A 143,722-nucleotide genomic window follows, 5' to 3' on the forward strand; every position below is an offset into this window, starting at 1 on the left:
CAAATATTACCTACAGAGATATCCTGCATTGGGTAGAAATGGCTAGATCCCCTACCCTCATAGACTGAAGGCTGTCTGGGAATAGCATTGCTTCAGTTCAAATTCAAGAATTAGGTCATTTTGGGATAGGTTTCGGAGGCTCCACACATATCCCCAAATTAAGCGAGAATCAATATGTGTATATTTTCCTAGGACCTCTAGCTTTTCACTATATTTTCAAAGGATTTTTGATGCCCAGAATGTAATGTGACATTGTTTATCAAGCTTCACTTGATCATACCAACATTTTCTCCTGGCCCCTTTCCTACCCCGTTTTGTTTAAGTGTGGGTTGTATCCTTGTGTACCAGCTACCCTGGCTTTCTTTGTGTTCCTCAAGCACGCTCAGCTCATTCCCACTCAGGGCCTTTGCACCAGCTGTTTCCTCTGCCTGGCATGCCCTTTCCTCAGATGCTCCCACGGCACTTTACTTCGGGCTCAGTTGAAATGTCACTTTCTCAGGGAGGCTTGCTCTGATTCTGCAAACTAAAGTTCCTTCTGTAGTCACTCTACTGTACTTCTCCATTTCATTTCTAGCATGGCACTCTGGCCCTCTGATTTTTCCTTCTTTGTTGGTTATGTCTTTGCCCAGTTGTATGGAAGTTCCATGAAAACAGGAATCATTCTGTCTTGCTCACAAGCTATCCCTGTTGCCTAGAATGTGGCCGACACACAGGAGACACTCAACATGTTTTCCTAGATTGAAGAATAAATGCTTGTCTTCTCTGTCCATCAGAAAATATTTTCCTGGGTCCCCCTCATACATCTCCCTATTGCTCCTTCTTCTTAGCACTATAAAATAGAGATACACTTATCAACAATTCAAACATGAAAAACAGAAAATAACAGATACCTATGGATTCTCCCCAAAGATAAATGGATGTTAACATTTTGCTTCAATTGCTTCAGATTTGTCCTTCGCTTCCTTTATTTTTTAGCTAAAATCATATACCCCATATTTTGTGACGCCTTTCATTTTCAGCTATTTTGACGGTAGTGTATGTCACTTCTCTGTATGTTCTAGCAGTTTAATGATATATATTTGTATTCCTAAGCAGTACATGCTATTTTTATGTGTTCTGGGATTTTGTATAAATGCTTGCAAGCTGTACGCATCGTCTGGTAATTCAGCCCTAGGTATTAAACATTGTTGTTGAGTCACAGAATTAAATAACTCTGAAGCCACCCCACCTGTGGGACTTATTGCTGGACAAGGTTATGACTTATTGTTTAAGCCGCGTGCACTGGGCTTGTTATTCTGTGCAGCTGAAAGCCTCTGTGACCATCTCATTCCGTGGACATCTCTCACTGAAGCTCGGGCTAGCCAGCAGTTTCCCTTTGGCTGCAGGTGTACGGCGATACAGATGGATTGCCTAATTCCGAAACCTCTTGTATTCGTAATTGACTGTTGTGTAACAAATTTAGCAGCGTAAGACTCCACGATTTATTATCTCATCCACTGTCTGGGGGTCACGAGGCTGGGAGCTGCTCCGCTGGGTGGCTCTGGCACGGAGGGCTCTCCTGAGGTTGCAGTCAGCTTGCTGGCTGGGGCTGCGGCCATCGGGAGGGCTGCACAGTCTGCTTCCAAGCTCATTCACGCCACTGTTGCCAGGAAGGTTGGGTTCCTTTCCATGTGAGACTCTCCAGAGGGCTGCTCACACAGCATGGCAGCTGGCTTCTCCCAGAGCAAGTGACTGGAGAGTGAGAATGAGGAGGCTCCTCCAGCACACCCCCATGCACACCCCCATATCCACATGATCATCAGCAGGAAGTCATCTTTGACGGCTCTCTCGCAGTTATTCTCATATACATCAGAATCATGGGTCCCATCTGGTTGACTTCCACGGTGCCTCTCACATCTCCCACTGGTGCAGGATGTAGGTAGAGAGCTGAGTCTGATGTACAAATCTGATCCAGTCACTGGTCCTCAAACTGGTTCCCATTACCCAGAGAATAAAGTTCATGGTTTTCAAGGCCGGCCTGCATCCCCACCCTCTGTATTACGTGGTCCTCTTCAGCCCTTGTCCTCTACTCTTCCTGCCCTCTATTTTTCTTTAGGTCTGAAGCTCAATGTCATGTCCTCAGGGAAACGTTTCTGACCTCAGACAAGATTCCCCTCTGCCCCTGCCAGTTACATGCTTCTAGAATGTTCTGTCCTCACACATGTTGCTCTTCACATTTGCTCAATGTCTCATTGCTTTCTGGTTTATAAATCCACAAGGTGAGGGACCACACAGGTTTTACTCAGAGCCATATTCCAAGGACCTGAAATGAGGATGGGCACATAGTAGACATGCAATAAATTGAACTGAATAAGTGAGCAAATGATTTTTATCTGGGTAAGTATTTGTGCTTCCTCTTTGGCTTCCTTCTGTGAAAGAAGTCAAGTTGCTTTACATACAAATCCTACTTATCCCAGTGAAAAATATAGCAAGATTGAACCAGACATTCAATGCAAGGGACCCCCCTCCCTCAGGTTTTTCTGGGTCCCCTGACAAAGACTCTCTCCTTAACCAAACTTGAGTCAGGCTTCTCTAAGCTTTTTTTTTTTAACTAGACCCCATCCTTGGGCCTTATCGTCAAGAGCAAGAATCCCAATTTAGTGAGAATCTCCCATCATAGAAATCTGATCAGCCTGGCCTGCTTTCGGCAAGAATCCTGTGAAATCGTTTTGCCAGAATCCTCCCCTTTCCCTTGAGTTTCCTCTTGGTAATTCTCCATCCACTGATCCCTACCCTGTGCCTTGGCTATAAATCCAAACTTTTCCTTCTTATATTCAGAGTTGAGCCCGGTCTCTCCCCTACTGCAAGGCTCCACTGCCCCGGTCTCTTGAGTAAAGGCTTCCTCACCGTCTTTGACAAGTGTCAGGATAATTTTCCTTTAACACCTGCACAGGGTCCATTCAGGACAGGCCTCTCAACTTGTTTTCACACAAGGGGCACACTCTGTCCCTAGACCTCCAACTAGCAGCATAAATGTACAAGGCAATCTATTTTTTCAGACGTGAATTTGTTTCAAATTAATTCAGGAACATAACCTGACTTACATCACGAGACCTGAGGAAAATGATAGCTGTTTAATTTCAGGTGAACATCTGAAGGGAGGATTTTTTGAAAACTCTTAAGGTTAGATGTCCATACATAGTTATAATAGGCCACATCGATTGAGCTACCATTATGTACACCAGCCTCATTTTAATCTTCTCACCAAGATGATGAGGTAGCTTTTTTCACAGATGAGAGAAAACTGCGGCTCCGAGGGGCTGGAGAACTTGCCCAATTTCACCTAGCCGGGAGTAGTACAGCCTTGATCCATACCGGATGTGTGGGGCTTGATCCCAGGACCCCAGAGATCATGACCTGAGCTGAAACCAAGAGTCGCCGCTTAACCGACTGAGCCGCCCCAGCGCCCCTGTGGTCAGAATCTGTGCCAGGAAGAATGTGGCCAGAGAAAGAACCACAGATGCACCTACGCCCGAGCCTGGCTCCCCCGGGGAAACAGAGTGGAGCTGGGCCAGACCTGGAGGCAGAACATTATTGCTCCTTGTGTAGGTGAACAGCCGGGATTCATTAGGGCTGGAGACTTCCAGGGTGGGCAAGTTCTAGCAGGCTCTCCGGTGGAAGGGCCCTTTGTCTTTCCCGCAGACCTACCCCTCTCCGGTCTCTGGCCCTGGTTGACTTGAACTTTGTGTTCTGCGCAGCTGATGAAAACCACACTTAATGACCCGTTAGGCTGAGATGTTTCTCTCAGGTTTGCAGACCATTCTACCCTAGCTGTCTTTTCTCTGCCTTTCCTGGCAGTATGGCTACGCTCCGCTGCTGATCTGAAGTTAGAGCTTGGAGCCTGGGGAGCTGTTGGCATGCACAAGACAGCCTTCCCTGCTGCTTCTTCCTGTGTATTCACATGCAACCAGCCTCCCTGGTGGCACAGAAAAAGGGACAGGTTTTGCTAGAGTGCCTCATCCTTTCAAGTGAAAATTAGTGGGTATTGTGACTTGTAATTAAATGGGTAGCTTGACTCCATCTACTACAGCCAATTGTTGATTTCCGAGTGCTGATTATAAGTAGATAATTCTTAATTCCAGGTATCATCCCCTACTTCCCAGCATGGCACTTTGCCTTTTTCACCCCCGCCTTTCTGGTGATTTATTTCAGCCAGAAGTGGGTGTCCAAAATAAGGGCAGGACAGGGAGCTAACGGTAATAAAAATAGCTAACATTTACTGAGTGCTTGGTGTATTTTAGGCACTGTTCTGAGCGCTTGACTCCAACCCTCTGGGGGCAGGCTGCATTATTCTTTCCACTTAACAGATGAGGAGACTGAGACCACCATGGGTGAGACAACCTGCCCAGGTATATGCAGGTAGTAAGTGCCCCAGCTCGATTCACCAGGAGGGAGGCAGTGTGGTCCAAAGCAAGTGCTTTTAAGGCAGAAATAGGGGGGGAAATTAGGGGGAGGGCCGGTCCTTCAAATATCCACTGTGCAGTTTGTAGCCTAGACACAACAATTGTGCATACCAAACCACGTTCCCCAAATCCAACAAATACTTTGTCAACTTTTCAATGTCGACTTACGAACACCAGGGATTCTAAAATAAGTTGGGAGTTTGCAGATCCTCTTGAGACTTTGAAGAAGGCTATGGCTCCCTCTTACTCCAAAAAATGCATATACAGAATTTTGCATATAATTTGGGGAGGTTTGAAGACCTTCCAAAACTCCCTCCCAAGAGACCCCATGGGATCTAGGTTAAGAACTCCTGATTTAGAACAACACTGAACTCTATTGATATGAAAAATTGAGTTGACTATAATGGGAAGAGAGGAAACTAAACTTGTATAGGAAAATGGAAATTTGTGGAGTGCCGTATGGCCTCGGGCAAATGACTGACTTTTCTGTGTCCTAGTCATGGCTCCCCCTCCCTCTGTGAACCTGGGCTTATTGTGAAGTTCAACAAGGTAACATTGAATCAAGGCTTTGAGTTCCCCAGAGAAATATGTCCTGCTTCTTTTTGAGAATTCCTTTCCGTACTCTGTAGCCCGAAGAAATTCACAAACCCAAATTAGACAACAAATTAGCAGGGAATAGTTATACTGCTGTGGGCATTCCAGAAAAAGGAGTGAGGGCCTGGAAGAGCAAAGACCTGGCACTAGGGACTTCTTTAGGTTCATCACCTAGAGTCCCACCCTGGTGGGGTACAGTTGCTGTAGGGATGAGCCTGCTGGGTGATCTGTGTTGATAAGTGGTTGAGTGTATGTGTGTGGGGGGGGGGATGGAGATGAGAGAAGAAGGAAGTGGTAATGTCAGCTGATGGTAGGAGCAGGCTCCTGAGAGGCTCTAAGACCAACAGTCCCATCACCAAAGGACATGGGCTGGTTGACCAGTTACAAAGTGAACCTCCCCTCTTCTTACCTCTGCCCTCCACCCCTTAGATATGCTGCCTTATGGTATTTCCTCGCCTTTTAAAGGCTATTCTTGGTGCTTATTTTAATCAGATTTGGCCTGGATAGGGAAGTTGAGGGTGAGGAAGAAGGCCTACACCATAGGATTTCCTTGGTGTCAGACTCAGGCCCATAATACAGATAATAATTAATATTTATTGAGCATTTAGTATGAGCTAGGCAGTGTCCTCTGGGCCTTATTATGTACACAGTCTCCTTAAATTCTCCTGTCTCAAAATTTCATGATTATTTCCATTTACAGATGAGAAAACTGAGATTCAGAGCGTTAGTTAGCTTGGTTTAGGTCATTGTACTGGGGAAAAAAACCCCAAAACCCTGCCTTTCCTTTTCCTGGGTGTATCCCATACTCTCATACTTCTACCACACTCACTTTGGACACTTCTGATATGTGTGATTTTTTTCCCCCACCAAGCAAGTCTTTAACACCAGCTGGGTGTCCTACAATTGTATTCAATTCTGACAGTACCTGGAGAGAGCATCACATCCCACAGGTCAAGGGCTCAGTCCCATGAGACTTTCCCCCCACTTCAGACACCAACTTAATTAAGTACTAGGTCCCCAAGTTACCCCAAGTCCTGTCCCATTTGGCTACAATATGGAGGGTCCCATGACTTCCTCCCCCTTGGATTCAATGACTTGCTTGAGGGGCTCACAGGACTCAGGGAATCTCTCACATTTACCAGTTTATTATTATTATTATTTTAAAGATTTTATTTATTTATTTGACAGAGAAAGACGCAGCAAGAGAGGGAACACAAGCAGGAGGAGTGGGAGAGGGAGAAGCGGGCCTCCCGCTGAGCAGGGAGCCCACGACCCTGGGATCATGACCACCGAAGGCAGATGCTTAATGGCTGAACCACCCAGGCGCCCCTACCAGTTTATTAAAGGAGGTGACGAAGGATACAAATGAACAGCCAGATGAAGAGATAGGTAGGGGAGGTCTGAGAGAGTCCCAAGCTTCTGCCCCCGTGGAGTTGGGGTGCATCATCCCACTGGTACATGGATGTGTTCCCCAACCTGGAAGCTCTCCAAACCTTATACTACTGGGATTTTTATGGAGGCTTCCTCATGGAGGCATTACTCACCATTAACCCCATTTTCAGCCCTCTCCCTTCTCAAGAGAATGGGGGTGGGGCTGAGGCTGAAAATTCCAAGCTTCTTGAACATTCTAATGACCAGCCACCATCCAGGAGCCCACCCCGAGTTGCCTGATTAGGACAAAAGACACTCGTATCACCCAGAAAATACAAGGGTGTCAGGAGTTCTGTTCCAGCAACTGGAGGCAGAGACCAGCATATATTTTGTGTGATCTCACAGTCATTGAGTCAGAAAGTGGTGAATCACGGTTTTGAACACGGGTCACCGACTGCTGAGTTCTTACTCACCATCACTTTGCTGTGATGGGCCCCAGAGGCATGGCTGGGATTTAGGAATTTCTCTGAGAAGAGCACCTGTGCCAGGCCCCTGTCTATCCAGTCTGTCCTGAGCCCTGGCGGTTCTACCTTCCTTAAGTTTCTCCCATCATTTTCCCCTTCCACTCCATTGCTTACTGTGACTCTAGGCATCTGTCAACGGTCTCAGGGATGCTCTTGGTGCCAGTCTTGGCCTCCTCCATCCCTCAGTCTGGATGCCAATGTGACTTCTCTTCTTAGAACTTTGCTTTGGGCCCAGGACCCCCTGCTCCTAACCACTAGAGCTCCTCATTCACTACAGAATGAAATCCAAACACCATAACCACTTGCTTCCTCTTTTCCTCTCTCTGCTGCATCCAAACTATACATCTTGTCTATCCTCTTGCGTTAGCTTTTGTTCTGATACTTACATTTTTATCAAAACTGTTTAAAATGCATTTTAATGGTATACGTTGCCATGGATCCTTTGGGGACAAGAATAAATATTAAATTGTAATATACACAGGTAAATACTCACCATTTCCCAGTGGCCCTGGCCAAATTCAGTCCTTCCCCTTAAAAAGGCCTCCTCACACCCCTCCCTGGTTTGAGATCCTATCTCTCTCTCAGGCTCCAGGTGAAGCTTCCCCAGTTTAGGTAAACCTCCCACTGCCCTGGGCCTGAATATCACCCACTTCTCCCAACTTTTGTTCTTCATCGGACTGTACAAACTGCGACCAAGCATGGGCTGAAGCCCCGGCACTTCCCTGAGTTAGACCTGGGTGTGAATTCTGCTCTGCCATTTCTAGCTGAGGGACCTTGAGCAAGTTACTTCATCTCTGAATCTGTTTCTGCATTCATATTATGTGGGTAATACCATCTATTGTATGTGTACATGTGGTTAAATGCCATATTCACAGCATCCTAAGAGGTGGTAGAGACTGGTGGCTAAGACGATAGCCCTTGGACCTGGGTTCAAACCCTGGCTCTAGCACTTACTCACATTGTGACCTTGGATGAACTATTGAATATTCAGTGACTCAGTTTCCCTATCTGTAAAATGGAGACGATAGGTTTATTATAGGAATAAGTGAGTTGATACATGTAGGGTACTTAGATGCCTGGCTCAGAGAAATTGATTAAAACAAATTGGCTGTTACCTTATAAAGCATTCTTTCTCCTTATTCAAGATTCCATTTGCTATCCCTGTGATGAAGTTTTAGAATATAAGTGAGGTTCAGTAGGGTGCAGTCCGGAGCTGACGACCAAGGAAGAATTCTTGAGACATCTTTTGTGCAAAATGGTGGTTTATTAAAACATGGGGATCAGGACCCATGGACAGAAAGAGCTGCTGCCCTGGGGTTGGAAGGGGTGGCTGATTCTATACTTGGGAGTTGGGGGAGGTAAGGAAAGGGGAGGTTTCAAAAGGATTTAGGTATGTTCGAGAAGACTCACAGGATACCAGAGGCCTTGCCATTGTCAAGTTAAGGTTGTTTTTCCTTCTAGCAAGGCATTAACAGTAAGATAGCTGGGAGCTTCCTGGAGAAACATGACACTGCCCGCTTCAAGTATCCGTCAATGGGCTGCAGATTATAAGGACATTTAATTGTATCTACATTCCCTTCTGGAAGCTAGGTCATTTATAGAAATGTTTTGTCCTTGTAAATTGCTGAGACATTTGTAAACTGAGGGAGACTCATGTCCTGCAAGACTGTGAGCTCTATCAGATAACCATTTGTTTTTCCTTTGCGGCAGCCAGGAGTGCCTGAGGAATGTCACACGTGTCCCACCCAGGAGTAGGGGGTGGGGGGATGTTGCAGGGGGTCAGCTTGTGCTTTGTCTTCAGCCAGCCTTCTGCTCCCTCATCACCTATGCCCAGACTGCCACTGTCACAACCGAGGCAGTGTCCTGTATGTTCTTTTATGCCTGAGCCCAATACCCTGCCTGGCATGTGTACAAGATCTATTTATGCTGCTGAACACACCGTGATGGGTATCATGGGAAGATGCCTACCGATGCAAAGGATAAGTTTTCCAAATTGTGATCACCTGGAGCAGATGCTGAGTGGGGAGGGGAGCTTGGGGATAGAGGTGGAAGAGGAGGAGGGCTGGCTCCCCTCCCCCCCAACCCCCCCCAACCATGCTCTTAATCAGACTCAGAGTGTGCCATCCAGGCAGGACTCCTCTCCGGGCGGGGGTGGGGGTGGGTTTCAGGCCTCACCTCAGCGGCGCCACAGCCCCGCCTACCTCTGCCCCCATCCAGGGTGCTGCCCGCTCCCCTGCTCCCACCCGGCTGGCCCCCTGCGCCTCCGAGTCCCTTCCAGCTGCAGCCCGGAGCCTCCCCGCCTGGCCACACCTCCCGGGCCCCGCAAGGGTTAAGGCAGCGGAGAGGAGAGGTTTGGGCTGACGTCGCTCTGGCTGAAGGTGGTTCCCCTCGGATGAGGATGGGAGAGCCTGGCGAGCTGAAACCCGAGCTTCCGTTCAGCTGGGGCTTGGGGAGGTCCCTGTAAGAGCCGCCTGCCACCGGCCTCCCGCGGTCCCTCCGTAGCAGTCGCTCATCGGGCACGGGCTTGGGAACGATGGAGCTGGGCTGCTGGACGCAGTTGGGGCTCACTTTCCTGCAGCTCCTTCTCATCTCATCTTTGCCTAGAGGTACCGTGAGTAGCATTTAGGAGCCCCCCAGAGGTATTTCCCTCCTCGGTATGGTGGGGAGCATGCCTGGGGAGCCCCAAGGGATGGTGCTGGGCGGGGGATGGCCAGCGCTTCTTCTAGTCTTGTCTAATCTTAGGGGCTTGGCTTGTGGTGCTGGAGCGTCTTGTCCTCCCTGAGAATGTGACACCGTTTTATCATCCCAACTTGTGGGACTGAACTGCCTCAGGAAGGGGTACCAGCTCTAGTTTACTTTGCTGGTTTTCGTTTTATCTTTGTAAAGCACAGACGTACCTCCGGGAATCTATCCAGTCTGACTCACCCACTCTGACTGGCAAAAGGGAGAAGTTTCCCCTGGAAAGAGCCCCCTCAGAGGTGAAGCGGGAAGGAGAGAAACCAATCAAGAGCAAGGCTCGCAGCAAGGGTGTTCCCCCCACCCCCCCACTGGTGAATGTTGCTTGATGAAATGTTGCTTGTCACACCCTTCAGAACAGAGCCCCAGCATGGGAGATTTACCCACTCAGTGTATATGCACTTCCTTCCTGATAAGAATGAGAAAGAAGAAGAGAAATCCAAGGTTAAAAGTGCAAGCCATTTCTGGGGACACACAGTGTTTGTTCAGAAAGAGCCCTGGCTTGTGTGTTTTTCACTGTCATTTTCTGAGCCACAAACCCCAGGTCAAATGGGCTCCCATGGCGAGGGAGGCTGAAATGCGACCCAGAGCTCTTGGGGGCCTCTTGGCCCAGTGAGGGGATGGCAGGCTTGTCTTGTCATTGCTCGCTGGCAGACAAAGAAGCAGGGACTTCTTAAGAGCCTTTGTCCTTACTTATGCAGCTCCAGCGGGGCAAGGTGTCAGGAGGTAGGTGGGACCTCAAGAGGGAAGGACAGGCTGACATGTACGGATGTGACAAAACAGGGCAGCTTTGATAGGAGCAGAGAGTGTGTGAGCATTTGCTACTCACCTTCTGTGCTGGTCACCTGTCACCTTGCTGGTTACTTGTCACCTGTGTTCTAGAGAGGTGCGTACTCTGTGGCTTCAAGTAGCTGGTGATTGTCCCAGAATGAAACAGGGTAAGTGGGGTGGTGAGGGCATAAAATCAGCAGCCTACTGTATGGATGGGGGACTTACCCATAGGCACAGCCCTTCATGATGAACAAAAAGCCAAGATACGTGGGGGAAAAAAACCCAACAAACCCATTTTGGTCAATACTTTCCATCTATCTACAGCCCACTGGCCCCAGGTGAAATCTTCTCTCTCTCAAACTGGAGTGTTTCATTTGAATTTTGCCTCAATGGCATCTGGAGTAGCCTAAAGACAATAAATAATGAAGGAAGAAGGAGCCCCTATGAGGGGCCTTGATAATCCATAAATACAGACCCTCACCTAGGGGTAGTTAGAGGACTTTATATTAGGATTCCTCCCTGCTCCATCTCTGCCCCTCCAGGGCATGGTGGCCCTAGCCCAACTCCAGGGGAGGCCGGTTCCTTCCCAGAGCACCAGGGCTCCAACAACTTAGCTTCCTCCTGACTACGTCAATGCTCCCCTGCTTCCTTTTTTTTTGTAACATGGCAGGTGAGATGGCTTAAGCTCATACAAGTTAAAGAACAAAGCTCAGCTGCCCCTTCCTTCTTGCCCAGGATCTGGAAAAAAACCAAACATTTACTCCTGACCTGAGAATCTTTTACCTTTCACTATGGAAAAGCTTTGAAGGAAGGGTGTCTGGTTTCTTGGCAGTCAAGCTGCTGACCGAACCGGGGAGCAACTTCCAGCAACTTCATGTGTCTAGTGAGGATATTTTGGTTGTTGAAAGTTTACTTTCAGAGGAGGAGATGGAGGAATAGAGTCGAGAAGGAAAATATTTCTTCAAGTAGTGAGTGAGTCCACTCCCGTCTGGAATGCTGCATCTGGCCGGGTCTAGAAAAGCCTGAAAGCAGATTTCATCTCATTGCTTTTGTACAAAGAGGGGTTTTGATGAAACATAAACATCCAGTGGGATGGTATAGGAGGTTGTTGCTCATCAGCACGGGACTCATGTTGGAGGATGAGAATGCAAACATTAGGCCAAGTGATAACCCAACATAAACAGCATGGGGGGCGGAGAAACCCGACTCCACTGACTTCACTAAATAGCAGGAGCCCTGCCAGCAGGATCCTGCCGAAGAGGAAAAACTCATTTAAAATATGTGGCTCCGGGGAATGAAACCTTAATATGGAAGCAAGTGTTGCTTCCAACAGGCATTAGCTTGTGGGGAACAAACATAGAGGCAACCGGGGAAGATAATTTGAAGCCCAGCTATTCAGTGGGCAGGAGCAGTCAGCCGAGAAAGGGAGTGTGGAAAGAAAGCAAGGGGGAAGGAGTGGAGTGGCAAGAAAAAATTCGATGTTGGTTGATAATGGGATGTGTTAGCAAATTCCAAGGAGAGAGCTATGAAAACTGGGCCATCTTGGCTAGGGTGGATTTTTGTGGGGACCATGAAGACAGTGTTCCCCTGATCTGTACTCTGAGAGCTTTGGCTTCTCTACCAGGAAAATAATTTGATGGTGGGATCATGGATTTTGGGAGCTGGGAGTGACTTTGGAGATCATTTAGTTTGAGTACCTTAATTTCAGAGGACTATGAGATGAAACATCTCTGAACATGGATGATGTGCCCAGTCTGTGAGCCAAATGCTGTACATGGACATGTATGAATTCTCAGACCATGCTGATAAGGTAGGGCTCTTATTATCCTCCTTTTACAAATGGGGTTTAGAGAGGTTCTGTGACCTGTTCAAGGATACACAGGCATGGTTTCCCCCCCAAATTAAACATTTGACCTAGCAATTCCACTTCTGGGTATATTCACAAAAAAACTGAAAGCAGGAACTTGAACATAGATTTTGTACACCAGTGTCCTTTGCAGGATTATTCCCAATAGCCAAAAAGGAGAAACAACCCCAAATGTCCATCAATGGATAAACAATATGTGGTGTATACATATACTGGAATCTTAATCAACCTTAAAAAGGAATAAAGTTCAGGCTACAACAGGGATGAATTTGAAGACATATGCTAAGTAAAAGAAGCCAGACACAAAGGACGAATGAATACCGTATGATTTTACTTATGTAAGGTATATAGAGCAGTGAGATTCATCGAGAAAGTAGAACAGTGGCCAGCAGGGGCGGGGGGAGACGGGCTGGGGGGAGTGAGGGCTTAGTGGGTGTAGAGTTTCACTATGAGATGACAAAGTTCTGGAGATGAATGTTGGTGTTGATTGCAAGAGAGACTGAATGGAACACTTAAAAGTGATTAAAATGGTAAATTTTGCATTACTTATATTTTGCTGCAATAATGATTAAAAAAAAAAAAGAATACAAAGGCAAATGAGCGTGGGATGAGCCCAGACGGTCTAATTCCTGAGCTCCAGCTCACCTGGTACCTGGCTGACTTAAACCCACACATCTAACAGATAGATCGATCATGCTGATGCACATGTCTGCTTGGTGCAGCTTCACGACACGCGTGGTAGGGGACGGTCCTTGCCAGCTCCAGTTTCACCATTGCGCTGTCTTGGGTGGCTGTGGCAAAGAAGGAGGACTAGAGCTGAAGGTGTGGCAGTCTTTGGGTCAAAACGCCTGCAAATGTTTTGAACCTGAATGCTTTGAGGTAGGCTGGCCCTCTCTATGGCCAGACACCCCACCTTTTCAACCCACACGTATGTTACCAGCCACTCCCTACTGGCATTTGAGATTTTGACTGCCATTCTTGAGAGGGTGGGGTAGAAAGGGTGAGTGAAATCCAGAAGGTGGGGGGCTGAGTGCTGAATGGGGAAAAACGAGAGTGGGGGTTGAGTAGCTTGACAGGACTTTTAAAAGAAGGAACGTAAATATATATTAACTTGTGGGTTTTGTAGAACACGTAGAACCTCTGTGACCACCCACTCTTTGGTAAAATGTTTTATTCCCGTAAGTGTCCTTGAGCATGAGCTTTTGGTGGAAACAGAGGATGAGGCTGGGTATTGTGTCTGGGTCAATAAGCTGGGGGACAAAGCACCCTTGGGCATGGGCGTGTCTCAGAAATATCCCGAAGTCTTAGGGAGGGCTTTGGAATACCACTGGCGTGGACTGAAGGTTTGATTTAAAGTCACTTACATCTGGGTTACTAGATGTCTAGATGGCTAGACAGAAATGGCCAAGAGAATGGTGTCTGGGGGAATCTAATGACTGGTCTTAAGTGAGAAATTATTTCCACCTCCCCCGCTAGGGGCGGCCAATCCCCATGCAAGAGAAACTTCTCTACCTGCCTCTCCTGAGACCAGCTCTAGAAGCTGCAATCAATTTGGGGTATGTGCGGGTTGGGGGAGGTGCCATTTCAGTGATAAAGGGGGGAAGTTTGTGCTCCCCTTCCCCCCACACGGGGGAGGACTTGTTACCCTCACTCTGGGATATGGGAAAGTCACAAGAGCCCAGCTCCCTCTCCTCTTTTTTTGTTTTAAAGGTGAGGGAAAGGCAGTGTTTACATTTTCCAGTTCCTGAACTCCACGGAGTAGAGGACCCCAAGGCCAGCTGGAGCATTGAAAACTACCAGATCAGTGGCAGAAAGTCTAGCAGATTCCAAGCCTGGTCTGCGTTTAAGGAATTCTGTTTGTCAGCCATCATAAGATCTGTGCCAAAGCGTTAGGTTTATGTAGAGAGAAAGAAGTGAAAATGTAGGAAAAAGCAAACCTGCTACCTGTAAACAAAACCACCCAAGGAAGGCAGAGAATTAGAGTTGGCTGGAGATATTCTACTCTCTTAATCAAAGGGACTTCTACTACTCCCCACTCAGCTCCACTCCTCTCATTTTGTCTTGGGTGCAATTATATGTGAGACAGACACAGAGCCCATTTTTTCTTGGGTGTAATTCTATGTGGGTTGAAGAAGAAGAGTGGGTAGGGGTTATACCTCAAAGTCTTCACCCTCGATGACAGAAGCACCAAACGGCCTCCCATCCTATCATAGATAGGGGATCTAACTGCAAGTGTGGCCACCCAAATAATTTGTGGAATTTGTGGTAAATACCAGGCACTGTCCTATGTGCTTTACATTTAATTATTTAATCACACGTGGAGGAACTCAGGCAGAGAGTGCTTGCCCAGGTCACGTGGCTGGATATCCGTGTCTTGAACCCAGTCAGTCTGACTCCATAACACACGCCCTGAAACACTCCGTAACACTGTCACAGTAAGCGCTGGGTCCAACTACGGTAGATCGGCTGGCTGTATTCTGGCTGAATCATAAAGGAGCATGGTGTTAGTTGGGAAATCTGGTTATCTCTTGGACACTCTAAATGTCCTAAAGGAGGCGCTGAGCAGACCAAAACTCTAACCAGTTTCTGGGATAGCTGTCCCCAGGATCACGTGTCTTACTCTGATTCAGCATAGGAAGTGAGAATTTCTCTGTCTCATCGTCAGCTTTTATAATTAGACTCATGTGTCTGCAAAGTGACAGAATTAAAGATGATCCGTGTTTCAAGTCCAGCCCTAACACTTTGTAGCTTAGCTCCTTTATGGATTTATTCTGTCAAGATCATCAATGTGTAAACAGGCTGTGGAATGGGAGAAGCAGGCCTGGAATGAATAAAGGAAAGCGTTTTTTCCCTTCTTATTTTGGCATAACGCAGTTGATGGATATAGCAGGGGATGGAGACACGATCCCCTTCCAGTAAAATTAAGATGGGTTTTAACCAATTCATTTCAACCTTGAATGAGGACCTAATGTCTACCTGACACTAATGTCAAGCAGGTAAGAGAAGTGCCCCCATCAGCTGGGCAGCAAAAGAGGACCCCTATTTCTGTCACTCTCCTGCCTCTGCATTTAGATACATGCCCTTATTCCTGCAGGGTGGGCGTCTTTATCACCATCCTCTCTGAGGTCCTGGCTCCTTCAGAGGGCGGAGTTAGTGGTTTGGCAGCAAGTATCCGTGTTGAGTAGAAGTCTGGTCTGTTGGTTTGGTGATTGGAAAACCGGGGCTGCCGCCAGAACGGAGTGAGGAACACATTCAGGCAACGTTAGCTCATGGGGAGACACAGCAATTGTCCTCATAAGCTGAATTCATGCTTGTTTAAAAAAAAATTTCCAGCCAGTTTAATGGAAAACTACTAAATGGAGGGGATGCTGGCCCAGTTTGCTTTAAATCAAATGAATCATTTGAAGACTCTGGGGAACTGAAGTGTTTGTGTTTTTCAGAGTCCCCCCTTCACTTACTTCATAGGATCCCTTTGCAGGTGATCAATGAATCCCCCTTATGCTGGGATCTTACCTCAGGATCAACAGCAACAGTGCAACACACCCGAGATGTCCCAGGACAAGTTGCCTGAGCTTAGCTTCTAGCTGGTCATGTCTACTCCCCTATTTTCCCACACGCCCTTGGCTCACCTGGATGTGAGAAGGGGGGGGCGGGGCTTGGCTGCCAGTAAAGAAACTTTGTTGCAGGACTTCTTGGTCTGGCTTTCTGCCTCCCAGTGGGTGGTTGACTGCCTGATTCTCCCTTCTGGGCAAACCCAGCTCCCCTGGTCCAGCCCACTGGTGGAACAGAACAAGCGAGCATCCCAAGTCTTTGTGGAAATGAACTACTAACTGCAAGAAACCAAAATATTCACCAGGAATGGACCCAATGGATTCTTCATACCACAGGATCGAGACTCCCACAGTGTCCCAGCAAGAGACGTTTCTAACATCACTCTTTTTGCGCTCACCTTTCCCTGGAAATCACACGTGCTTCCTGTGTCCACGTTCAGGTATTTATTCAGCAAACTTGCTCATGCACCCACCAGGTGCCAGACATGATCCTCGGTGCTTGCAGATGCCATGGTGAATAAGACAGAGCCCTTTTCCTTAAGGCACTGGCAATCCGTTGAAAGAGTTGATGGTCCAGTCTGGCGTTTTCCAAAGTGGGTTTCATGGAATTCTAATGCTGGAAGAGCTTCAGCAAAAATAAACAGCCAAAACCTAGGTTGAACAGAGTCTGGGGGATGTGGAGATTGGCTATGCACAAAGCATTTATAGATATTGCAAAGCCCCGTATAAAGAAAGCTGTGATTAGCATTTTATAAGGTTAAGCACAGAACCTCTTTCCATATCATACCTTATACAATCCAGGGGAATTAGTACTCCCTGGAATATAGTTTGGAAAACTCTGCTCTCTTGCCCATAGTGAATGCAACATTGAAGAATACCTCACCGTTAGGATAGGGGAAGGAGGGAATTTGAAAGTCCGTGAAACATGAGCTTCTCTTCAGACTTCTGCTGAGCGCCTGGCAGGAAGTCTGATGCCCTAGCCGCTTAGTGCTCCTCAAGAGGGTGAAAGAGCTTGGAGATGCCCCGTTCATGTTGAGAAACGTCCTCGCCAGCACTGACCTGCATGATTCATTGAGAAAACTCATTTCTCATCTTCAGGTTGCTGACAGTAATGCGGTCGGTCTGGGATCATTGGACAAATGGAATCTGATGAATGCACAGCCACGGTAACGCGGCAGTACCCCGGGGCCATAGGGCTGTGGCCTGACTTCCCAGCCAGATCGTATCCTTGGTGACAGTCACACAGTCTCCCCTTCCCAAACGAGGGGACTGTCTGAGCATCCTTCTAATCCCCGGGGGCCCAGGACCATTCATCCCCAACTACCGTCTCTTCTCCACTCCACCTGCCTCACCACGCACCCGGAGGCTTGTCTCCAACCCTGGTATTTGCCGGCTCTGGGATAGCCCAGTTACCGGGACCCTGATTTGCACACCCTGAAGTGATCTGGGCTCTTTAGGCTGGGGCCGTATCCCATAGAGACAGCATGTGACTTTGAGCTGCTCATCAACCCGTTGCTTGCTGTTTCTGGGAACTTCTTTGTTCCTGCCTTAGCTAAATATCATTCTTGTCGTCATGCAATACGGCTTCTCCCTTGGCCCTAGCGTTGCCTGCCTCCTTTCTCTGCCCTGACTTGTTTCAGACTGGGTAACTACAGTGGGAATGGGTGAGGCGTAAAACCAGTTGTTCCTTCAAGGGTATCCTACCTAAGTGGACTCGAGTCACCCATGACCTCAGCGAAGATTCAGGCCTCACTTGCCATAATTGTGGGATTCATCTTTGGTATGGATGTGTCCGTGTTTAAATACACACGTACGCAGAAGAGTAGAGATGTGGGATGTGTGTGTCTGTATGAATAGGTATATATGTGGGGTGTACAGTATTGTGGTTTGAAATATGGCCCAGGGTTTGAATCTGTCGTTTATGGCTGCTTTTCTTGGGCAAGTTCCTTAGCTGCTTTCATGTAGCCTTCCCACTTTTCAACTTGTAGACTGAAGATAATAGTGTCTTTTGGGTTCATTGCAGGGGTTAAATGAGAATTGACTTGAAATGCTTAGTGAAGCATCTTGCAAAAAAGGAATGCTCAGGAAATTAGAGATGTCTCCTTCGGTGCCTTCTGTTCTTCCCACTAGCACACGTTTCACAGGGAATCGAAAGGAAATACTGGGTGTTCTGTCTGTAGTAGGAAGGGACTTACAAGGTCCTCTTGAGGCCCTCTTTGCCTCCTATGTTATTCATCGGTGGCTCTGTCAGAAAAAACTTCCCTAAAGAGTCAACATAAGTTTCTCTCTTTGAGACTTGCTTCCTTCCCTTGGTTTTATCATGCATCCACTTTACAACCTTAGGGGAAGTGTCTTCTTCATGTGGTGCCTTAGTTTCTCCGTGTTTGAAACAGGGCGAGTGAGCGGTTGTTTCTTGCAGGGACTGAGAGGTCGAGAGGTCCGGGGTTTTTCAGAGTAGGTGATTCTGGGTCAGTGGCCTCGCGTCCCAAACAGGAGATGTTGCTCCTGACCCCCTGTCGTGATTCAAGGGTGGAGCCAGGCAGGAATCCTCAGGCATAAAGTTGCCCTTCATGTGATTCTAGCCTGCAGAGCTGGGGGAGGTAACTATGATGAGGGTTAGCCTGCCCAGAGCTGCTGCCAGCTTAGGGTTTAGTGAACCGGACATACCATCATAAACGCATCATCCGCACTTAGCATCCGTCCACACTCGACCTATGCTGTTGGTCATCTGGCTCTGGTAGAAGGAAAATCTGCCTTCTGCCTGGCATCATTGACCGTGGACATGAAGTCAAGAACACTAACTCTGGAAGCTATTGGCAAAGAGGTAGATGTGGCCGACCAAGACTCCTGTGTGGCCTTGACATGCTCTGATTCAGAAAGACGGGTTTGGAAGTGTGGAAGACTGGGGGCTGGGGGGGAGGGGATAGTTTGTAGAATTCTGGGGTCCAGGGAAATCCACATTGGATTTCTAGGGGATAGCTTAAGTTTTATTGTTTTTAACTTAGCCATTCTAATGCTTCAGTTGATGTCATATTGGCTGAATTCTATTGCCAAGTACTTTTAGACGCATTATTAAATTTTTTTCGTAGTAGCCAATTCTACTAAAAAAATAAGATCCAGTCAGCTCATATTCCAACAATTGAAATAACCCAGAAGCAGCTGTCCTTCAAGGATTTCCAGCGCCACAGTTGTTGAGGATAATGGCAACTGTGGGCTCTGCCAAATGCGAGTTTAGGTTTTGTTCCCTTTGACTGTGGATGTAGAATTTCTATTTCTAGAAGAGAAGCAGCAGGAAGTAAACTATGTCCTATTTAAATAGGTGTCTGAAGAGGGGATATTAGGGATCTAGAAGCAAGGGGAGGAGCTCAGAATGCCCCGATTTCAATATGAGCATATTGCCTAAAAATGCCACGTATGTGTGGGCCTCAGGAGAAGACATTATTACTCAGCCCCTTCACTCCCTTAGCCATCGGTGCCTCAGCCCAAGATGGGATGGCTTTGTATCCTGCAGAGAAAAATGGTAATGTCTTGATAAATCTGCAATTTTTCTTTCAAAGCCCTTTCTGCTCATTGCCTTCTTCAGTCGCAATGACGTCAACAGCCCCATCAACTGTACACTTATCCCTTGAGGCTTCGGGCTAAGGCGTCTCATCTACTACAGTTGTCCAGCAGCATACAAGAGGGACAGACTCAGGATTAACATTTGGGTGGTCTGATTCCCAAATGTGTCCATCTCGTCAATGCCGCATTCTTATCGCTGCAAAGTCAGAGACGTGAACTCTCTAGAATCAAGATAGCATGTTGGAAGGAATGAGACTCTGGCCCTAGAAAGAGGTGGGTTCTGATCTTTCTTCTTTCACCTGAAAATGGTGCCACCTGGGGCAGTGTATTTACCCTGTCTGTTCCTCAGTTTCCTCATGTGTTAAATGAAGAAAATCAGACTTACTTTGAAGGCTGGCTGTGAGGATTCAATGAGCCCCCAGGGCTTGGAAGTTTTCCCTGGGGGTGCCAGGACCCAGGGTGCCTAGAAGTATGAACGAAGAGCCACAGTGTAGAGCAGCGTGCTTAATAAAGGGTGAGCAGGGAAATCAAGTGACAAACTTACTTTTGCCTCCCTGTCCCTCCCCATTGTATGCATACCTAAAAACCAGATTTCTATGGACTCCATAAAAGTTTTATCACTCCTGGTACCCAAAGGGGGTGATGAAAAGCTTGACTCCACAGCTATCATTATCTCATTAACAAGAGGAGCTGTGAGAGGGGGCAGCCTGAGGTCACTGAGGTGGGGAATCCAGCCAGGCTGGGACTGAGGGTCTCGGGCTGACAGGATGGTTCTCAAAGGCTTAGGAGGAGACATGGAGTCAGCAAGCATTCCCTATTCCCTGACTCACAGTCCTGCCTGCCTGGGGTTTGCTTGTCATCGATCGTGATCCTGTGAGCAGGTGGCCAGACCCTGGGCAGTCAGGAAAGCTGGGGGCTGCGGAGCTGTCCTCAGTCTGGGGAGTGCAGATCTCACCAGAGGAGGGGGGCTGGGACTGAGGGGCCCAAGCTGTCTAATCGGATTTCCCTGTTGAGGCAAACATCTTTTTTCCTCCCTCTGGTCTCAGAAGGTTTAGAGAATGCCGGATGGTAAAGACTCGGTAGAAATGTTAATTACACGTGGTTAGCTGGGAGAACTTGGAGGTTTTGGTGGACAGAAAGAGGGGTTCCAACATCAAAGAGAAGTGGGCACAGGATGAAAGTGCCTTGCTTTGCCACCTTCTGGGGTGGTCTCGGCCTGGGCCTTTAATCTGACAACTGATGTTTCAATCATGTAAGGAATAGGCTGACCCCTATTTTCCCGAAGAATCCTCTGAAGTTTTTCAGATGGACCTTAACGGCCATCGGTGTCAACATGTTTCCTTAAAATCTGGTGTTGAGCACCTGGCACTTGGAGACTACGCTTCGGGGGACACAGTTGCCGCCCCCCCCCCCCGCCATTCTGTGGAGGCGTACCTGCTCTTTGAGGGATTCCTTGTATCCCACCGGGTCAGCAGGAGAGAGAGAGAGATCAGTGCTGGAGAGGAGCCTCCAGGCAGACTGTCAGGCTGCTAAGGAACCCTGCAACAGGAGGATGGTGACGATGACGTCAGCGGCTTTCTTTCACCCATTCATTCATTCGATCGCCTCTCTGAAAGCTGAGCCTGCGCCAGCTCATAGGCCTGGCCATCATTGCTTCTGTATTCCTGTTGTTAAAGCAGGACCAGGAGGTGAAGTGCCTTCCGTTTTCCAAAGTGAGTTCTGGAAGAAGCAAAGCGGGACCAATATAACTGGACTCTCCACCCTGGTTAGGAGACACCGGGATGGCTTCTGCCTGGGCAGCTGAGGGGGCCACTTGGGCTAAGCTCAGGATACCAAAGTCCTTTGTGACTCTCTTACTTTCATTGGCCCTGATTTAAAAAAGAGAGGGGTGGGCACCTACACACGTGGGATAATTATGCAGCAATTTAAAAGCACTTTTGAAGACTATGCAGTGTCAAGAGAAGACATCCTTGATCTGAGAAAAGAAAAAAAAAAAGCAGTTTCTAACACCGAACATTATATGTTACCAGTTTGGGGAAGAAGACTATGTGTCCACATGTGTCAGTATCTACATGTGGATATATATGTCCATTGAAATAAGACAACTGGAAAGATGGACAGCAAAATATTAACGTTATTCCTGAATAGTTTTTATTCCTTTATTTATGATTTTATTTTTGAAGCTCTCATAAGAAATCTTTTATGTTAAAATGTGTCATGTTTCATTAAAGAAAACAAAATTTTATCCAGCCGAAGAGCTCGGGATGAATAAATGTGCTCGGTGCCCAGAACTCTCTGAGCTTGATTTTGTCATGGGAGTTTTCTTTGTGCTTCTTTCCTGGGAAGCACTGATGGGACGCCTTGGTTGCTTTTATTAGGCTTTATTCCTAAATGTGGAAAGCAAAGTAAGATGTGCTCACCTCCAGTAGCTGGTCAAGCTGGGGGTTGTCCTGGCCTGTTTCCCCCTGACCTTCAGGTTTGTTCACCTGCTCCCTAGGCCCACAATCCACTGGCCTCTCTTCCTCCCAGAATTAATTCCCTAGAAAAGCTTTGACATTTCTCTTTACTTCTACCTAGTGCTTTTCCTCACTGGTAAAGTGAGGAAGTAGGGCTACATCCTTTTAACTTAAAAGAAAATATGTTACTGATCTCACTGGGTCCTGTTGAAGATTCAATTGCATGAACAATATAAAAGCACTTTAGTTACACAAATGCTAACGTGCTGGAGTATACACACATGACAACATTCAGTAACTTTTGCTCTTGGGGCTTCTCCCAATGCTAGTTTCTGGAACTGGCCTTTGGCGCCATATTGAGATTCCCTGAAATCTGTGCAGCTAAAGCCAAATGACCAATATGCCCTTTCTGCAAAGATAATTCTAATAAATGGAGGAAAAAAAGTCTAGGAGATTGCTTTTGTCTGCTTACTGCACTTTTAAATCTCTTCAGGTGGTCAACTTTAAATATTTCTTATAGAACATTTCACTTACCCATTAATTTCTTATACATATATTTTGGGAGCACTTTCTTATCTCTGTTAAAGCCGGGGAGAAAGAAGGGTGATGGACTTGCCAGACCAGAGCGGACAGGCTCGAGTCACAAAACCATTAAAACCATTCCTTCCTCTTAGCACTTCCACAGGTGTCTACCTGTGATTTGATTTAAATCCCCCTGAGCCCGTGAGTCCTGTAGATTTGGTGCTAATGCCCCTTTATGACGATCCATTTGTTCTCAGCATCCTACATTTTCCTTATCACGGTTGGTACTTGTGTATTTGCAGAGTCTGTTTGCCCAAAGCCGCCGCCTCTGTAAAGCCGTGACTTCCATGAGGCTGGGGACAATGTCTGTTTTTCTCTCCATCATATCCCAGCACCCAGCCTCCTACTGGGGCACGAGGATACTTGGTAAATACTTGTGCAACGGAAGAGTGGATTCATCATTTCACCCATACTCTTGGCCCTGAGCTCAGTGGGGAAACTCGGTGGTTAAATGACTTGCTGTGGATCAACCTTTTTTTTTTTTGAGAAGACGCAAATTCTCAATGGGGGTTGTAACAAATTACCACAGACTTATTAGTAACTTAAAATAGCACACATTTCTTTCTTCTAGTGTTGGAGGTCGGAAGTTTGAAATGAGTCTTTTAAGGCTAAAATCAAAGTATCAGTTGGCCTGCATTCCTTCTGGAGGTTCCAGGAGGGAATCTGTCTTCTTGCCTTTTCTGGCTTCCAGAAGCTTGTCTGCGTTCCTTGGCTTGTGGTCCCTCCCTCCATCTTCAGAGCACATCAGTCCGGTCTCTCCTTCTGCTGTTACATCTCCTTTTCTGACTCTGACCGCCTTACCTCCCTTTTATAGCGGTCCTTTCGACGACGTTAGGCCCACCTGGATGATCCAGCATACTTCTCCCATCTCAAGATCCTTAAATTGGTTACATCTGTAAAATCCATTTTGCCATATCAGGCAACACTTTCATAGTTTGGAGGGGTTAGGATGTGGGCATCTTTGGGAGGGCCATTGTTCTGTATGTCACACACAGAATCCCTGAAAAGGAGCCAGGTGGCTGAACTGCCAGACAGAATGGGCTTTCGGGGATCATTCCCTTTGGCTGAGATGATACAATGCCCTGGACCTTACCTATAAAGTTAATATAATGGGCTTGGGAGGGCAGAGGGGAGCTTGCTCATTGACGTTAAAAGAAATGCCAATGAAGGCATTTTAGGGAATTAATTCCTGGGTAAAAAGGAGACCCAGAATATTCCACGGCTGGGCCAGAGGTGAACAAGCCTGCTGCTTAGGGGGAGATAGGCCTCGCTCTCTGTTGGAGTAGAGCAGACCTTACTTGGCCTTCTACATTTAAATATAAAGTCTTATAAAAGTTGCAAATTACTTTTATCCTATCATTGCCCTCCCAGGAGTTATTAGTGTTTCTAAATTCTTAGAAAACCTAGAAGGATGTAGTGCTTGCCCTAAGGTGAACAGAGAGAGGGGGTAAGACATGAGCCACACCCCACAGGCATGTTTGCTGGACAAGCTGGGGGCTGGAGACAAGGGATTTGGACCCAAGACAGGCAAACTGGACCATCTATTCCAAGTAATTCTCTATGGATGGAAAGTGCCCCAGCTCTGATACTAGGAAATTATGGGGTGAAGCCAGCTCCCCTGGCTTGTAGTTCCAAGCCAGACCTACTGAATGGAAATATTTGACTATTGAATAGAGGGTAGCGTAGGTCTAGCATTAAGGCGGGTTCATCCAACATGTATTTATAGAGCGCCTCTTGTGTGCCAGACCCTTCCCTATGGCCGTGAACAAGTTAGATGTGGTTCCTACTAGCTTATGGTCCTATAAGGGACATAGACAATAAGCAAGTAAGTGGAAGCATGGAAAGTGAGTATAAATTGTGGTAGGGGCTATGCAAGGGAACGACTGGGTTACTGTGGTAGAGATTAGCGTGGAGGGGTAGGCGGGGGTATGTACTCTGGGTGAGAAAGTCAGTGAAGACCTCTCTGAGCAGGTGTCATTTACAATAAGCCCTAAAGGATGAAATAGAGGCATTGGGAAAAGCGAATGTGAAGGCCTTGAGGTGGGCAAGAGCTTGGTGGTTTTGAGAAACTTGTAGAAGGTGGGAGACCGTAGTCAAGAAAGGGGTTGGAGGGATAGGGAGTGAGGGGTTCTCAGCAGAGGGAGCAGTTGGGCTTTGTTCCGAATGCAGTGGGAACCAACACAAACATTTTAAGTAAGAAACTGATGTGCTATACATTTAAAAAATAAGATCCTGGAGAAATGTGGGTGTTCTGTGCTCTTTTCCTTTATAAGCTACTAGTTATTGAATGCTTATTACATACCGGGCACTGTGTTAAGCTCTTTGTGGACATGATCTGATTTAGTCCTTTAAGCAGGCCCCTGAGTTGGAGAAAATGTACTCATTTTACTGGATGGTAAACGGAGGCTGAGTGAGTAAAGTAACTCGGCCAAGTTCTTACCCTCAGTAAGTAGCAGAGGTGACATTCCAAACCCAGGTCTGTCTGACCCCAATGCCTGAGCCTCTAAGCATTTTGTTGTCTCTCACTTTTCTTTATGTTAAAAAAAAAAAAAACAACTGTGGCAAAATATATGTAATGTGAAATTTGCCATGTGAACCATTTAAAGTATACAGCTCAGTGGCATTAATTACATTCCCAGTGTTGTGAAGCCTCACCACTATTTCCAAAACTTTTTCAAGACAATCTTTGTCCTTTCGTGACTGGCTTCTTTCACGTAGCATAGCACTTGGCGTGTTTTCATGGTTCATCCATACTGTAGCATGTAGTGGTATCTCATTCCTTTTCACGGCTGAGTAATATCCCCCACTCTTGAGTAACATTGTATCATAGACCACATCTTGTTTATTCACTTATCTCTCTCTTTTTTTAAAAGATTTTATTTATTTATTTGAGAGAGAGAAAGCACATGAGAGGGGGGAGGGTCAGAGGGAGAAGCAGACTCCCCGCCGAGCAGGGAGCCCGATGCGGGACTCGATCCCGGGACTCCAGGATCATGACCTGAGCCGAAGGCAGTCGCTTAACCAACTGAGCCACCCAGGCGCCCCTTATTCACTTATCTCTTGATGGACACTTGGGCTCTTTCCACATTTTGGCTATTAGGAATAGTGCTGCAATGACCATTGGCATACAAGTATCCGTTCGAGTCCCTGTTTTTAATTTTTGGGGTATATACATGGGAGTAGAATTGCTAGGACATATGGTATTTCTATGTTTACCTTCCTTTTTTGGTAAAGATTTATTTATTCTAGAGAGAGAGCACATGTGCACCTGTGAGCTGGGGAGGGGCAAGGGGAGAGGGAGAGAGAGAATCCTCAAGCAGACTCCCCTCTGAGAGTGCTGTCCAATGCAAGGCTTGATCTCATGACCCTGAGATCATGATCAGAGTCAAAACCAAGAGTCAGATGGATGCTCAGCCGACTGAGCCACCCAGGCGCCCCTAGGTTTCCCTTTGAAGGAACCACCACACCGGTTTCCACAGCACCTGCATCAGTCAGTTTCCATTCCCACCAGCAATACATGAGGGTTGCAGCTGCTCTGCATCTCTGCCAACTCTTGTTATTTTCCTTTCTTATAGCCGTCGGAGTCCTGGGAGGTGGTATCTCTTCATGGTTTTGATTTGCATTTCCCCAGTGACTTGTGACGTCAGCCATCTTACGAGCTTATTGGCCATTTGTTTATCTTCTTTGGAGAAATACCTATTTATGCTACTTGCCTACTTAAAAACTTGGGTTGTTTGTCTTTTTGTGGTTGAGTTGTAGGAGTTCTCTATGTATTTTTGATATTAAACCCATATCAAATATTTAATTTGATATTAAACCCATATCAAATACTTAATTTGATATTAAACCCATATTTATTAATCTACAAATCTCCCATTTTGTAGACTGTCTTTTTACTTCCTTGACAATGTCCTTTACTGCACAACATTTTTAAAGTGTGATAAAGTCCAACTTACCTGTTTTTCTTTTGTTGTTCATGTTTAAGTGTCATTTCTAAGGATTGATTGCAAAATACAATGGAGATTTACCCTTGTGTTTTCTCCTGCTCTTTCTCACTTTTAACCATTAAGTTCTTTTGTACATTTTAGACGTCATTTATGTCATCCGGCTGATATCAGAAACATAGGAAGCTCAGCTAAGTCTGTCCTGGTGTCTGTCCTTCAGGGGCCCACAGAGTAGTGGGGGAAAGAGAACTTCACTAGTAACACTGTCACAATAATCTGTCCTAATCATTCCCAAATGCCAGTGTGAGGATCTTGGCTGGTCTGCCAAAGTTTGTGGGAAAAGAAATAAGAGCATTTTTCATACAGCTAAATTTATTCCATTTAAGGAACTGTCCCTTATTCTGCAAGTGGTTCCTTTCTTTGATGCTAGAATGTTCTTATGACCTGAGGCTGACAGGAGATGGTGATGGTTTTTCTAGATGGTTCTACCTGGCAGATTAAGGATGATCAACCCAGTGTCAGACTTCCAAATCTACAGGAGGAAAATAGAAAGCTAAACGGTGAAATTCGAGAGGTTAGAAGCCACTGCAGATGCTACCGTGGGTTTATGTGGACCTGCAAAGCATGTTGGGGGATCCCTGCCCAGGGTTTTAAGGGAAGGCTTCACACAAGAGCAGATGCACTTTCTCCCTCACAGCTGACCTATTTCTTCTTCAATCATCGTCTTTGTGCAAAACTTTTAGACATAGAGAGTGGGGAAGAAAGAAGAGCAAATCAAAGCTCAGTCTGTTTCTTGGACTGGGTTCCCCTGGGCAGCCGCCGACTGATTCCTCTTATAGATTTTACCAGATGGTTTTTCTTTTTCATTTACTTAAGGTATGTTTTAAAAAAGGAAGACAGACAGAAGTCCTTCCCAGAAAGGAATACTTCTTTTTTTTTTCTCATGGGAAAGAACACTCAGTTGTATTTGGGGACTGAATGAAGTTCTGCCAATGAGTTCACCCTGGTAAAGCACTGAAATTCTCCCAAACATACTAATTAAGATACTTTTTGTCTTTTCTGTTGGTTTTAGCTTTGAAGATACGATAAAAATGGCATGCTGCGAAATTGAGGAGCCAAGTTTGGAGGAAATGACATGGTCTCTATTTGGCAATTAGCCTTGAACTTGAATGGCCTAGTCTAGAGAGTGTTCCCCAAACTTGTTTGGTGGCCCCAGTGCCTGGGCTGTGCTGGACAGTCGTTCAGTTGGATGGTTCCTCTTGGAGTTGTGCAGTGCATGACCCATGTAGCTGGAAGCAGTAGCCTGATATACTCCAGCAAAAATAGAAATGAACATAGACCCTCAAGAAATGTATGCTTGTTTATAAATTATTTATGTGCATATCCACTTAGATTATATATTGATAAAACATGAGTTCTTTTCCTTGTTTTTTTTTTTTTAATTTAAAAAATAAAAATGAAACTATTTTTAACAGAATTTCATCTGTGCCCCAGTGGATGGTTTTGAACACCCTTCAGGTTAGGCCACCCTACTTTGGAGACACCGGCCTAGGAAGAAGTCCCATGGCCTTCTCTCTCATTCGGGCAGGGCGATGCATTTGTAAGGCAAGGTTGCTTTGTGGCCTCAGAGTACTTATGGGTCTGACCCCTTCCTCTGTGTTCAGCTGCTGGTTCCCATTTCAGAGTACACAGTCATTAATGAAGCCTGCCCTGGAGCCGAGTGGAATATCATGTGTCGGGAGTGCTGTGAATACGATCAGATTGAGTGCGTCTGCCCCGGAAAGAAGGAAGTAGTGGGCTACACCATCCCTTGCTGCAGGAACGAGGAGAATGAGTGTGACTCCTGCCTCATTCACCCAGGTGAGTGTGGAATGGGGGCATCAGGCTGCCTTTGTGTTTTCTGAGGTCGTGAACGGGAAGAGGCTGCACACTTACCTCTGGGCAGGCAGGGATCAGAGGCTATGACGCCATGATATTAAAAGCGGCATAATCCTGACTGTTCTAACTTCAGGCAAAGGGAGTAGAAGAATTAGGACCCTGTCACCATTACCCTAATAAGGCTGTGAATTCATCTGCTCACTCATTCAACAAAAGACTCAGCAGCTCCTATGGACCCTATCAGATACTGGGAATACAATGATTTAAATAAAAGACACATTCCCTGCATTTCCCAAGCTTGCAGCCTGGCCGGGGAGATGGAGAAGTAAGCAGGCTGCTGCAATACAGTGTGGTGAGCGCTGTGAGAGAGAAGCATGAGGTACCATGGGAGCGTGGATGGCGATGGGGGCGGTGGAGACTTCCTGGAGGAGGCGATATGTGTGCCGAAGATGGAAGCAGCAAACTGAACAGGGTGGAGGGGATCTGGTAGAGACATCAAGCCATAGAAGAGAGCATGTGCTAAGGCCCTGTGGTGAGAGAAAGCATCGGGTTTTGGGAATTGCAAGTTCCTTGGTCTGGCCGAAGGGGTGTGTGTGTGTGTGTGTGTGTGTGTGTGTGTGTGTGTGTGTGATAAGAAACGTGGAGAGTGATAGAGAGACAAAGAGAAAATATTAGAACAATCTCAGGGAGAGAATAGGGCCAGACCCTGAAAGGCTTTGCAAGCTGTGCGATGACTTCAGGCCATCTCCTGAAGCTATTTTAGCAACATAGAGATCTTTGTGTAAAGACATGAGAGCTGATTTTCTCTGTGGCTGCAGTATGGAGAAAGGATTGGAGGAAGGGCAGGACAGAAGGCAGGAGGGGATCACGGGGACCTTAATGAATGAGGAAGCCCTGTGGATGGAGAAGTGGAAGGATTTCAGAGATATGCAAGAGAGTGGAATTGACAACAATTTGAGATTGGCTGCATGGGGAAAGGAAGAGCAGAAATCAAGCATGATGCTCTGGCTCAGAGTTGGACTTTGAGGAGGTGGTCCCAGTAATAGGAGAGCATCTGAGGGTGAAGCGGGACCTTCCCAGGCCACAGTGTGCATTCCTTTGCTCTCTGTCCCCACCATCTAGGGGACAGTGATTGTCCTTTTTCACTGAAGTGCCTATCTGTCTGGAGGTCCGTGTGGACACTGAGCCTCAGACTGAAGATGTTTCCAGCGTGATTAGCAAGTCATTGAACAATTTCTAGATGCTTTCCTACCTGCTGCCTGGCATATCTGACTTTTCCCAGGGGAGTCTTACCTTTCCCTGTTAGGCCGGATCAAAAGGAGGACACAGAGAGTTTCCAACACACTTCCCTTAGGCTGAAGACCGAAAGGATGTCAGAAGTGTATTTGGGGGAATTTCTCTCATTTCTGCCTTCCCCCTTTTTTACAAACACACAGAATGACGCATGTAACTGCCAGGAACTTTCTTTTGCGGGAAGCTATAGAAGTGGAAAGCAAATGGGACTCAAGTAAACAAATGATACTTTTAAACCATCTTCTTTCTTAGAAGAGAGCAAGCAATGCTGAATTTGAAAATTGGAGTGACCTCAGTATATAGCCTTTGTATATTTGATTTAAAAGAAATCTCACTGCCCCAATTCCCTGATGGTGAGTGTGCTTTGTAGGGACATAGTGGAGGAATACCTCCAAATTTTATAGGGTCATTTTGAGAGCTTAACCAGGATCTCCCAACTAGGGGTCCTTGGCAGTTGTATTAAAGTCTTTGAGGGGCGCCTGGGTGGCTCAGTTGGTTAAGCGACTGCCTTCGGCTCAGGTCATGGTCCTGGAGTCCCGGGATCGAGTCCTGCATCGGACTCCCTGCTCAGCGGGGAGTCTGCTTCTCCCTCTGACCCTCCTCCCTCTCATGCTCTCTGTCTTTCATTCTCTCTCTCAAATAAATAAATAAAATCTTTAAAAAAAAAAAATAAAGTCTTTGAACTATTTTCAATATTTTCAAAAGCCTAGCAGTCCCCATTGGGGTGAGGGCAGGGCTTTGGTTTTATGATATGATAAGTAAGAGAACTCCAGAGGTGGTGTTTGTGCTTCTTACTGCATTGTACAGAAGGCAGTCCACCACCTGCCTCAACTGCACCCAATAGCTTCCTGTTAGGTCATCCAGGAGGCACCCGCTATCACCCCCTTGAGCGGTGCTGGGAATGATCTTTGGATCTAAGTAGTGAAGAGCTGGTTACCCTGAAAGGGAAGGCTGCCTAAAGGCTTCTTTTCTTTTTCTAATTTTCAAAATAGCGAGCTGATACCCTAACAGTCCCTTTTGGTGATCGAAGAGTGTGTGTGTATGTGTGTGTGTGTGTGTGTGAGAGATTATGAATTTAGGTACTTTTATTTATGTGGTTTAATCCATTGCAGTCATGATTCATTTTCATGCATGCATCCCCCCCATCTCAGGACCCTGGAGACCCCTCTGTGTCCTGTCTTCTTCAGACAAGACCACACTAGTGTTTGAAAACTTCCTTGATTTCCTGCATGACGAGATGTTTCAGGCTCTTCTTGTGTATTTTCTGCCCCAGGCCTGGAATAGGCCATTTCTCTAAGGAATTCTGATCTGAGGCCACACTCTGGGCATCTAACGTGTTCCTTGTTACTGGACTGTCATCGTTTTACTAGGGCTATTATTTATTTATTTATTTAAAGTGGATGGGGCTAGGAAATAGGTATTTAAAAAAAAAAAATGAGTCTATGCTGATACTCAAGTTCAAATGTAATAATATTCCAGCGTTGTTTAATTAACTTTGTTGATTTTGTATTTGTATGTCTTTTCCATCATGGTGGACAGCCTGTTTCCTAATAATATTAACCTGATCACTTATTGCTCTGTCTTTTGGCATAATATAATTGCACAAAATAGCAATAGCGCTGATTTTGTTTGTAATAGCACCATTAATACTAACAAGACCACTGATGATTATGGTTTTTATTGACCTTAGACTATATATATCCCACTCAATATGTATAGTTAAAATTCTATGTTTGTTTGTTTTTTTAAGATTATTTATTTATTTATTTATTTGAGAGAGAGAATGAGAGAGAGAGAGCAGGAGAGGGGGGAGGGTCAGAAGGAGAAGCAGACTCCTTGCCGAGCAGGGAGCCCGATGCGGGACTCGATCCCGGGACTCCAGGATCATGACCTGAGCTGAAGGCAGTCGCTTAACCAACTGAGCCACCCAGGTGCCCCAAAATTCTATGTTTTAAAGCCAACCGATGTTGTCCTTTTGTCTGTGGTGTTATATCACCTACTTGATATATAGATAGATTTATTGTTTCCATCTGTTTTCTATATATGACAACATAAGCAAATACACGTTTGTATATACATTTATATATCTTTCCCCTTCTTGCACAAAAGATAGCCTACAATAAACACCGCTAACTATCTTGCTTTTTTTCTCTTAACAATATCTGCTGGAGATCACTCTCTGACAGTATAGAGCCTTTTTTTTTTTCCATTTATTTTTACAGTTGTATATAACTGCATTGTGTGGATCGCTATAGTATATGAGTATTTGGATTGTTTCCAGCCTTTTGCTCTTACAAATAATACTATAGCGAATTGCCTTAGGCATACATCATTTCATATTTTTGCAGTGTTCTTTGGGGTAGGTCCCTGGGAGAGAGATTGCTGAGTCCAAGAGAGGTACGTATGTCACCTTGCCAACTTTGCCTTGTCCCCCTTGCACTTAGCATTCGCAGCAGCTGGGTATGAGGGCGCCGTTTCTCCAAAGCGTTGCAACACAAATCACTGTGGATTTTTGCCAACCTCAAGGGTGAGAAATGGGATCTCGGCATGGTTTTAGAATTTCTGTTATTTCGCTCATCATGGTAGACAGCCAAGCATCTCTGCCGGTGGCGGTGGTTGCAGGCAGACCAACATCCGGGGGCACCGTGGTGGGGATGTCAGTAGTGACGTCAGTGGTCTCCAGCAGACCTGGGGCCCTCTGTGGACCGAGTTTCCTGTGTATTTTCATGTGGTTCTAGGCTACGTAGCTCTGAACTCGGTCCTCTGGCTTTTGTGGCAATGCTGTGAGCTCCTGCGTGTATTTTCGTGATAGCCTTGTTCACCTTCATCACCTGGCTGGTTTTTGTGGCTTGGGACCTAAAGTCTTTGAAGTTACCGGGCTGAGAGAGAAGGTTGGCAGGGTCACTGGGTGCACGCTCTGAGTCCTTTTGCCTCCTCAGTGGCACAGTGGATAGGGAACCAAAGAGGGGAAAGTGGCACGTGGGTGAAGATGGCCTTTAGAAAGCACAGTGACTCTGCTGGGACCCAGTTGTGGGCCACATGACTTACTGGAATCTGGTGAATCATGTTAGCATCTCTTCTCTGGTGGGAAGAAGCACTGGGACAGGGAAGGCACGTCAGGGTGGTGTGCAAGGAGAGGACTATGAGCCTCTGTCCTCCAGAAACCACACAGTCATATGCTGCATGTATACACTGTGGGCCAAGGAAAACGTAATTTCAGCCAAAATCAAAGAAGTGTGCTATCAGCTCAAGGAAATGCCAGTTATTTCAAAAGGTTGAGAAGCCCGGATTAGCAGTTCATCCATCCATCCATATGTCCATTTATTCATTCACTCAAATAGTATTTATTGAACACTCGCTATGTTGCAGATATTATATTAAGTGCTGGGGATATATTGTTGAGCAAGATGCAGTTCCTGACTTCAGTCTGTTATAGGAAAACAGATAATAGGCAGTTAAGATTGAGCATGACATATGCAATAGTAGGGATAAGCCAAGTGGAGGTATGAGAACACAGAATAAGAATCATAGTTCATATTTGGGGTGTATGTACTATGTGCCAGGCCCTTTATATATGTTAATTTAATTTTTAAAACAACCTTAAGAGGCAGGTACAATTTTTAACCGTTTTTTTTTTACAGATGATGACATTGGGGCACAGAGACCTTAAGCAGTTTGCTTAAGGAAACACAGCTGGACAATGGCAGAGCCAGAACGTAGCTTTCCATTTTGATAAGTGGGATTGGATTATCTCTTTCATCACTGTCTCCTCCCCCCCCCCCGCCAAGAGACCATGTTATAAAAATGACCATTACCTGGGAACCACTCAACCCTCTCTGGTGTGGCCTGCTAGTGGGGGTAGCCCGGCACTTTCCAGGGTAAGCCCGTTAGTAGGCATTAGGGTTGTTTCCAATGGCATACTTTGGTTATAGAAGTATAGGACATGGAAGAATATTTGATGGAACAGGAAGATACTCTCTATTAGGACCTGAAAAAGTAAGTGACAAAAACAGAATGTACAGTATATAGCATAAGTCTAATTTTTAAAAAAATTGTTTTTCTGTATACACAGAGAGAGTGTGTTCCCAGTGGTTGTTCCCAGGTGATGGACCTCTAGGTATTTTTAATTTCATGCTCTTTGCTTGTCTGAATTTTCTCAATATTCCATGATAAGCATGTGGAACATCAGCCACTGACTTGGAAGATGGTTCAGACCATCCTCCTAGACTCCTCGCTGCGAATTCTGGTGACTCTGGCATTTTCCTAGGAATGAGCATTTTTTCCCAAGGGCTCTGGCACCTTTCTAGGGGCAGAGGCCCTCGGTGGAGGTGAGGCCCTGAGAAGGTCCAGTTGCTCTCACATGCCGCCCATCAGAACCTGCAAGTGCATAATCTAACATCCTTGTGCTGGGACATGTTTCAGGTTGTACCATCTTTGAAAACTGCAAGACCTGCCGAAATGGCTCGTGGGGGGGCACGCTGGATGACTTCTACGTGAAGGGGGTCTACTGCGCAGAGTGCCGCGCGGGCTGGTACGGAGGAGACTGCATGCGTAAGTAGACCCCAAGGCAGCTCCCCCCTCTGGTACATGCTGCTTTCAAGGCTCAGCTTGCAACAGACTGAGGTTTAGCTGGTTGGAATCTGAGTTCTGGAAAGCTTTGGCCAGAGGGCTTTCTAGGTAAGACTATAAAAAAGAAAGACGTGTTTCCATTTGCTGGGTGTGGATTGTGGACATCTGTTTGGAATTGGCGACAGGAGGTTTATGTCTGCTCTTAAATCTTCTCCTTTCTCCTAATTGCAGCCAAGCGGCCAAGACATTCTGCACACAGCATGCCTCGTGTCCATTCCAGAAGCAGTTGTATGTTAGCAGTGGTCAGCAAGCAATGAATAAGGCTTTAAATATGCTAAGTCCTGGAGTGTGTTTTCAATCTGAATTTCTATTGGTAAATTTCTGGACTCCTGAGTTCAATTCCTGGAACCCACATCAAATTGTCAGCATGCCACTTATCCCAGAAAAGGGATTCTTTCTGGGTTCGACCTCTTCTCTAAGAATTACTTAATCTTTATTAGGGTTCCCCTCTGAGTTTCAGTAATCCTCTGAATATAGAGTGGAAATCTAACCTCTCAGTTTCAAACTCCCCTCCGCAGTGCCCCAACGGTGAGTATCCCTCTGAGAGTCTGGATCTGGAGCAATGTACAAACTGTTATTTTGTTAAGCCTATGTTACATGCTCCCTGTTTGAATCAGAAGCAACCAGGATGAGCTGACAGTCTGAGCAAATTCCGTCTTATGAATGATATTTCCAGTGTGCAGAGATGGAAGATGGAGTACTATTGGTGTTCTTTGCCTGATCCAACCTGTAGCAAAATGCTATGAGTTTCGAGAGTTTCAGGCAAAGGATGAGCTGTGTGGTTTGCAGCCAGGGACCTGAGCTCTGCCTGGAGGAGAAGGGGTGTATTGGTATTTTCGGATGAACCTGGGAGTTAAATTAACCAGAATACAGATAATTTTTTAAAGTGTTGGTCTTGGTTGCAGCTCTAAAACTTCAAAGTCATTTTCGGCGGGTTCTAGAAAACTTAATTTAGTAGTTGGTAGATGATCTTCTAGGTAGGTTAGCTGTGGGATTTAACCCTGGTCTTCCTTTGGCAGCTGTTCCGGGAGATGGTATAGCATAAGGATCAAGAGTCCAAGCTCTGGAATGCTGCACACCTGGGTTTTTTAAAGATTTTATTTATTTATTTGACAGAGAGAGAGAGACACAGCGAGAGAGGGAACACAAGCAGGGGGAGCGGCAGGCAGAGGGAGAAGCAGGCAGAGGGAGAAGCAGACTCCCCGCAGAGCAGGGAGCCTGATATGGGACTCGATCCCAGGACTCCAGGATCATGACCTGAGCCGAAGGCAGACACTTAACGACTGAGCCACCGACACACCTGGGTTTTATACTTTTGCCAGTCACTAGCATTGTGCGCTTGGCCAAGTCATTTAACCTTGCTCACCTTCATTTCCTTTTCTTTACAATGGGAATAATGCTACCTCATAGGGTTGTTTCAAGAATTCGGTGAGATAATGCCTGTGAAGCACTTAATGCTTTGTCTGGCACATAGTAAAAGCTCAACTAATGCAATAAATATGTCATTATTATTCTATATGCTCCTTAATTGCCAAGCTGGTGGGTGGTCCAGAAATAAAACTACTTTCAGTGAAAGTTTAAGAAAGACATAACTAGAGATATAATGCACAGGTTTAGATTTCACATTGACCTTTGTGGTATAGGAGATAACTTTGGGGTTTTCTCCCCTTTGGATGTGGGAGGTGGCTCTTTTTCGGTCTGAGTGAACGGGGTTGTGGTAGGGGGTGGAGCCATCTGCTGGCGTCGGCTCACCCATGACCTTAGAAGCAGGGAAAGTCGGTAAAGCGTTTAGGCGTTATTCTAAGTGCACTGAGAAGCCATGGAAAGGCTGGGAACTAGGGTATGGCTGAGTGCTCCAGACTAGAGACCGGAGAGCAGCTAATCCTGGGGAGGCAGGGACAGGAGAAGTTGCGGAAGGGGCTGATGGCGGAGCTGTGCCTTTGCTCATCTGTGGGTAAAACAGGAAGATGCCGAAGTGTCTGTGATTCGAGACGGCTTGTTCTTAACCACGGTAGCATCCTACCTCCGCTGGTAGGGCCCCCAGTGGGAAGCGAAATCTCTGCTGAGAGCAAGAGTGGATGTATGGCTGCCACTTGAGAATACCAGAGGTTTGGGACGGCCACGGGAGGACCAAGGAGAGGCACCAGCTCATGATAAATTAAAGCTTGTCCAAGCAAGACTGAGGACCCAGTGGAGGCTGGATTTCCTGTAGAGGTGATGCCGCCTGGCCAGTGGGGCAGTGCTCTCTAGCAGCATGGGAGCAGAGGTGAATAAAACCAGTCATTTGGTGGATCCCAGAGTTGGCTGAGACATGGTTGTCCCGATTGGGGAGGACATGAGACCAGAAAGAGCCTGGAGAAGGGAGAGGACTGGCGGTGTCAGTGGGATGGAAAAGTAGGCGGAGTGGTAATAAAGTAGTTGAACACGGAGGCAGGAGGAGTGTTATGGTCATAGGACAGAATTTCCAAGTGAAAGCTTTCGGGAGAAGGGGTGAGAATGTGCTCATCTATACCAGTCGTTTTTCTTCTGTGTAACAAACCCATCTCAAAAGGACAACTGTTTATTTTCCTTTATCATGGGTCTGTGGGTTAGTTGGGGTTCAGCTGATTTCAGCTGGGTTAGCCTGTGTTGCACTCCAGCTTCAGGGCTTAGCCCAAAGAAGAGCAGCTCCTTGGGACATATTCTTCTCAGGGTGGGTGGCAAAAACACTAGGGGCCAAGCCAAACACACGGGCACATTTAAGGCCTCTGCTCACATCATATCCACGAACTGGCCGAGCCCCAGATCAGTCAAGTAGGGAAGTATACCCCATCCCAAGGAGGAGGGGGACAGGGCAGAGAAAGGGAAGAATATTCGCCTGTAGGAGAGTGCTAAAGCAAGTAGTAACAAGACAGAGGATAGCAGTCGCCCAGGGAAATCTTGTACATGTGCCTTTCCCAGTAACACCCATTCGTTGAGTCCTGGGTTTGGCCTCCGGGTAAAAGTTGGCTGTATATGGAGTCTGACTGGTTGGATAGTGATGGTGTCCATGTCTAGAATCAAGGTTTTCTTGAGGATAGCAGAACTGGCTCAAGGCAACTGGTCATCGTCCCTAGGAAAGAGAACAGAGAGCATTATTCCTTTTTCTACCCATCCATTCAAAACACATTTCTTGAATGATGCTCCTAGGTGCTGGACGTACAATGATGGGCAAGACAGACGTGGTCCCTGCAATTCTGGAGCTTGCAATTTAGAGAGGAGAGACCAAAAAAAAAAAAAAAAATTGGAATGTGGTCAGTGCTACGAAACAAACAGAATAATGGTCAGATTCCTCTCTCATTCTGCGTTGGTTCAGTTACGCTTGTTCAGTTTCACTATGCTTGTTCTGAAAGCCTCTTTGCACACACTGTGTGTTATTTGATCCCAGCCATAAGCATTTATGGAGCATTTCTTATGGGTTGGTCATCAGGGAGAACAATGAGCCCTCACCGAGTTTACAGTCCATCTATGGAAACAGGGCTGGACCATACGAAGACATCAATCAGAATGATGGGATTAGGTTCTGATCACCTGCACCTCATATTGGCATTGAATAAATGTGAGGGGAAATCAAAGGAGGAAGTAATTCATTTCCCCTTTTGTTGAATGCCTGCCTGAGGCTGCACCCTGTGCCTCCTGCCTCTGTTAATAGGATGCTGAACACTTGGCGGCCTGTTCCCGGCTGAGGCAGTGCAAGCATTTAGCCGGTAGATGGCACTCAAGTGATCCTTTCTGGCTGTTTAATCCTGAAGGACGGCTTCCTGCTGAGTAGCATCTGTGGAGCCCTGGCATTTTTTCTTGGGTGCCATATAGAACCTGGGAAGCAGAAGCGACAGGCAAATGCCAGAGAGGATCAGACTATTTTATATTTAATTATAGAGCTTTCAGTACTGAGCAAATGTTAGAGCCCCTGTATTTGCTCCCTGTCCTTGACAAATCTTTGTGATAATTAGCATTAGCCTAACTTACGACAGTCTTAGAACCCCTTGTGTGATTGATTCATTTTTAACCATTGGCAGGTTGTATTACCCAAGATAAGAGGAGAAGGGCTGGAGGTCACTGAGCCCAGGAGAGGACTTTATTCACGTCCTCTTGCCCAAGGAAGATTGGTTTAGTAAGTTCAGAATATCCAGGCTTCGGAAAGGAGCTGATTCTTTCTTCCTTCCCCCAACTTTTTATTTTGAAAAATGTTATATTTACAAAGATTTGAAAGAACAGTACATTCATAGACGCTTCACTTGGATCCACCAATAATCATTTTCTCACATCTGACTTTCTCTTTTATGGCACTATGAACTCATGAATTTAAATTTTTTTTCTACATTTTGTAATGTTATCATCATTTTTCTTTTTGATGCTCAAATGGTCCCAGAATTACCCTTCAAGCCAGCTCTACAGCATCATTCTTTAGGCAATTGCTTGCTTTCCCTCTGCTCCCCTCCCCCCGAAATGTTTCAAGTTCACCTTGATTGTGTCCAGGTCCTAGAACCAGCCATTTCTCTATGAATCCTGGTTCCTTTTGTGCGGAATAGTATTTAGGAACTGGGATCTGGATGCTGGCTATGAGAGGCACTGATATTTAAAGTCAAAATCAAGGCTTCCTCCCAAAGCTTCATAAATGGAAAGTTGATGTCTTAAGTGGAACCAGTCCACTGAGCTTCAGAGTGGAGCTTATTTAACGTGGCCCTCAGGCTGTGTTTTAGCCACCAAAATGAGATGAGCAATGAGAGGGCCTAAGAGATACCCAGGATGCCACACTTCCAGCTCACATTTCAGTGACCCAGACTTAGAGACTATGGAGAATTTAGGGGTTGGAAGGTTAGCAAGTCAACCCAGATGAGAGAGGATTTATGGGGAGAAATTATAGACCCTTAATATATTTTATCTTCTTAGCCATATTTTGGATAGAGCAGAGGGGCTGGCCATGAGCCATACCTAAAAATGTGGGGCTAGAATATCAGAGAGGATTGTGTAGGCTGGTCCTTGAGCCATAATGGGGAATGATCAAGAGCAAATTTTAAAGAGAGAGAGATAGAGCGAAAGGCCCACAAAGCTGTGTGTTACTGATGTATGGAGCTGTCTTCCTAGGGAACCATAGAATCATCTGGGAGGAGTCACTGAAAACTGGCTCATCTTGTCCTGGACTTATGTGTCCTGACACTTCCAGGAAAGGAACGAGGCCCATGTGGATCCAAATTGGGGACTGTATTATATGGTGGTTAACCGCTGGGTTTGGAACCAGTAGGATCTGGATTTGAATCTCTTATTCCCTCTGTGACTTTGGGCAAAGTTACTCAATCTTTATAAATCTCAGTTTCCTCATTTACAGAATGGGATAATAATGGTGGTCCTCTGTGGATCTTTGTGAGGGTTAAATGAAGCACGGTCTGTAAATCCCTTAATATGGAGCCTGGTTCATAGTAAAGGCTCAATAAATGGTGGCCACTATTCTTATTACTACTAACTCAGAGCCATGAAGTGAGCTCTTCCTTTTCTTTTTCTTGTTTGAGAAGAAAATCAATGTAGGGCCAGAGAGGAAAAATAATAAAGTAGAATTCCCTAGGGACAAGATAGTATAAACTGGACATGGGGAGGTAATCTTCCCAGAACAAGGATTGTATGGTAAATAACATTTTACATTTCATATAAAATTATATGAGAATTATATACATTATATATATACGTATTATATGTATTTATATATATATATATATATATAATAGTTTATATAGCTGAAGCTCTGACTGCAGGGAATTCATGTCTGAGCCTTTGCAGAGGATTTAGTGTTGTCAAAGAACTCCTTAATCATTGCTCAGTTCTTGGCTAAGGTGTAGGAGAACATGAAAAAGACCTTCCTAGCTGCTCAAACAGCAAGAAATCACTTGATAAACCAAGGAAAATTCAGTTTTCTTTAAACCATCAAGTATCCGTGAACACAAAATCTAAAAAAATCTGAACTCCAGAGGAGTAAGTTCTTCCTGTGTAGTGATCCAGGATGCTTCATACCAGGGGCCAGCTATGAGGCTGAGGGCAGGGCAGTGAAGGGCGGGATCAACCAGAGAAGGAGGCAGGGCTAGCCAGGCTTGTGATAATCTGTGGGTGGGTGGCTGAACTTACATCTAAAGGAGACCCCAGAGTAAAGACATTCCTTTCTACCAAGTATTCTCTTCAATAAATTTGTGCTGAGCAAGCAGAGACTAGGGCAAGACTGGAAAGCAGAAGATCTTGGGATGTTGTCATTTTGCAGCTTCAAAAACTTGGTGATTTCAAAGCCTCTAAAACTCACAGTTTCCCAGTCTTACAATTATGGAGGTATAGGAAGTTGGGTGGGGATTTCGGAGATTGTTGAAAATCAAAGATGGATTTTGTTAGGTTTCTGATACTTGAATTTCAAGACCCCTCTAGAAGAATCAGCTTCGGTCTTGCTTCATACTAGGTTAATTTCTGATTGGATCTAAATGATCAGTCCTCATCCTCCCTGCCTAATGGAGGAAAGGATATTACCAATCAAAAGAAAAATATATATTTTCTGTTGTGAAGAAGCAAGAGAATATAACCTCCAGTCAAGAGAAAAAATCAATCAGAAAAGATAGACCATGCATGATCAAATATTGGAATTTTCAGACAAGGAATTTTTTAAAAAAACTTTAAAATAGGGCACCTGGCTGGCTCAGTTGGTACAGCATGTAACCCTTGATCTTAGGGTCATGAGTTTGAGCCCCATGTTGGGTGTAGAGCTTACTTAAAAAAATAAAATAAAAAAATAACTAAAATAAATATACTAAAGGTTCTATAGGAAAAGGTATAATGGAAGAAGAGATGAGAAATTTCAGGATAGATTTGGAAAGTATTAAAAAGAACCAAATGGAAATTCCAGAACTGAAAACTATACTATCTGAGATCTTAAGATATTCATTGGAGGGGATTCACAGCCTATTGGTCAAATGGAAGAAAGGATCAGGGAACTTAAACACAGATTTAATAGAAATCAACCAAACTGAAGCTCAGGGAAAAAGGACTGAAATCCTTTTTTATGAAGAAATCAGAATTCTCTGTGCTACCCAAGCCCCTTTTGAGTTGCATTGGCTCCATTATCTCTCTGCTGTTTTTGCAAAGATTCTGATGACTTTGGGGAGGACAGATTTTCTGCAGCAAAGTGGTAGATGCTGTTTCTTGCTGGCCAGTTATTTCACCTGAGTGGACAGACCACTTGAGACAAAGAGGAGGGGCTTTAAAAATGGTTTGACTGAGCAGGGAGATGTTTGATTTTATCTGGCATAGTCATTCAGTTAACAATTAACTGAACACCTGCTCCATGCCTGTAAAGGGATGAATAAGACAGACAAGGTCTCTGCTCTCACATCATGGGGGAGGCAAACAATTAAAAAAACAATCACTGTCAAGTATCAAATTAATTGGGATTATAGGCCATATCATAGGGTGAGCCATGGAATTATTCCTGGACATGTGACTGTTCCAGGTTAAGACCTGAGCCCCTGATAAAAGCCATCTCTTAGCACTTATTATGAACCAGGCATTGTTCTAAGTGCCTTCACATACTGTCCTAGGAGCCGTGGAGCAGCAGGTCAGAACATGGGATGTCCGCCATGAGTCTTGTACCAAAATAGTGTCTCAGATCCAGATAAGACTCAAGAGAAATAACACCATTAGTTACCATTTATTGAGCATTTTATGTATCTGGTACTGTGCTAATTGCTTTACATAAATATCTATCTCATTTAATCCTTACAAGAAAAAAGAAAACAGCAACATGGTGGAAGGTACTAGTATTATTCTCATTTCCAGTGAGGAAGCCTGGGTCTAGAGAATCTGGAGAACTTGTCTGGGGTCACACAGCTAGTCAAAGGCTGAATGGCAGTGTGGACCCAGCCTGGCTTCACGAACTGCCCCTTAATCATTGTGAGTCCTGCTTCCAAGTCATCTCTGAAGGAGGGAAGGAAATGCAAATGTCTCTGTGTCTGAATGCTTGCTTTCTTTAGTCCTTCCCCCTCACCACCCCTAAGAGGAAAGTTTAAAAAAAAAAAAAAAAACCCAACCACGTCTCTAAAGTGTGTTGTGTCTGTCTCTTGCTCTTCCCTCCCCATCCCCCATGCTGGAGATAGCGAGACTTTTGTCTGAATGCTGGGGTGTTCATTTTTGTTGGGAACCTTCCAGCTCTCTTGCCAGTTTAGAAATTAATGGAGATTTCCCTTCGGCTCTGCAGAAGCAGGGTCTGTCTAGCTGCCTCTCCTATGTTGGCTTGTAGCAACAGAGAAGGGTCGGGGGGTGGTAGGGCTGGAGATGAGTCCAGGATCTGAGAGCTCAGGGGAGAGTCTGGCTTCCCTGGCAAAACCCCCTACACACATATACACACACACACCCCACTTCCCCCGCAGCAAGACATTGTCAGGGAATCTGAGCACGTTTCTGGGCCCATTGCCTGCTCTGGTCTTTCAGACTCAGGACCACCTGCTTGGTTGGCCACCAGTACTTCCTTGGCGGGGACACTCATCTGTGTTCACTGTTCTGTCCTAGACAGAGAGGTGCACTTAGTCTGCCCTGCACCCGGACCCACCAGCTCCCCGAGAAGAGACAAGAGCGGACAGGGAGCTGAAGGAGCCCCTTGACGTGGGAAGGGAGTAGGGCTCCTTCCTTCTCTTCCTGGTGCCTTATACCCTTCCCCCAAGCACATTTCTGAGAAGTGGCCTCTTTGTGTCTGGTTGGTTGGAACTTGTCCACCGTCTTGGGGCCAGTTCTTCCCTTCCCCACCTAGAGTGAGAAGGAAAACATCGTGAAGAACTGAGCTGTGGCATGTGATTTGGAATCCTGGCTACTTCTGAAGGACAGCCCCGGAACAAGGGGTCTAGCATCTCGCATGGCCAGGGGCCAGCACCTGGATGGGAATGGTGGCCCTAACCTCTCCAGAGGCCGCATGAGATCCTGGGTCTGGCTAAAGCCTGAATGGTCCTGCCAAGGGGACCTGACAGGGATGGGCACCAGTTCCCCCAGGACATGAGGAGAGGTCCAGTTTCCCTACTGTCTGAGACCAGTTTCCATTTGCAGGGAAGCAGACTGGCAGCATTTGCTGCTGGTTCTAACTTGGGGTCCCTGCAGGAGGTTTGCAGTGGGAGCTGGGATTTAACACCTTGCAGGCTGGGAAGCTGCCAGTCCCCAAAGGGTGGAGGCTGTGCAGGAAGATTTCTTTTTTTGTCTCTCACACCCAAAGATCACTTCCGTAGCCAGCAGATGGGTGGATGAGGGCGATGGCGTGTGAGGTGTGCAGGAAGAAGGAACGTGCATTTCAGAAAATGGGACCGGGATGGGGAAGGCAGGGAGATTCAGTGTATCTCTCCGGTGGGGTGGAAGAATCCTGCTGCTTCAAAATGGTATGGGACAGGGCTGGATCAGTAAGCCCCCAAGACAGTTGAGTGTACCAGCCAAGACCCAGCATTGGTACTGGACAGATCCAAGTTCAAATCCCTGCTCTGCCATCAACCAGCAAGAGTTAACATTTACTGATGTCTCTGCTAAGGGCTTTCCACCCATAATCTGATTCAGGCCTCACAAAATCATATGAAGTAGGTGTCAGCTTTATTCCCATTTGACTCAGGTTTCCTGTGGTTCCGAGAGAGGAAGTAACTTGCCCAAAGCACACAGCCGGTGAAGATAAAGCTGAGTCTCAAACCAAGGGCAGTGGGGCTCTGAAGTCTCCTTTTTTTTTTTTTTTTAAGATTTTATTTATTTATTTGACAGAGAGAGACACAGTGTGAGAGAGAACACAAGCAGGGGGAGTGGGAGAGGGAGAAGCAGGCTTCTGCTGAACAGGGAGCCTGATGTGGGGCTCGATCCCAGGACTCTGGGATCATGACCTGAGCCGAAGGCAGGACGCTTAACGACTGAGCCACCCAGGCACGCCTGAAGTCTCCATTCTTAACCAGTGCTTTACAGCTAAAACAGTCACTTACAGTCTTGACCTCCTGGCCATCTGGCCTTGAGGAAGTCACTAAATTCTTACATCCTTAGTGTTCCATCTCTGGGAAATGGGGAGATGAACGTTGTTCTCTGAGTTTTCTCATGAGCATTAAATGAGAGGACGTTTGTAAATCTTTCAGCCAGTGCCTGGCCTGGCTGATAATATCATCATTCATTCATTCAACAGCTATTTACTGAGCACCTGCTACATGCCAGGTTCCATTCTAGGTGTACAAGCTAGAAAAGGTCCCAGCTCCTCTAAAGAGAGTAAGCAAATAAGCTAGATAATTTCAATTAGTGATATGTGTTATGGAGAAAAGAAAAAATAGAGTGAGGACAGTTACTATAGAGACACAAAGGTCCACTGTAGCTGGGTGGTCAAGGGAGGCCTCTTTGAAGAAAGGGCAGTTGAACTTAATTCCCAAAGAAAGGAGATGTGGAAGAAGTCAAACCTTCCAGGCTAAGGGAACAGCAAGGGTAAGGCCCTGAGTTGGGAACGGAAAGGAGGCCGGTGTGGCTGGGGCTGTGTGAGGAGGCAGATGAGCGGGGGTGGGCCTGGGCCCTCAGTGAGGCAGAGCCATGGACGTTATAGGAAGGTGTTTGCATAGTGGGAAGCCTTTGGAGGGTTGAATCGAGAGAGTAATGTGATCTGATTTATTTATTTAAGAGGTGGCTTTGGCTGCTGTGTGGAGAATCAAATACTGGGGAAATGGATTGCAGAGAGGGATGGCAGAGCGAGGCCAAGCAAGACAAGAAACCCCGGTGGAAAGTAGTGGATGGTGCTTCCCATTGGCGGACGAGGACAGCAGCAATAAAAATCCAAACGAAGAGAGGACTTGCGCAACCAACCCACCAGTGGTTTCCACAAAAGTAACAAGCCTCAGACCTCACAGCTTGTCAAAAGCGGAATTTGAGCTCTTTTCCTAACGTTGTAGAAAGATCACCACCATCATCCGGCTATGGGGCAGTAGCAACTGATGTTAATACTTTTCTTTTAAACAATGAGAATTTATACTTTTGGGGGGTTACTGACTATAACTACATATCTAAACTTTATGAGGTCAAACTGGATTTCTGTACAGACCTCTGTACAGAGGTCAAACTGGATTTCTGTAAACTTTTTCTGTGGAGGAGCAGATAGTAAATATTTTCGTGGGCCCTGCTGTCTCCTGTCAGAACCGTTCAACTCTGCCTCTGTAGCTGGAAAGCAACCACAGAAAAGGCATTAAGAATGGGCATGGCTCTGCTCCAATAAAACTTTATGCACAAAAACAGGCAGTGAGCCACATTCAGCCAAAGGATTATAGTTTGGCAGTTCTGGTAGGAGATATCATTTATTTATATGGCCCAGATAATTTTTTTTCTATAAAACCAATTTGAGACATTTCCCCCCAAACCCTTTTGTAAAACTAGGGTGCATCTTACACACCTGTGCTTATCTTAACACTAGGAAATATGATGTAAGTTAATGATGACTCAGTCCAGTGGTTTTCTTGACAATTCTTTGGAGGTAACTCAGGGAAACCAAGGTGATAGCAAGGGAAGAGAGCTTTGGACCCCCACACCTCAAGCAGGAGAACTTCTTGGGTGCATGTTTTTTTGATTGGTGGCATTCAAAAGAATTTGTTTGGAAAAAAGGGGTTGGGAGCTAGGGAAAAAAAACCCAGAAAACCAGTAATCCAGTCCAAATGGTTGGAGATCATTTCCCTTTTTGGTGTCATGCGTCAGGGACACATTTATTACATAATTACATATAGAACAAATTGACACAAATTTTCTAACTGGATGGAAAGGGGTCAGGAAAGAGTTGCTTTGGGGTCATATTTGTGGGGTAGAGGACCTTTAGGGCACACAGACCAGGGGTCTTATGCAGTTTGAGGCTTCAGACAAAGACCGCAGTGTCTACTTCCAAAGCCTTTTAGGGCGGAGTCAGCAGGTTGGCATATGGCAGTCTTGGAGAGGCAGGATGATAGAGTGGCTTGGACTTTCAATTCAGACACAGGTTTGAATCTCTGCTCCGTTGTCACTTAGTGGCTAGACAAGCTATTTCTTTAACTCTCTTGTTATGCATTTTCCCAGCTGGAAAACTGGAATGATATTACTTCCCTTTTTTTTTAAGCTGTTGGGAGGATTAAGTGAATTAACCTATGCAAATTGCCTAGCATATTGCCAGGTGCTTGAGAAAGTAATTTCCTTCTCCACTCTGTTCTCAGGGGTGTGGGTTGAGTTCAAAGGCTCTTTGAGACCTTCTACCGTCTCTTTCCTTTTGACTCCCATTTCCATGCCCCAATCTTCTCTTCCCAGGATGTGGCCAGGTTCTGCGAGCCTCCAAGGGTCAGATTTTGTTGGAGAGCTACCCTCTAAATGCTCATTGCGAATGGACCATTCATGCCAAGCCTGGGTTCATCATCCAGCTAAGGTAAGGGGCTTGGGTCAGAATTAGAGAGTTTGGGGTTATAAGTCCTCTAAGAGGACTGAGGGCCCTGGATCCTAGTGACCACAGGCTAACCATCAGCAGTTTATTCTTAAAAGCAGGTAATGTGGGGTGCCTGGGTGGTACGGTTGGTGAAAGTGTCTAACTTTTGGTTTTGGCTCAGGTCCGATCTCAGGGTCATGAGATAGAGCCCTGCCGTTGGGCTCCCTGCTTGGCACAGAGTCTCCTTGAGTTTCTCTCTCTCCCTCTCTCTGTGCCCCTCCCCTGCATGTGCTCGTGCACTCACGCATTCGTGCTCTCTCTCTCAAATAAATGGATATATCTTTAAAAAAAAAAAAAAGCAGGAAATGTACACTGAGCCCCCCCCTTTTTTTTGACCTCTTGGCGATTCCATGGGAAAACTATAGCCAATTATATATTTGTCATTCACTGCCCTACAATGGAGGGGAGGGTGGGCTTAGGTAATTTTGACCCAAGGTTAATACCAACAAAGCAAAATACTGATAGCAATCTATCCACCCACAAATCTTTACCAAGTCTTCCTATTCACCCAGTGACTGGGTTCTACAGGAGGAAAGGGAAGAAATAAAAGGCACAGATCCAATCTTCAAGGAATTTATACTCCAGATTGGGGTGTGTGCTCATCAGCTCCTTTCATTAATGTTCTCAGAAAACAACTACCACCCCATAACAAATAAACCAATTTTCTCCCTGGTGTGGAAGATAAGCCATTTCTTCTTAAGGAGCTTTGAGGTCCTCACAAATATTTAATTTATGTCATAGTACAAAGTACAGACCCAGTTTTATTGTAACTCTCGATAAACAACACAAGAGAGTCCTGTTCTGTGAGAACTGTTCACTGCTGCATCTTAGTGCCAGGAACAGCCGAAATGTCATCATGCTGAGATGTTTGATGGTGCAGTACACACCATAGGAGCTTGATAGATATTTGTTGCATGAATAAATGTTGAAAGAACTTCTCCCTGCCTCCAGTATATCTCCTCTCTCCTGGCAAATACCTCTCCTTTTCCTCTCTAGGGAAGTGGTGTGGCCCACTCACCTCTGGGATTTCTAGGGACATTGTCCACTTAGTTCTTTCCTTTCTGCCCGGTAAGCAGGTTGGCAGTGATGGAAATCTCTAATCTTCAAGGGCACAGGTTTTCAATAAGTATCTTCTGGATGGATTAATGGAGGTTTCCACATTCCAGTTGGCTCCTCAGATGGCTCTCTGTCCTCTAGGAGGGGCAACATATAGCACTCTGCCTTGGAAGGATCCAGTAAAACAGGTCCCCTTCTCAATTCTCCTCACAAAAGCTGGCCCTCAGTGGCTGATCTCCTCATTCCTTGAGGATCTGGGGTTGGGAGTGAGGCTCATTAATTGGACTTTTCTAGAAGGAGGTTAACATAAGGAACACCTGATGGGCCACACCATTCTGCTTAAGGGGCTTCAGGTGGTGTCTGCCAGGGATGATAAGGGCAGGTGTTAAATGCCACATATTATTTCAGCACCTTAGGGACCAGGCCAGTGGTCCCCTTAGGGGCTTCTGAGGAGCTTTTCCAAGATCCAGGATGCAAAGGAAATCTCTCCCAAAACAAAAATCCAAAATGGTGGAGTGATTGGACAAGCACAACACATGCCTAGGAGAGGCCCCTAGGGAGGCTTGGAAATATATAGATTTCTTTTCCTCCAGTCAAACCAGGACCTGCTGGCCGGTTATAATAATAATAATAACAGAAACACTAATGCACATGTACAATGTTCAGACCAAAAACGTGAGTGATCATTCCTGGTGCCCCCCCTTCTATCTTTCCATCTCCCACAAAATCTATCTTCTTACATGTAAAATAATCTCAAGTACATCCACTTCTGACTCTGATGCCACTACTCTCCTTTTACCACCATCATCTCTCACCTTGATTCTCTCATGGCCTCCTAACTGGATTCCATGTTTCCACTCTTGCCAGTTCTGCTGTCTTCTCTCCTCTGTGACAAGAGTGATCCTTTAAAAGCCTAAATCCAGTCATGATTCTGTTGTTGAAACCTTCTGCTCATTCCTATCAGGCTTGGAATAAAATCTAGACCCCCTCACCATGCAGGATCTGGCTCCTGCTTTCCTGGCTGACCTCAGTTCATACCACTCTCCCCTTTACACTCCATTTTGCAGCATCCCTGATCTTCTTTCAGGTCTTCAAATACGCCAAACTCATTCCTGCTTCAGGGCCTTTGCACTTACAGAGCCCCCTGCCTGGACCTCTCTTCCTCATGACCTTCACGTGGCTGGCTCTATTTCATCATGTAAGTGTCTGCCCAGGTATCAAGTTCACAGAGAGGTCTTCCTTGACCACGTTGTATAAAAACCTTATCCTCCCCAGTCATTTTTTATGCTCTTATCTGGTTTATTTTCTTCACAGCACTTAATACTCTATGAAATTACCTTGTCTTCTGGTTTCCTTGCTTATTGTTCATCCCCCAGATCAGAACTCCTTCCTGTTAGGGCTGGCACTACTTGGGTGGATCGAGTTGGGTCACTGCTGTGCTTTCAGCACCTAGAACAGCGCCCACCACAGAGCAGGCCTGCCGTGGATCTATGTTAAGTACATGTACAGACGAAGGTACGGATATAAATACAACTTGCAATATCTCCTATTTTGGTTTCAGAAGAAAACTGTGGTCTCTCTTGGGTGGTGGCCTTGTCCCCGCTCCTTCCCTTTTCAGACAGAGGTACTAACATCCAGAGAAAGGACGGATCTGTCAGAGCCCAGAGTGAGCCAGCAGTGGCATCTGGATGAGAAGTCAGGTCCTTAGATGTTAGACCACATTTCACGAAGCATGATTAATGCGACTTATACTCCCTTACAAAAGGTTTTGTGATAAATGTTTTGTAAAATGCTAGTTAAAAGGTTTCTTTTTAGGAAGACCTTTAAGTGTATTCAAAATATATTGATTGTCACTATGGTCTAGTGTTTAATCCTGACACTTGAACTTTTTACCCAAAGTGGTAGAAATAGGCCCTCGTCCCAGCATTTCAGGTGGCAGTTGTGAGCTCTTCTGTCTATTCCCTAATTCTTCTCCAAAACATGAGGGAGAAGATACAGATGTACATTCTGTGACCTTGACACTCAGGCATTCCCTTTGAAATTATCTGAAAAGTGGCTTTTCCTCTCTTTGTCTGGGATGTGGCTGCCTCCTATCCTGTCCCTTGGAATTGGATGCTGGGGGTCATCTTCTGCTTTTTGGATCTGATGTATTCACGTATTTCCAAACCCAAGACCCTTCTAGGCAATCACAGATTTATCAGATCTCCCCTAGTTCTGAAATTCTGATACAGTGCTACCTTTTCTACTCTTTAGGGCAAGAATTAGTGCTACCCAGAAGATCATTGCCTTCTCATCCTTCCATCAAACAGAGGAATGTGCAGAGATTTTGTTCTTTTATTGAGTTTTGTAAGACAATATGTCCTTTTTCCATCCTCCAATTGTAAAATTTTACTGTTGTATCCATTCAGCCATCTATTCACCAGTATTTGCTTGGCATCTCTGTATGCCAGGCACTGTGCTAGGCCCTATGCAAGCAATGGTGGAAGAAGACAGATGTTCTCTCCTACACTCAAGAAATTTACCTAGTGAAGGAGATAGGCATGTATGCATGTGCCTGCAGACACACACACACACGCACACACACACACACTCTCTCTCTCTCTCTCACAAAATCAAGAAGATAAAGAAGATAAATTAAATTTATATACCCATTATGAAGAGAACAGGGGGTCTCCTTTAGAAAGAGTTGTCAAGGAAACCTCTTTGAGGAGAGAATATTTCAGGTGAGGCCCGAGGATAGGAAGGAGCCAGCCATGCCGCTTGGGTGGAAAGTGCCCCTGGAAGAGAGGCCAGCATGTGCAGAGATGCTCTGAAGGAATAGGGACTCCCTCCGCCTGGGCACGCAAGTACACACGTACCCCTCGGCTAAAAGAAATTCTTCTGACCTCACATTGTCCAGGACCCTTTTTCTGTCAGATCAGACCAGTGGCACCGCTCTTCCGAGACCTGTTCATCATCTGGCCTTGAATTTGCTCAGGGATCGCACGAGGGTCCGGGGCCCACCTGTTGCCTGCTGTCCCCCTCTCTACCCACAGGTTCGTCATGCTGAGCCTGGAGTTCGACTACATGTGCCAGTATGACTATGTGGAGATCCGTGATGGGGACAGTAGCAGCGACCAGATCATCAAGCGCTTCTGCGGCAATGAGCGGCCAGCTCCCATCCGGAGCACAGACTCTTCACTCCATATCCTCTTCCATTCAGATGGCTCCAAGAATTTCGATGGCTTCCATGCCATCTTTGAGGAGATCACAGGTAACGGCCACGGAGACAAATGTAGCATTTTATGGCTGTACTCCTGGCAGACCTCTCCTTTCTGTGCTCCTCCCCTTCTCCCTACTCAGCCTGATTAAAACCCACGGAGCTGGGTTCTTGGAAGCAACCTGCACACTGAGAAGGAAGAAAGAGATGGCAAGGTATATTTCAGAAATGTTCACCAGAAGCGTAGCTATGATGGATGCCCTTGTACAGATGCTGGAGCAGAGGGAGGCCGAGCCCTTTGCCCAAGGTCACAAAGCAGTTGGTTCTACGGCTCACCTCCAGGGGGCCTCTAATGGTTAAGAGCATTAGCTTTGGAGCTTGGGCAGAGGAAGCCATGTGACCTGGGGTAAATTCTCCTACTTCTCTGGGCCTCAGTTTCCTAATCAGTGAATAAGGAAAAAAAGCATAGATCCTGCTCCACTAAGGAGGTTCTGGGAGATGAAACAGATGAACTTAGCACCGTGTCTGGTACATAGGACGCACTCAGTAGCTGCCCAACCACAGGTGTGCCCTGGGCCTCCTTCTGGCATCTGCAAAATAGGCATTAAAAGTGTTTCACTCAGTGGTAAATGCCACTTACTTTGTGAGTAACTCTAAGCCTGACTTGAACTCCTGCCCTGTTCATATCGGGAAGTAGGATGGGACCAAAATGAGCAAAATGCGCAATCCTAGGGAAGGACCCTCAACTCTCGCTGTTCTGAGATTGGACTGCATCTGGCTTTCCAAACCAAGCTCAGGCTTCAAGTTCTGTTTTTTAAAAAATACTCAAGTAAGCGTTGAAGTGAATTTTGATCGCTATGGCTTCCTATGGAAGGTATGATACAAAAGCCTCAGGAAAGGTGGTGGTGGCGGGGGGGTGGGGGGTCATCCTTCTGCAGCCTTGTCCTTTCGGCAGGATTGGCACACACACTCCCCCCCTCCCCCCGCCCTTCCCTTAGACTGTCTCACGGGAGCTCTCCGCAGTTACTGCTCGTCTGTGTGCCCGCTCCCTTCCGAGGATGTGGGGGCCTGGGGGTTCTGGAGGCTGGGTTGCTGTGCTGTGGTGTGGTCAGCCTGTGGCTGGTCCTTGCCCTTGGGAATATAGGGCCAGCCAAGGCTGGGTAGGGTCACACTTGAGACAGGTGTGGGGGTCTTCTGGCAGTCAGCAGGGCTGGCTGTCAGGGAAGCCCGGGAGAAGCAGCAGTGGCTCACCAGCCCGTGACCCTGGGACTGGGGGAAGGACCAGGAGGGCCTCTTCCTCCTCGGAAGGGGGCTCCTTGACCCCCACCAGAGAACTCTGGGAAATGCTGGTCTGTGTTGTCAAGTAGATAGCAGCCTTCCAGTTCCCCAGTTTGTGTGCTTGTACTCAGGTTTTTTCCTCAGGCTAAGGTCAGCTCCTCCACACCTGCCCATCCAATCCCAGCCCTCAGGGTTTGTATCCCATTCATTGTCCTCTGCTAAACCTTTTCTCTTATTCCAGTGGGTTGTGACTTTGCCCCCGTTGGAGCGTCTTAGGACACTTTCTGCTCTTTCCTAACACCAAATCGATTATGCTTCAGGCGATAGTCCTTGTATATTTTTTGTCCGAAAGCTCTGACTTGGTAAGCAGAATGTCCGACTCCGGTGCCTCATGCAGGACGAGCACTCAGTATGGGCTTGTGGACCTGGGCCCGGTGGTGTATTTCCATATCAGGGTAAATGAATGTGGGGTTAGTGGTTAGCACGCAGACCACTGTTTCCCAAAGTTGTTCTCTGTAGAAAAATAGTCTTCTGTAAAGACGCAGGCTCTGAGGTCAGATGAGCTTGGGAAAGGCCAGGCATTAATGTGCGTTCTGAGAAATATACAGTGCAAATTATGACGTGGAACATTCTGAGAAGTTTTGCAGTAAAGAAATCTGGTTAATTATCATTTAATACCATCAGCACTTCCCCACCACATTTAAGCCCACAACCTTTTCTTAGTTGAACACGTCAACATCTCGAGGGACTAATGTTTACGGAACGCATGTTGGGAAATTCTCAAGTACATTTTCAACGGTGTCATGATGATCTTCCAGTTCATTTCCCTCCATACCCAGGATGCTTTCTTGAAAAAAGATGATCAAAAGTTCCCGGAGGCTGCCTCCCTCCCTTGGAGTCCCTATAGGAGGGGTAAAGGCATGCTTCTGCCCTAATCATGTGGCATACCTCTTTGTGTTGGCTTTAGGCTCTTCAGACCATAGGAGCATACTTATGGAGCCTTTGAAAATATCACATAACAACAGATACGTACCTGTTTTAGGCATTCTCAAACAATGGTTGCAGGAATCCAATAAAAAAAGTAAAAGTATTGCAAGAAGAAGACTTTAAGAGGCAAGCAAGACTCTGATCAAGGCTCCAGGCTTGAAGAGATTGCCTCACCATGCAGTGACACTGAGGGAAATTGCCTTTTCTCTTACAGCGTGTTCCTCTTCTCCCTGTTTCCATGATGGCACTTGCCTCCTTGACAAAACTGGATCTTACAAATGCGCCTGCCTGGCAGGCTACACCGGGCAGCGCTGTGAAAACTGTGAGTATGCCTCTGGAGTGGGAGTTAGGGTGTCCATGGGGCTGGCGTGGAGAGGGCTCTGGGAACTTGTGAAGTCTGTTGTTTCTTGATGTTTAGGATGGTCTGTCCAGGGTGGCACGCAATATGGACAATCCCATCGAGTGGTTCTCGGGGCTGGGCAGCCTCTGAGTCAGGATATCTGGAACCACCCAGGTCTTCCCGTTGACATTTCCAGACCTCACCTGCTGCAAGTACCCCTCAAAAAGATAAGCCTTCGATGGCCTCAAATAGTATCCAGAGCTCAAAAACACGGAAGAAGAGCCAACAGTAGAAAGCTGCCATCATAGAGCCTCCTGTGGCTCTCAGTCTGAACTCCCTGTCCGTGGTAAGATCTGAATTTTGGAGTTCTGCTCCAGGGTAGCATTCATAGACTCCAGGATGTTGTTGTATGATCTGAAGCCTTTGGCACAGAGGAACTCAACACCGTGACCAGAAGTCATTTCTTAGGGGTCTCTGGTAACCAAGGCTTGTGTGTGACATGTGTCCTAACAGAAATTTGAGACCGGAAACAGGTGTCATGAACTACAGCTATCAACACGGAATGAGATGTACAGAAGAATGAGAAGATTCAGAATTTGGGGGAAAGGCAAAGGAGGACAGATAAGAGCCTAGGTAGGGTTTCTGCCCAGCAGATCCTGAGTGGCGAGTGTGGGTGCAGGTGATGTATTAGGACACGGTCCCAGAGAAGCTGGCAAGGGAGTGGGGAAGCTGGGCTGGGAAGGCAGGGAAGCCAAGCAAAGGTGTGATTTCAGGCAAAATCCAGCCTCAATGGAATCTGGCATGTGAATTACATCTCTGGGTGGGTCCTGACTTTATAGCAAGGCAGCTGGGCTTTCATGGCCCCCCTGCAATCAGCCATTGGCCAGGGGCTGCCCTGGGCAAGTAGGAGAACATGCCTGATTTTCTATGCATGTGGGCCAAGTGGTTCCAGTAGCCCTTGAATAGTCAAAGAGATCTCAGGTGCAGGCCAATAGAAGCAAAACAATGTAGACTGGGGAATGGGGAAGGCAAGGGGCCCACAGAGCGGTGAAAAGGCATCTGAGGGCAGATCACCAGCAGCATCTGCTACAACCACTTATAACTATCAGGCGTAGGTACTTTGGGGTCATCCTATAATGAGCCCTGGTCTGATAGCATTCTATAAAGTTCGTCCATTCTTCAATCAATTTCATGAGTTTTCCTTGTAAACAAGGCAGACAGAAGCCATGGTGTCAACAGTGTGTCCTCGAGTGTGACACAGCATTCTGCTGAAAGCATCCCTTGCTTTGGGTTGGCACAGGTGACCTAAGCGTGGTTATGCTGGATGCTTAGAAAAAGATGTTCTGCTTCATGGTTCCCGTCTCGTTTGAACCTGCTGTATTGTGTGCAAGGCAGAGAAGAGAAATGCTGCTTTTTCTTTGTTTTAAAAATGTGTGTATAGAGTGAATCTGGAATCTTAACAATGGCAAAGCCTGAGCTTTACCTTTTAAATTCAGAGGGAGAAAAAAGAGGGGGGGGAGCTTAATTTCTTGATGAACTAACTAATTGCACAATAACTAGAGCTTTGAAAAACAAGGTGAAATTGGAGAGAAGTAAAATATCACCAAATAAGCCAAAATGCTTTAAGAAGCTGGGTCAGATCAGGGCAGGGGTGGGGATGGGGGTTCCGGGGGGAGAGAAATTGATCAAAAGTTGTGACTAGAATATTAATGAGTTGCTTACAAGCCAAACATGGACTGATTTCAGCATTGTCATTCTATCTAGAAAACAAAGCAAAACAAAACAAATATATATAATGAAAAAGAATGTAAAATGTGTCATTATGAATTGATTCATAACTTGAGTCACGAACTGTCTCAAATCACTTCTGGTCTCAGAACAGCAGCATAGACGGACAAGAAAATTCTCTCTAGCCACTTTTTAAAACGTCATTCAAAACCCCAAATTTCCTCAGTATCTTGTTGTTGTAACTAGGTGAAAGTATTGGTGGTGGATATCTGATACATCATTTGTTGGCATTCGTGTGGGGGACCAAATGTTTTATTATTTTTTGTAAGATTTAGATTTGTTTTTTCTTCTAGGAAATTCAGCAGGAGTTCCAACTAACTCAATGAGGGAAGCATTACAAAAATTGGCTGTGACAGTTTACCTTGTAATTTCCGAACAAACCTTAGTGGTTTTCTAGAGTAGCCTATTAGCTAGAAAAACAAAAAGGGGGGGGGGGAGATTTACTTTATTGTTTTCCTCATGAGTATACCACTGAACTGGAAAAATATCCCTGGAGGAAATTGCTTCAAAATGAACAAGAAGCTCAAGTATTCTGGGATTCTGTAAACCTTGAAATGCCCAAATTGAACTAGGCATTTGTTTTACAAAATCGCTTTAAAAGCACCAAATCAAATATGAATGAGAATTCCATCTTTTATTTAAGTTGCACCAAATCTAATGAGGGGAGACCACTTCATAGATACTGCTTTAGTGGTCTGTCCTCCCTAAGTCTTTGTGAGAATGTGGATGGATGTTTCTTTTAGCAGATAAAGGATTTGAAGCAGAGAGCACAAGGCACTGGTCTCCATCAACTTCAAAATTCGAGGCTAGAATTCCACAGTTCCCATATTATTCAGTTTCCCAGACACAGTTCTCGACAGATGAACAATTGATAAGCTCTGGTCATGTCATCGTGTCCTATTGTCCCATTATCTAGTCCTCTCAAAGGACTTTCCTTCCCAGGTAAAATCTGCCTGTCACTCTTTTCCAAAGAGAATCCTGATTCCCTGTCTCTTGATTTAAGCTATTCTCATTCTTTTCTTGGTATATATTTAAGAATGTGAGTGGGACTGGAATAGAAATAGATTTTCTGCTTACTTACAGAAGAAAGATATACTTGTAAAAATAATCAAATTGTCCAGCAGTGTATCAAATAAAAAGAGAATATTATTTTCCCTGACCCATGCTGGTTCCCAGTGGAATCACTGTTACTGTGGTCCTTCTGGACTTTTTTCCTATGATGTGCAAACCTAAGTTGTTGATAAATCAGTATTTTTTTATTTTTTTAAATATCTATTTATTTGACAGAGAGACAGCGAGAGAGGGAAAACAAGCAGGGGGAGTGGGAGAGGGAGAAGCAGGCTTCCCGCTGAGCAGGGAGCCCTATGTGGGGCTCAATCCCAGGACTTCGGGATCATGACCTGAGCTGAAGGCAGATGCTTAACGACTAAGCCACCCAGGCACCCGATAAATCACTATTTTAACCCAGTGATTCTCAGTTGAGGGTGATTTTGGCCCCCACTCCTGCCCTCAGGGGCCTTTGGAAACATCTGGAAACATTGTTAATTGTCCTAATTGCAGGGGGGAGGCTGTCAGTGGCATCTAGTGGGTGGAGGCCCGAGATGCTGCTCAACATTGTGCAGGGCACCAGGCAGACTCAGACCAGAGAGTGATTTGGCCCAACTGTCAGCCATGCCCAAGTTGAGAAACCCTGTTTCAAACAAAAGTGGATTAAAGTATACATGAAATTTTTTAACTTGTGGTTTTCAGTGCCTGCATCATGGACGTTTTCCCCAGGCCAGCTCATGTTTGTTTACCTCATTAAAAACAAGTGATTTTCTTAGTATTCCCTTGTAGGGATGTATATACCATCATATATGTTCATCTAATCCCTTAAGATGGACTTGATACCATACTTAATTTATTATTATAAAGAGGGCAGAGATGAATATCCTAACACCGATTTCTTGATTCATATGTTAGAGGTACTTTCGTAAGAGAAATTCCTAGATGTTGAACTGTTAGTTCGAAGCATCCTAGATTTAAACTTTGGAGAGGTATTGCCAAAATGGTCCCCAAAATGTTTCACCAGTTTACAAGATGAGCCGTTACAATCACCAGTCCTCAAAATAAGTATCAGAACTCACATTTGAGAGACGAGGGTCTCTTCTTGTCAAATTGAAAATGGATTTATTTTCCATTTTCTGAGGAAAGGTCTGGCTCCCGGACTTCCTGGGGTAGCAAAGGAAGAGGAAGAAGCGACCCATACAGGCTGGGCTCTTTCAGTCGTCAAGAGGCTGAAGGGGGCGCCTGGGTGGCTCAGTTGGTTAAGCGACTGCCTTCGGCTCAGGTCATGATCCTGGAGTCCCTGGATCGAGTCCCGCATCGGGCTCCCTGCTCGGCGGGGAGCCTCCTTCTCCCTCTGACCCTCCCCCCTCTCATGTGCTCTCTGTCTCTCTCTGTCTCAAATAAATAAATAAAATCTTTAAAAAAAAAAAAAAAAGAGGCTGAAGGTCCCCATGCAGTCTGTATTGCTGCTACCCCAGATCTCTCCTCCCGCTGTTTCCTAAGGAGGAGCAACTTTCCCCTGGTCCCAGGTGACCTCCTCTGAGAGCAAAACATGGGGAGCTCTGGGGTCAAGCTTGCCTCCTGCCAGCACCCTCAGTGGCCCCAACCTCCCTGGGCCACCGTGTAAGAAACCACGAGCTCCCCCCCCCCCAACTTTTTTTTCCTCCTCTGAAGTTTCCTGTTTCTTTGTATGGGACACAAGGACAAAATAAGTTCTTGAGTAAATGGTGGGAATCTTGTTTTGTACAAGTGGAGAGCAAGGGATTCATCGCCTCGCTCCAGTTTCCATGTTGCCTTTGTTTCCCTGGCCCAGTTATCGATGCCCGGGCTTTCCCCTGCATCCTAATGAAGGACGATGAAACGGGCTAAATCTTGGGGCACAATGCTCACACTGCGGGCTCTGACGCGCTTTGAACAAAACAAATCAGCTTCCACCAATTAAAGAACACTGGGGAATCCGGATTCGTTTGGGGTTTGGAGCACCAGAAGGTTTCCCACTAGCCTGTCCCAAGGACTGGGAAGAAAGAGCCCCAGATGAGAGGCACACTTTATACTTTAGCTTCAAAGGGGCAACCGCATTTCTCATCAGAATAAGTGATTAGGCACTTTGGGGTTTTCATGGAAACAGTAACACTGATGCAGTGGGAATGTGCCAAGCCCACCAGTGGGTCATGCTCACCTCTCCCGTCACAGACGGAAGATGCTGGGCTATGGTGGGATGCGTGCAGATTGTCCCAAGACCTCTCAGGGGAGGGAGACATCGTAAACGTGGAATTGTGGACTGGCTTTTACCCAGTTCCAAGGGCGGGGCTTAGCCTTAATTTATGGAAGACAGGGCCCCCTTTGTCCATAGTGAGATGGTACATCCTGGGGTGAAGAGCTTGGGCTCTCTGGGCAGAAAGACCTTGGTTTGACTCTTAGCCTACCATTTACCAGCCGAATGACCTTGAGCAGCCCGTTTCACTCCAGTGAGCCTCAGTTTCCCCATTTATAAAGTTCAGAAAAATAATACCACATATTTCTCAGAGCGTTTGTGGGGAATGGAATGAAATAATCCACATAAGGCGCTGAGTTGAATCATAGGAGCCATTTTTTTTTTTTAATTTTCTTATTTGAGCATAGTTGACACCCAACGTTACATTAGTTTCAGGCGTGCGACGTAGTGATTCAGTTTCTGTATAGGCTATGGGAGGCTCACCCCACTGTAGCTGCCATCTGTCTCCGTACGAGGCTACTACAGTATCATTGGCTGTATTCCCTATGTTGTGCCTTTCATCCCTGTGACTTAGCCATTCCCTAACTGGAAGCCTGTGTCTCCCACTCCCCTTTGCCCATTTAGCCCATCCCCCACCTCCTTCCCTCTGGCCACCACCCGTTTGTTCTTTGTGTTTATAGGTCTGTTTCTGCTTTTTGGGTTTTTTTGTTTAGTCATTTGTTTTTTTTAGATTCCACATATGAGTGTATATACCGTGTGGTATTTGTCTTTCTCGGTCTTATTTCATTTCTCATAATACCCTCTTTTGCCTCCCCTGCTATGGCCATTTAAAAGTTTGGCAGAAAGTAGGGGATGTTCCAGATAAGAGGCTGGGAGAACAGCACCAGTTTCTACAAACTGGATGATTATGACACACCTGTCTTGGGGTTCCAGGGTTTAAGAGAATTCTCCCCTCAACTTTCTAAGTTTCCTCTGTGAACTGCTTTTTGCAAATCATTGCCGATACTAAGTATTGCTTACCGCTGCACTTAGGTACAGGCAGAAGGATCTGGTTTTAACAGGGCAAGTAGTCACTGCCAATGTCATTGTCATAGAGGAATCCTAAATCCCAGAAGACACCCACACTGGGCATGATGGATGGGGAGCCTTTGTAACCAGGGCAGCCCAGAGATGAGGCTGTGAGAAATGATGAATGGAGTAATGCCCGGGAGGAACTGGATTTGGAAGCTCCAGGGTAGGTTACCCAAGCATCATGTTAGGGGTCAGCCTCCCTTTTTCTCATGGGGTTTTTCAGAAGTCACTCGTTTAACATGGGGTAGGCTGTATGTCAGTCCCCGGGGGGTCATGTAGGAGACTGGTGCTCCAGACCATCACTTAGATGTTTTATTAGAGGGACATGGCAATAAAGAGAATGAGCAGTCTGGCTTGAGAGGTAGAGGGATAATTCCATGGAAGAGTCCTGAGGAATCCATAGTTGGTACCCACACGTACTTGATAGCCCAGAGCCTTCAGAAATTGGAGGAGGCCCAAGAAGACCATGAGCTAATGGACTGCTACCTTCTCATACACCTCCTTACACCTGAGCCTCCCCTCTATTTCCCTTCCTGACATGGTAATGAATCTCTGACGTCCTTTTTGGTGTATTTAGAGGAATGCCATCCCCTTTAGATTAATATCTGAAAAGCAAAAACTATTACTGAACACAGGAAAAGCTGCCTTTATATAGTTATCAAGGTATTTGTTTGTTTGTTTTATAATTCATGGGAAACATTTCCTTTTCATTTGAATCATTCCTTGTTGGATGAACCTGAGTCTGTGTAGATGAAGTCACATTTTAGCATTAACCCTGATGGGCTCCATGGGCTTCTTAACCAAAGCGTTGGCCTCTGGCCTCCTAACCAAAGCGTTGCTATACCCCATTCAGGGTCAGATGCTTGGTGGCTGGCATATTAGGGGTGCGTTTTGCGAGTCAGCAATCCTTTTCATTATGGACATCATTCCAGTAGATAATAAGAGGACAGGTGAGGCCACACGGTCAACTTTCCAGCCTGACTGTCTCCAAGAGCTCAGGATGGAGCACCCATCAGGGTGGAGAGGGCCAGACCCACCATCGTTTTACTAAGAATTCCTTCCACTTGCCTGCCCCTGACAGGGCCCTCTTGGCTTTTGCTTTGGCAGATGAGGTCACTGAGGCAGGACTTAATGCAGGAGGCAGATTTTATTTTGGTTCTGGGTTAAGAGGTAATCCATTAGAGGGGGGGTGGGCTGCCTGTCACCAAGGGAAGAGACTGGAGGATGCAAAGAGTGGGAGAACGTGAGAGCAAAGCAGAATTAACTTCTGGTGGGAACAAACATCCCTGCCTCTATGGGCCCGGAGACCGTCACCAGCCCCTTGACAGAAGCTAGAGGCCCCCCTCACTTTTCTCTAAAGGCTCCTGCCTCGTGGGGCATTCACTACCTGTCCCTCACCCTGCTTCAGATGATAAAATCTTCCTCTCTACAAAACATAAGACCTTTTCACTGGCATCCAGGTATTAAAAACCACAACAGTAGTCTCTACCATCTCTGTTCTCAGTATGGGCCAGGCTATGTGCTTTACTTGACCTTGTCTCATTTCATTGTCTCAGCGTCCCCATGGGGTAGGTACTGTGATCCTCGTCACTTTACAGACCCATATAGCCAAACATTTTTGAGTGTCTGTTAGGTACGAGGAACTGGGGCAATAAGGCAGGGCCATACAGTATCTTTTTTCCCTCCTATTTGGCAGAACCATAAAACAACTCCAGTCTTAGCCTTTCTCAAGTGCAGAGGAGAGTGTCACATACCACAGGGTTCCTGGCCACAACTTCCTGTAGGAAAGCCTTTGGAGATGGTGACGGTGGCAATGAGCATTACTAAGTGGGCAAAGTCTTTTAGGACTCAGACGTGCTCGACAGCTCATTCTCGTCATCCCCAAGGCTAAATGGAACAGAACTGCCTAGTTTGGGTGATTTCCATGCTGAGTATTTCTTATATTTTGAAAAATTGACTATAAACACTGCTCAGGGACATTTTCCCCAGAAGGTTAGCACTGTTATCCACCTCCCACCTCATTCCCAGTAGCTGACTCAGAAACCTGAGATTTGGGGAAGCCTCGAGAAGACTGTCACCGAGCAGGTCCACCAGGTGGAGGGTAGCTAAGTTTCTACCCCTTACGTAGGTTACTCATTTACTCCACCAAATAAGGACGTGTCAGGTTGATTTTGAACAAAAGTAAAATGGCCAGTACTTTCTGAACATTTTTCAAAGTTGACCTGTCTCTTAGACACAGGCAGTGTCTGCTGTCTAAGTAGGCCATCCAAACACCGGAAAAGTGGTATCCTTTAAGACACAGTGTACCGGGAGCCAAGGACAATACTGATTAAGATCAAATAGCTAATTGTAAGCCTCAGCCTCCAAATTGCTGCCGGATGAATAAATAGCAGTGTGTGCCATCCAAGCATAATTTCGCATGGATACTGTCTCATTCGCACCCACAGAGGGCTGAAAAACTTCAGGGGGACAGAGTTCCATTGGCTGGAAAGAGATAAAAAGGGTTTGCGGTGGGGAATCCAGTTGGTGTCATTATGCCTGGTTGGGGGAGACCTTTGTGGAGGTAAAAGATAATGGGTTTGACCCAAAGACACTACACTCAAATATGAGCTGAACAGGAGAAATGAAGAAGAGAGGAGGGCCCAGCCAGTGCTTGTCTCTGGGTGTTGCTCTCATGTTCATTCAGGTTTCCAGAATGAACAAAGGCCCAGTGGGAAAGTTAAAGCCTTTTCCAAACAGAATGGAAATTCTGTCACAAACTGTTTCCTTGATTTTGGTGACAAGTGAGAATGGGTGGATACCAAGAGTATACTAAGAATTGAGACCAACATGCCTCCATCACCCAGCCCCCAAGACCAGCTAGGTAAGGGGGTCACGAATTGTGTTGACTTTGGATCTGTTTTCTTTGCCGACATTCTCAGATAATCTTGCACCTCTGAAATTCAGCTCTTATTAAAGAGACAAAGTAGTACCCTGGCTTAGTTTTTTTTAACCGGGGCTGTCTAGCTACTACAAATATATTTCATTCATATACATTTCGAGAAAAGAAATGTATGGTTTTTGATGTGCAGTTTTGTAAATTATATCAAACCATTTCTGAAAGCAAGCAAGGTATAAATAATAGTAATTACAAGGAATCAAAATGATTTAGAAGCAGGGTAAGAATGAATGAAAGAGAACATTAGAGGGGACGAGAGAGTGAAATGGAGCGTCCACGTTTGCATCTGGTGAAATGATCAGCTTCAACTGTCTCTGATTCTGAGTTCTCTGGCAGCAAAGGCAAACAGAGAAATGCCTTAGATGGTGTGGCCCTAATTGTATATTAAGTGAAAGTGAACACAAGTTCATTTGGAGGTGCAAATATTACCCGTTTTGTTACATCCCCTACTCCTTTTTTTCTCCTTATCTAAAGATGGGTGCTGGGGAAATGTATTCTACTTCTGTCTTGTAAAGGACAGATTTAATCTCTTTTTATACCAAATATTTCTAAAAACTAGATCCTTCCACCTCCCCTGAAAAAAAAAGGTAGCTGGGCTTTTTTAAGCTTACACCATTAATATGTATGCTGACCCACTGGCTTCCAACCCACACTCCTGCAACTCTGCTTAAGGGTTTTCTTGGGCTCCCAAAGCCCACTCGTTCATATATATGGGCAGACAGGAGGTGCTGAGAAATTAATGTTAATCCCATCATCCTTCAACAAATGATTGATTGCATTTGGTCATTGCATTCATCATACCCCTTGACCCTTAGGTAAGATAAGACAGAGGCAGGTTCTGCACTCTCAGAGTTTCCCAATGGCATTGAGCATCAGTGGCCCCCCAGTGGTGACTGTCTTGATAATGGGAACTTCCCTGTCTAACTACAGTTTGTCCTTCCTGGGACCACCACCTAAATAAACTACTGGCATTCAAATCTCTGTCTCACAGCCTGCTTCTGGGAGAACTCAGCTTAAGATACCTCATGAAAATATTTCTTTGAGAGGCTAACTTAATAGAGGACTGGAGCTCAGGTCAGCTCCATCAGCATTTGCTTGTTTCTTTACAATATTAGGTAAGCCTTTGATCAATGCTGAATAACATATTTCAGGATTGCATTGTCTGAAGGATGCTCAAAATATGATTGTACTGTTGATTTTAAAAGATCCAGTGTTAGACCCAAGAATTGATATCTCTCTCTCATGAGCTCTCTCTCTCTCTCTCTCTCTCTCACACACACACACACAAAGTGTGCGTGCATGAGAACCAGCCCAGCTCTTTATTGGGTAGGGCGGTGGAAGTGAGTGGAGACCCCAGTGGTGTTTGTGAAGAGAGCCTGTAGTATTTCCTAAAAGACCTGGAATCTTCTAAAGGATTTGAGCAAACTCTGTAGTATTTCCTAAAAGACTTGGAATCTTCTAAAGGATTTGAGCAAAAACCTAGCATTTTTCTGGGGTTAGAAAGTGGGTGGTCCCAACCTAAGGAAATATCTCTGGGCCTTCACTAATGGTCTCATCTTTCGTAATCGTGCCCTTGATGGACTGGTCATACCGCATTAATTTCAACATGGGTCCTGGTTAAAGTACCACAAGGAGAACACAAATGTGATAAGACATCCTAGCAAATGCCCAGCGGTTATTCTTAGAAGCATCTAAATTAGTACCTGGTTCCATTTCACGCAGCTTCCCCCCCCTCCAGAGGAGCACGTTTTCTTTCAGATAACACAGCAGGCTAGGTGGTAGCGACCCAGTTCAATCAGCTCTGCCTGATGAGGTCTTTGTTGCTGGGGTTGGCTAGTGTGTGCAGAGACCCCATTCCCCTTTCAGATTCATTCAAGGCCCCCATGACTACCTTTGCTTTTATTCCTTGGTTAGGGTCCTATGTTCTGATGTAATTTTAGAAGCAAAGTTAAGAAAGACACTAGTCACTTAGGATAAATTGGTGCTAGTAAGAAAAAAAAAGAAAAAATATATAACAATATATATACTGTGTATATACACTCCTCTGAATTTTTTTTTTTTTTTTTTTAAAAATCTGACCTGGGGAATAGGTACTTGGAAGTCTCCAAACCATTTTTTTTTTTAAAATAAGTGCTTTAGCGAGGCTGGGGGGCGCCTTGAGGTATCTCAAGTACTTTAGTACAATAAACGTTAACGGACATCACTTCTGTTTCTGGGTTTAAATAAAAACATTGCTATGTTAAAGCTTCAGGAAAACATCTTCCAGTGCCTTATTCTGCTGAGGAAGCACTCACTTAGTACACAGTGCAAGAAAATCAGGCCATGAAATCAGTAGTGCACGGCCCTCCCCCAGTCTTTCTGTATAGAGAGGCATGCCGGATTTCCAATAGGCAAAGCAGTGATTGGATTCTCCACCTCCTAGGGGCTTTTTATAGATCTTGTCTTCTAATTTGAACTTGCAGCTTCGAGACTAAAGCAAAAGGAAAAGACAGATATTCATGGGTGTTTGGTGTATCATATTGAAATTCTACATTTATCCGTAAAAAGATATTTTTGTGAGCAAGGATACACTGGTGGATAGTAATGTGATGGAAGAAGGGATCTTTTTACTTGCCACAGCTGGGATCTCCCCCGCTCCTGAGTTTTGTGATTATTAAGGGGAGGGGGAGGTAGGTCCGCTTCCTAAATTAGGAATGAAGAGTGTGGACTTCCTTTTGTCATAGTCAATATAATTGACTAACCAGAGGGCACAAAAAAAATGGTGTTATTTGTGTGCACTGAATAATCATGTTTCCTAGAAATGTCTCCACATTATCTTGACATATTCTCTGATGTCTCCATCATCACGTCCATTTCCTGTAGACCTTCTGGACCTGGTCACCTCACCTACCTTCTGTCCAGCATGGATCTTAGTGTACCAATCAGGGGAGAGAAAGATGTAACTTTATTTGCTTTAAGTCAGTTTCAATGCAAGTCTAAGACCCATACTTTGGACTTGTGAGAAATTCAGTCTGTCCTTGTTGGGGCCTCCTCTGTACCTTCAGGTTGTAAAACGGTTGCTGGCTTTACACAGACAGCACCGACTCTTCACATGATAGATTCTGGATCCACACTGGTTAGCGTGGAGAAGCCCATTGTCTCAGAGCACCTGATCCCTTAAGGTAAAACGGCTCTGCTGGTGTGGGGCTGACCTGCAACCAGAGCAGCTGTGGAGGCTGGAGGCCCTTCTGCTGAGATCCGACCTCTCTAGATGCCCTGCCAGTCATCCTCCCCAAGATCTGCCAGGAGCTGAAAGGCATGCAGGGCTTCATGCCCAGGGCTGAGAAGGCCGCCCCTCTGGCATCTTGTCACCTCTGAGGAGTGCCACCATGGGGAGGCATGAAGGGCCCTGAAGCCCAGGGCTAAGAAAATAGAGCTGTCCTTAGTTTTTCCCCCAAACCAGTCACTGAGCCAAGCATTTGGGCTCAAATGATTTATTAAAGAAGGTACTCCCAAGATCAACCAGTAAGGGAGTTGGGGAAGCAAGATGGGAAAGAGGAGGAAACCAAGCAAGAGTGATTTCAGCTCAACTCCCAGACTCAGCCCGATCCTGTGGGGTGCTAGGGAGTGTAAATGATGCCCTGAGGAATAGGAGTTGAGCTATTTATACACCTTGCAGTCATTGTCTATGGGCAACCCTGGAGTGGGCACAAGGGGACAAAAATCTTGGCATTTTTCAGCTCTTCATATAGGCAAGGTGGTGTCCATGCCCAAGGGCAGTCCTCTGAAGGTGGCAGGTGCCAGCTTCATGTGTAGAAGCTGATCTGGTAAAAGGATATGAGGGGACCTGGGTGGGGCACCAATAGCATTCACTACAAGGGCCGTCTCAAAGCCACCATCTATCCTTCAGTAAAGTGGCATCACAGGGAACCACCTCATCCTGTTGCCGTGAGAAAAAAAAGAAGACAAGGCTAGCGAGCCTTTCTTTAAATGTTTATCTGAAACAGGAATGCACCCCCAAGTACTGTTTCTGTTTGTGAAATGGCATGTAAGGGCATGCTAAACTTAGTGTGTTTATGTCCCCAGGCTGAGTCCCAAAAGGACCAGGGCAATGTGCTATTTATTATTAATCCTGGAATATTTTACTTAGCAAAGCAGGAGCCTGATGCTCCTTCAGCCAGGGATGCAGATGTTTTACATTCTCACTTGGCTTTGTGTGAAAACATCCATCCCACTGAGGAGAAAGGAAGCACGAAGCCCTTGAAAAATCAAATAGAAACGAATCAAGGATCTGTTCAATGGGGAGACACAAAGGATTCTAAAAAGAGAAACCACAGGGGAAATAAAGAGGTAGTTTTTGAAATGTAACCCCGGGGAGCATGCTCTGATGAGATGCAGATGGTCTATGGACCCAACAGGTCGATGTCTAAACTGGGAGAGAAAGAGGCGGGTGGAGGAAGTCTTAGAATTCTATTCAAAAGCATGCTAGGAGAGTGTACAGCTTTGGCAAGTATGGGAAATAAATGAGAGGGAAGAGGGAATGATGCCCAGTGGATGTTTGATACAAGAATACACTTTGAAGGCTTCATTTTGCAGGATTAAAAGAGATGAGTGTACAGAGACCATGGCTGATACTCAGAAGTCTGAGTCAACACACTGAATCCTGGTCTGGAGGCCCATCATGCATAGACATTACCAAGAAAATAGAGTGTAATATTTGTTTTATATCCAAATAGACCTAATAATAAGACTTTAGATTTCCTTGTGGGTTTTTTTTTAAGGTGTATGAATTTGGGGAATTGATTTTTTTTAAGGTTTATTTATTTTTATTTTAGAGAGAGAGCGAGCCCGGGGCGGGGGGCGGGGGTGGGGGGGGAGGAAGGGCGGGCAGAGGGAGAGGGAAAGAGAATCCTCAAGCAGACTCAGTGCTGAATGGGGAGCCCAATGCGGGGCTCGATCCCAGGATCCCAAGATCGTGACCTGAGCCGAAATTAAGAGTTGGACACCTCACACTGCGCCACCCAGGCGCCCCGAGAAATTGGTTTTTAAAAGAAGTTGGGTGCTTTGTAAATAAAGGCAAACAGGAGAAAAGGAGACTATGTGTTATGTAAATTATTCCTCAAAACCAGCCCAGCCAGATAAGTGCTATTATCCCGTTTTACAGACCAGAAAAGCAAGGTTTGGAGAATTATATAATTTTCCCATGCTCCGGTTCATTAAGTGGAAGAATGAATAAATTTTAACCTTTATCCCTTCCATCTACTAACAAATATTTATTGAGGACCTACTGTGTACTTACTCTGGACGCTGGGGAACCAAATAATTATTTGAACCTGTATCTTCTGATTCTGAAAGCTGTTCTTTCTCCCCCAGAGTCTGGTGACAAAGATCATTTCAATCTGAGCTCGAGGGAAGTTGGATTACTCTATGATTATGCAAGTTGGTAATGAGATGTACAGGGAGTGGAGGGTATGGGAGCATCAAACAGGGCATGGCAGACTGAATGCTAGGTTTATAGGCTGAGCAGGGAGGACCCAAACCATTTTGCCTGCTACTTTAAAAAATGAAAATAACGAACAAACACAAAAAGAATAAACAACAAAAATTTTTATGGTTACATTTTCTGATTACCAAACATGGGGGAAAAAAGTATGTAGAGACAAAAATCATTTTTGATGTTACAAGCCAGAGATATGACTATAATTATCTTAGAGTATGTTTCTCCCGTCCATTTTTCTCTGCTTTGGCTGCTTAAAATTTTTTTCTCTGATTTTGGCTTTTAGCAGTTTTGTGTACTAGGTCTGTGTGTGGTTTTCTTCATATTTATCTGTTTTGGGACTTTGTGAATCTGTAGGGGGATGTCTTTTATCAGTTTTGGGGACTTTTTCAGCCATTATCTCTATATGCTAATTTTACTCCGTTTCTTATCTCCTGGGACGTCAGGTACATGCCTTTATTAAGCTTCTCACTGTTTCTTTACATTTTCCACTTTTTTGACTCTTGGGCTTCATTCTGAATTCTTTCTTGTAAGTTATGTTTCAGTTTATTAACACACGTGAGCTGTATCTGATTTGCTATTAAACTCACCCACTGAGCTTTACGTTTCTGCCATTGTCACTTTTTAGTTCTAGATTGCTCCTTTGGTTAGTTTCTAAGGTTTCCAGTCTTCTACTGAAGCTCTCAGTTTTCTGTTTTATTTCCTTGAGCATGCTTCCCATATTTATTTTCAACTACAGCATCTGAATCCTTCTTAAATCTGTTTCTATTGCCTGTGTTTCTCTTGAATTTTAGCCATATAGTTGTTTTTTTTTTTTTAAGATTTTGTTTTTAAGTAATCTCTACACTTAATGTGGGGCTCGAATTTACAACCCCAAGCTTAAGAGTCCCATTGAGCCAGCCAGGCACCCCCAGCCATACAGTCTTAAGTTCCATTAGACCCTAACTCGTAAGCATCATTCGGCACTAGGAAGCTCTATCCTGGTGACCATCCATGAGCAATAACTTAAAATCAAATAACAGTTCTCCATTCTAAGATCTCATCAAGTTTAAGGTGCACTGTTGATTTAATTATAGCTTCTCTGAGAGTTGGAAGTAAAGACGTGCTACTTGAAACATACACGTGTGACCTGAGTTCAGACATGTCTCATTATAAAAGAGTAGGCATCTAAGAATTCTAGAAATATGGCAGAATTCCCCAGCCTTGGGCAGACTTGTTTATACATCCTGACTCAGTTTCTCTTTAAGTTTCCTTTTAAAGCCTCCTCAGGGAGAAACACAGATAACCGGAATTGTCCTAAAGCTTTGTTACCTCCAAAGGCTCAAGAACTCTCCAGCATTCCTGCTGATTAAACCCACGTTAAATGTAGTTAGAAATAGGATCCATGAGAATCCTGCACTTAGGAAATCATGGGGCAGGAGCCTGGTGCACCACGGAAGTCCTTACTTCCAAAAAGAGGAAAACCCACTTCTCAGGCTCACAGTAGAAGGGATTGCTTACCTTTTGCTGAAGCTGATGTGGCTGGAGTGTTGTTCATTTTCTTTTAATATTCTAGGACTGGTCTTAAGTATCACCAGAATTTTTCTTGGCCATGAGCTCTAGCAAGCAAAACTCAAAATGAAGGAGGAACTGTGCTTGCATTGCACAAAGCATAGCTCTTTGATAGGCTAACTGACCACGGAGTCTAGCCCTACCAGGGTCAGGCAGCGGGCAGGGGCTGTGGCCAAGGGAAGCATGCAGCTCCCCCCACCCCCGCCCCGAAGCAGACAGCTACTTCACAATACCAGTTGATTGTTGCCGTGTGGTAATACAGCCCAGGGTTTCCAGATCTGAATTTTGTCAGAAGCTGGGAAAACAGATTTTTGTGAGCAATCTCCTGATTTTTATGTTGGCAGTGAATTCCATTTTCTAAAACTTGCAGGTATGACACACCGTGTTTTTGAGATAATTGCAGCTGTGGGCTCCTGCTGGTTGTTTCTGGGCTACATGTTTAGCATTAAGTGAGCCTCTACTATAAGAAGGTAGTCCTGGGGCACCTGGATGGCTCAGTTAGTTAAGCAACCAACTCTTGGTTTTGCGACAAGTCATGATCTCAGGGTCATGAGATCGAGCCCTGTATCGGGCTCTGTGATGATCAGCATGGAGTCTGTTTGAGGGTCTCTCTCTCTCCTTCTCCTTCTGCCCCTCCTCCTGCTCATGCACTCATTTTCTCTCTCTCTAAAATAAATAAATCTTAAAAAAAAAAAAAAGAAGGTATCCCATCACTGACGCAACATGGAATGCTTTCTCTGCCTGCCCCTCTCCCCCATCATAGAGGCATTCCCGGAAATGCAAGCACTTTCCAGGGGGCTTTCTCAGTACACTTGATGTTTCAAAAGGTGCATTGCCCTCCCTATGCCATGTTGGTATTTTGAAAGACTCCCTCAGTGAGGTCCATTTTTTTACAATTAAAATGGGGTTTTGGAGTCCCCCGCCATGGAAACTGCTTATAGTAAGTAGCCCAAAAGCATACAGAATATCATTGAAATCATCTGCCACATGGTCTATGGGCAATCTTAGAGTAGACAAACGAGTAATTTGGCTAATATTAGCAACCTTGCCAAATTGCACAAAGGGAAATTTACTAATTGTCGGTTCTCAAATATTTTAGAAGTGTTATATGAATGGAGATTCTTTTTCTTGCCTGGAGGCAAGCATGCAAGTTGCTTAAAAGGTAATTGGGACAGTTACGGGAAGAAAAGCATGTCAGATGCATGATCCCATTGCTTGGGGACTGTTTCATAGGGATGAGACGGTATCTTAGAAGAAATGATTAAAAAGAGACCAGGAAGGCTTACAGAGCAGTTGGTACCCAAACGCAGTAATTAAAGGTTGAATTCCTCAGGGGCCCTACTCTGTGTCCTTAGGCGAGTAATATTCACCATTGTGCTGTAATCCATTTGAGAAAAATATGTTATCTGATAGAATCTTTCCAGGATTTGTCTAATATCTGTTCAGTGCTCAGAATAGCTGGTGTTGCCACTTTTACTTTGCATAGCTGTTCCACACGAGTTAGAGAATAGAAATGCCTTGGGGGTGGGGCACCTGGGTGGCTCAGTTCCGAGTCTTGATTTCAGCTCAGGTCACGATCTCAGGTCATGACCTCAGGGTCGTGGGATCAAGCCCTGAATCAGGCTCCATGCTCAACAGGGGGTTTGCTTCAGATTCTCCCTCTCCCTCTGCCCCTTCCACTTGTATGCGTGTGCACCCTCTCTCTCTCTCAAATAAATCTTTTTTTCTTTCTAAAAAAGAAATGCCTTTGCAATGGATATTGTTAAATGTTTAGATGGAAAGCATGTTTTTGGAGATCAGGGGAACTTCTTTGTATCTCTGAATTTCTATCATCTTCTAGTATTTTCGAACTATACATCTCAGCACACTTGTGTCCCTGCAGATGAAATATAAAATCTTAAATTCATTTCATATATGCAGCCTTGTTTCTAGTAAGTTCTGCTTTCTGGGTACAGCACAAATAGGCAACTGAAGACTCTTGTTGAATTGCCTAAGCTTTAGGGAATGAAGGAGATAATACAACGACATTGGGAAATAATCATCCCTGTGTACTGATCATAAAATCTAGGTGCAATGTTCGTGTTGTCCAGGCCTGCCCAGCTCCCACAGCTTGAGAAAGAAATGAACAAGGTCACAGGAGAGCCAGTTGTGGTGTCAAATTTATTTATATGGGGAATGAAATACTTCCCAATTTAAGAACAGATCGTTAAAGCAAGGGGAGGACATGTCTCACACATGCATTTTCTGTTATGAGTTTTCTCTTGCTGAGTCCTGTGGGCACCATCGTTAGCAGGCTCCACATCGCTGCATTTTTAATTCAGTGAAACATGAAAAGATCCGGTTCTAAAATGGAATGCTTCACACTTTTAATTGCTCTTCCCCCCCCCCCCTTTATTTTCTTTTAGTCCTTGAAGAAAGTAACTGCTCAGACCCTGGGGGCCCAGTCAATGGGTACAAGAAAGTAACAGGAGGCCCGGGGCTTATCAATGGGCGCTATGCAAAAATTGGCACCATCGTGTCCTTCTTCTGTAATAACTCATACGTTCTTAGTGGCAATGAGAAGAGAACTTGCCAGCAGAATGGAGAGTGGTCGGGGAAACAGCCCATCTGCCTAAAAGGTAACTGACGAGTATTTGTGAAGTATATTTCCACAGAAATAGATGGAGTGGCTGGACTTTTTGGTAGCTCCCTACATGTGTGTGAGCCCCTGAAAAAATGCCTTTCCTTCTTAGGTTCTCACTGGAACCATCTATCACTCCTAGGTGGAAGGCCATCCCTGAAAACATATGCTTCTTTTTCGGACCTTCAGAGGACCTGCTTATCCTAATCACAGCTTCTCACTGTGATCAAGAAGAGTTACAAAGTTATCAGAGCAGTTTAGGGGAGATGACAGGGCTGGGTTTTATATATGTAAACCCAAGAACAAAATTGAGGCAGTCAATGGGCTCCAATGTAGCTACATTTATCTACTCTCTATGAAATAGGAAGTTGGTGCAGGAAATAAAAGAACAAAATAGACACACTATCCCTGCCAGCCTGTGTGGTGGGAGGTTTAAGATGTTAACATAATGGAAAACATCTTAATAAGATAGCAAGACCTCCAGCATTCAAGGCAGAGTTAGAGGAAATGGATGAGCAGTGTATGTTGAGAGAAAGGAGCAATCAATATTGCTTGAAATAGGGACAGTTGTAGGCAGCAGGTAGGAGCCAAGCCAATCTGGGAAGCTGGGAAGAGTTTGCAAGAGGTGCAGAGCAGTTGGGATGATATTCGCATCATAAGACAAAGGAAAACAAGACAAGGAGTATAGGCAGAAGTGAAAGGATCATGGTAAACTCAAAGTGGGGCCAACTGGGAATCTGGAAAGTAGATTGAAAAGGTTGGTTTGGGACCAGGAAACATGGAACGTTGTATAGAGAAGCTTGAAACTTACCCCTTGGCAGTGGGGATGCGTAGTTTTTTACTGAACCAGGTCAACAGCCCCTGTATTTTAGGGGCAGGTCACAATTATCTGGCTGTTTCCTAGGAAGAAAAGCATGTCCTTGGCCTAGATTACCCAGATAATTGCCTTAATCCTCCACTTTCCCTTCTGGGTGTTTGTCAACAACCCAACTCATGGGAAAAGAAATAAAAGAGAACGGTTTGTGAAAGGAATAAATCACTTTAGACTTTAGCCAGAAGCGACCTTCATCCCCACCAGCACAGACTCTGATTCTTGATTTCATTAAGTATGGAAACAGTGTTTCATATGTCCTTGGAGATTTTTGTCAACTCTTCTCTTACAAATTAATAACAACCAAAGTTCTCTAGTTTACTAATTAGATGCATGTTGGCTGCTTGATTGGGAAAGTGAAGAAAAAGACACTTCAGCAAAATTAAGCCTGGGCTTTGAGGTGCCTTCAAATAATCATTAAGAGCCTCGGTTTCAGAGGAAGGAACTAGAGGAAGCAGCTACCCAAGACTTACCCATGGTTGACACTGCCATCTGGTCTTAAATGAGAGCCTTGTAGTTCCCTGTGTTGGGATGTATTGTAGAACCTTCATTTTTGACTGTGACTCCACGTTCCATCAAGTTCACTGATGATATTTGTGGGAACAGAGGGTCCCAGTCTAATGACTGCCAGGGTTTCACATCACCCGGGTGGAGTGGTTTTTCAGAGGTGCGTCCTCCATGGGGGTTCTTCAGAGGGGGTTGTCAATTTCGATGAAAGGCAGCATGCTCTTTTGCTCGGGAGCTGTCCAAACTTGGCTGGCACACCTCCTCTCTCAGACCTCTGCGGGGTGTCCAGAAAGGGTGGTCAGGGATGAATCTGAACTGAATGAACGTGAGCAGTTAATACGGGAAAAGCTGATGCCCTCTTTTCTCCTTCATTCTAGCCTGCCGAGAACCAAAGATCTCAGACTTGGTGAGACGCAGAGTTCTTCCCATGCAGTTTCAGTCAAGGTGAGGTCGAAACACCTGAGCTCTGCTTTCAAGGGGAATGCGTGTGTCCCTTCCCGCCCCTTTTCCCCACTTGTGTTTGGCCAAAGACAGTCTGGGGTTTTTTAGGGACACTCAGTGCTGACTGCTCATGAAAGAATAGGGCCTGTTAGAGGGAGGCTGATGAGCCAGCTGCCTTTGGCCAAGAGGTAGCAACTGCTGGAACATGGACACAGTTCATGGGATCGTGGGAAAGTAGGTGGTTGGTGGATCTTGAGACTTGAAGATGACCTTTGAGGAACTGGATTTTAATACTTGAGTCTTCCTGAAATTGCTGTGTTGCCTAGGGCAGCTTCTAGGGAGGTGGCCTTCCTGCCACATGCAACCAGCTTTGGCAACCATGCAACCAAGATGTTCTTGGTGGTAATCAACCAGATGAGGCAGGCCACTGGCACCCAGGAACTAGAGATAAATGACCAGCCCCAGTGAGGGATGGGAGCCCTCAGATATGCCTGCCCGGCCTTCCTCCTGGGAAGACAGAGGTGGGGACCACCGGTGGGCAGAGAATCGGCCCGGTTCTGCTTCTTCTCTCCTCGTTTTGTAGGAGAAACTGTTCTCACTTCATCTCATACCATTCTCCTCTTCCCCTCCACTCCGGCCCACCGGCCGCCCAGCTTGTCCCCGCCCCCTCCCCCCAAAGTGCTGCATCAGAGCCTTGGCCCTTCTGTCTGGACCGTGCTTCTGCTGCGTTTCCGTGAGCTTTAAAGCCATGCTGCCGTCCGCTCCCTGCTCAGTTTTTACCTGGCAGAGAGACCTTCCCTGACCGTCCTTTGGAAAATAAGAACCACCCCCCCATCTTCTTTATCCATTCATCTGCTGAAGGATGCAACTGATGAATCGTTGAACACTACATCCAAAACTAACGATGTACTAGGGGCGCCTGGGTGGCTCAGTCAGTTAAGCGTCTGCCTTCGGCTCGGGTCTTGATCCCAGGGTCCTGGGATGGAGCCCCCGTCAGGCTCCCTGCTCAGTGGGGAGCCTGCTTCTCTCTCTCCCTCTGCCACTCCCCCTGCTTGTGCTCATAGGCTCTATCTCTCTGTCAAATAAATAAAATCTTAAAAAAAAAAAAAAACACACCTAACGATGTACTATATGTTGGCTAGCTGAACATAAAAAAAAAAAGAACCCCCCCCCCAAATGTTATAGTACTGGTTAATGTTTTCTCCTTTTACACTTTACATAAAAACAAAGCCATCATCAACCTCAAAGAGTCGATCAATTAAAAGAAGAATAATAACCCTACCTCAACCCTGACTGCAGAGCTGACTTCTTTGCTCTCCTGCATTTTCTGTGCCTCAGGTGTCAGCTTAGCTCCAGCCCTACCTGTCATCCTACCTAAGTTTTTGTTGTTGTTGTTGTTCAATTTCTGTCTCTACCTAACCCTTCAAAAATAAAAGTTACCTGAACATTTTCTGTTTCGTTCATGCTCAAGTTCTGGGACCAAGAACAATGCTTGCTGCAGGGGAGGCACCCCCCCCCCAAAATAACCATCCCAAACAGTGAATGAATGAATGAACAAGATTGACAAATAATGGCTCGAGACCGAGTTCAGTCTTTCTTAAGCACTGTATTCTTGGGCAGGTTGCTAAACTTGCTAAGCCTTTAGTCTCCTCCTTTGAAAAGTAAGGGCAATCCTAAAAACGCCAGTCTCTGGGGATTGCTATACGGATTAGATGCAGCACACAGAGCTAGCTAGCATTTACTGAGTGTTCGCCATGTGCCAGTTACTCTTCTGAGTGCTTTCCACGTTGTTAGCTCGTTTAATCTTTCCTACAACCTCTGAGGTAGGTATTACTATTATTAGCGTTTTCTGGTCGGTTTTATTACCAGTTTTATTATGGATGGGTAAAGTGAGGCTCGGAGAAATTAACTCGCCCCAGGTCACATTGCAAAATGTGGATCCAGGATGCAAACCCAGGATCTTCAGAGTCTTCAGCGTCTTCAGGGTCTGCTCCCGTACGTGCGAAGCTGCAGCCTAGCCCCATGTAAAGGCTTTAGCCGACCACTCACGCAAATGAGCAGCGGTTAGCGGCAGCTATTGCCTTCGGGACCCGTAACAACGAATCCCAGTGATTAGAACTGACCCCAGCCAAGTGACCTCAAATACTCCGAAAGCAGGATAGCCATCAATCTCTCACCTTTCCTCTGGATATTTCCTTCTATCTCTGTCTTTCCCGTTTCAGGCAAGGCATTTCCTTGGGAACAGTGACAGTGAAATACAAATTCCATCTTTTCCTGATCTTTATGATTTGCCTGGAGCTGGACTCTCCACTAAGTGGGATGAACCTGTTCTTTCCAACAAAACATCTTGTAGAGGAGCCCCTGAACTACTAAAAAAGACCCCTGGGCTTTGCATTTTTAAGGCAATTATAATGGAAGGTTAGGTGACAAGGTGCCAGGTGGCTCATGTGGATGAAAAAGCAAGACTAACACTTGGTTTTAAGGATCTTTCTGGAAGATAGGCTGCTGGAATATGGATATGCCTATCTCCAGCAGTCCAGTCACCCAAGGACCCCAGAAGGCAGTGTAGTCTTTCAACAGATGGACCAAAAGATGAGCTGGTTTGCCAGTTCGGAAGCTCCTTGAACGACAGACCTTGTTCTAAACATGAGCTAAAGATTCACTGAATGAAATCAATGTGAATGGAACATTTGCTCTGAGGGAAGCGCTATACAGACACATGAAATAGATTTCTTCGGATGACATCAGATGGCACAGTAGAGACACCAGGTTGGGAGTCGTAATTGCTCAGTGCTGCCTTGGGTACCATCTTAGCTTCCTGTGTGCCCTTCTCTACTCCCACTTCCCCCTCCAGCCTTCCTTTTCCCATTCATTAAACAGAGACGAACACACTGTTTCCTAGAGGAATTCTGACTTCTCAGTTAGTGGTTGTTATGTGCTGATTAAAATGAACGCAGGTTGTCCAACGTGTGTACATCTTCCCCCAAGAATCCCCAAGTGGTCTCTGGGGAGCTTCAGCTTCTAGGGCTCATTTAAAAGGCCTTTTCACATTTACACACACTGCTCTGTATTTCTGCCAATCAGTGTGCCCTGAGAAGGTCCTATTCTCTGAGGTGTGCTAATTACAGACGCTGATTGCGAAATCCAGCTACTGTATCCACACAGTTTAGTTCAAGTCAGTTCCTGATATTGCCCCATTATCATAATGTTTGGAGGAAAAAAAGATGCCAGTCTTCAGAGGAACTTCCTTTCCTGTTTAATTTCACAGTTAATTTCTCTCTGTGCACATGGACTGGGTAGCAGTCCCTTGGATAACAGCTATTATGCCAGATATTATCCTCTGGTTAAAATCGTAGGCAGCTGGAGGCATGCCAGAAATGGAAATGGAAGAACAGAATGAAGGTTGAGGCGTGCAAGAGAATTTGCTCGGTGGTAGAGGGGAAGTGTGTGTGTGTGTGCGTGCGCATGCGCATGGTTGGGGGGGTGGGAAGGGGCAAATGGGAGAGAGACACACAGAGAATGAGACAGCCATGTTTTTTTCTGCTGTGACCAAATGTCTACGTGGGGATGGGCACGTAGACCACAGGGTCCACAATGACTCTCTCTGGGCCCCCATGCAGGGAGACGCCATTACACCAGCTCTACTCAGCCTCCTTGAGCAAGCAAAAGCTGCAGGGTGCCCCCACCAAGAAGCCAGCCCTTCCCTTTGGAGACCTGCCCCCCGGGTTCCAGCATCTGCACACCCAGCTCCAGTATGAGTGCATCTCGCCTTTCTACCGCCGCCTGGGCAGCAGCCGCAGGACGTGCCTGCGGACCGGGAAGTGGAGTGGGCGAGCCCCGTCCTGCGTCCCCAGTGAGTGGGGCCTTGTCTGGGGGTGGGCGTGGCGTCCGGCTTCCGTGGCTGCTTGTGAAAAGCCATCGACCCAGTTGAAGACTTTTTGGGCAAGGGTCCTTGTCCGGTGGGCCTCCAGCTAATTCCCTAGCTTGGTTCTGTCTCATATTCCACAGTTGGAGCTTCCTTCCTTTGCCTTAAACTTCTAACTCGGGAGAAACTAACTCATTAGGTCTTCGATGAATTTTTTTGGAGAGGGGCATTCTTCCTTGTGGATAATTCTTTATTTTTTATTTATTTTTTAGAAGATTTTATGTATTTATCTGAGAGAGAGAGAGTGCGTGCGCACATGCAGGGGAGAGGCAGAGGGAGAAACAGGCTCCTCGCCGAGCAGGGAGACCGTTGTGGGGCTCCATCCCAGCACCCCAAGATCGTGACCTGAGCTGAAGGCATTTAACATTTAACCGACTGAGCCAGCCAGGCACCCCTCCTTGTGGATAACTCTTGTCATGTTCACTTGGAGGAAAGGGAGAGAACCATCATTAAGCACCAAGTAGGGGAGGGATTAACGATATCAGAAGGCTTCTACTTATGCCATCTTGGATACCCTGTCTGAGCCCGTTTTCATGCTTATCATCCCATGGTATTGAATAGGTAGTTATTGATTAGGTGATGAGGTATTAAGTAGCCATAAGATTATGGTGATGATTACTTAGGTAATATGTGAAAGTATCTGGAAAAGAGCCTGGCACATGCTAAATTCTACCTTCCCCACCCTCTTTGTCAAAGGAGAACAGTATGGCTTAATTCTTTGTGGTCAAGTTTATAATGATAGTCATGATATTATGAGTCTGACTGTTTACATAGATCATTATCCAGTCTCGTTAAGAACGCTATGAGACAAATGTGATTACAAGACCCATTTTGCAGGCAAGAGGACTAAGGCTTTAAGAGATTTGGCAATTTGTCCAAAGTCCTATTGATAGAAAGTGCCTGGGATCCCAAGCCTTCCATCTTAACCCCAGACTTGATAGCCAACCATGTCAAGATGGTTGATTACTATTTAATGGGAAAAGGAAAACATCTTAGATGCTTAGTGGTCATCACACCCATGGGGCCCACCTTTCCAGATGTGTGTTCTCTTGGTTGAGCCACACATTCCCCTTTGTATGGGAAAGTTTGAGTTTATCTGACTGAGCTGGTGCTTTCTCCACAGTCTGCGGGAAAACTGAGAACATCACTGGTCCGAAGAGCCAGGGGCTGCGCTGGCCGTGGCAGGCGGCCATCTACAGGAGGGCCAGCGGGGTGCATGGTGGCAGCCCGCACAAGGACACGTGGTTCCTGGTCTGCAGCGGCGCCCTGGTGAATGAGCGCACCGCGGTGGTGGCTGCCCACTGCGTAACTGACCTGGGGAGGGTCACCATGATCAAGACAGCAGACCTCAAAGTTGTCCTGGGGAAATTCTACCGGGATGATGACCGAGATGAGAAGACCATCCAGAGCTTGCGGGTGAGAGAGGGCTGTAACCTGGAAACCAGGTGTTGGCTCAGCAAACTCCAGGCACCGGGAGGGCAGTGGCTGTCAGTCCTGACACCTTGACATGTTAGCTCCCAGCCCGGAGCCTGGCAGAGCCTGGCCAGGGAGCAGGCGTCCAGTATTTCACATAGAGACTAGAAAGGAAAAAAGACTCTGTAGTCTTTTTTCCTTTTGTTTTCAAAATAAGATTATAATAAATACCATCTATCACTGTGGTCATCAAAAGTTAATCACCTATTATGTTTAGGGCATTGTATGAGGTAGGCTTCGAGCACTTAGAAAGGTTTTATCCAAGATACTCCTAATCAATCTATAATATTCTTCTGTCTATCTCCCTCCCTCCCTCTCTTCCATCCGCCTACCCACCCACCTCTCTGTCCATCTGTCCATCCATCTGTCCATCTATCCATTCATTGTTGAGCTCCCACAGTATGCCATTCACAGGGAAGAGATACAGAACTGAATAAGGCATGGTCTTTGCCCTGAAGAATCCACAGGCTAGTGGAAGAGACAGACCAGCATATCATGATTAGTTTGATACAAGAGAAGCCCTGAGGAAATGTGCCCAAATACAGTTGAAGTAATAGAACGTGTACATAAAAATGTTAGAATGTATCACACATGTAAGCTCCTAGAGGCCCCCATCAAAGAGAGTGATCAGCAAGGGTTGGGACAATGAGCAAAGACTGTGGAAACGTCTTGTGGAACATTCTGGGTGTGGCTCTGTCTTACTGGCTTCCCGATGAATGAGACGTGTACAGCGAGCCAGAGGTTGCAGTCTGGTAGCCTTTTAGGGGTTTCTGTCTGCGTAGTGCTAACATACATTTTTTTAACCAGTTATTTGCTAACATTTAAAAATCAGGAGGTTCAGATGCAGATCTGGAGTCTGTTCTCTGACAAAGTTAGAAAGCTGGCCCGCTCTTGGCCTGGCAGTGGTCACTGGAGCAGAGGGGCCACTCCCCACTTTAGAATGGGGTAGGCACCACCATCCTCTGCAGCCCCGTCTGCCACCCCACTTAGTTAACACCACCTGCCGGGCAGCAGTGGGCATTTCACTTCGCAAGCCCCCAAAGAAAGCAGTTGTTTTCTATGACCCCTGAAGCAGAGTCTCTCCAAACCACTGCAGCTGTCTACAAGACACTTTCCCCCGGTTATTTAGCCGTGGGGCTTGCCTGTTCTTATTCCCCGTGCAGTCATGGCTCAGCACTGCTGTCCGTCTCTTGCATTTATAGATTTCTGCAGTCATTCTGCATCCCAACTACGACCCCATCCTGCTGGACACAGACATCGCCATCCTGAAGCTCCTGGACAAGGCTCGCATCAGCACCCGCATCCAGCCCATCTGCCTCGCAGCCCCGCGGGACCTGAGCGCCTCCTTCCAGGAGTCCCGCATCACTGTGGCCGGCTGGAACGTGCTGGCAGACGCGAGAAGCCCTGGCTTCAAGAACGACACGCTGCGCTCGGGGGCGGTCAGGGTGGTGGACTCGCTGCTGTGTGAGGAGCAGCACGAAGAGCACGGCATCCCTGTGAGTGTCACAGACAACATGTTCTGTGCCAACCGGGACCCCGCTGCCCCCTCTGATATCTGCCCGGCAGAGACGGGAGGCATCGCTGCCGTGTCGTTCCCGGGACGGGCGTCCCCCGAGCCACGCTGGCATCTGGTGGGGCTGGTCAGCTGGAGCTATGACAAGACCTGCAGCCACAGCCTCTCCACGGCCTTCAGCAAGGTCCTGCCTTTTAAAGACTGGATCGAGAGGAACATGAAGTGAGCCTCAGGCCCGTTGAGATGCTGTTTGGGCGCCCATCCCATCCGTACGTGTGTTGCACGAGGCCGTGTGGGCCTGAAGCTTGACTCTGCCTGTGAATTTGGCTGGCCCAGGGCTTCTGACTTCAGGATCGAAACTCAGTGGAGAGTGAGTAGAGCTCACCTTCAGGTAGGCCACTGTGTCCCTGGCTGTGGAGGCCATGTGGAAGATACCAGGGCTGCTTGCGAGAACCGAGTCCCCACCAAAGAGACCATGCAAAGAGCAAAGCTTTGGTCCCCATTCCACCAGCCCGGTGACCTTGCCCACCTGCCCTGCAGTCAATGTCATGGCCAGCTCTGGCCAAGAGAGGCTTGGCCAAGAAGTCTGAGATTCATGAGGTCTCTTCCAAGACTCTGGCCAGACTATGTTCCAGAAAGCTGCGTGTGGGACAGCCCAGGACAGCAGGGCTCGGATGTGGCCTCGGCGTTTGTGTACATTGCCACAGTAAAGTGTGGTCCTTTTCTTTCTCAATCCCCTGTACGTCTTTTAATAAAACGAGGGTTGGCTTCTGACCTACAGAACGAATGGGCTGTGGCTCTGATTTCTGCATGCTGCTTCTCAGGGCAATGGCTTGGTGACAGCCCTTTGAATAGCTCCTCAAGTTATCATTTCCAAACAATGAGTACAGCAAAGTTGATGCCATCTTTTCAATACGAGCCCCTGAATGTGCTGGGTTATGGGCTGGAGGAGGAGCGACATGGGGGGCCATCAGATAAGGCACAAACAGAGGAAAATACCAAGGATTAGATGATTTCCAGTGTCCCCTCTGATTCTCATGTCCTCGATCTAGCACAAAACTCAGCTTTGAACCTCCGTCAATCTTGATGACATGTTTTCATAGCTTCTGAATTGTCATCACCTCTTTACTCACACTAGGTTGAGATATGATTCCCAGTTTTCTGTAACTGATGGGATTTTCCTTTCAAGCCCCACCTGGCTCCCACTGGATAGTGGAGGGAAAAAAATGAATTCAATCCAGTCCCTGAAGCGATCTTTTCAGTAACGTTCACTTTTGTGGGTGGGGGTTACTCACCCTTTTATCCTTTTTCCCCTACTCTCCTGGCCAGCCTCCTGCCCTCCCAGATGGTGCTGGGGAGGCTGGGAACGTCAAGCATGGGGACACACTGGGACTCCCGAGGGCCTGCTGGCTTTTTGGGTGTGTGTGGTGGGTCTTTTCCGTTCCTGGCCGTTCCGCTGACATTGACCTCAGGTGCTATGGCTGTAACCACTGGAACTTGGGCTGTGTTCTCTCTGCTTCCCTGGGGCCTGGCAGTCCTCCTTGTTGTTGTGGGCTCCTCCTCACCCCTGGCTGACACTGGTACTCCTGAGATGTGGGGGTGACCCCCTTTGAGACCCTGGTTTGGGTCTCACTGCCCCAGTGAGAGCCTTCTCGGCCAGCCATCCAGCCAGACTCTCTGTGACCTCCCCTTCCTACTGTGGGGGCTTTTCTGTACTTCATGAGGGCTGAGAGCCCAGGGTTGGGACAGGGAACCCTGGAAGACATTCACCTCCTATACACCCAAACAGGAACATTACTCCTTCTCAACCTATTGGAGAGAATTTTGATCTCTGGGTCTTTAACCCCGACACAGGAGGTTAGGATACATTTGTCTTCCAAACTGCCTTACCAACTCTGTCTTTACATCGTCCCCAGAGCCAGAAGACAGTTTCTGGTACCTTATCTTTTTGTCAGGCTTTCTTGGGGCTTTCCATAATCTGTACCCACCTCCTTTCTCATGGCTTAATCTAAGAGCAATGTATTAGTTATCGACTTCTGAGTAACAAACCTCTAATGCTTGTGGGTTAGAACAGGCAGTATTTATTTTCTCCTAGCTCCAGTGGGTCAGGAATTAGGGAACTGAGGTTGGCATGGGGTTGTAGTCATCTGAGGCCTTAACTGGGGCTAGAGCATTGGGTTCGACAAATACTGGGTTCGACCAGGTTGCTCAAAGTTTTTTTCCATTTTTTAAGCCTAGAAAACTTGGATCTTGAGAGGTACAGTGGAAATCTCAGCAAAGAGATCTAGATTCAAATTTTTGCTTTTCTTTTTTTTTTTTTGAAAGATTTTATTTATTTATTTTGACAGAGAGAGAGAGAGCACAAGCAGGGGGAGTGGCAGGCAGAGGGAGAGGGAGAAGCAGACTCCCTGCTGAGCAGGGAGCCTGACGCGGGACTCGATCCCTGGGCACTGGGATCATGACCTGAGCCAAGGGCGGACGCTTAACCGACTGAGCCACCCAGGTGCCCCTAAATTTCTGCTTTTCAACTTCTTTTTCTAAGTGACCTTGGGCAAGTCACCTAACATCTCTCTACCTCAGTTTCACTAACGGTTAGGTTGACATAGTAAAATCTGTCTTTTGTGGTAGCTGTGATGACCTGGTGAAATACCATGTGAAGCGCCGAGTGTAGCACGTGGCTCGTAGCTGGTGCCTACAGTGCCTGGCAGGGACAGGGCTGTCCAGCTGGGCACAGATCCCTAGAGCCTGTGCCTGTGCTTCTGTGGACACGTCCCACGTGGGTGCGCGCGTGTGCACACCTTGTTCTCTAACTCTGTCCTGACCCCCCACCCGGACCATCAGTGCCGTACTTTCTTGGCATCCCTACTCAGGGTCATTTTCCATCCTTGCCCCACCATTCAGATTTGGTTCACATTTATGTCATTTCAGCTATGACTTTGATCCCTTCAGAAGCTGAATCCGGCCCCAAATCCTGGTGATCCTGCCTCATGGTACTTGGTTGATCATTTCCACCCCACCCCCCAGAGCTTCTCATCCCAGCACTGCTCTCATGGGCTACAAGCACCCAGCCATGCTGACCTAAACCTCCAGGTCAGGACGAGAGTCAGACAGCAGCCTGTCCCTTGGCCATATCTGGTGCCATAGAAGTGTCATCCATCTCTTTATGACATGGCCCTGACATCCTAGGTTGGAGCTCTAAGGATGAGGGATCTCTTTCTCAGCTGGGAATCTGGAGTGGTCCACCAGTCAGGGTTTATTCTGAGAATCGGAACTTCTATGAATCCTATAGAACAAGGGATTATAATGACCACAGACAATTGTGGGTAATGGTAGGGAAGCCTGTGGGAGGCTGTTGCCTTTGCATCTGGTGTTGAACCTGAAGTCAATAGGGCCAGAAAGCTGGATGGGAAGTTGGCAGAGCCAAGGACAAGCTGAGACCTCCGAGGATGAACGGAAGCCCACGTGTTCCCTTGCTGTCCCCAACCTCAATGACCTTCAGGAGAAGCTGACACCCCTTGCATGTAGCTGTACACACACCTGATCCAGGACACTCAGAGAAGCCAGAAGAGGATTTCCAGCAGGTGCCAGAGGAGCTGTGGGCCCAGGTGCTGTCCCTCCCCAGCAAGGTGAGCTGGGGGATCAGTGACAATGTATATGAACTGTCACGGCGACTGGTGTGCTACCAACTTTCAGAGCATGGAGGTAGCTGCTCCACTCTCCTCTTCAAATCTCATGTAAATTTCTCTTGTGCCTGCTCTCCCCTGCAATCATACAAGGAAGGGAACTCTGCACAGTTCCAGCTTCCCCTAAGTTGACCTAGAAAAAAACCATCACAAGTCACGGAATATGAATGCCGGACCAATGTTTGTCAACTCAGAATGCGTCTGGGGGAAGCCTGAGAAGACTCCTGCTTCAGCCAGAAGAGTTTGGTTCTAATTCCTTTTACAGTAGTTCTTTAGTCTTTTATGCACGTGCAGCCCCCAACATCGAGCGTTCTTGAGGAGCTGGCCTGGCACTCGTAGCTAGGCTATGATGTTCTCATGTTGAAGGTCACTCATTTCACAAAATGCCAATATCAGTCAAGATCATCTGTGACTGTGATGGATCAAGACACCAACAAGACCACATCATCTTGTCTATGAACAGACAAAAGCAAGGTCACCATACAAACCACAAAAATACCAAATATTCCCTCCAGTTAATACGTGTGACCACTGCTTCTACCAATTACAGTTTAGCCTTGAGCTGGTCTTCTTTCCTTTTAGATAAGATTTATTAAGGTAGCCGTTACAGAATTTGCCTCCCCTTACTGATAGGACCCAATCCAGAACAAAGCCCCGCTTCCTTGAAACCTCCCCCAAATCACCTAATAGAAGCTCAAATCCTACACATTCTTTCTAATTCTATTTTGGTAATATACCCCACAGTTCCCTATGAACATTACTCTTTGAAATACATTCTCTGGTATTTCAGAGAGTAATTAAGTCTGACTTGCTTAACTGTTGGTGTGTTTCTGGCGGTCTTTGGCTGGAGGTCATTGGAAAAAAAATGTATATACACATATATATACTTCTATGTATATAAGTAAGAGTCTTGCCTAAGTCATACAGACTTTACTTACATTTTATATATCAGGTAAATGTCATCATAGGGTATATAAAACTTAAGTAAGATCTATATGACTTAGGCAAGACTCTCACCTTCCCTAGGAGCGGCCAGGCTTACACATCAAGCGGACTGACTAGTCAAAGTCACACTGTATTCTCTCACATAAACTCCAGAGGGGATTGGGACGAAGGGGCAATCCACACAGGCCAACATTTCCATTTAACTCGTCATTCACAGGGTAGTTAGCACTTTAGCTGAGTCTTTGGAGTGGTGGATGGGAAGGAAGTAGGATATCATAAGTACAGAAAGAACTTGGCAAGTACCTAAGTTCAAGCTTGGAGAGGGATGGCCTGGAGAAGGGCCAATTATTTCCCAACACGAGCCCTTTATTACAGAGACGGGTGAGGTTGGCCAGCCAAGGCAAAAGGGCAGTCAAGGCGAAGTCAGCTGGTGGTGGATCGCAAATGCTAGTGTTAATAATTTGGCTTCTTATTGCCCATTGGCAAATATCAAGTTCACGGGATGTCTCCAGGAGGGAAAGGATAGAAGTGGAATCCTAGAAAGTCCCATCAGGCTGGTTGTACAGACAGAGGCGGTGGTTAGAAGACGCAGCCTGAGCTCAAACTCCAGCTCTCTCAAGTTGCACACTGTGACCTTGAGCGTGACGCTCCATCTCTCTCCTGCAGTTTCCTCCTCTGTAAATGGGAGTGACATGATATGAGGATAATGCGTACATGAATTCAGCATGTAAGACGGTGTCTGACCCATTGCACTCTGTCAATATCGGCCGATGTTATGGTTGTCGTTTTGTTGTTCTTCAAGAGCAGGAGATTAGAGATCTAGGAACCAGTTGGGAGAAAACTTACAAGGGTCCAAAAGGAGAAGAGAAGTCTTAGAATCCCAGCATGCGGAAATAAGTTTGATAATCTGCGGAGTGGGGTTGATTGCAGGAAAGGGTGGACAGAAATAAACAGGACCACAGGTTAGAAGAACCGAAAGGCTGAGAGCAAGGAGCAATGGGATTGTGTAAGTGGGAGGTGTCTGGACACATTTCTGAGACGAAGTTCTAGGTCTTACAGTGGTTTTTTCTACATTTCCCATCTGCATGTATGTATGTATGTTGGGGGGGGGCAGAGTGGGATAGGGGGGCTGGATTTATTAAAAGGGACCGGGCTCCGCTGGACAGGTAGGAAACGTGCAGCTATCCCACCAACCCCCTTCCAGCATCATACATGTTGTCCTCTGAAGTTATGGGTATGGGGTTTGAATATGAAGCTTTATGGTTCTTTGGGATTTCAGAATTTTCATGCTGTCAAATTCGCCACCTACTCAAAACTTAATGGGCCTTCCATATTTACATCCTATATCGAATATTAGTCGATACAATTTCTTCCATCCTGAATTCAATAAAAAATTGTGAGTTCATTGATTTTCTACCTGCCTGTCATTCATTCATCCACAAAAATTAGTAGAGTGCTTACTATGTGCGAAGGACTGAGATACTAAAGGTGGACAAAACAGGCTCAGTGTTTGCCCTCAGTCGTGTGATTTCAGAAATGAGAAATCATGGTAAGGACTAGGAAGGGAAATACGGCGTGCTGTAAGACTGTGTAGCAAGGGAAGCTGATCTAATCTAGAGGGTCAGGTCAAAGCTTCCTCCCTGAGTTAGCTACCAGCTGGAGAGTGGGGCCATAGAGAAGAGCATTCCAGATAGGGAGAAGAGCATGTGCAAAGGTGTTGAGAAGCAGGCCTCCTGGCAGGTTCGAGGCACTTGTAGAAACCAGGAAGGCTGCAGATCGGAAAGCATGAGGAGGACCACCGTATGGTGTGAAGCTGGAGATGGAGTCCCATGGTCCCTGGCCACCCGGGAGGCTCGGGGGACAAGGTGAGCGGGCACGGCTGGGATCCCCCTGTCTGTATCAAACCCCGTGAATTCCTACATGTGCACTAGGAATTATTCGTGAGGTCATCAACCCATCCAGTGTAGCCTTTGGCTTTGACTTGGGGTTTTCCCACTGCACTTCTAACCTGGACAGGAAGACCTTGAGTGGTATTGCTCTGACACAATCACATATTGTTCTAATAGAGAGTGATCGTAAATGGAGAGGGGATAAAAGAAGGCTGACAGCCAACGCAAGATGCAAAGAAGGGAGACACATAGCTTTGGGATTTTGCTCCTGACTGCCATATATTTTTCTCCTTCTTTAGTATCCTGTGAAAATTTTGAGTGAAATAGTTTGGATCCCTAGGGCTTGGGGAAGTTTATCTTTTCAGGGCTGTTGGAAAGACGAGAACATTTTGGAGTGGTTTAGTAGCAATTTGTGGTTTCTCTTTGCTTTTCTTGGCAGTAGGGCTTGCTTTCCCTGGCAGGGCCCTGCCCGGATGTGCGGTGGAGGCCCAGCATTTGAAGAAGACTGTCTCAATGGCTGAGTTTTTTAGGGCTCACTTCACGTTTGTATTCCAATTCACTGAGTGTTTATGCTGAGGCTTGTGGACTAGGTTTGAGGGAAAGTGTTGTCAACAAAGAAAAAAAAAGTCAGTAGATAAAATTAGGGAATAGCTTTCTGGGGTGAAGAATAACATTAGAAATCGACATCTCAGAGGGGAAAAAAAAAACCAGGGCTGTGTTCCTGCGTTTATGGTTTCTAGGAAAAGGTAATTCCAAACAAAAAAGAAAGAAAGGACGTCATTAATCCCTATCTGCAAAGGGAAACAGGGTGTTGGAAATAAAACACCATCCATGTGCTAATAAATGAAACCTCCAAGTGAATTGGGATGCTTCTAATGTACGCATCTTATGCAAAGGCATAATTCAGCCTTTGATAAAAAAAAAAAAGATTTCTGAATCTATAATCTCGATTTAGAAGTAAATTACCTGGTTGCTACCTCTCGTTCTCTTAATAAGGAAAATAACTTTATAAGAAAGATACTTTTGGGATTTGGTATAAAGCCTCTCTTAGAATAATCATATAATTTCATAAAGAAGCAAATAGAGAATAGAGAACAAATCCCATGATTGGATTTTCTGAGGTCACGAGAGCCTGACTTGGGTCCTTAATTGAGTCCTTTAGCCAAATCATTTTGCATTTAACCACAGTAAGCTGGTGTCAAGTGGAGAAATCACCCCGAAGATAAATAGTTTTTGCTCCACCCTTAGCCCAACAGAAAGATGTCACTACGGAATATTGTAAAATGTCCCAGCGGAACAAAGGGAAAGATGCATAACTGGCATTCTTTGCCATGATTAGAAGAAACGGGGAGGGGGGGAGGGGGTAGAAATTAAAACACCAGCAATCACTCTCAAAAAATACTTCCGACTTTATACAGGATCAAGCTACTAAAAAAGAGACAGTCATTCTAATTCAGATTTTTATAGTTTTTATGGTGGGCGTAAAGAATTTGTGCCAACCCTGACATTTAGCCTCAAGCCATGTCGTACGTAGTACGTAGTGGAAGGTGCTGACATACAGGAATGATATACCAAGAACTCACAGTTCATTTTTCCCCATTGTCTCCTTTCCTCTTTCATCTGTACTAAGAACATGGAATGAAGTCACACTCTTCCCATTAGAATTCATCAGGACATAAGTGTAGCTAACAAACGTTTTCGTCTTCCCGAGCTTTCTACTTAATGAGATGGTTTCTGCCTCAAGAATGGATTATATTTAGACCAAATTCTCAGTCTGAATTGAGATTTCTATGAAGTAACATCTCTTTCTCATCAGCGTAGAGAGTAAGTAAAAATAGAACTCCCTCCTCTTCTGCTAATGTGTGTTAACAAGAGTGAATGAACTCAACGTGCGTCTTACTGCTCCAGATACCGGGGAGATGGATGATTTCCTTTATTCTCTCCTCAGTGACCACAGTGGGACACAGAATCGCAGGCAAGGCTCATCTGTCGCTGTACTGTGTCGCTGGATCCGAAGGGTCACCACTATTCACCACCTTTGAGTGATGAGAGCGGCCGCAACCAGGAGGCTGACATTATAAAGATGATGGTGGCTTCACCGTGTGCCAGGAACGGTGTGAAGTGCTTTATGTGAGGTTACCTCGCTGGGTTCTCATCCAAGCCCAGTGGGCGGGGGGGGTTCATTACCACCCCACTGATGTCCTGAGGGTTAAGTGACCTACTCAAGCTCATTCAAAATGGCAAGAGGATTGATGAGCTCAACTTGAAACTCACTGCTCCAAATACAGATGAGTGGTTCCCAGGTCAGTCTAATTCTGAAGCCTATGCTCCGGCTCCTGCTGTGACCCCCTCCGCACTTCTTGTTTTAGAGAGAAAGAGAGAGAGCAAGCAGGGGGAGGGGCAGAAGGAGAAGGAGAGCGAGAATGTTAAGCGGGCTCCGAGTTCAGTGCAAAGCCTGACGCGGGGCTCAATCACATGACCCCGAGATCATGACCTGCGTCGACACATCAAGAGTCAGACCCTTAACGGACTGAGCCCCTCAGGCGCTCCCACCTCAGCATTCTTAACACACTGCCCTGGGGCATTCTCTGCCACGTGAAAATTCTCCTCCTACCGGTTACCTCTCTAAGCCCCCCTCTCTTTCCAAAACCTTTTCATTTTCAATGTCGTGTCAGGCTTCTCCAGTTTCTCTCTCTAATGCTCTTGGCTTCAGGGACAACGCTATTGAGGATACTATCATTCTTCTAAAATAGGAACATTATACAATAATTTTCATTCATCCTCAAAATAGCTCACTTATTTGAAAAATTAGCATACCCACATTAATTGTCTGGATGAAAGGGCCTCCAATATCCCCTCTATTTTATATATATTTAAAAAAAAAAGAAACCTAACCTTTGGGTCACCTGGGTGGCTCGGTCTGACTCTTGATTTCTCTGACTCTTGGTTTGGCTCAGGTCATGATCTCGGGGTTGTGAGATTGAGCCTGGTGTTGGGCTCTGTGCTGAGCGTGGAGCCTGCTTAGGATTCTCACACTTTCCCTCTCCCTTCTCCTCTGCCCCCTCTTCGCTACATTCGCGTTCTCTCTCTCTCTTTAAAATAAATAAATAAAATCTTAAAAAAAAAACCACACCTAGCCTAAAGGGGTCTAGTCTTGTAGTCTTAATTATCAGGCCAAAGCTTTATTTTTAAAAAAATTTTTACAAAGATTTATTTATGTATTTACTTGAGAGAGAGAGAGAGAGGGAGCATGAGCAGGGGGTGGGGCAGAGGGAGAGGGACAAGCAAACTTCCCACCGCGCCTGGAGCCCGGAGCCCTACATAACACAGGGCTTCATCCCAGGACCCCGAGATCATGATCTGAGCCAAAGTCAGACACTTAACTGACTGAGCCACCAAGGCACCCCAATTATCAGGCCAAAGTTTTAAAAGACAGATCCAGATGTGCAGCTTATGATTCCTTGGCTATTTAGGAAGGTGTGGGGCAGACAGTGTGTTCATTTAGTGTGTGACATCTGCTTTATAGACATAATTTTTGCAGCTGCAAGAATGGTTTCCATTTCATAGATGAGGGAGTTTCATCTCCAAGGGATGAGGTGGCCCACTCAGTGCCATGTGGGGAGGAGCTGGGCTTTGACACACAGGCCTGCTCGACTTAGCACCCACACGTGCTGTACCAGAACAAACTGCATGGAACCTGAAAACACAAATTTGTTCGCTGGGTGGTTCTGACTTTGCAAAGAACCACAGCAGTGTATTTCTCACCTAATGAGCTGATGGTGGCGGGGTTTCTCATTCCTAAATTCTAGGGAACATCAATAATCTTTAAGAGCATGTCTGATGAACTGGTTATTGCATACAGGGGACAAAAGTCGAATTTAGATTTCTCAGACATTACTAAATGGCAGTCCCTTTTGGAGGGGGCAACCCCTGGGTCACTTGACTGCCATTTCTCTCTCTAGGTCACTTTCTTCTGATAAACTTTGAACATTGAAACATTTCTCCTCTGTTGTCATCATGAGAGGGAATGGGCTTATTTACAGCCTTTTATGGGAAAATGGTGTAGGACTTTTTTTTTTTTTTCTTTTCTATATTAGGAATCTCCCCCACCCCTCACCCTACACTGAGATGCAGTAACCAATCTCAAGCAATCTGAAAGAGAACCAAGACAGGAAATGCATCCCTTAGAAGAGCATAATAGGAGAAGGGAGAGTCTTTATCCCTCCCTGTGGTGCAACTAAGCTCCAATAATGATATAATGATTGCAGAAGAATGTTGAAAATTATCAAAGTTAGGACTGGAACCTTTGAGGCCATCTGGGGACTCTTCTAGCTAAAGGTGTAGCTGAGTCTTCTTTGCTGGAAGATCCTCTGGGTGGGGAGGTCCCTGCATATCAAGGGGGCAGCCTGTTCCAATAACGATGGCATTGTTATTACAGTGAGAGGTTAAAAGCGAGGTTCTGCAGGAAGATTGCCACACTCGCATCCCAGCTCCACCCCAGCTTCATCCGTTGGCCCTGGAGTTCCATCCTCCACTTTTCTCCGTCCTGCTATCCTCCCCAGGGAGGTTAGGCTGCAAGGACTGGGCCTGAGATGCTTCAGTGTGTTTTCGGGCTTCCAGCTTTGGCCAATAGGGAGCCCCAGAGGGGAGAGAGGAACAGGAGGGAAGTGGGATCAGGTTAGTTATTCGCAGGTCCCCTTCCAGCAGGTGGCTGTGGCAGCAAAGGTCTCTGGTCCTGTTCTGCATATGGCCCTCACCTCTGGGTTCCCGTCACCTCCCTTTAGGACTAGGGAAGGTAATAGTGCTCTACTTCTACCAGCCCAGGGGGTCTGCACTAGCCCTTGGAGTTTTCCTACACCCTTCTCATATCCTTCTAAATAGTTCCTTGATTCAACTCTGCACAATTTGCTTAATTTGAATATGCCATCTTTTTCTGGCGAGCACCTTGACTGATACGACCACTCACTATCTATGTAACATTGGGCAAATTCCTTAATCTCTGTTGCCCTCAGTTTTCTCCTCTGTAAAATGGGGTTAATAATAATAATATCTTCTGTAGAAGGTCATTTAAAGGATCAAATGAGGTTATACATAGTATGGTACTTTGAAGATACAGCAAGGACTCGGTGAGCATTAGGGTAATACCACGGATACTATGCAGTTCCTAGACACTACCTTGATTCAACTGTGGTAAGTCACTTCTCATAGTTGGGTTAGACCTTAAGTAAACAATCGATAAGGCAAAAGAAACAAAATCTCTTGTGGCAAAAATTAACTTTTCAAGTCTTTTAGTCACCTATCAGAGTACGGTACAGTGTATTTTTGTGTGTGTGTTCAGTCCTGCAGAGTAGTTCTTATTTACGTTATATTTGAGAACCCTCAAGCTAGATCCGAGAAAGAAAAAATCTATGTGCAAACCCCAGAGCCTCCCATGCCTTCTGCTTTGGCCATAAGCGTGGAATCCCTAGAGGAGACAGATGCTAGAAAATTCAAAAACATTCCTGCTAGCTTGTAGGGTTGACCTTTTCCTGTTCTGTCAAGTCTCTGTCAACTTCATGCTGCTGGCTAGGAGACTTGCAGTTTGTTGTGAGGATAGAGGAATTTAGGGGATCATATTTTAGGTGGCTTAGCAGAGGCTAGGTTTTCAAGTGGGCTCAGTGGTACACCACGCACACCGCTGCTCCCATGTGTGGAGGTTGACCCTTTATTGAGCACTCAAGATGTGCCAAGCTTAGTGCGAAGCATTTCCCACATATTATCCCATTTAATTTCACGACAATCCTGAGGTGGGTATTATTATGTTCTCCAGCTTTTAGATGGGGAAACTGGGAACCTAAAGTGCCCAGCCTAAGGTAACATAAGAGTCTAATATGGGTTCAGGGCAGTATTTAATGCAGGTTTGCCTGACCCATAGCTGAGTTCTCATCTAGCACTGAGGCTGTGTGGTAGAGTGGCTCATCCTCAGTATTCCCTGCATGTGCAACCTAAGAAGAGAGCTCTGTGTTTGCCTGATAGATTTTTTAGTTCCCTGTATGTGAAGAGAGGAGGGTCAACCTTGTATCATGTCTTTCCAAAGGCTGAAACACCAATTAATTCCAACTACTTCTGGGCGCCATTTTGTTGAACCATCTCTAGTCCAGTGGCTATAGTAGAGTCGATCACCTGGGCACGTTTTTTAAAAATACCAATTAAGGCCCCACCACAGGCTGATGGAACCCAAATCTCTGGCAGGTGGCCTGGGTGTGGTTATTTTCTAAAGAGCTCTCTCAGTGCATTCTAATGAGTGGCCAGTGTTGAAAAGCACAGCTCCAGTTCACTTTAAAGATGAAGACCTGGTGGGAATGTTGGGAGGGGCCCTCCAGTGTGAGAAAAGAGGGTTTGTTCCTCCTAGCTAATGGTTATTATCCAGAATTATCTGTGGTATATTCCACATGATTTAATAGGTCTTGTCTCCAAGAACAGCTGAATGCAAATGTGTCTCAAGTGTAGGGTGGGATGTCAGGGTTCCCAAACATGGTCATTTATAGAGAAGGTGGAACCACTTTTCCCATGTAATCTGGCCATGCTTGATTATTCACGTGCATTCTCTTAGGTTCTCAACACTGAAAACGCACGAGAGTGGATTTTTAAGTTTATTTTTATTGAGATATAATTGACATAAAACACTGTTGAAGTTTAAGGTGCACACCGTGTTGATTTGATACACTTGTATATTGCAAAATGATTACCACTGTAGCGTTAGTTAGCCCCTCTCTCATGTCACATAATTATCATTTCTTTTTTTGTGGTGGAAATAATTTATACTTAGTCTTTGAGCAACTTTGAATTTATAATACAGTATTGTTGTCTATCATCACTTTGCTGTGCATTAGATCTCCAGGTTATTTACCTACTGGTTGCAAGTTTGTACCCTTAAATAACATCTTCCTGATTCCCTCACCCATTAGCCCCTGGTAACCACCATTCTACTCTGTTTTTAGAGTTCTGCTTTTTTTTTTTTTTTAAGATTTTATTTATTTGTCAGAGAGAGAGAGAGAGAGCACACGCGGGGGAGCGGCAGGCAGAGGCAGAAGCAGGCTCCCCACGGAGCAGGGAGCCCAATGCAGGGCTTGATCCCAGGACCTGGGATCATGACCTAAGCCGAAGGCAGACGCTTAACCAACTGAGCCACCGAGGCCCCCCTGAGTTCTGCTTTTTTAGATTCCACATATAAATTATACTATACAGTATTTGTCTTTCTATGTCTGACTTGTCTCACTTTGCACGATGCTCTAAGAGTACTTTTTTAATTGGATGGTTTAAAACGTGAAAACAACTCCATCCCCTTTCCTCTGTCCTTTTATTTAGTCTGTGTTTATACACTGCCAGGTGCCTTGCTCTTGGCAGTGAGTGCTAACGAATGGTGCCGCTCGCTCGGCCCCACGCCTGTGTGCAGACACTGAGGGATTATAATGGAGGAGTTCATTCACACTCATCTTAAGAGGGGTGCTGGAGGGCTGCTGGGATCATTAATATCTAGGCCTGGGATAGATTCCCATGGCTTTGTTCTCTAGCTGCCACCTCAGCAGAAAAGGAAGTAAAATCCCTAACTTGTAAAGAGAAAACAAGACTATAAATGTCCTAAACCTGATAATTTTAGATACAAAACCCTTGGTAGGGTTAAAGAGAAGGCAGTGTCAATCATAACACGAAGGCGCAAGAAAGTAGTTTTTCACCTGCAAATTATTTTTAAACACATGTACCAGATTGCCTTAATTGAATACAGATCAGTACATTAATTTAATAACTGCAATTTTAAAAAGAAAATGCAAAATTGGAAGGGTTGTTAAGTAAAGGGTCCTAGGCTGATGGAGATGTAGATCTGGTTGATCTGATGGGGCAGACAGGAAGAGAGGAGAGCAGAGGGAAAGGGAGACATGGAGCAAGCTATGGACGGAGGAAGATGTTTGGACTCAGATATTGGGAAAGGGGTTGAAGGGAGGAGGTGGGCAGAGATTCACTTATTTAACTTCTATTTAGTTCTTTTCTCCTCTTCGTGGTATTTCTCTTATCTGTCTATTCATCCTTGGATATTGTGCTCAAGAAACCATCCTCTGGAGACCCTTAGATTTAACGGAACAATCTTGGAGGGTTTACAGGGTGCCAGACTTTAAAGCACTCTGCCTATCTTTTACATTTCATTTCCTTCTCTTAGCACTGGGAGGTTGGGAATGTTACTCCCATGCAGCCTATGGGATGAGGAAAAGTTGAGGAATTTGCCGATTACTCCACTGGCAGGTGGTGACGGACCCAAGCTCTGGCGTACCAGTGCCTGGCATGCAACTATACAGCGGTCCCTGTGGGACTGCGCTCCCCTGGCACGGTCCCCGGGATGAACTCCTCGAGATTCCAGGTTCTCGGCGCACTGTGCGTTAGATCTCCAGGTTATTTACCTACTGGTTGCAAGTTTGTACCCTTAAATAACATCTTCCTGATTCCCTCACCCATTAGCCAGCCGCACTCGGCGTCTGACAAGGGTCCGCACAGCCCCGGGACTGAAGAGTACCTCCCCAGGACAGAAAACTGGGGAGACATGGAGGCGCAGACACTGCTGGGGTTCTGGGGTCCCGTGACCCCGCCCGGAGGAGCCTGGCAGGTTCCTAGCGACAAGCGAAGCACCGCTGACATCTCCCGGGAGCGCTTACACGTTGCAAATCTGTCAAGAGAGCGGGTTTAATTCTCACTGCGGCCCCGCAAAGGGGATTATTTTTGGTCCCATTTTCCAGACGAAGAAAAGTGAAGTTTCCCCTCCCCGACAGTCACAGCGTGCGGCAGGTGCTGGAGGGGTAGGTGTCTGCTGCGTCCCAAAGATAATAAAATCTGCACGGATTTCGTCATTATTATGCAAAGCCGGCGGGGAGGCTCCGACCCTCCCCTGCCCGAGCCCATCTGTCTGCCGTGCGCCGCCCCCGGGGCTCAGAAGGCGAAGGCGAGCCGGAGTGGGTGGAGACGCGTCCCCCGCCGCTAGCTGGGCAGTCTCCCCGCGCCTTGCCAGCCAGCGCCCCCGAGGCCAACCTCCCAAAGCTTAAAAAAAAACACGGCCTCCCCAGCACCCCGCCCGCCGGCCGCCCCCTGGGAGCTGCATTAATATTAATCCCGATGAATAATTGAAGGCCAGAGATTTATTCGGGCCGCGGCGGGGGAGGGCGCGCAGCTGGGTTCGGCTGGGCCCGGCACCCGGGACGCGGGAGGATGGGGTGGGTGTGTCGCCCGCGAGGGGGAGCTTGCGGGTGAGCCTGCGGGTGAGCGCGGCGCCGGAGCGCGTGTGCCAAGGAGCGAGGCGGAGCGCCGGGGGCTGCTGAGCGAGGCGAGGACGGAGGGGCATCCCAGGTCTCCGGGCCCTGGCCTGCGCTTCGCCGGGCGCGGGGTGACCCGGGGCCACGCGGGCTTGAGGGGGAACAATAGCGACTCCTTAGATCCTCTGGGTTCCTGCCACCGGCTGCCCAGGCCTTCCCGGCGACCAGCGGGGCCTCCTTTCTTATTTGGCTAATTTATGGCGAGAGGCCGGGGTGGGGAGGGTGTGTGTGTGGCGGGGGTGGGAGGCACGGCAGAGGAGGGACCTCGTCTGGGGACGGGGGGCGAGGGGGCGGCAGTTAAAGGAGTCTCCCGAGGCGGCGGCGCGGGTGATGTCAGCTCTCGACGAAAATAGAGAGGGATCGCCTGCAAATCCCCAGCTGCGGCGGGGCTAAACCTCGCAATCCCTCCCCGGCGGCGCCGAGCCAGGGCGCAGCGGCCCGCCACCGCGTACCCCGGCGCGCACACACCCGCACACGCGCGCACGCACGCACACACTCCCCTGCACCCCCGCGGCACCCCCCCTTCCCCGGCCTCCCCCGCCGCCCGCCAGCAGCCCGCGCCCGGCCCCTCGCCGCGCATCGAGCCCCGCAGCACACGCAGGTGGCGGCGGCGGCCCGGCGGCCCGGGGGCGGCGCTGGCTGGCGGAGGCCACCCCCAGCCCCCCGAACGCCCCGCCGAGCGCCGGCGAGGCGGGACGCGCGCGGAGGAGAGCCGAGCCGCGGCTTAGCGCCGGCCCGAGCCTCCCGCGCGGGCTGAGGCACTAAAGGGCTTACCCGGGAGGGGGGTGGGAGGCGGGGAGACGCTCCCCCTTAAATAGCGCGCTCCGCCACTCGCCGACGCTCCCGCCGCGCCAGCTCGCCCCGCGCCCGCCGCCGCCGGACCGCGCCGAAGAGGAGGGGGCGTTCCCCAGACCATGGCATCCACCGAAGGGTGAGGGGGCTTTTCTGCGGACCCGCGGGGGAGCGGGCGCGCGCGGGGGAGGGGGGTGGCCCCTCATCCGGGATGGGGACCCGGAGACGTCGGCGCCGGGCCTCGGAGACGGTGGTGGCGGAGCGATGGCTTGGCTGGGGGTGTGGGATGGTGGGGAGGGGATTGGTTTTCCGTGGCGAAGCTAGCAGCTTAACCCTTTGAAGATGCGGGGGACGGACGACGGTTTTATTTGAATGAAAAGGGTACGGTGGAGGTGTGAAGAAGAGTCCGACGAGAGAACGCTCTAGAGGTTACTTTTTGAGATTGGGCACGGTGTGAGCGGCAGACATTGCCCGGGGAAGCAGCGCTTGGAGCCAGGCGCGGGCTGGAAGGTGGGGACCGGCCCGGAATGAATGAGCCGGGACCGGCGGCGCGAGGACTTGAATGTCAGCTTTGCAGAGTCGCGGGGGAGAAGCCCGGCCTGCACAGATCGCACCTTGCCCTTGGATGGCGGAATCTCCCTGGCCCGCTCTAAGGACGGGTGGAAGAGATTTGGGTACTTCCCGGGAAGAGGCGGGAAAAGAAGTGATTTGGGGCAGGGACAGGAGTCCCCCGATGCCAGCGGGTGAAGCGCTGCCTTCCCCATTCTGCCTGGGGCCGTGGAGTCCTCTCCTGCCTCATGAGGAGCAGGTGGAGGGAGAATGTTCCCAGAGGCAAATGACTGCTGCATTTAGCAGGAGGGAGATGGGGCTGCAACGGGCAAAAGGGTCCCTTGAATACTCACACCTCAAAGGAAGGGTCCAGAACAAGGTCCCTGGATGAGTATCTCCCAGGAAACTTCTGGCTTGGTAGAACCCAAAATAGGGATAAAAGGACTAGTTGGGGAGGTCAGCTCTTTGGTTAATTCACAAAATTGCACTGGCCACTTGCAAGAGATCACTGCATCCAAGTTGCGTGGAAAGCAGTTCCTCTGGGCACTCGTGAAGAATCCTTAGTGTCGCCACTTAACATAATTTCTCTCTAAGACATTTTACCAACGCCACAGGCTTGTTTTTTGGGAAAGACTCTCTAAGTAGGAGTAAAGAACTTGTTCCAAAGTCAGATCTTTAGATTCCAACCTCCAGCAAAAGGAAGGTATTTCCAAAACCGTCTTCTCTGTGTTCAGGAGAAGGAACTCATCCCTTTTCTGTCCCCGGGACTCCTTCTGAAGGAGTCCGGCACCTTGCGGTAGCATGAGATTTCTTCTTTCTTTTCATTCTAACATTTCAGCAGTGTGGACTTTTTTTGATGATTATTTCTCCAAAAAAAAGATACTCCAGAAAGACACGTGTGTACAAAGAAGGTGGTACATTGTGCTGAAACAGAGATCTAGAGTTAAATATTAAGAACCCATATGGCTCAATCTCAGAGCCTTTCCCTGCTGAATCAGTCTTTCATACGGGAAAAGATATAAAGGCATTTCTGGCTGCCTTCATGGCCCTTCTAGGCTTACCCCTGCGTGTAAAGGCTAGGTTCAAAAACATCTGTGAAAGAGGTGGATAATGGTTGTTTTTCAAATCCTGCACCCAACTCACTCCTTATTTTGAGAACCAGAGAGGGAAGGGAAAGGTTAAGGCAATAACAAAGACCCCCAAAGGTGTGTATCTCACCTCTGCTCTAAATGAGAGCTGTGAAATGATTTGACATTAAATACAGAGAAGTGATTTTCAGTATTTTTAAGATTCACAGTCAATTAATGCAGTATCTGTGCATAGTTAAGAAAAGATGGGTCAAAAAAACCCCTTGTATTTAGGAGATGAAAGACCTGAAAAAAATTGAAAGGCTGGGAAACATATAGCAAAATCTATGACCCATTATCATGTAAGAGCAGTAACTGATAAGCAGGTGACTTTTTCAGAAGCCTTGGTCTTGCTCCGTCTGTTCTGTTCTTCCATCTTTTCTTCCAGGACCATTTACCCGAGTACTTGGGTCGACCTCACATAGAAGGCGCTCTACAGGGATACAAACACATACATAGTCTGAGAGCTGGCTTTTAGAGAGTCGGCTCCAATCGAAGACTTTGATTAGTAAATTGTTCCTGTGGTTTGGTGAGATTCTCTTGCCTCTTCTGACATCTTTGATTGATGTGCCTTATAAACAGAAGTTCACGGAGAATCCTCAGGCCAGTTGCCTTTGTTGGCTTTTGCTTTCTACCGATGTTGAAGCTGTTTCTTTGAAACACAAACACATTGCTGAGAAGGAAGCAAAAATAGCAATACAGTTATGTTTTCAATACCTGTATTTTCAGTTCAACTCTGTTTGATCGAGAATGTTTGAGACATGGGAGAGTATGGTAAACTGGCCATTCTGGTTACCATTCCTTTGGTGATATAGTTACTGTCAAATACATACGCCGATTACCGATTAGAAGCAACAGTGACATCTTATGTTTGTTTAGCATCCTACTTGCAAAGCTTATTTGTGTATATCATCACATTTAATTCTTCCAATGTCTGTGAAGTAGGTGGCCCAATGAAAATGGGCTTTAAGAATAAAATGGTATAAAATGTACTGTCATCGTTCCAGGAAGATTCCAGGACTTGGCAGAACTTTGGGGTTACCACCTGGAAATGTCAGTTATCATCGAAGAGTGTACTAGGCGTGTCTAGTGCAGAAGATTACTGGCTTTCTCTCAGACCTTTGGCATATACACCCTGCAGACTGCCTTTTGGAATCTTCTTGTGATCAGCTTCTGCACTCGTCGGTCTTTGCCTTCACAAAGTATACTCAAAGGCGGTTTGGTTATTTGAGGTTTCTGATTATTTGCAGCCGGGATTATTAGTATCCATAAAAGCCAACAGTGGACTCTTTGGTAGTTCCCAGGCCCCAAGAGGTATTTTCTTGCAAAGCAATGTCTAATTAGATAGTTGAGCACTCTTTTTTTTTCTGGCTCCCCAGACATGGCTAGAGTTATGGTTTTAGGTCCCTGACCCAAATTGGAAAGAGATTATAAGTAGTTGGTGGCAGACAGGCTAGGGTCAATTATGGACTGAGTTATATTGGAGTGCCTAGATGGTGTGGAGGTGGACATTTTAGAAATACGTTCTGGGGGGGTGAAAGACTGCTAAGTCTCCCTGTTTGTCAGGAACCCGCAGCGATCTGTCTTCTGATCAGTTCCCAGGAGCCAAGGGGTCAGGGCGAAAGCCAACCACAAGGGCTTGGGTTTCAGTTTGACTAAGGAAGCAAATGAAACAGAAAACTGCTGACAGCAGAAAAACCCTGGCAAGGGAGACCTCTGGATTTATTATTTCAAGCAAACAAAAGCAAAACATAACGATTGCCGTCTCCCTCCTCCCCTCGGGAATGAGGCTGAGGTCAGTGGGAGGAAGAGCTCATGGAGTGGACTTATTGGAAAGCAAGTGGAGGGCATGGGGTTTGGGGCCCAGAGGGGTTTGCGTATTGCATGCCTCAGACTTTGCTGCTGTTTTCATTTCTCCCTTAGAAGAATATAAAAATCAGCCTCCTTGGGTAAAAGAGATAATAATGGAATTATGAAAAAGCCATTTCATGTTTACTAAGACAGCCTCTTGTGAGGGACTGAAAGCTCAGTTCTAACAAGAAACAATTTCTAAATCCAAACTGCATTTCCACCAAACGAAGTAGAAGAGCCAGGGTGTTAAGAAACCAAAAGACAGGTCTGCCCATCAGTATCAATGGCCGCTTCTTTTGCCCTTTTATACAACACGATTAGGTGATGTCTCCTTTCGCTTCAAATTTAAGGAAATTGTTAGACAAGGAAAAGTGCCTAAGAGGTAGCACTTTGGCTGCAGAAACCAGCAATATTTAACAGCTACGAGTGAAATTTCTGGGTCATTGTGCCATAAATCCTAGAGATCTAGGATTGCAAAGCTTTTCACGGTTTGAAGCTCAACACAGGTTGATTTCAATGTAAATTCCCCGGTCCCCACCCTCCTTTAAGACTGTATTACCAATGCCCAGATGTCTGGTTTTCCCCCATTTAAAGGCAAACGAAATTGTTTTCCATGCTGATTTTTCCCCCAAGGGACTGGCTAGTCTCTGGACCTAACTGAATCTACTCTTCATGTCAATGACCTGCGATGATTATTTTAATCAAATAAGACACCAATAATTTAAAACCTTCTAGCAATAGTAGACAGGAGTATCCCTCTCTAGATAAAATTCTGGTTTTGCTTGTGTTTTAAGAACTTGTCCTTGAAGTCTGAAAAAAAAAAATCGAACAAATGACATACACCGCTTTGCTTGCAGCCTTGTCTGTTTGCTCTTAACAGCTTGTTGGGGGCAAGCAGAATGTTTCATAGCAAGGGTTTTAGAATCCAGATTACGGCAAATCTCTTTATTTACCAGATCCTGTACTTGCTGTCTCCTCCCTCTGCCCACCCCTCACCCCTTAACGCACCAAGTGCCAAGTCCTTGGGATGAATTCATTAAAGGAGTGCTTAAAAATACCTCATTGCTCCCATTTCCACGTACTCCATCATTGATTGGAGGCAGATGGGCCGCATATTTGTCAGCAGAGTAGAAAAGGACTAGCATCTCGTTATAAATCTGTCTGGTTGGCTTCAAGTGATGGCAGAAGAGACAATGGGCCAGCCGAATCAAAGGCAAATGGAGAAAAGGGAAGATCCTCAAACTTTTAAAAAGGATAACTCATTTTCTTAGTGCTTTGCTTTTTTTTTTTTTTCCCAAAATGGTTGTTTTTCAACAGTGTTGCTAATTATTTACTTACCTTTCACCGATGTATCTATTTAATATTCCATGTAGATGAGCAGGTACAACGGCTGTCGGCCGAACCGTCTGGTATTTTTGGCAATCTTGGTAGCTACTTTGGATGATAGACTCATTGAGCAAGGGTTGTCCTTTAAAGATGGGATGAACTCTGTTTTAGTGGCTGGACTTGGTCTGTGTCAATCCTGGCTCCTAGGATGCATGATGGTTCATGTTAAAGACCTTGAGTGAAGTCCCTGGAGACAAGGAGGGAGATGTTTCCCCTCCCACACACCCCTGTAGTGTTAGAGGCTTTGTTTAAATCACCAAGAGTACTTTCTTCTGTTACATTTGGTCAGAGGGGCCATCTGTTACTCGCCCTTCGTCATCTGGCACGGGACCGTCTCTCGTGTGCTCCTGCCATGGTGGGTTCCCAGGCGCTGTGCTCTCAGGATCACGGGGCTGGTGGGAAGGTTGGAAGTGGGTCTGAGGCTCGTCTGCATCCCAAGCGTTGCTCTTTCCACAGCACTAGCCATGAGGTACTGGATCACTGCAGATGGTATGTGGCCCCCAGACAAGTATGTTCTTGGCTTATGCAGGATTTTGAAAATGTTAGAATTATTTGCTTATAAACCTCTTTCGCCTAAAAAAGGAATCCTGATTCTGGCTTCTGGCAAACATTGGGAAATCTGATGGCAAATGATCTGTCCTTTTGTGTTGGTACAATTTATTGAGTGATTACACCCCTGTGTTGTTTTAAGCACTTTATATGTATTAATTTATTCAGTCTCCACTGCAATGTGATGCACAAGACCTAGTATCATCCCCATTTTACAGGTATGGAAATTGAGGCATAGAGAGATTAAGGAACTTGCCCAAGGTTTCACAGTTAGTGGCAAAGACAAGCTGTCAATCCAGGCAGCCAGGCTCTGGCAGCCTGGGCCCTAGCCGTTAGAGTACACTGCTTAGTCTCGCTGGGGCCAAGTGGCTTTTTCCTGAGATAGGGCATGTGGCTTCCAGGTTGGGCACAGTCTTTTCTGAGACTCCTGGCGCACGTTGCCTGCTCGACCTCTTACCTCTCTAAGGCAGCCTTTGAGAGAATGAAAGCTTGGGTTCTGTCCTCTTCCGGACTGCCACTGCCCAGTGGTTGTGAATTGGGGGAATTCTTCAAAACCCACCTCTAGGACATGAAAGGTAATTCCAGCCACCTTTTCTTGTTAACCCTTTAACCACTACCTTTTTGTTATTTCCTTTAACTTTGGTCTGGGTTGTTCCTGATGATCAGTTCTTTTGTAATTATTGGTTGTCAGGATGCCAGTAACACAGTCTTATCCAGATACAGTGCCCTGCCATGCCCAGGCAGGGCATGACCACATGGGTCCCCTCCTTCGGAATACTGAGCCTTGGGCATGCACTTGGGCAAATGTAGCTGAGTATTTTATGGCTCTGGAATTTATCCTTTCCTGTATGATTTTAAGCATAGTGGTTTAGGGTTGTGACATCACTTACCCACTTTCCTAAAACAACTATTACCCTGTCCTTTTAGGAGTAGGGCTGATATATATATATTTGCAACATATGCAAACAGTGATGACTAGAGATGTCTTTTAAATTGAGGAAAAAATTTTTCAGAGGTCTTATTGTTGTGTATTTAAGCACAGTTTGCTGATTACTCAATAGGTGGCAGTAAATATCAGCACTTTGTCCAGACTGGTGGTTTGACTCCCTTTGGAAGCCCCTGGGTTCTTGGGGACCCCCAAGTCCCACAGCATTCCATTCTTTTTTCATTGGAAAAAAAGTGTCTCCACCAAATATATCATTTAGTATTTGTGAGACAATTGTCATATATCAGCAGTGTTTATAGATAACAACATAAACAAAATATAAATAAGACCATTCATTTGAATTTATTCCAGGTCTGTGTGACTATACATATATGATTTCATTAAATCCTTGGAAAATTCCTATGGAATATTATGCTCATTTTACAGATGGAGAATATGAAGCTTTGAGGAATTTTGATTTTAGGCTGTTATTGGGGGCTTTTTTTTTTCATCTAATTCTACTGTGTTTCAAAGTATGCACATTTTGCAGTTATTTCACATTTCCTTAAAATTTCAGTGTTCCCTATGTTTGTTTGTTTTAGCGCCAGTGGGTAGATTCAGTCATTTTGGTCAAAGGAAATAAGATAGCCGAGTGTCCTTGCAGAAAGAGATGATAAAGAATTTAAGAGACAATGCACAAGAAAGATGTCAATGATTACAGAGAAGTTAACTTATCTTTGAGTGGAAATGGGACATTAAAAAAGATGCCGCCATTAAAAAAAAAAAAAAAGAGGGAATAAGTTTAGGCAACTGAGAACAATGGTCAGACCCCAGCTTGTAGACATCAAACCAGAGAATTTCAAGTAGAAGAAGCAGTTGCAGTGCATGGGGGGAGGTAAGCTAAAAGAAGACAGGTAAAACAAGGAAAGCATTCTTTTCTGTTAGGTATCAGGCAAAGCCAACTGCTGCAAACCAAATGTATTTTTGTTTTTATCTCAGTCTGTACTTAAAAGGGCAGTTGTGATCTGATAACCAGCTTTGTTAGGAAAGTGGATGGAAGTCAACATGAACAAAGTACAATTAGATAAACTTCTCTAGAGGTGAAATGGATGGATATTAGCTGACGACACTCATCTCAGACACACGGAGGGGACTCATGGTCCCTGGGGAATGGGCTCAGCTCTTATTTTTTTACATTTATTTGGAACTTATGGTCTGGAAAAAGTAAAAAATAAGTTTGGGACCAATTTCTAAGAATCGAATAGAGAGTATGGGATTATAGACTGAGTCTGTTTCCCTGGTGTTTCTCTGGGATTCAAAGTCATCAATCAGCAGACATCCTAGGCTAGAAGCTCTGAAGGGATCATCGATTTTTTGATCATGATTAATTGCTAACATTTCAGATGAAGAGCTAATCATTTGTCGAAGTTTACCTATTAGTCTGAGAATATTCAAATTTGGATTCTTTTCAAGACACTGCTACATTGGGTTTGAGGCATTATTGCTGGTCGGTATGGGAAGCACTCTGAGGTGGAGACTTGTGTACATGAAGTTTATTGAGGGGAGCTGGCCGGCATAAATCCCTGTGGAAGAGGGAAGGAAGAATGGGTGGGCAGGGGGACTTGCCCTTTTTCTTGTTAACCCTTTAACAAGAAAAAAAACTGCATTGTTCTGTTGAAACAGTCCCATCAAAGGGCTCAGCCCATCCCACAGGAAGCTCTGGTGCAGGGATGTTTCTTTAGAATGATCCTGCATTCAGAAAAGAGGTCTGGCCTTTCTACCCCTGCATTAACCAGCTGCTGGATCTGGGCTGTGCTTGGGCAGTGGGCATGGCTCGGGGTGAGTCCAGGGCTAGGCTTTAGAGGGCGCTATAGTCCATAAGCGTCACTTACCAGCACTGTCAGCCCCTGGGGGAATAAATCTTACAGTCCTGAAGGTGGGAGCATGGGAGTCTTGCTGGCACACCACAGCATCCACTGGTGACTCCAAATTAAAACATTTGAGTGATAATAAAATAATGGGTACAGTTGCCTTTGATCTGAATATCCAGGCCTCCACAAAGCTATTATCTGGAACAAAATGCTATACCTTAAAAGAGTATGTGGTTGGGGGGAAGGGGTGGGGAGAATGAGTAGACATCACCTTACCCAGGTTTAGCTGTGACCCATGCAGCCCCCAGAGACGGATGACAGAAGCTCTTCTCGTCACTCCAGAACTGCCAGAAGTTTCTGGTGCAACAGGAGGATGGTTATCTGAAATTGCTGCGTAGGAAAGTGTTCTCAACTCTTGTTATTGGAAGGGGCCAGAAAGAGCAATAGATAAATATATTGGGGAACCAGTGTAGAGCTATTATTGATACTTCCAGTGTTGACAGCAACTGTTTCTATATTCCTACTAGTGTATTTCCCATGGAGTCCTTACCTTGGGAAAAGGTGGGCAGTGAACTGGATAACCCTTTTCTGGAATATCTACTGCGTTGTTCTGTTGATTCAAGAGCTCATGCATTCTGTCCACCTGCAGCTAAAGGTGCTTTTACGTTGATATGTCTCAGCTCTATTCCCTTGGCAAATATTATGTTCAGAGATGAAAGGGTACTTTTATACATAATCTAAGACCTTGTAGATTATACTTTTACGGACATTTCCCCTTACTCTCTCATCGTAGCTGACTCTGCTCTCTGAGACCAGGGCATTGATTATCAATGTGTTTGTGTTTTTATTAGCACAGCAACTTAATTCAAATGGCTTACTTCTAGAACAGTAGAAGGTAAAACAAGCCAACATTGAAAATTGTCTTTCTTTTCTTTACCTCTTTTAAAGAGTTTCAAATCTATTATTTACTGTAGCAAAAAGATACCATGCATGTTTCCAGTATTTGGATAAAGACAATACTGAATCAGCATTTAGAAAATCCATTTTGTACATAGAATTTAACTATCAGCCAAATAAAGGGGTATGAAGGATTCAGTCTTCACTGTCAAATTATTTTTAACAAAAATTTTTAACATTTTGTCTTCTGGATCAGTGGCTCTATCCCCATAACAGTGACAAGAACAACAACAAAAGTAGCATTATTAAAAAACCAAAACAAAACCAAAAACCTCCCCCAAGCCTCAAATATTATAGAATGGCATAAAGTAAAGAAGTAAAAGAATGCCTCAACCCTGCTCTCGAGAATTACTCATTTTTTGGTCTATCCTTTGAGACATTTTTCTATGGCCATACAAACATCCTGTTGTTGATATGCAAATCATATCATCCTATACAGACTGTTTTACAGCTTGCTTTTCACTTCATACCTCCAGGGGTATGTGGGTTGAGAATGGGTGGAGAGAAGCAGAATGCAATTTTTTTTTTTTTTCCCCAGGAGTGGCAATCAAGGGGAGGATGGGAATAGGAAAGTAGATGCAGGAGAGATTACATTTTGGCTTATTTGTTTCAGTTTTAGGCTGGGTACAAGGTAAGCATGTTCACGTGCTAAGGGAAAGGTTTGATTAGTGATGGCGATGTCTTCTTTTTTTTTTTTTTTTAAAGATTTTATTTATTTATTTGAGAGAGAGAGAATGAGAGAGAACACATGAGAGGGGGGAGGGTCAGAGGGAGAAGCAGACTCCCCGCCGAGCAGGGAGCCCGATGTGGGACTCGATCCTGGGACTCCAGGATCATGACCTGAGCCGAAGGCAGTCGCTTAACCAACTGAGCCACCCAGGCACCCAGTGATGGCAATGTCTTCTTGAGTACCCTCTGTGGAAGCTGATGAAGGAAAGAATTGGAACTAGAGGGTAATTCATTGCTTGCTCTGAAGGTTCCTGCAGAGGAGGGCAGGGTGGCTCTGTGAGTCCTTGGCCATGGTTCCTATAGTCTTCTTATTTGACCAATCCCACAGCCCATGGCGTGGGGTAGGACAACTCAGGACAGAGGGGGAGAAAAAGGTCACCTGCCTGGCCTGCCAGATCTGGGCCTTCCACCCTCGTGATCCATGGAGTGATAGATGGGGCAGCCAGCTAGAGTCGGATAGATTTTAGTAGTGATTGTCTTTATAGTTTAAGATTTAACTTCTGGAAGCCTTTCTAAGTCTCCTTAGCTGGGATTCTTCTCTTTCTCCCCAAGGGTTCATTTGTAATCTTGGGTGGCTGGTGAAATTTCTTTGGACTCATTCTCGATCCGCATTTTCTCTGCTCTGCGTTCTCTTTGGATCACTTCTTGGGCCTTATCACACCACATGCATATTGAAAACTCTAAAACGTATATTTCTAGCTCAGACCTCTTCTCCAAGCTCCAGATTCATATCTCCTGTCATCTAATTGACATCTCCCTTTGTGCGATGCATAGACATCTCCAAATTATTGCGCGTACAATGGAACTCTTGATACTTCTTCCTGCAGCCGTAACCCTACGCCCTCCCAAGTTTCTCCCTTCTCAGTAGATGGCACTGGCATCCCTCTGGCCATTCAGAGTGAGCGGTGTAGGTGTTACCCCTGTTTTTTTTTTTCTCTTCCGTCAGCCCCAACCTACAAGCTTTCTCTGTCCCATCTCCTAAATGTAGCTTTGCCACCACCCTCACGTCTGCTCGGGCAACGGCATGGCTCTATTGGAAACTCCACAGCCTCCTAACTGTCAGTTCCTCAACTACCTCCCTGGTCTTGCCCACCCCCTTAGGGCCCATTCCCTTTGTCTGGACCACTTCCCACCCTCCGCCCACCGCCATTCTTCAATTGGCTGGCACCCTTTAATCCTAGAGCATCCTTCAGTTCTCCGCGCGGACACCATTTCCTAGAGAGGTCTTCTCCCATCCCTCCAAAAACCTCATCCCCCTTTCTGAGCCCCACGTCATCCCCTTTGTTTGCTTCCTTCACGGCATCAGGTGTAGTGTTTAAATATTTTATTTATTTACCTTCTGGTTTGCCTCTACTTCCCTCACCAGCATGGAAGCACTCTGGCAGCTGGTCCGTCATCACCTCTCCCTAGATCCTGACACCGTGCCCTCAATAAACATTGATTGATTGAATGCGCGTTGGCCTCACCCAGCCTGGGGATGCAGGGAGGGCTTCTCAGAAGAGGAGACATTTGAGCTGGCTCTCTTCCAGGGAGTTTGTTCCCGTTACACTTTGTTCAGCCCTCTCTTACAGCGCTTTATGCTAATAGTGTGTGTTGCCTCGTCTATCTGCTCACCATCCTGGTGTCTCTCTGAGGATCAGGACTGCATTCCTTTCTTTGTGCCTTGGTTTATTATCATTATCACAATGCATGTGGATGTAATCGAGTTGTCTAGCTTGGGAAGGAGACCTGCTAGGGCATACAGAGGCCAGAAGGGGATGGTTTATTTTATTTATTTATTTATTTATTTTTAATTTTTTTAAAGATTCCATTTATCTATTTGACAGAGAGAGACACAGCGAGAGAGGGAACACAAGCAGGGGGAGTGGGAGAGGGAGAAGCAGGCTTCCCGCTGAGCAGGGAGCCCGATGCGGGGCTCGATCCCAGGACCCTGGGACCATGACCTGAGCCCAAGGCAGGCGCTTAACCCATTGAGCCACTCAGGTGTCCTCAGAAGGGGATGGTTTTAAGGGGGCATCCGGGCCAAAGTGGAGAGAACACGTCCTTTTGCTTCTTGGGACAGGTCCTCTTTTTAAGGTTCTGCCCAGCAATCAGTAACCAGACTTTTGACTTCAGACTTTTGACTGATAGGTGTTGCTAGGGTTCAGGTAGTTTACAAGAACAGCTAGTTGGACAACAGCTCATCTTGTGAAGCCACAAATGTATTTGTCATAACCAGTCATGTTCCTGTGCTCTTGTCTGGGAAAAATTACAAACTCCTGTCACTGCAGCTATCTTAAGAATGCAGTGAAGTTGAATCAGATGAGACTTTTGAGCCCCAGCCCCCAATCTTTCCCAAGGACCACCTGCCTCCTCTCAGAATGGTGTCTTTCTGGTCCTTTTCCTTGTGCCTTGTGAAGGAAAACAAGGAGAAGCAAGCATGAATATGATATTCAGATACAAAGAAAGATTTCTTAAGTCAAAGATGATGTTTAAATTGCATCAGTGAATAAAATCCAAGGCTCAATAGTTCAATTGCTTATAGAACTGATTTAGAAAAAGAAAAGTTACTGAAAGCTGATGTTATTGTTAAATTAATGCTTTTTAATTTTTAAAGAGATTCTGTATGTATTTAATCATTCCCAATAGCGTTCTCCTCTCTGGCTTCCTATTGTGGTTGGAAAGAAAAGCCATGAGTCTAGAAATAATACATTTTGTAGTTGGTATATGTGTTTTCTGGGAGCCTGAATAAAAACGTTTGGTGTTTTCTCTATTTCCTGAAGTTAAGTTCTTCTCTGGAGTTTTCTGGTGGCGGGACATGTTGAGGGGTATTTGTTGTGCCCTGGTGGGATAAGGGAATGAAAACTCTGGCATCTTCTTTCTTTCTTTTTTTTAAAGAATATTTATTTATTTATTTGACAGAGAGAGACACAGCGAGAGAGGGAACACAAGCAGGGGGAGTGGGAGAGGGAGAAGCAGGCTTCCCGCGGAGCAGGGAGCCCGATGCGGGGCTCGATCCCAGGACCCTGGGATCATGACCTGAGCCGAAGGCAGACGCTCAACGACTGAACCACCCAGGTGCTCCTGGCATCTTCTTGACTCTCAGTGAGAATTCTGAGATTGGGGGAAGGGCCAGTTTGTGAAAGCCCCTTCCTGAGCCTTATGGGAAAGTCTTCAGCTGAAACCACCCTCATCATCCTATTGGCAAAAGCTGGATTCCTCCTGGATTCAGGGTCAGGGCATTCACACTGCGGTGTTGGAGGTAAAAGTAAGAATCAAAACAGGACACTGTGTTTTCTAGTTTCCTCAGGCATGGAAGTCATTATTAGTGGAGGACCAAGCGGACACGGATCATGTTTTTACTTTATTTGCTTTCTCTTTCCCTCTGAAGACTCTCAGTGGGTTTCCAGGAAAGTAAAACCCAGATCCCACGCAATCTGCCCATGAACTGTTCTTCCGCAATCAGGACCAAACCAGTTTGTCCAGAAGGGGGCACTGTGGAGCCCCACGTAGGCTCGCTGCGGGGCAATGGTAATTTTCCTGCAGCCTGAAGCCAGAGCCAGAGGGCAAATTGCCTCTTTCCCAGGCCAACACCAGCTGTTGTCTTGGTTTTTAAGAAAGGAAGTCTTACTGCTTTGATTATTTACATTTCAAGTGACCTGGAGTTGCTAAGTCACTGAAGGGACCAGAGATCCCCGGCCCCCTGGGCTACCCCTGGGACGAGAGGTTGAGAGAGAGAGTTGACAGCTGTCTCATTTACCATCCTGGTCTTGGGTCCTCGTCCACGTCATCAGCTACCTGGCTTCTCCTTGAGAGTCATCGGTGCCGATGGAAAAAGAGTCGCTGGTTCCAGAGTTCCGGTATGTCCAAACTGGTTTTGTCTGGGTTGTTGACAGACTTTTAAGGTGAAGGGGCAACTATCGGGAAGAGGAGAGGCCTTTAACGAGGGAGCAAAAGACACTCAAGGGATTGAAAAGTACATTTTGAAAGGGCTGGAACGGCCCCCAGATAAGCAGCGCGAGAATGGGAGTATGACAAGAGTGATCCCTCTTTTCAAAAGGTTTAACCAGCCACCCCGGGAGGCCAGCTTGTATTCCAAGCCCGTTGGAAGCAGGAACAAAATTAAGACAAGCGTGAAAATGCGGTGTGTTTGTTACAGGGCGCGCTCCCTTGGGAGGAGGCCGGAGAGGAGTCAGGGACGTAGGTCCATCTGTTTGTCTCCAGAGGGCTTCCCTTTCTACCTTTGAGCTAGCTGCTGAGGCTGGCCAAGACGTTCCCATGTTTTCAGGCAGCAGGGAAATCACAGTTCCATCCAGCTGTGACTTCAGTGACGAATCAGAGGGCATTTTACATCACCCTTCGTTTCTTCTGTCATGGAACCACAGGGTGTTTGTTGAATGAACACACGAAAGCAGTCAAAAAAACTCCCTGGATGAGTTCTTTACAATAATAATTTCTGATTCCTGCTCCAAGAGAATCTGGGATCAAGTACAAAGAAATGCAGGGAAGCTTCAGGGCCAGCTTCACGGGCCTGTGATGGGCAGTAGCACAGGGCCTGCGCTCAGAAGGGCCTGAGCTTTGGTTTAACGCTCTGCAGTCACCATCTTAAAATTCTTAACAAGGGGCCTCGTGTTTTCAGTTAGCACTGGGCCTTGCGAGTTATGGGGCCCGTTCTGCAGGGAAGCCACACGTGTGCGGGCCTATATGAAATACTATTAATGGTGGCAGTGAACATGATGGAGAGGGTGACCTTGAGGATATCTCATCTCTTGCAGTGCACTCAAATATTCCAGTGATGAGATCTTTTGCATAAAACAGCTTCTGGGCACCAGTGTTATAAGGGTGTGTTTTATACTCAGAAAGACCCACGCGAAATTTCCCGTCCCACCACTTACGTACGAGCAGTATAACTTCAGGGAAGTTAATTAACCTCTCTGAGACTCTGAGTATTTGTCTATTACATAGAGACAATATCAGCCAGTCGATGGGGTTTGGGTGTGCAGCACTCCAGATGGTGTCTGGGACGTGGAGGACCCCCAGTAGTGGGGACTGTCATTCTTCTCGAAAGAGCATTACTGTATTACTGTAATTACTAACTGTATTACATTACATTACTGTATTACTAACTGTTGAAGTTAGCTGAGGCTATCCGCTCAGCCTCCTGACTTTGCACATTAGATTGTCAATACTCAGTGCACACCCACAGCTATGTTTGCTAATTCGTTCTCCGAGCGCCACAGGTGGTAAGACGAGAAAGTAGGTCCTGGACTTCTTTGATCTCACGGGTGCTGTGTTAGTATTAGCGTAGGTTTGTTTGAAGGCTTTTCTCTTACGTGTTTTTAACCCTTGAACTCACAACACTTCTGACTCGAAATGCATGGTGGCTTTTCCAGCATGCCCCTAACTCTCTGACAGCCAGCCAGGTTCCCGGCAATTCAATTCAATTCTGATGCTACCTATCTGAAATTAGTTTCAGATCTCATAAGCAGAGGGCTCAGTCCCACCAGACTGCCCCCACTTGGATGCCAGTGGGGAGCCCACATTGTACTTCAAGCCGACTGGCTGAGCATTCGGGGGGTTCCCACAGCCCCCTTTGCAAGTTTGATAATGCTCTAGGGTGACTCACACAGCTCAGGGAAACCCTTTAGTTATGTTTCCCAGTTTATTATAAAGGACACCACTCAGAAGCAGCCAAATGGAAGAGATGCGTAGGAAAAGGAATTGGGGATGGGACATGGTGCCCTCTCTGGGGTCACCACCGTCCCAGCACCTTGATGCCTTCACCAACCCAGAAGCTCCTGAAGAGTCATTTAGGGTTTTCTATAGAGGTTTTGCCTTATAGGTCGATTAAATCACTGCCCATGGGTGGTTAACCCAGTGCCCAGTTCCTCTCTCTCCCCAGAGGCTGAGGGGTGGGACTGAGACATAAATAAATAAAACATAAAAAAATCGTATGCAGCAGCTGAGCACTAAAAGATTTCTGTATGATTTTTAAGGGAAATCAAGTAGTTACAAAGACTTCTGTGTTTTTCTTTTCTTTTTTTAAAAAATGTTATCTCTGTTAAATTTTCATGGGACTCTGATTTTTCAGGGATGAACCTATATGATTTGTGGCAGGAGTAAAGCCATATGAAGGCACCATTCTGTAAGGGTGGAGAGTTTATCCATAACAAATTTATTCATTATGTAGGAAATCTACACTGGTTAGATACAAGCAAGCTTAAAAAAAAAAACAAAACACCTATTCTGTTACTAACCGGCGATAAATATCTTTCACATTGGTATATTTCATTTCAGACTAAATGCGTATTTTTAATAAAAATGGAAGCACAGCCTACAGATTGTCTTATAAACTAATTTTTTGACTTGGCAATGTGTTACGAACATCTGTTAATAAGTAAATCGATAAACTTTTTTAATTGCTGTGGTTTCTGTTTTGTGGATGTATTATCACTTTTGAAACCAATCCCCAATCGGCAGATATTTAGCTTGTTTCAGATGTTTCACTGTTATAAAAGTCCTTGTGTATATGCCTATGCAAACCTGTCTCATTATTTCCCTGGGGTAGATTGCTAGAAGTGGAATCGCTGGGTCAGATGGTATCCACATTCATCCTCTCCGCAGTAGCTCCCAACTGTGCAGTGTCTGGGTGGGGCTAGGAGATTCGAATGACCGCATGCAGTTGTGTTTTTGAGTCTACTTCACTGCAGTGACTGTTAATTGTAGTTGTGATATAGAACGGCTCTGGGGTTCGCTTTAATTCCTGGCAAAACACCTGAGCCAGGTGTAGACAAAGAAATGTCTTTTCTCTGCACTTGGTTAAACAAAATTTTTTTTCCCCTGTCTTGGCATTTTATATGTTATGTATCCTCATTCACATTCCACATCAGTCTAGACTGAAATGATCCCATTCTTTTTGTTTCAGGGCTTTTGCACAAATTGTAGAACACTCTTAAGATTTCCTTTTCCGGAACTGTGCAGAGTTCATACTGCGTTTTTAAGGGGTTAGCTTTCCTCTAACAAGTGCTTTTTGTAAAAATAAATAAATATAAATAAATAAATAAATAAATAAAAATACGGCCCTTTTTACTGGGGCAGGCTTCTTCCTTTCTGCCGTCCTTTTGCTTCCCCTGGAAGGAGCTGAATACCCCTTCTAGTTTGAGGACGAGTAGATGGTCTGACAAGCCGTGTACAGCTGGAAAAGTCATCTTCTGCAGTGTAGACATTGCTATGCAAGGTTTGCCTCTCACATCCTTAACCTTCCTGTCTCAAGATCCAGCCCTGCCCCTTACCCCAGCCACCTCCCCACCTCCAGTTGTGGTCATCTGGATTTTGTACCCAAGTTTTATGGAAGTGACACCTACATAAGAATCCAGCAGGGAGAATCATCCAGTTGGGCCTCATTATCTGGGTAGGTCAAGCTTAGCGTTTTGGGTCCGAGTAATTAAAAGTGCTTGCTTTGGTTTCCCATCTTGGGAGATGCCTGGAGGGGGCTAAGTGTCTGTTAAAGGCCAACTCTTGACTTCCTTTCGGCTGAAGGGAAGGACAGTGATTCAGGGAGTAGGGGAAGAAGAGAGAGGAGTGATAAGGACATGCTAAGGGTCAACGTAGATGGGGTTGCTCTTTCCAGGCTGGTAGGCACAGACTGTGGCTGAACATTTTTATTTTGGAAGTAACTTGCAGGCTACAAATAAACGCTCGCAAAGTCTCTCCTCGAACTGGGTAGTGACCCAGGCACAGGCGGGCTCTGCCGGGCTGGTGTGGCGTCCTTCCTTCCTGCTGGCAAGGTTCTGAATGGGCTCTCTCTAAAAACGCAACATACTCTGTTCTCTTGGGTTTCACAGCTCCGTGGAGCTGAGAGGAGGCTAAGCTTTCTGCTGCTTAGGGTAAGACTTTGCCTTTTTTTTTTTTTTTTTTTTTTAGCTCTCTTAAGATGAGCTAACTCACATCACTTCTTAGAGATAGTTGGGCGGTGGTATTGTTTTTTATTACCTGACAAACTGCGGGCCCCAGATATCTCTTTGATCAGGCTTTACTTAATGCTATGTGTGGTTGCTGTAGGCTTAAGCTCCTTTACACTACTCACCATGGGTAGCACTTCAACTCTGGGCTCTGTTTCCTTGGCCAAACGCAGACCATATTTTTGTTCCATTCCCTTCAAAAGTGAGAGTGGTCAGTGCAGGTGAAATTGTACTGGAAATGAATGCCGAATGGGCTTCGATGGCATGTCAAGGAAAATAAAGTGTTTCTACTTGCTGTCACTGTGGACTCAGAATGTTCCAGAACATTTGGCCTAGCCCCCTCATTAGGCTGAGGCCCACAGTCAAAGTGGGTTACGGAGACCTGGGTTTTAGTCCTTGCTCTGCCACTGGCTTCTGGACCAGAAATCTATCTATTTATCTCATTCTTTTTCCTGTCCAGTATGTGAGCTTTAGAAGGCATGTTGCCCACTTCACCTGTGTTCTTTCCTGCACCTTGGACCTCCGGTCCCCCCGAAGCTCGCTGTTCTGGGGTCCCTGGGACTGTTGTTCCTGGGCACCATGCTGCTCCCTCCGCAGTCTTGGTGGAGGGGTGAGGTGGGGAAAGCCAAACTTCCCTTAGCTTCTCTGTCCTTAATGCCTCAGAGCCTCACATACACGGGGGCTGTAAATGGACAGACTTTATCAAAGATTCGGGAACAATGAGAGGGTATAATGATTTAAAAAAAGATAACCATGAAAATCCCTATTCTCAGTGCTTAAGAGAAGAAGAATCTGAAACATTTGACAGGAGGTCTCCTAAGAGATGAGCTCATCCCCGGTGCCAGCTTGAGGTCTGAACTCCAAGGAAGAGCTCCTCTTCCAGTCCCCCTCCGGGCGAGCCAGCCCTGGCTTTTGGAAAGCCCCGCTCCTGCCCACAGTGTACTGAGTGTTGTCCTGGGATCTCAGTTGCCCTCCCTGCTGCAGGACAGCTCATGAGTGTTCACTGTGGAATGTTCCTGAAGTCATCATGAATCACTGTGGAGGGCACAGCCGGGAAGGCACTCTCTCTGCCCCTGGCAGCGCTCCCCTCCTCCTGGGTCTCCAGGATCTCTGGGGTCCTTTCAGTCCCTATGGAACAGAGCTTGTGCTTACCACCCGAGACCCGTGGCTCCTGAGGACAACAGTAGTCCCTGTGGGCAGTTCACCCTTCCTACCTACTGGGAAGAGAAATGTTCTCAAAATCCAACATACTCTGCAGCTCTGTCCTCCAAGGAGCACAGAGAGTTAGCTTTACTGTGCATCATGTTCCCCTCACCTTCCGGGTCATGCCCAGCAGCGTGACTGCGCACTTGAGCCAGGACTCCATACCGTGCCTGACCGAACCCGGGGCCATTTGGCCCTGGTCATTTCCATGAACTAGATCAGAATCTCCAGGCCTGAATTTTCCTGGAATTCTGTCCTGCTCTTGGCTGGTGGGACGGTGGCCTTCCAGCAGATGAAGAGGCATACAGGTGTGACAGTGACATGGACTCTCTGGGGAAAAGAGAAGGGGTTGGCCCACCTTGCCTGTTCTGGCTTTTTCGGCCAAGTCACCCAGTCATTTTCTACAGGTCAAAAAAAAAAAAAAAAGTTCATGCTCCTTTGACTGAAGTTCAGGAATTTTTGTTTTTAATCGGCAGAGTTGAATTAGCTATTTGCATTCTCATATATTTGAAAAGTGGCCTTTCGCCCCAGCGGGCTCAAGCTGCTGGATCTGCACGTGCAGCATCCAAGGGCACGCACGTCATGGGGGGCCGGGGCTCGGCGGGGCTCAGTGGTGCCTGACCCAGCTGGTGTGTCTGATGCCCCACACTTGGCTGAGGGTGCATTCGGGGGATGAGCGTGCACCTCAGGCCTTCACTGCAATGTGGTGAGCGGACCCCGTCACCACTGCATAGCTGGACGGTGGCTGGAAGGATCACATCCTGGGAGCTTTATACAAGACAGAGGAGTTTACTTCTCCAAATAAGTTAGACCTCGGGGTTTGCTTGGGATTTTTCAGGGGCTAGGGCAGGAGTTGGTGATAGAAAGGGAGTAAGCTTGCAGATGGCTGAGGGAGGAAGGGCTCCACTGAGTGGGCTGGAGAGTGCTGGGTCTCAAGGGTCATGGGGCCTCTTCTAGCGTTCTCAGGAGAATAAAGCCGGGGGGGTGGTGGTGGTGGGGAGCAAGAGGAAATGTGTAGAAACACATGTTAATGGAAGGGAGTCTCTATTCTCTCCCATCTTTTAAGACCAGAACATTTTATTTTATTTTATTTATTTTTTAAAGATTTTATTTATTCATTTGAGAGAGAGAGACATAGAGCACAGGAAGGGGGAGAGGGAGAGGGAGAAGCAGGGATCCCGCCGAGCAGGGAGTCCGACATGGGGCTCGATCCCAGGACCCCAGGATCATGACCTGAACCAAAGGCAGACACTTAACCGACTGAGCCACCCAGGCGCCCCAAGATCAGAACATTTTAGACAACAAACCTTCATAATGTCTTTTAAATATCCACATGCCATTTTAAGAGGCATGTTTTATTCATATTTATCATGATTTTCATATTTTTGGTGAAGGGGTTCACAAATTACTAAAGGGAATGTTCAAAATTCAGAGGAAAGGTGGCTGGTGACTTTTTTTTTCAGATTTGTAAAACATCCTTTACATTTTATCTGAATGCTTCTTGCTGGTTACCAAATCCTGATTTGGTTAAAAGCTTAGCAATGAATACCAGTTTGGGGATTATTTGTGCTGTCTCTGCTCCAGACAGTAAGGAGCAGAAAGAAGGGAAGGGTGGGCTGTGCTCGCTGTGGGTCACCTGCAGCCAGCTGGCTTTGCAGTGACCAGGGAAGGGACTCCTGTGTTAGCAAGATCAGGGGCTGGACTGGCCTCTGTCTTCAACCCAGGCAGCTTTAGAAATCAAGGCTCTCCTGAAATACCACCCCGACCCCTAGCTCAAGTCACAGTACAATGTGGCACCATTCATTGACTTAACAGACACTCCGGGAGTGTCTGGCCCTCCACCAAGTCTTAAAGAGTGGCCTTCTGTCAATTGGGTCAAATACAGCCACCATCTGGCGGCCACTTGGAGCCTGGAGGCCTGACACTCTGGAGACAGTGCACCTTGGTCTTCTGCTCCCAGCTATCCTCATGCCCTAAAGCCTTCGTACAAGGCACCTGGCACCAAGAAGGAGCTGAGGATGGCTGAATCTAGGACCAGCTCCTTACGGGATGAGTGACTTAGCCTCAGAGCCTCAGGTTCTGTCCCTACTAGAAAGTAGAAACGAATAGCATCAACCTGCAGGGCTGTAATGAAGGTCATCTGTCATGTGACCATTGCTGGAACAAGTAGGTGCTCAGAAAAAGGTGGCTGTTTTAAGACGTATTATCATTCAAACACAATTGTGCTTACTATCCCTCTGACACCTAAAACTGAGGCTTGAGATAGATAAAACCTTCAAAATGTGTCAATGCTACCTTTAGGCATGCCCCCCCTTCAAGTACACATGTGTATCGTGCTGCTGCCGAATCTCCCAGAAAAGGAAATCCTGTGGATGCCAAGTCTGGTTGGACACTGGGAAGGACTCGGGGCTTCCCTTGCAGGTGGCTTTCCAAGCCCCTCCATCGCCACTGGGAGAAGACTCGGGGGAACCCAAGGGGCCTTTATTGAGCAGCTAAAAGGTGGCACTTGGGAGCTCAAACTCCCTGATGTGCCTGGCCTGGCAAGCAGAAGTAGAGCAACGACCTCAGGAGGAAAAAAACCCTCTGGTCCTGGGAATTCCTATAGTTGGTGTGGGATGGCCAGCTCAGCTGCCGTGGCAGGCTTCCTCTGCCCTCGGCTGGTGACTTCCACCACCCAGGACGCAGGAGGGCGCTGCAGCCCCATTTTTCTGCAAAGACAGGGAGGCCCTCCTGGGGTTTCCGACTGAGCCTTGAAAGATCCCCGGTCTCCTTTGTGCTTGCATGATTTCACATTCTCTGAACCTTCCTAGGTGGAAATCCGCGGGGCCCCCAAAAAACAAACAAAACCCCCAGAAAATGTGCATGGTTTCTTCAAACCAGAAAACTTAAAAAAATTTGCAAGAAATATGTTTTCACTGTAACAAAAATTTAAAAGTACATATCAGCCAAACAGTAATTCCATACACCCCTTGAGTATAGTCTTCAACACACACACACACACGCGCGCACACACACACAAAATTGGACAGTTATAAGTGATTTTTACTTATTTACCAAAATAAGGCATCACTCTGCAAACGATTTTGTTATTTGCTTTTTTGCTTAACAATAGCCCCACGACACTTTTTCAGTCTTTCCCACATTTATTTATTTATTTTTCCAGAGTGACTTTGTTTAGATATCTGGGACCATCAATTCTGAGGTTTGAAGCCCTAAGGTATTAAGATTGAAAATGAAAAACAGGGCCTCTGAAATGAAAGTTTCTAACTGAAGTGAAGAGAGGCTTAAAATGATTATGCTTTGGTCTCTCCAGGAGCAGCGTCTGAGCAGTCTTTATTTGCATGATGGGTAGAAGGCAGGAGACATTTCCTAAAACGAAAAGAGCAGTTACAACCTTTAAATTTCCTGAGGGGGGGGAAAAACTCCCTGAGGGAGGTTCCCCCCCCCCCCCCCCCCCCCCCCAAGACGGTCCTGTCTCTTTCTGGACTGGTTGGCAGGCAGATGGGCCAACCGGTTCGGCCAGCAACAGAGGTGCAATTTAACACCGCGTCTAGCTCGGAAGGGGTGGTTTGGGGTAGGGGAGATGCGCAGAAAGTAGAAATGATAGGACAGGCTTTGTTATCAGACAAGCACAGGTTCAAGTCCCAGCTGTTTCTTGTTGCCCAGCTGGGTGACCTTTCTATAGGCTAGAGACTCTGATGGTTTCCGTTCTCCTCTAGTTGGTATTTGTAACTTGACTTTTGTCTAATAAGTCGATTTCTCGACCCACTAAATCGTATGACCTGCAGATGGAGAAGCTAATCCCTTAGAGCCTTATTTGTGAAATGTGGTAAGAAAAGTCCTCTTGCAGGATGGCTATGAGGGGTCAGCAAACTCCTGCAAAGGCCCAGACACAAATATTTTAGGCTTTGTAGGCCGTAAAGGTTCTGTTGCAACTGCTCAACAATAGGTAAATAAGGGTGTGAGGACGTGTTCCAATAAGCGTTTATTAACGAAAACAGATGGCACGGTGGGGTGGACCCAAGGGCTAGGGGTTTGCTGACCTTGCGCTGGGTCCATGCCATCCCCTAGAAATAGAATGTGAGCCTCATCGGTAATAATTTTTCTTTTAGCCACAGGAAAAAAAGCAAAACGGGTGAAATTTGTTTCAGCAATAGACTCTATTTACTTTAAATGATCCAAACTATGATTGCCTCGGCATGTAATCAGTACAAACAATCACTAATGAGGTATTTTACTTTATTTTTTTGAAAGATTTTAAAAATTTATTTAATTGACAGACACAGCGAGAGAAGGAACACAAGCAGGGGGAGTGGGAGAGGGAGAAGCAGGCTTCCGGCTGAGCAGGGAGCCCGATGCGGGGCTCGATCCCAGGACCCTGGGATCATGACCTGAGCCGAAGGCAGTAGCTTAACCAACTGAGCCACCCAGGCGCCCCGGTATTTTACTTTAAATTCTGGTGTTATTTAAACACATCTGTGGTGTATTTTAAACTTAACGGCACAATCTCATACTGGTCACATTGCAGGTGTTTGCTAACTTGAACGCCTGGTTCAAGTGTTGGTTTAGCACAGCTTCTCCATCTGCAGGTCATACGATTTAGTGGGTCGAGAAATCGACTTATTAGACAAAAGTCAAGTTACAAACACCAACTAGAGGAGAACGGAAACCATCAGAGTCTCTAGCCTATAGAAAGGAGATGGGTTGTTTCCTGCAGTTTGGTGTGTGCGTGCGTCCTTCAGTTAGGACACTATATATTATTATAAACCATGAGAACATGAAGACGTCTTTCTTTCTGTGGCTTGTTGTCAAACATGTTTGAAATTCACTGCTTTACCTACTCAAGTGTTTTGCGTTTTGTTTTGGTTTTGTTTTAAATCCGGCTCACTGTGGTGTTTCGCTTCTTCCTTGTTCAGGCTGTGCTGGGGGTGATGGAATGAATGAATGAATGACACCAGCCAAACCAGTTACTAAATGTCATGCTGACCATTTAAAATGTACAAATCATGAATCACGGAATACTACATCAAAAACTAACGATGTATGGTATGGTGACTAACATAACACACACAAAAAATGAATAACCCCCTGAAAAAAATTTAAAAAAATGTACAAATCACCATCCCCAACTTTCAGCTCTACTACTTCCATATTTCGTTTCAAAGAATCCTCATCTTATAGAGAGCAAAGCGAAACCCAGAGAGGTGAAATGCTCAATCCAAACCCAAACCCCCAGTGGTGCTTTGGGATGAGAATTAGGAAACTTGGGAGCCCGGCTTGAGACCAGCTCCTTCCTCCCCTGCTGGGGCTCCACCTCCAGGCATGAATGGAAAACTGGGTTAATTCACGAGCGGTTTAAGTGTCATGAGTCACTTTTGCTTGGAATTTTTGAATATATAAAACAAAGTTAAAGAGATACTGCTTTCAAGTGTTTTGTTCTCTTCTTGAATTTTTTCATTGATTCTTCCACAGATTTTTCTGAGCCTCCAAAAACAAAGATGAAGAAGGTTCAGGCTCTGTGCTTAAATAGCTCACAATGCGGGGGTGGGGATGAGGGATGTTATCTTTTTGTAAAAGCATATCTAGGATGATTCAGAGTGAAGCGGAGAAGAGCTTGTTGTTGTGTCTGGCTCTTAATTCCACTCAAGATGAAAGTAGGAAACTGATAAAACCCACCTTTCTCCCTCCTGTTCTTGAGTTATGTGATGAAAGACATTTTAAATATTTTTTATAGTGAAAAAATTTTTTTTAAAGATTTTATTTATTTATTTGACAGAGAGAGACACAGCGAGAGAGGGAACACAAGCAGGGGGAGTGGGAGAGGGAGAAGCAGGCTTCCCGCAGAGCAGAGAGCCCGATGCGGGGCTCGATCCCAGGACCCTGGGATCATGACCTGAGCCGAAGGCAGACGCTTAACGACTGAGCCACCCAGGCGCCCCTATAGTGAAAAATTTTCAAGGCCCATTTTCCTGAAATAAATTCTGAGTAAATCTTACCCCCTAAGTGGATTCTGTTTTCTCCCTTTCCCACAGGATTGGTATGAGGGACAACACAGATTTTGCAGTAAAGTTGACTTGGGTACCAAATTCTACCTGCACCATTTCTAGGCTTTGACTTGACCATGGTCTCTAAAGACTCAGCTTCCTCATCTGTAAAATTGGGGTGATTTTGGCCTTATAACGTTGTGGTAAAGATTGGGGGGAAACATGTTAAGAGAAAAAAAAAGTTAAAGCATGGGAAAATGCTTTTCTGGATGGATTTTTGATAGGAATCAGTGTTCAGAATATAGCAAATTGAGTGTAAAGTGATGTCATATTTTCACTTCCTCCTTCCAGAAGGGGGCAGTGTGAAGCCAAGAAATGTACTTTCTGTCCCCTATTTTCTTGTCCTGATAGTTAATGACTTGGAGACGTCATTTTTAAGATATTTTTTCTCCGCCCATTCATATTTCACTCACACATAGACTGTTGCCGTCAGGAATTCAACATCTGTGAAAAAATAGCCACATTTTTTGGACACTTATTATTATTTTTTAAACAAAAAAAGGTCTTTCGGTTGTTGCCATGACAGCCAAACACTCCGCGGTCAGCTATCCAGGGGTGAATTATTGATGATCTTTGTTCAGGACATCATCAGTAAACACACTCGTCCTCCCAGGGGAAGGTAATAGGGCTTTAATAGCAAGAGCAATCACAGTGTTGGGAACTCAGGGATGTGCTTGCCTCCTCATCCCGCCCATGGGGGAAGACCTGGAGGAGCCAGCCGTTTGCCTGGGATCCTCTTCTGCGGCCAAAGACCCTATTCTCCTGGCATTTCTTTCAGGTTACGTAAAAGGCTGGGTACCCGAGTCACTTTTCCAGAAGCAGGATGCTTAAATTGGCACTTTCTTTCATTCCCAGAAAGATTTGACCCATTCCTGCTCAGATAATCCTGCCCACAAATGAAGACAGCCATCTACGGCGATTGGTTGACCAGGAACAGATTCATATACCCGTTCCGTGAGAGAATGCGGGAGGCCACTGAAAGAGGAGAAAGTCAGAAAGTGTATGTTTGGAATTTACAGAGATATAAATGATTGCCCTAGTTTTTACTTAAAAATAAGAAGCACAGCATGTTAGCTCTGAATAAGCTTCTCAGAGGGTAATTTTAAGGCAACTTACTTAACCTTTCTGAGCCTCAGTTTCCACACATATAAAATGGGTTTAATGATAGAACCAAATCTCTTAGGGGTGGTTGTGAGGATAAATGCATAGAAAGTGTGCGGAGCAGTTCCTGACACAGCAAACCCCTTCCTGTGTTAGCTGTTGTGATAAAATGATTGATAGCTAAGTCATGTATCAACACTTCTCTAATGTAGCCAAATCCCCTGAAATCTATTAGGATATTCAAAACACAACCTTTTAAAGCTGATTTTATTTTCATTTTCACGGGCAAATGTTGATTTTCTTTTGCTTTCTTCTACAAGAAAATGCTTGAAGCTGCCCTCCAAGTAATAACATACGCCTGTCTTCGCTTTCGCGTTGAGATTTGGCTGACACGAACATCCCTGAATTTTGTGGCAATGGTGGCTGAGGGCGTCCTTGTCTGAAAATATCTAGAAAATGTATATATTTTAAAGGAGACAGTTCCTCGTCTGAGACAGTGAACGAGTGAGGCGTGGGAGAGAAAAAGCCTGGAGAGAGAAAATTCCATGGAGAGAAAAGCCTGGTGGTGTGAGAGAAATGTAGCCAGGAGCATAATTGAGGCCCAGAGAAAGTTTTCGCAGGTGCTTCTATGCCTTCCTTTCTGTCTTCTCTGCCTAAATTCTTCTAATTCTGATGAGATAAATTCCTCTAGGGTCAAGATTTAAAAAAAAAAAGTTATAGAAGTTTGGTTAGAAGATGCTAAGAAGAATCCAGGGAACCAGAGAGGAATGAAACCAAGCTCTGTGTCTTTGAAGGAACACACCTTGGGGAAAGAGCCAGTTGGGAAAGCAGAAGGGCTGGCCTGGCTCCCTGTGGAATTGGCCTTCCGAGATAACTTACAGCTCCCAAACAGTGGATCTTTAAAGTATTGAGAAAAGATCAGTTCACTGCCGGTTATGCCCCTGCGCGGGATCCTCTGGGAAGAATGGGAGGCACAGCACTGCGAAACTGTAGGCTTTCGAACCCAACGGATTAGTTGTGTGAACTTGGAGAAATGCCTAACCTCTCTGAGCCTCAGTTGGCTCATCTGAGGAAGGAGAAGTAATCGGATTTTCCCTGAATGAGGATGAAATGAGAACCAATCTGTGACACGTTTGTCATATGGTAGGCCCTCAAGTGTGATTCCACTTCTGTCTGTTGAACAAGCTTCCTAATTTATAGAGGGGAGGGCAGGGATGGTCTGAGCTGGGAGATTTACTGGCCTAAGTTACAAGTTAGAAAGGAGTGAAGGGGAGAGCTTTCATTTCTGGATATTTCTATCTCACTCTCATTCGTTTACTCTGAGGCCCACATACGGTATAACCTTGTCAACCACTCAGTATGTGGGTAAATTTTTATTGTCACACCTCTTTAGTTTATCCTTGTATAAATGACGTATTTCTGGGAAATTTGGCCGAGCGCCTGTCTGTAGGCAGACGGTTAGCTGTTTGGCTCACAGGAGAGTAGGGAAAGCAGTGATGCCCTGAGACTCAGTGGCTGGGGGCTTCCTGGCCATGGCATATCACCTTGACCTCTCCAGGCTTTTTTTCCTTGTTTCATATGTAAAATATGAGGTTGATTACTATGTTTTAAAAATCCTTTTATATCTCCCCAATTGTGTGGTTCAAGTCCTCAGTTCTTTGTATAATTTTCCAATAGCACCAGCAGATAAATGGCCAAACTTCTGTGATGGTGTTTTCCTCCCCCAAAGTTGGTAAATCTGAACATCGGAAGTTGGGACAGTGAGGACTATGCCACAGTGATGCGTATGGATACATAACTCAGCAAGCAGCTAGCTTCAGCGACGGATCAGTGTTCTCTAATCCACTGTGCTTAAAGCTGAAACTGTCAGAGACTCGTTGAGGATTCTTGGATGCAACATGTACTTGTCTTTATGAGTTATGCCCATATGCTGTGCAGATGGCCTCTGGGTTGGTCTTCCTTATTCGAGATGGGGGAAGGTCCTATTCACTTATCTATATATTACTTTTCTAAAACTCACAGGATTCTAAGGATGAGGTCAGAATTCAGACAAACCAGGAATTCTGACCTCATCCTTAGCATCTTCTTAGCATCTTCTAACCAAACTTCTTAGCATCTTCTAACCAAACTTCTAACTTCTAACTGACCTCATCCTTAGCATCTTCTTAGCATCTTCTAACCAAACTTCTTAGCATCTTCTAACCAAACTTCTTAGCATCTTCTAACCAAACTTCTAACTTAGCATCTTCTAACCAAACAACATACTGCTGTTTCCCATTAGGGCTTCCAAATTTAGATGAGAAAAATCATCTTCCACATGGGATCTGAGGTCATCCAGGGTTTGACAAATAAATGTTTTTATACATTTCTGTTAAAATATTTATAGTATTATGCTATCCTTTCAAAAAATCATTCCCGGCTCGACCTGACCAGTCATCCAACCACTGGTCGAAACTGCATTTGACAAAAGAGCTTCTATTATTGTTTCTTGTTCTTGGATCCCATGAGATTTCTGTACCTGATGATAGCATGTTCTCCTTTTTTGTTTCGTGTAAGTGCATTTTTTCTTTCAAGCAACCAGGTAACTCCTGAGTAGGACAGTGGAGGAAGATGGTGGGTCATTGCTAAACTTTATTGGGTTGTGGCAATACAGTTTCTCAACTGTCCCCTTTTTTTAAAGATTTTATTTATTTATTTGAGAGAGAGAGCAGGAGAGAGAGAGAGAGAGTGCACAAGCAGGGGGGAGGGGTAGAGGGAGAAGCAGACTTCCCGCTGAACAGGGATCCTGATGTGGGACTCGATCCCAGGACCCTGGGATCATGTCTAGAGCTGAAGACTGAGCCACGAAGGCGCCCATCAGCGGTCCTTTTTATCCCGTTGACTGTCAGTGCTCCAAACATGCCACTGGACGGCTGCCTTCCCTTCAGCCCTAAGAAACTCCATGGGTCCGATGTGAAGGGAGATGTCACGAGTGAGAGGGTATCATGGTGGCCGCTTCTCAGAACACTAGCGCTGCCCTCTGGAGTCCTACTGGGCACATTCAACAGACATTGATCAAGCACCCACTGTGCATCAGCCCCTTTGATAGGTGTTAGAAAGGAATAAGATAGGGTGCTTACTTTTAAGTGGTTTATACCGTAAAGAGAGCAACAATGTGTACAGAACATACTCTATGCCAGGCATTGTTCTAAATGCTTCACGTATGTTAGTTCCTGTGACATTTAGAATGACCCCACGAGGGCAGTATGATTATTATCATCCCTGGTCTAGATGGGGTAACTGAGGCACAGGGAAGTTAAGTAACTTGCTCAGGTATGTAGCCTGTGAGCAGCAGAGCCTGAATCCAGCCCCAGGCAGTTGACTCCAGAGTCCGGGCTCCCTCCCCAGCTCACAGGTCCCTTTGCTCTGATGACCCCAGTGACATCATCTCCTTCATCCTTGTCAACTTTTTCTTCAAGCTGCTCTCTTTCATAACAAGGGTTAGAAAAATAATGTTGCTCAAAGCAAAACAAATAACAGACACCTTTCAATCCAAAAGGCACAAGGCAAAAATCTAAACAAAAATAAAATCACTCATAATCCCATTCTGGTTCTCCTTTTAGTTTATGTCCTTTCAATCTGTGTGATTTGTTATTTTTGTGGAAATCTACATTTTAAAATCTGCACTTTTCATTGAGGATTGGGTCAGGTTTTCTTTTTCTTTTTCCCACTCTATTCCTTCTTGACATAACTCTAATGACTTAATCGGTTTGAGTGTTTTAAAATCATAGTTACACCAGACATTGACACCAATCTCTTCTTGCTGGGCATTTAGTTACTTCTGACATTTCACTGTCATAAGCCACACGGTCTTGCACATCTTTGTATATACATTTTTTTCATATACGTTTGATAATTTCCTTAGGTCGTTGGAGGCTTTTAAAGTTTGTCGTATTTGGGTGGAGAAAGCAGAATCAGATTTCAGAATCAGGTTCAAAAGGACCATCTAAGTTCTTTTCACTCCTGAAGAGCTGGAAATGGTAACAGTAAGCGTCTGAAGCATGCTGGAAGCCATTCATCTTCCGCTTTTTAGGAGAAATGGGAAAACTTACGATTTGGGCTTTTGGAATTATAGGGCGTCTTCTTCCTGACAAATGGATTCATGATTCTAGCAAGGGTTAATGAAACCAAGATGTAGCTGGTCCGGTTGCCTCTTCTCACCCGTCTTGAAGAATCACCCAGTGGGATGATGGAGAAACGAACACGTGAGGATCAGGAAGACACAGAACAGGTTCAACAGGAACTTTGCAGAAGTGGAAATATAGAGAGGCTGACGGGCCAGGAGGGAAAACACAGTGTGAGGTAAACGGGAGGTAAAGGTCCGTCAAGCGGCGGGCGATTCCATGGAAAGGGAGCCATTCACAATGGCTGAACACCGACTTCGCAGCTACACAGAGTTGAGTCTGAAGCCTGACTCTCCTTCTGAATTGCTGTGTGATCTCACACAAGTTACTCAATCTTTCTGAGCCTCAGTATCTTCATCTATAAAATGGGCATGTTTTAGTTCCTGCTTCACAAAGTTGTTGTGAGGGTTTACCCAGATTATGTAAGTAAAAGTTTAACTACTTGTGTGATGGCTGCTTTGTGCAGGGCACTGGACTATTCCGTGTTCATTATGTTTATCAGCATCAATATCACTGCGGGGTAGGGGATCATGTGGTGAGAGGTCAGGGCTTATTAAGCACTGCGGAGGACCCTGCAAACCATTGGGGAAATTTTGCTTTTTTGGGAAAGACAAGAAATTAAAGGGTGCCATGTGACATTTATGAGGAATGAATGTTACACTTTATCTTCCTGTAGCACAAAGGAGGATCATCTTGGAATTTCCCGTCTCCTTTCTGAAGCAAACGAGGACAGTTTGGGGGCCTTTGCTAGGGGCCGGTGTCCTCTTCAGGAAGGTGGGCATGACTAGATAGGCTTATGGCTTCTACTTCAACATCCCTCTGGCATTTAAAAAAAATCACATTTAGAGCTCGCTCTGTATTAAGATTCTTTTGGGTGCTTTCCTAGAAGGGAAAGAAGGGGGGATCTTTATTGGCTCAGGTCCCTGGGATTTCTAGGGATTCAGTGGCTGCAGACAGAGCAGGACCGAGGGCTCAGATGTCCTTGAGATGCTCTTTCCCTTCCCACCTCTTGGCTGGGCTCTCCTGGGTATCTTTGTTTCAGGGACCAATGTGTCCTGCAGCTCGAGGCTTACAGCATCCTCACAGGTAATGATGCCAGCAATAAGAAGGACCTCCTTTCTGCTGCTCCCAGAAAAAGGCCCAGGGAACCGTCTCTTAAGCTGGATTTCGCCGGAGTCGCACCCCCATTCCTGGGCTGGCCACCGTAGGAAAGGGTTGTCTGATTGGCCAGGTCTGGGTCCCTGCGTTCACCTCTGCGGAGCCGATGGAAGGGGTGGTTCCGCAAAGAGATGCTGGGAAGACAAAAAGCAAAGAAAAGAGAGCAAAGGAAGGAAGGGAGGGAGGGAGGAAGGAAAAAGGAAGGGAACTATGGGGCTACTGCAAACTCCGAAGTATCTCATAATTAGGTGCCTTCCACTCGTGCTCTGCAATGCTCAATTCCAGCTTGGTTTATCAAGGACTCTTTTCTCGTCTTTTCCACCTCTGCCCCCACATATGTGTGATTTTTAAGTCGTGTGCTTTCCATCACCTGAAGCTTCAGCAGCTGCTGGGAAGCCCGCTTCTTTAAGCTTAGGGGGTCATTAGTAGCCTACCAGCCACCCTGTGCAGCTCAACTTCTCCCTGCTGACTCTAAAAATACCCAGAGGCACTCCAAACAAACAGCGAGGCGCTGTGTGCGCAAGCGCGGGCACGTCCCGGCGGCTCTTAAACCGCCTTAGCGCCCGCGCCGCGGAGAGAGCCTTCGGCTCGCGGGAGGCTCTGTTCTTTATTTTTTACTTTCCGTGTGGCTCACCTGTGCTGCTGTTTATGCAGAGGAGAAAGAAAGTGTTATTGATGGAACGGAATTGACTGGAAGAAAGGGAAAGAGGGAGACAGACACCAAACTTGTTCCCACTGTGTTTTTGCAGCTTGCCATAGACCTGAACCAGGATGTGGCAAGAGATCAGACCAGTCCAGGGAGCAGCCAAGATTAGCTGGGATTTAAAATAAAACTCTTTAACAGGAGGTCACCTAGAATAACGCTCACATATGTGAAGAGGCCTGAGACCATATCCGGAGAAGGTTAGTGCTTACAAATGAGCCCCAGGGTCGCAACCCAGGGGGGCTTTTCAAAGGCAAAGCAAAAATCAGTCCCCTTTCCGTGGAATTCTTAGGTGCAGTTGAGCCATCCAGGGAATCGAGGTTTTCTTGTTTCAAGGAGGTGTCCCATTCTGTGGAGCCGAGGTGGCTTCATCTGCCCTGTGTCTAATGGGGACCTGCCTGGCGCTGGTTGTCTTACCAAACCCATGAGCACTTGAGTTTTTTGAAACCTGGCCAAGGGATTAAATGATAACAGTAGATGGGTTATGAAAATATGTGAGTCATTACAGATGTGACCTTTTAAAGATTGCCTGCAGAAATCAGACGTCTCCTTAACAAGGTAATGAACCTTGTCATTAAGCATGCAAGTAGTCTTTTGCTGTCGGTGCTTATGGAATCTAGTAGATGTCCCTCGTGAGGATCATGGATAGGAGAAAGAAAATACACAGCTTTTTTTTTTTTTTTTTTTTTACCAACTCTATGGACGTGTGGACTACAGGGAACATTTGTTTTAGCTATTGGGGATTGCCACACGATGAATAGATTGCCCAGAAGTTGCTCTCAAGCAACCTTTCAGTTGGCTGGTTTTATGGCAGGATTCTGGGATTTAAATTAAAAAGTGAAGCCTTGTAGCGTAAGCATGAGTAAGTTCTTGGGACAGAATGTACTCAGCATTGTTTCCATCCATACGTGAGTGGAGGAAGCATATGTACCCTGGACATATGCTTCTCATTGGAAAATGCGATCAAATGTCTCTCTGTAAACTGGCTCTCCAGGAAAGTCCTTGGCACCTTCTCAAGCCTTAAGTGAAGGCTTCTAAGCTCCCAAATTGCTAGGTGGTCTGTCCCAATGAACATGTCAGAGGCAGGGGCGCCTTGCTCTTTGTGGGTGGGAGTTTGCTCATCCAGGATTCCATGTCTGCCTTCTTTAAAAAAACCTGCATTGTTTATTTCAGTGGAATTGCCTAATGTGGCAGAGGCTTTGAATAGTTTTGTGAATCTAGGCAGCTGTAATTGCGGTGTTAGTAATAATAATAGCAGCCGTAACAGGAGCTGACATTTCTATAGCACTTTCTGTGTGCCGGGCTGTTCTCTGTGTCACAGATTCTAACGCACTTAATCCACAAACAGTGGGGCTACAGATTAATCCCTCCATCCTCCCCCCCGCCCCGCTCCTTCCATGGCTACAATTAGTCAGGTTGGCTATGCACCCTTTCCAAGACCAGCTGTTAACTGCGCCCATCAGACCTGACTTTGAACAGGGTTAGATTGAAGAGAGCCACAGGTTGTGTATTTGTTTGGACACACGCTTGCCTTTTATGCTTTTGGGGGTTTTGTGAGCAGTAAATCCAAAGCACACCATTTATCAGTCCCACGAAGAGATTCCGTTACAGGCAAAGACCCATTTTGTCGTCCCCCCCGCCCCCCCGGCCCTTCTCAAACACATTTGAAAGGTTCTTATTTTATGCTAAGTGGTTAAACTTCATGGAAAAGAAGTGGACTGTTAGAATTGCTCATAAAGACACAAATGGCCCATGTGAATGGGAAGGGGGAAGCTCTTTTGGAGAGAAAGATTTTTCACAAACCAGACCAGGTGTGTGACAACTTCACACTGCTTTGGGTCAGTCAGCATTAATGTTCTCCTTTTTTGGCCTTTCCTCTGCCTTTGGTGGAAGATGCGTGATGGGCAGCAGCGAGCTGCTTTAAGATTGCGGTCTTCCTAGGAGGCAGCGTCTCCCGAGTGTCTGGTGTGTCATCATCCGGACAGTGTTTCAGAATAATAAGTTCCTGAAGTAATACTGTGCAAAAGCATCAGGTCCCTTCCACTCGAGCCCGCGTTTTAGGATCTGGGGACTCTGTCTTTTCCTCAATCCGCCTATTGCTTTTCCTTCCAGACTGTGGAATCCTAATCTGGGACTGGAATGTGTTTTGGGGGTGGGAGGCAGTGGTATTACTGATTCTATTTCCAAGTGTGAAAGCAGTGGACTCGGGTTGGATTCAGGGGAGCTCGCCTGGTTCGATGTGGCTTTATTCTTCTGACGGAAACTACTAAGGAAACTTGCCTGTGGCCCTGCAGAGGTGTTTTTGTTTAGAAATGCCCATGTCACGAACAGCCTGAGAACCTGAGTTTCTTAAAGAAAAACCCACATTGGAACAAAGGGAAGGGGTGTTTGTAGTTTCCTAGATAATTTAGATCATGTAGGTCTCCAAAAGAGATGACTGAGGTCAAAAACCAAAGAAAACCAGTGGAACAAACAAAACAAAGAAGACCGACCAATAAACAAAAACTACTCTACCTGTTTGGGGCCTAAATGATCTAGATTTGATAAACGTGACAGGCAAAATCAGCTGGACAGGGGCAAAACCTGCATGAATACGCCCGCTCCGGCCTGTCTTTGAGGGTTAATTTCAGGGGTCACTGAGAGGCGGTTCATGTCTTCTTAGCACCTTGATGATTTTTTTTTTTTTTTTTTTTTTTTTTACCGTGTGAGTCCTCCTTGGATGCAGGATGAAGATCTGGGCTTCCATTCTGGTGCAGCCACTTAGCCTTCTGGTTAGACAACCTTTCTTTCTTTCTTTTTTTTTTTTTTAAGATTTTTATTTATTTATTTATTTGACAGAGAGAGAGAGAGAGTTAGCGAGAGCAGGAACACAAGCAGGGGGAGTGGGAGAGGAAGAAGCAGGCTTCTCGCGGAGCAGAGAGCCCGATGCGAGGCTTGATCCCAAGACCCTGGGATCATGACCTGAGCCAAAGGCAGACCCTTAAGGACTGAGCCACCCAGAAGCCCCTAGGCAACATTTCTGAGCCAGAGCTGCCTCATTTGCATATGGAGTTGGTAACCACGCCCCTCAGTATTGATCAGATGGAGCCATGGATATAGAGCGTCTGGTCCGTAGTGTGGAGAGGATTAAATGAGCTAATGCAGGCAGAATGTTTACTGCCTTGCCCTGCACAGAGTTAGCGGGAACGATGCCTTTGTTTCTCCTTTACCCTGTTGGCTGCCAGCCCTCCTGACCCTCATGAAGACCCTTGTGTCTCCCTGGCTTGCCACTTGGTCTGTGTGTGCCAAACGTGCTGCGTTTCTGGAAGCTCACCCCTGCCTGCAAAGTAGTTCCTTCAATCTCCAAGTGATCCAAGCCTTTCCTGGCCAGCAGCCATTGACGTGTGGGGGTCGAATAGATTTGTAGAATAGCATCGCTGAGGATTTGAAGTCCGAGGGAAAGAGAATAGAGTCACATCTTAAGGCACATGGAAGTAATCTGTTCTTCTGAAGCCGACCCAGGCTTCTAAATCGAAATGCTGCCAGCTTTTTTGGTTGTTGTTGTTATTCACAATTTAAAACAGATTTGATGTCGAATCAAGATGAATACTTATTCGCATACATAGGTGGAAACAATGTAATTACAAAGATCAACGCATTAGTTTCTACTGAGAATGTCCCTGGCTTTGATCCTCCTGTCATTTGAATGTTTAGTTTGTTTTTTCAACACTGAATTTTAAAAAAATTTTTAGATAATTTTAGACTTAAAAGAAGAATTGCAGAAATAAGACAGAAAGTTCCCGGGTGCCCTTCACTCAGCTTCCTGTAATGGTCACATCTCACACAACCATAGAACATTTGTTAAAACCAAGAAATTAACCCTGCTCCGATACAGTTAACTTAGAACTCATTTGGATTTCCCCAGTTTTCCCACTAAGGTCCTCTCTCTGTTCTGGGATCCAATCCAGGGTCCCACATTGTACTTAGTTCTCTGTCTCCTCCCCCAGTGACAGTTGCTTAGGTCTTTCCTTGTCTTTCATGACCTTGACACTTTTGAGGAGGACTGATTGGTTATTTTGTAACATGCCTCTCAATTTGGGATCATCTGATAGTTTCTCCACTCCTAGCCTTTTAGTTGACTGTTCTACATACACTTTGTTATCCAGGCTGGGGATCCAGTGACAAAAATGGAAGTTTCAAGGCCTAAGAAATTATCAACTCATTTCTGAGACCAGCCTGACTGGGTATTATAGATCCTAGAGATTAAGAATATGGTCTCCGGAGCCAGAGGACCCGGGTTCCACTCCTGGTCTGTGACTTACCTGCTTGCTGTGTGACCTTGTAAGTGTGACCTGACCTCTCTGTGCCTTACTGTGTTTGCCTACAAAACGGGAATGATCTAGAACTGACTTCTTAGGGTGTGGGTGAAGATTGAGTGAGTTAAAGCACAAAGCACCTAGAGCAGTGCCTTGCATAGAGCAATCACTGAACATCTCTTAGCTGTTAACCACTGCTGCATTCTCGGCAGCCCCACCTCATGAAGTTCGGGTCCAGTGACCTCCTGATGTCACTTCTTGGGCCTGCACGTTCGGGCATGGCTCTGACCACAGTGATGAGTTTGCAGCAAAGCCCTGGGGTTTGGGGGCACAGTCGTCATGTCCCATCTAGAAAACCTGTTTTCACTGGGGGGTTGAATCTGGGCTGCCAGGACCACATGGAAGTTCAGTCTCCAGGGCCTCCTGGCCGTGTGCTTGTTGCATCCAGACCCCCTTTCTGTCCTCTGCTTTTCTGTCTCCCTCACCTTGGCGCCCTGTCTTTATCTTGTTCCTCTGAATTGTCACAAGGCAGTGAGGCAGGGTGGTTGCACACCCAGCTTCTCTAGAAGGACTGGCTGGGCTTGATTCTCATCCCCATCACTTAAAAATTTACTTAGCTCTCTGTGCTTTATTATTATTATTATTTTTATTTTTAAAGATTTTATTTATTTATTTGAGAGAGAGAATGAGAGACAGAGAGCACGAGAGGGAAGAGGGTCAGAGGGAGAAGCAGACCCCCTGCTGAGCAGGGAGTCCGATGCGGGACTTGATCCCAGGACTCTGGGATCATGACCTGAGCCGAAGGCAATCGCTTAACCAACTGAGCCACCCAGGCGCCCCTTATTATTATTATTATTATTGTCCCAAAAAGGGGCTAATGTTAGTAAAAATTATTACCGTTGACAGAGGCTTTACTGTCTGTGAGTCACCACTGTAAATGTTATCTTTATTGTTTTATTTAATCCTCATCACATAGCTATTAGCATGACATAGCTATTAGCTATTATGACATAGCTATTAGCATGATCCCATTTTACAGATGAGGAAACTGAGAAGCAGCAAGTTTAAGTGACTGGCCCGAGATCACAGAGCTAAGATGTAGAGCAGTCAGGATTCAAACCCAACCTGGCTTTGGAGCCCAGGTTCTTACGATGCTCTTGGCCACAAGGGGTCTCAGAGGGTTTCTGTGGGGGTTAAATAAGATCATCTATATAAAGCACGTAGTGAAGTGCTGGCTTAGAGTTAATGCTCAGTAAACTTTAGCTATTATTAATCCCATGATCTGATTTCTGTTCCTGTGGCTCGGGGTTCACATGATTCTGGGATGCAGCTTCTTAGTATTTATTCACGGACTCAGCGCTCTGCACCTTTGGGCAGTGGGCACCTGGCCCAGTCCCCAGACCAGTGTACCCCCTGCCCAGGCTGCATTGGCCCTACATCCTAGCAGATGGGGTCACCCACAGCTCTCTACCTTGATACAGCTCAACCTGCAGTCCTCTGTTTCTAATCTACTCAGTGTCTGGTGTTTTCATTTCTCTTCCGCTTAGTTTCACTTTGCATCTCCAACCTTTGCTTCTGCTTCTCTGTCCCTGGTTTCGGGCTTCTTCCCCTCCTCCACAGCCTGGCCTCATGCCTGCCCTGGACCAGCTGCTTCCTGTCCCCAGGCTGGGTCCCTGGGATTTGTCGTGTGGCACAGTCTGGGGCAGCAGGTCCTCATGACTGGCACCCCTGCTGGGTCTGCCCAACTCAAGAAGGGGCTCACCCCTGTTACGGAAATGCCAGCACTTGGCTGTGGGCCTCGAGGGCTGAAAGAAGGTATTCAAGGAGAAAAGAGTACAGAAGGATAGCTGCAGGAGGGACAAGGCAGGAGGTGGCCAGCATTTTGTTCCCTGGTCCCGGGAAGCCCTGTCTCTCATTCTGTGACTGGAGGCCCTTCGTGTTCCCCTGGGCTCTGGGCCAGCCACCGTCTGTGGGAGGAGGCCTTCTCCCAGCCCCGGATATAGCTTAGGTGCTGCTTCGTTGGGTCCTGGTGCTTCTAGACACCACAGGCCTGAATCTCTGACCGTGCTGTAAGGCAGGGAGGCGTCCTCAGCAGAGTCCAGATGCTCCAGCCAGACTGCCTGGACTTTCATCCCAGACTCCCAGGTGCTAAATGAACTCAGGCAAGTTCCTAAAATCCTCTCTGCCTCAGTTTCTTCATCTGCATAATGGAGCTTCTAAGGGTACCTACCTCACAAAGTGGGGCCTGAGACTCTGAATTTGCGTCTCCCAGGTGATGGTTGCTTAAGTGTCCTTTCATTAGCAAGAAGTTGAGCACGTTAAGGTGGCTAGCTGTACTTCTGACCGTCTGATAAGGAATTAAAACTACAAAAGTGATGCCTCGGGCATCGTTGTGATGGCGCCTCTCCGAAAGGCCTTGAGTGAGGTCACAGTCTTCCTTTGCAAAGATTTCTAGGCATCGTTGGCACATGCTCTAATTTGGTGGTACTAAGAAAAACAAGGTCGCAGGTTCAAATTCAGCTTCTCAGGGGACCAGGCTGCTGTGCTTTGCTCCGCAGATGTAGACTGTTACTCAGTAGCCATCAGCCACCGAAGTCGTATAACAGGGCCGGTGAGGGCAAGAGACCAATCCACGGGTAACTGAGGGCTGAGGTTTGGTGACTTTGCCAGAGAGGCCCAGCAAGGCCGTGGTGCGGCCGGACTCAAAGCTGTGTGTGACGGGCTGCAAGATCTGTGCTGTTAATCACTAAGCCACATGTGGTCAGGATCCAGGCAAATGATACTGCCTTACTGCAGGTGGGAGATGGGTGTCCGATGAAATGAGAGCTGGTTCCACGGGGCACAGGAGACGATTGGGGGAGCACTGATGACAAATTCAGTGACATCCCATCATATGGTGAGACGGTCATTTCCTTTTTGAATTCTTCTATCTTTTTTGATTACAACAAGGTTAAAACTGGTGCTGCCGTGTTTTACTGCTGCCCCGAAGCCTTTCAACTTCCTTTAAAATTTTTTTTTTAAAGTAGGCTCCATGCCCAGTGTGGAGCCCCAACGTGGGGCTTGAACCCACGACCCTGAGATCAAGACCTAGCTGAGATCGAGAGTCGGATGCATAACTGACTGAGCCACCCAGGCGCCCCTCAACTTCCCTTTTAAACAGAGAGAGCGGGTGGCCGAAGACTCAGCAAGCAGCACCTAGCTCAAAGTCAATAAAAATGTTTGTGGTCATGTGCATTTTCATAGCCCCCCTTCTATTCATCAGTGCTAACGGGTTTTCCATGGATAGAAGTAATGTAAAAATTCCTCTCAGGATGCATGCGTTTAAGGACAAAGGATCAGTCAGTGTTAAACACTAGTAAGTAATGGAAAGCCGAGATGGTATTCAGATAGGGCAAAAATAGCCTCTGTGTGGCCTCTGTGAGTGACCCGGGCGTGAGAAATGCTGCGACAGACCGTGAGTAGTTTTCAGCCCGATGCATGGTAGCACGTGGTACGTACTCCATAAATGTCAAGGATAGAGGGAAGGGGGAGTGCAGTTCTCGCTTCTGATATGTGAACAGGAGAAAAGAAACGAGCCATTTGTAAAGTGGATGAGACAGTCTTGCCCTTGAAAGTTTGGGTCTGGACTTAGCTTGTTCTCAAGGCTGATGGATCAAGTTGGGGATGGAGAAAATGAAGTTGGCTGTGGTCCTCAGTGAACCACAGGGGCTGAGGGCCGGGAATGGAGCACGGTTCTCAGGGTTGGATCTTGCATTAAAAATGGGTGGCTCCAGGTGGGATTTCCCCGAGGTTGCCCAGCCACTGTGTGACTAGTGCTTTCATCCGTCTCCAGGCCAGGATCCTCATCTTCACTCTTTTCCCCATGTAGCTACCAGGCCTGAATGGATCTGTGGTAAAACCCGGACAACTCTGGGTCCAATCTGCCAGTCTCTAGGTGCTCACCAATTCCTGGCCCTGTACGAGGCACCATGAGTTACAGAGAAAGAGAAAAAAGTAAATAATCATCTCCAAGTTCAAGGTGACAAGGCTATGCTGTACAATTTTGCCCTCAGACAGGTATCATTTGGAAGGTATGTAGCCTGGGTCTCCTATGATAGAGTCAGTCAAAAAGGTCCCCCAGGAGTGACAAACCCTGTATCAGTCAGCTCTCACCAGGTTATGCTTCTGTAACAACAAGCCCCAAATCTCTGTGGCTTACAACCACAAAATCTGTTTCTTGCCTTTGTTACATTTGGTTGCAGAACATCTGTTACGGGTGTCCTCCCTGTATCCTCCACGTGGGACCCTGGCGGAAGAAGAAGCCCCCATCTGGGTCATGTCTCTCTTGTAGCAGAGTGGGGAGAAGAGCAATGACAGGACTGTGGCAAGGTTCTCTATGCTGCTTCTGGGAGGGATCACGTGTTACTTCTAGTCTGTGTTGGTCCAGGTTCCTAGTAGAAGATTCTAGATCTTCTATTTGGGAGGTGCAGGAAACATCGGTAAGGAAGTGGGGAAGTGGAAAGCAGCCAGCAGAAGGTGGGTTATCCAGTCTGCTACCAGTGTGGGCAACTCCTGTTTAATGCCATGGGGAAATTCACAGAGACGGGACAAATCACATGCTCAAAGCTGTCCTCTTGAGGAACAAGGGAGCTGGTATATTTACACATCCAAACCTGCCCATCATTGGCTGAAGGCTACTCCTGGGGGCTTTAATTGCCTAGCACTTCTGGCCTGTGTGGGGGCAGAGTAGCCTGCTAGCTTCTGAGAAAGCCCAAAGGCAGAGACACAGCAGCTGGCAGGTGGAAGGTACTGGACTGAGAAAGGTGGGTGGGGCCACCCAGAGCATCTGCCATATGCTGTTGTGCCATTGGCCAAAGGTAGCTGCAAGGCAAAGCGTGTCTTTAGGGATGAGGGAAGTATAATCTTCCTGCAGAGGTGCTGCAAATATCTGGGGACCAAAGCACAAGTTGCTATAGGTCCTGAGCCCTGTGTAGGAATTGCAGTAAACTCTTTAGTCAATAGTGTGGGTGAAGCCTAACTGAGCTACCGGGTAGACCAGTGGCCTGACTTAAGCACCAATGACATCTTGGGCTGGATAATTCTTTGCCGTGGAGGGGCTGCCCTGTGCATTGTGGGATATTTAGCAGCATTGTGGCCTGTGCCCACGAGATTCTGGTAACATCTCCCACCTCTAGTTGTGACAACCAAAAATGTTGCTAGACATTACCAAATGTCCCCTAGGGTGCAAAATCGTCCCCGTGGAGAACCACTGATGTAGATCATATATGCATTGCTAGTTCCCAAAGAATTGGAATAAATTGTAGGTGCCTGGATGGAGTTGCTCACAGCCTAATGGAGGACCTTGTGTTGCAACAGTTTGAAATACATAAAGAAAACAGAAATAGTGCAGGAGTGGGAAGCATCTATGCTGTTGAGGGGAGGGGGTGGTCAGGGAAGGCTGTACAGAGTCAGAGATAGCTAAGCAAGGTTTTTTTTTTTTTAATATTTTATTTATTTGAGGGAAAGAGAGAGCGTGCGAGGGGTGGGGAGCAGAGGGGGAGGGACAAGCAGACGCCGTGCTGAGCGTGGAGCCTGACGCGGGGCTCGATCTCATGACCCTGAGATCATGACCCGAGCAGAAATCAAGAGTCAGAGGCTCAATCGACTGAGCCACCCTGGCGCCTCCGAGGCAAGGTTTTGAAGGATGAAGAATTTTCCGGATGAGTGATCCCCATATGTGGAAGTTAAATACAGTCTGATGATCGGAGTGACTTGGGAATGCTGTAATGGCTGCTGGGAAATGCTGAGTGCAGGGTCTTCTCACACTCGGAAAGACTGGGCTGCAGCACTGTAGTTAAACCAGCTTACCATGCGCTCGATCGTGTGCAAGGAGCAATGCCAAGGGCTTTGGGGGCTTTTAGGGGAGGTGCTCAAATGGCACGGATACAGCTCCCTCTCAGAGTGACCAGAAATGCCTTTGCTCTATTATCTTGGTCAAGAGAGAAGGCCAGGTATTTCTAGTCTCCCTCGGTTTCATTTTCTGTCCCATCCACTGTGCTGCTCGCAGCTCCGTGTCGTGCAAAGAAATTGGACACGCTTTCATTACTTAACCTCTCCGCCTCAGTTTCTGCACCAGTTACGTGGGGACCAGCAGGTTCTCTCTCTTGCCAGCCTCACAGTCTGGCACTAACCAGACAGTAAAATTACACAGCATTGCTCGTGAGTTCAGACGGATCTGGTCTCAGTCCTGCTGTGCCATCTGCTGGGTGGGGATGTCTCTGACTCCATTTTCTCATTTTCCCACCTGTAAAATGGGCATAATACTCACCTCATGGGATTGTCTGGAGGACCCAACCGTGCTATGCCTACAAGCTCTCAGGCCTGCTCCTGGCACACAATAAGCATAAATGACAGTCATTACCATAAATGTTATAAAATAGATTGAATTTGCAGAATAGCTCACTTCTATCAAGTGCATGTTATGCTCCAGGCACCATCGGACATAGGTGCCTGTATATATTAACCTGTGAGTACTACAGATACTGTGATTATCTCCATTTTGCATATGGGGAAACTGACGCACAGAGACATATGTACGGTTTGTGAGTGGTACTCAAATACCAGTAGACCGAGCAAGTAATTGCCTTGCTGGATTGTTTAGTACCTGGCGTTTCGCTGTCACTTTTTGAAAAGAAATCAAGGGCTTAGCTGTCGAGTTGCTTTTACCAGATTGTTGGAGCCAGTGTAGCCGATTCCTGGGTAAATGAACTTTTCTCCCCGTTGGCCGAAGGCCCTTAACACACTCGCAGAATATTAATAAGAAGATGGTGAGCAGAGATTTATTTTTAACCACAGTATCTGAGCTGACTTCCCAGGGCGAGTCTACTTGGGTAAATGATGAATCACCCCCAACTGACCCCTCCCAGAAATATCTGTGAGAGCAACACAAAGGGAACTTTCAGCTGCTTGCCTCCCCCCACGGCCCCCACCCGTGGCCCACCCCCGGGCGATCGAGGGGCTGGTGGACAGCCTCCTGGCCACCAGCTCCAGAACAGCAGGGGGCTTTTCTCTCCCTTTGTGTCAGGGACACATATGGTGTTCTTGGTGTTGAAGGGAGCAGAATCCAGCCTCCATAGAGGGAGCAGCAGTGAGGGCAAATAGCGCAGGGCCCAGTGGCCCCGGTGTCCAAGGGCCGGGCTCTCTCTGCCTGTGCCCTGTGCTTGCTGAGCCCTTGGCCCTGACGGCTTCTCTTTGCAGGAGGAGCACACAGAACTCCGGGAGGACGCAGCTCTGCCTCCTGGTCCCGTCCTAGGAGTTGGGGAATGAAAGGTGTGGATGCTCCTCTTGTTCAAAGCACCTACTGAGTGCAGAGACGATGACTGGGGTTTCTCCCCTCTTCGGCTTGGGCCCCGTGTCCTGGGGCATCTTGCTGTCCCTCTGGAGGCCTCATTCTGGAAGGTGGAGATCATACTGAGGCCTCATCTGTAAGGTGGAGATCATACCTCCATGCAGAGCATTGCTGGAAGCCCTCAGCCTAGAGCACTGGCTGGTGGAGTGCCCTGAGGGCGAGTTCTTCTGTTGGTCACCTTGAGGTAGAGTCAGATCTGTGGGAGATGCCCCTGTGGGGACTGGCGTGCTGGGGTCCCACCGCCTGAAAGCGATCCTAAAGCACCCTCTGGTTCTGGATCCCGAATCTATCTGAAACTCTCTGATGAGCCCCCTATTTTACAAATAGCAAAAACTCTTGGCAACCCAGAAGAGGCCTCTGTAGCAGCTTTGCTGTCATGAGTGTGTCCCAGGCTCCAGCTGGGTCCCCTTCCTTGCTGCCAGGGAGCAGCCCGTGGCCCGCCTCCCCCTCAGACATCCACGGGGCTGCAGCAACCTCAGAACATTCCGAGGCAGAATGTGAGTGCTGTGCTGGCTGCGCCTGACTAACGGAGTGGCTGGTTGTTTGCTTGTCATGACACCCCAAAGATGGTTGTACCCGCCATGCCTCAGCCACGCCCACCCCTGCCTCCTCTCCTTCTCATCCCTTCTCTCATATTCGTGCCTCATGTACATCTCTACAGAGGTAGTGAACTCCTCCGGGGAGAGGCAGGGTGGTACGGCGGTCATGGGCATGGGCTCAGGGTGTGAATCCCAGCTCTGCCATTGAGCTACTGTGTGAACTTGGGCAAGTTACCCAGCCTCTCTGGGCCTTCTGGTCTCGAGATGGGAGTCATGGTAGTGCCTGCCCTCTGGAGTTGGTGAAGGATTTAAACAAGCCCAACACATGTAAAGCCCTTCAAATGGGCCCGGCACATGCTGAGTCCTCCATGAAGGTTAGCTGGTATTAATATCCCACAGTGACAAATGTCGCCAAGAGAGGATGTAGGTGTGGCAAGTAGAAGGACTTCAACATAGTAGTCCAGCCACCGAGGAGAGTTGAGATCTTGCTGTGGAGGTGCCATGGATTCTACTGGTAACTCTCAATAGCAAAGTTGCTCAGAGGACAGTAAAGGCTCATAAAGCCAATAACTGTTTTGCCTAAGAAATATTTGTGGGACAGGGCACCTGGGTGGCTCAGTTGGTTGAATAGCTGACTCTTGATCTCGGCTCAGGTCTTGATCTCAAGGTCGTGAGTTCAAGTCCTACATTGGGCTCCATGCTGGGTGTGGAGCCTACTTTAAAAAAAATAAAAAAAAAATATTTGTGGGACAAATCAATAATGATGATAATAAATAATAATAGTTACCATGTGTTGCATACTGTTACATGTATGTTGACTGATTTAATTTTCACAACAATCCTATGAGATATTATTATTATTACTATTATTATCCCTCTTTATGAATGACATATTTGCGGCTCAGAGTTGTTAAGCAATCTGCCCAGCACCACCTAGCTCATGAGTGGTAGAAATGGAATTGAGAAGTGGCGCTCTTGTCCGTGGATGCCATTGAAGGTGACTTGGGGACTGGTGTTCAAATTTATCTCAAAACAGTAAGTTGACCTTTCATTTTACATTTAATTAGAAAATAAAACAGAAGTCCCTCAACAAAACCCATGAATAAATTAAGCTGTAGAACATTTAGAATTTAAGCATAGAGAAAGGATTGGAAGCCCAGAACATCTCTGGACCTTAAAAGGAGCGGGTTTCTTTCATTTGCATTGGCAACTAGAAGTTAAAAACACAGTACTTTGATGGGTCTGGGTTAAACATCCGGGAGCAAGGCTGCCAGGGATGAAGGGGTTAATGACCACAGGTGGCTGCAAGGCTGGAAGATGGAGGAGAGGAGGTAGGTGCCGAGAGAGGGTAGTCCGGTAAGGTAACTGAGTGACTGGCTCAGGGCCCTCTGGGTGATCAGCTGGGAGAGCCACGTGGAAACTGCTGTAGTTCTTGCTTAAGGAGAGGAAAGGGACATCCAAGAGCCAAGAGAATCCTGATGAGGTCTTTGACTCCCATAATTACACAACGTTCAAACAAACACTTAGCAACCTTGAGCTTTCCAGCCAATTGACAACAGTCAGTAGGACAGTGTGTTACTTCTTTGACATCAGAACGCTGGCTAGATAAACTATAAAGCACCTGACAGGTTTTCCTCAGA

The 143,722-nt window shown here is 46.3% G+C and overlaps 1 protein-coding gene across 3 annotated transcripts; it reads left to right on the forward strand.

Annotated features, from left to right (window-relative positions):
- The first annotated feature begins 28,114 nt into the window (after positions 1-28,114).
- PAMR1 (peptidase domain containing associated with muscle regeneration 1) lies at positions 28,115-81,220 on the forward strand. Of its 3 annotated transcripts, XM_021684744.1 has the most exons (13): positions 28,115-28,259; positions 33,993-34,121; positions 46,494-46,608; positions 50,757-50,974; positions 53,400-53,507; positions 65,498-65,522; positions 70,797-70,804; positions 71,177-71,194; positions 72,017-72,229; positions 73,987-74,053; positions 77,671-77,903; positions 79,099-79,391; positions 80,651-81,220. In XM_021684744.1, exons 1-13 carry the CDS (start codon positions 28,130-28,132, stop codon positions 81,185-81,187), a joined length of 2,094 nt encoding a protein of 697 aa, XP_021540419.1. In that variant the 5' UTR covers positions 28,115-28,129; the 3' UTR covers positions 81,188-81,220. The 3 variants fall into 3 exon arrangements, with proteins under 3 accessions (XP_021540419.1, XP_021540418.1, XP_021540420.1); XM_021684743.1 differs by lacking the exons at positions 65,498-65,522; positions 70,797-70,804; positions 71,177-71,194; XM_021684745.1 differs by lacking the exons at positions 46,494-46,608; positions 50,757-50,974; positions 65,498-65,522; positions 70,797-70,804; positions 71,177-71,194.
- The last annotated feature ends 62,502 nt before the right edge of the window (positions 81,221-143,722 follow it).

This window comes from Neomonachus schauinslandi, chromosome 11 (genome assembly GCF_002201575.2).
Source record: "Neomonachus schauinslandi chromosome 11, ASM220157v2, whole genome shotgun sequence".
NCBI lineage: Eukaryota > Metazoa > Chordata > Mammalia > Carnivora > Phocidae > Neomonachus > Neomonachus schauinslandi.

Coding starts and splice junctions, on each gene's coding strand:
- PAMR1 (XM_021684744.1), top strand. CDS start 28,130: ATGTGTCGGGAGTGCTGTGAATACGATCAGATTGAGTGCGTCTGCCCC. Junction 28,260..33,992: donor CTCCTGCCTCATTCACCCAG/GTGAGTGTGGAA, acceptor GACATGTTTCAG/GTTGTACCATCTTTGAAAAC. Junction 72,230..73,986: donor ACAGCCCATCTGCCTAAAAG/GTAACTGACGAG, acceptor CCTTCATTCTAG/CCTGCCGAGAACCAAAGATC.